This window comes from Coptis chinensis, chromosome 3 (genome assembly GCF_015680905.1).
Source record: "Coptis chinensis isolate HL-2020 chromosome 3, ASM1568090v1, whole genome shotgun sequence".
NCBI classification, from domain to species: domain Eukaryota; kingdom Viridiplantae; phylum Streptophyta; class Magnoliopsida; order Ranunculales; family Ranunculaceae; genus Coptis; species Coptis chinensis.
The window spans coordinates 8,647,545-8,791,723 of NC_141458.1; the positions used below are offsets into that span (position 1 = coordinate 8,647,545).

At 35.1% G+C, this 144,179-nt stretch overlaps 1 protein-coding gene, 9 long non-coding RNA genes and 1 pseudogene across 20 annotated transcripts; 9 read left to right on the plus strand and 2 right to left on the minus strand.

Moving 5' to 3' along the window:
• Positions 1 to 14,309: 14,309 nt before the first annotated feature.
• Positions 14,310 to 16,407, plus strand: LOC147507743 (uncharacterized). The gene is made up of 2 exons (XR_015216224.1): positions 14,310 to 14,793; positions 16,183 to 16,407. It is a non-coding gene; the product is annotated as an uncharacterized LOC147507743 (long non-coding RNA).
• Positions 16,408 to 23,098: 6,691 nt separating this feature from the next.
• LOC147507744 (uncharacterized) lies at positions 23,099 to 24,049 on the plus strand. Its single transcript, XM_086596436.1, has one exon. It carries the CDS (start codon positions 23,099 to 23,101, stop codon positions 24,047 to 24,049), a length of 951 nt encoding a protein of 316 aa, XP_086452562.1.
• Positions 24,050 to 59,804: 35,755 nt separating this feature from the next.
• Positions 59,805 to 61,539, minus strand: LOC147507745 (uncharacterized). The gene is made up of 3 exons (XR_015216225.1): positions 61,262 to 61,539; positions 60,564 to 60,936; positions 59,805 to 60,374 (listed from the first exon to the last, which is right to left on the minus strand). It is a non-coding gene; the product is annotated as an uncharacterized LOC147507745 (long non-coding RNA).
• A 6,929-nt stretch (positions 61,540 to 68,468) lies between these two features.
• Positions 68,469 to 69,721, plus strand: LOC147507746 (uncharacterized). Its single transcript, XR_015216226.1, has 3 exons — positions 68,469 to 68,627; positions 69,412 to 69,465; positions 69,640 to 69,721. It is a non-coding gene; the product is annotated as an uncharacterized LOC147507746 (long non-coding RNA).
• A 62-nt stretch (positions 69,722 to 69,783) lies between these two features.
• Positions 69,784 to 70,854, plus strand: LOC147507747 (asparagine--tRNA ligase, cytoplasmic 3 pseudogene; annotated as a pseudogene).
• An 11,010-nt stretch (positions 70,855 to 81,864) lies between these two features.
• Positions 81,865 to 90,580, plus strand: LOC147507748 (uncharacterized). Of its 5 annotated transcripts, XR_015217768.1 has the most exons (10): positions 81,865 to 82,534; positions 82,612 to 83,675; positions 84,571 to 84,844; positions 86,094 to 86,549; positions 86,644 to 86,719; positions 86,944 to 87,154; positions 87,245 to 87,340; positions 88,274 to 88,642; positions 89,022 to 89,096; positions 90,077 to 90,580. It is a non-coding gene; the product is annotated as an uncharacterized LOC147507748 (long non-coding RNA). The 5 variants fall into 5 exon arrangements; XR_015217769.1 differs by having other exon boundaries at positions 82,477 to 83,675; positions 87,232 to 87,340; XR_015217767.1 differs by having other exon boundaries at positions 82,477 to 83,675; positions 87,251 to 87,340.
• A 3,820-nt stretch (positions 90,581 to 94,400) lies between these two features.
• On the plus strand, positions 94,401 to 95,160 carry LOC147507749 (uncharacterized). The gene is made up of 3 exons (XR_015216227.1): positions 94,401 to 94,563; positions 94,772 to 94,827; positions 95,083 to 95,160. It is a non-coding gene; the product is annotated as an uncharacterized LOC147507749 (long non-coding RNA).
• Positions 95,161 to 107,352: 12,192 nt separating this feature from the next.
• On the plus strand, positions 107,353 to 110,140 carry LOC147507750 (uncharacterized). Of its 2 annotated transcripts, none has more exons than XR_015216229.1 (5): positions 107,353 to 107,665; positions 107,758 to 107,845; positions 107,949 to 108,023; positions 108,435 to 108,508; positions 109,871 to 110,140. It is a non-coding gene; the product is annotated as an uncharacterized LOC147507750 (long non-coding RNA). The 2 variants fall into 2 exon arrangements; XR_015216228.1 differs by having other exon boundaries at positions 107,952 to 108,023.
• A 4,705-nt stretch (positions 110,141 to 114,845) lies between these two features.
• Positions 114,846 to 118,586, minus strand: LOC147507751 (uncharacterized). 6 transcript variants are annotated; one of them, XR_015217774.1, is made up of 6 exons: positions 118,398 to 118,586; positions 117,458 to 117,646; positions 116,555 to 116,609; positions 116,375 to 116,467; positions 115,533 to 115,673; positions 114,846 to 115,215 (listed from the first exon to the last, which is right to left on the minus strand). It is a non-coding gene; the product is annotated as an uncharacterized LOC147507751 (long non-coding RNA). The 6 variants fall into 6 exon arrangements; XR_015217775.1 differs by lacking the exon at positions 115,533 to 115,673 and having other exon boundaries at positions 118,398 to 118,558; XR_015217777.1 differs by lacking the exon at positions 116,555 to 116,609 and having other exon boundaries at positions 118,398 to 118,554.
• An 8,136-nt stretch (positions 118,587 to 126,722) lies between these two features.
• LOC147507752 (uncharacterized) lies at positions 126,723 to 127,654 on the plus strand. The gene is made up of 3 exons (XR_015216968.1): positions 126,723 to 126,854; positions 127,383 to 127,469; positions 127,555 to 127,654. It is a non-coding gene; the product is annotated as an uncharacterized LOC147507752 (long non-coding RNA).
• Positions 127,655 to 135,246: 7,592 nt separating this feature from the next.
• Positions 135,247 to 142,137, plus strand: LOC147507753 (uncharacterized). Its single transcript, XR_015216230.1, has 3 exons — positions 135,247 to 135,448; positions 140,313 to 140,400; positions 141,234 to 142,137. It is a non-coding gene; the product is annotated as an uncharacterized LOC147507753 (long non-coding RNA).
• The last annotated feature ends 2,042 nt before the right edge of the window (positions 142,138 to 144,179 follow it).

Sequence of the window (144,179 nt, forward strand, 5' to 3'; positions counted from 1 at the left end):
TTGTAGGAATGATCGAATGAATCTTTTTTCTACTCCTTCAGTCTTTATATAGTCCATTCAATTAGCTTTAACCCAATCAACTTATGACACGTGTCCATTGTCTTCCTCCTTCCTTTCCCGCTTAATACCTGCAAATGTTTGAAATAACCACCAAATATGCCGAGATATTGAACCTTATGTCAATATCTTGAGTTTTGAAATGTCAGATAAAATATCTAAAGGTACGATATTTGCCCACTACATCGCCCCCTCTCAAAAATTTTAAATTTCACTTCAAATTTCAACTTTTCGAGAAGTGGTTATATTAGAAACACTTATTTTCACATTTGGGCCTGGATACCAACCCGGTCCAAATTTTAAATATAAAAGTTCAAGAAAATAGTCTAGAGGACCAATTTGGGGAAAAAGTAACTCTAGAAGACATTGTTTTTTGTGAGTAACTCACAAGGACAAATTTTGGGGAAAAATAACTCACGAACCCACTATTTAAAAATTAGGAACCCTCAAGGACAAAATAAGTTGGCCCGGCCTTTTTACTTTTTTTAAATGCTAGTTATACCCTTCTGTGAAAATAACCCTCAAGGACAAATGGTCCGGATTTAAAATAAATATTTTCCGATTTTACATTTTCTGTCATTTTACTATGAACAATGAGTGTTTATACCTTCTGCTGGTGTATGAACAATGATTGTTCATATCCAAATAGGTGAATGTATCTTATACAATATATTGATGTATGAACATTGAATGTTCATACCAAAATGACTATGAACATTTAATGTTCATACCCAAAGGACTATGAACATCGAATGTTCATGCCCAAAGACTATGAACATCGAATGCTCATACCCAATCAATGTTCATACCCAAGGACTATGAACATTGAATGTACATACCCAAGGACTATGAACATCGAATGTTCATACCCAAAGGACTATGAACATTGAATGTTCATACCCAATCAATGTTTATACCCAAAGGACTATGAACATTCAATGTTCATACCCAAGGACTATGAACATTCAATGTTCATACTAAATACACCGGGTCATTTCGTCTGAGCTGGGCCATTAATTATTTCGCGTCAGGGGTATACTTGATATTTCATCTACCCAATCCATTTTTTATTTCGCGTCAAGGGTATACTTGATCTTTCATCTATCCGGTCCTTGTGAGTTATGGAAAAAAAATGTCCTTGAGAGTTACTTTTTCGGCAGTTTTGTCCTTGAGAGTCACTCCCCCATAAAAGTTTGAATAAACCGTTTCTTCTTCCCTCATCTTTCCAACTTCTTCTATACGCTACCTAGCGAAAACCAGAAATACAATATACTCCTTCGTCTTCATCTTTGCAACTCTCTATTCGTTTTCCCAGAAGAAACCAACTTTTGCAAGTAGTAAGGTATGTTCTTTACTTCCTGCACTTTATTTGTTACTCTAAAACCCACATTATTATATAATTTCTAAAAGAAATAAAACCGGTAGTTTGGATTTGAAGATTTTTAGAACTTGAAGACTGTAAAACTGTGTATGTTCTTGTTACATAATAGCAGAAAATACTATATCATTCTTCAAAATGCTTAAAAGTTTGCATCTTTACATACTTAATATGATCTGCACGTATAACCTTTTGGTATGTTGTTTTACATATTGGATGTATCAATTGAAAACCCGTATACCGATAATTCCGACATGCAAACTGTATTATTGACTATATTCTATACATATTAAACTGATGATACTAAAAATACCTTTGTCACCACTTCTTTGTTTATAGTCATCTTGATGGCGAGTGAAGACACCCTTTTTGACGATAGTACCAATAGTGAAGATACTCATTCTGACAATAGAACTGATAGCCATAACCTTGCCTCTACTCCTACTAAGACATATCGACCTTAGACCTCCTGGGAATTAGATTATGTTGTAGAAGGAATTCCTTGTCATCCTTTTTGAAACTAGTGCTTCTGAATCTGAGCGCGATACTGTTGAAGATAATAGTTGATGGAAACATGGTCTTAGCCCTTTTTTTTTTTTATCAAACAGCCCAATCTAGCTTTAATCCAGGCCGCCTATCAAATTCCCCATTTCCTTTATCTTCAACACTATGCTGGTACTTAGAGACATACCAAATGTCAGAGTGTTACTAAGAAAGGCCTCATTGTCACTGTTGGCCAAATCGTCGCAGGGTTGAGATTTTCTCTGACAAATCTCGATCGTGAAGTTTTAAACCATCTGATCATTTCCTCTGGTCAGGGTATGGATAATTTCTGGAGGTTGATGTTTGTCTGTAACTATTACAATAGCCACCTCTCCCCAGAAAAATATGAAGCTTATAGAATCAGATTATCCGACATCCTTATTTACTATAAATTTTGTGAGAAGCAAATTGAATACTTTTACCCCAAAAAACAGTCAAAGAAAGAAATTAGGGGTATCATCCAAAAAAATCGTAAAAGCGATAAGGAATGGACTTTGTACCCTATCATAGTTTTGGGTGATTGGGAGAGTGCCGATACTGAAGCCATTCCTCCTCTGAAATATCAAGTTTTCAATTCTTCAGGTATACTATCCCTTTTGTTTGCTTTCGATATCTATATATCGGAATTCCAATCTAACCCAAACTTGTATGTATCTTTTCAGTCCTCCTTCCTCATTTTGATAAGGCTCGTGGTAATTTGAAGAGAGTACTTAAACTTTTGGAAGGAACTGATGAAGAAGTCAACGCCAAGACTGGGGCTGATAAAGAAGGCAATCCCAAAGATGATGTTCATCTTCTCGACATCAATAATTATCGCGCCTCTCTCTATGTTCTCAAAAGTAGGGATCTTCATAAAATAGGTCAGTCACCACTTCCAACTCAATCTCCTTCAGAAAATCCTATAGATGATCATTCTTTTCTTCTGTCCCCGCTTCGCTTTGCATGAACTGCCTCCTATTCTTCCCCAAGGCTATATTGATTACTTAAGTAACAACCTTAAAATGACTCAATATCTTTTTCCATAGATTAAAAAAGAAGTTCTTGACTTTTATCAATATCCCTTTGTGCAAGATATATTTGACTAGCACATTTTGTTGTATACAGATATGGCACCTCGAGTGGCGCTAAACCCAAATGTTGGTCGCCAATTAGCTGATAAGGGAAAAAAGAAGGCTGCCGAAACCGTGTCGGCTAATGCTCCACAGGATAAATCCACTACCCCTCCCCCAGATACTCATACTGCTTCTTCCAAGGATAAGCATACTGCTCTTTCCAAAGAGAATCCTCCTGCTCCTTCGCAAGATACCCATACTCATTCTGGTTATAATAAAAGAAAAACTACCTACGGTGAAAGTGGTCTTGATGCTGGTCAAACTCTTGCCTCTATTCCCTTTGCCGATACTAGTCACCTCTTCAAACTTGTCTTTCGTTTGATTGATATGATGGAAGTGATATCCCCTTGACCGCCTCACTTTTTGCTGATAACCCCAGTGAGGATTTGGGTGTTTTTTTGTTTACCAATTGTGTTCTTCCCAATGATAAAATTGTCATGTGCAATATAACCGCCGCCGAACACCTGACATTAATTTGTGATCATATGGAAAAGGTATTAGTACTTTCTCTTCTATCATTTCATAATGGTTTCATCTCTTTCTATTTGTTTGTCTATTCTCCTTGTTTCTATAGGCTAAAGTGGCCACCTTGGCCCAGCTTGATTCATTACAAACAAAACTGTGATCTTGGTCGTCTTCAAAAAACAGTTGATTCTCAGCATCATGAAGTTGATAGATTGAACCGAGAATTGAATCGGTTGAACAAAGAAGTTGGTAAGCTGAATAACAAAGTAGATCGGCTGAAAATTAGAGATGAAAATGCTGAAAGGACTTTACACCAGAAAATCACTGAGCATGCTGAAATTCTGAAGCAAACTACTGATGACTTTGCTAAAGAAAAAGCTAAGTATAAGGAAGCCTCTGATAATGAATATAACAAGGTTGCTTCAGCTTTAAACCTCCTAGGTGATCGGTTGGAAGCTTTCAAGCAATATGCTCCTCATGTTGTCCTTGTAGAACACGGTCTTATTTCTGATGATGCTGATGAAGAAGAAGTTCCAACTGTGACTCTTTCTAATCCTGACCCAACAGCTATATCAGATTTTTGCATTTCTGTTGATGCTGCCTAGACCATTACTACTGATTTAGCTAATGTGGATAATCTCCTTAATATTCCTCCCTTTAACAATTAAACTTTTGTTCATGGTTTTGTAATACTAATACAATTGGATTCTTCCTCAATCTTTATTACTTGCTGTTTGTTATATGTCTGAATATCATTGGGATTTGAGCATATAACCCCTTGAAACTCTATACCACCAATATCTTTCCATAGAATCATATATTTATATAATTTTTTTTTGAAAACTAAAATTTTCGATACCCTTAAATAGAGAGAGTATCATTGATACTTAAACCCGCATCCTCAGAAATTGAAATTTTCGATATCCTTCAAACAAAAAGAGCGTATCAATGACACTTATAATATATATCTTTTGAAAAAAATGAAATTTTTGATACCCTCAAATAGAGAGAATATCATTGATACTTAGACTTGTATCAATAGAAAAATGAAATTTTCGATACCCTCAAATAGAGAGAGTATCAATGATATTTAGACTTGTATCATCAAAAAATGAAATTTTCGACACCCTCAAATAGAGAGAGTATCAATGATACTTAGACTTTTATCATCAGAAAATGAAAATTTTGATACCGTCAAATAGAGAGAGTATCAATGATACTTATAATATATAACTTTGAAAAATGAAATTTTCGATACCTTCAAATTGAGAGAGTATCATTGATATTTAGACATGTATCATCAGAAATGAAATTTTTGATACTCTCAAATAGAGAGTATCAATGATACTTATAATATATAATTTTGAAAAATGAAATTTTGATACCCTCAAATAAAGAGAATAATTGATACTTAGACATTTGATAATGAATTTTGTAATACTTACCCACTGTTTTGAAACTTAAAGGCTCATATTATCCTTAATAAATGAAAATAGCAAATGAACTCAAAATCCAACATGCATTGAAATAATAGCCCATTAAATTTTACTGACTTACCATTGAATGAATTAACACTTTTAAACTGTTCCACGCACAGATAACCAAAAAATTACTTTTTCAACTGATCCCATTAAATCTCCTTGTTTTCTTGCTAATCACCCTTAAATTTTCTCGTTTTCTTACTAAATACCATTAAATTTTCTCGTTTTCTTGTTAAACACCATTAATTTTGCTCGTTTTTACAACTTCTTACTTGTATAAAAAGATCCTCAAAAACATGAATCTAATTTGCGTTTTACAAACTTTTTACTAAAAACGACAAAACTAATAGAAAAATGTCTCCCCTTTCCTATTTTCTTACTGCTCTTACTGTTTTCATGGTCCTTCCGGAATGGCTTCATTGGTCAGATTGCCTAACAACTGAGTATTCCGATGATGAAGGGGAAAAAGAAGAAGATGAAGAAGAAGAAGAATATGAAGGCAATGATGGTGATGATGAGCATGAAGATGAAGATGAAGATTAAGATGAAGATGACGATGAAGATGAAGATGAAGATGAAAGATGAAGATGAAGATGAAGATGAAAGATGAAGATGAAGATGAAGATGAAGATGAAGATGAAGATGACGACTGACGTCTTCTTTTTGTTATTCATTTTCCAATGTTCTGTTTAGCTTTTTGAATATGAAGATGAAGAATAAACCATTTATTACTTTACTATCTGTGCTTAAAATTTCAAAATTTTCCCAGTGCAATAAGTAAAATTTTTGATACCCTCCAACATAAAACAAAAACCTAATATCAGTGATACTTAGAATATATAACTTTGACAATGAAAAATTTCTGATACCCATAAACAAAAAGATAATCACTGATACTTAAAAAAAATCTGAAACACATACCTTAATCATTTGACAATTTCTGATACCAAAGCTTTTAATGATATATCTGATATCAGAACATTTTGTGCCCAGGCTCTATATCAAATTTTGATACAAGGGATTTTGATGATATGCCTAATACCAACATCTCTGTTGATATCAGGGATTTATATGCCTGATATCTGCCACTGTTTCTGATACTAGGACTTTCGACGATATGTCTGATAACAACATTTCTGTCGATATTAGGGCTTTATGTGCCTGGTATCTGTAACTGTTTATGATACTAGGACTTTTGATGATATGCCTAATACCAACATTTCTATTGATATCAGGGATTTATGCGCCTGGTATCTGCCACTATTTCTGATACTAGGATTTTTGACGATATGCTTGATACCAACATTTCTGTCGATATCAGGACTTTATGTGTCTGATATCAACACGTCTGTCGGTAACATGACTTTATGTGCCTAGTATCTACCACTGTTTTTGATACCATGACTTTTGAGGATATGCCTGATACCAACATTTCTGTCGATATTAGGGTTTTATGTGCATGGTATCTGCCACTATTTCTGATACTAGGACTTTTGACGATATGCTTGATACCAACATTTCTGTTGATATTAGGGCTTTATGTACATGGTATCTGCCACTATTTTTGATACCAAGACTTTTGACGATATGCTTGATACCAACATTTCTGTCAATATCAAGGCTTTATGTGTCTGGTATCTGCCACTGTTTCTGATACTAGGACTTTTGATGATATGCTTGATACCAACATTTATGTCGATATCATGGCTTTTATGCGCATATTATAACATCATTACTTTATGAATTTGAAACTTTTTATTAAATTGAATATTCTTGCTGCATAGCTCATTACGTAATAAAATTGAAAAATACATGATTGATAGAATACCTTCAGATTATTGACATTCTGAGGTTTTGGTAGTAACTCTCCATCAGCACTCTTCAAATAATATGCCCCATTTATTCCAACCTTATAGATAATGTAAGGGAATTCCCAATTTGCTGATAGCTTTCCGGCTCCTTTTTCTTTTGCTGCTTGAGTTACCTCTTTCAGCACTAGGTCGCCTTCTTGGAAACTTCTTCCTCTGAACTTTTTATTGAAATGCCATTTGGAGCTGTCTGTGATAAGAATCAAGCTTTATTCTTGTTTGTTCTCTTCTTTCTTCCAAGTTCAGGACCTCTGCATGCATCCCTTGGTCATTAAGCCCTTTTTCCACAAGCATTCTTTTGTATGTCTATACCACCATCTTGGCTGGAGTGACTGCTTCCATACCATAGGCCAGAGTGAATGGTGACTCCCCTGTAGCTACCCTTGGAGTTGTTCTATATGCCCATAGCACACTTTTTAATTCATCGACCCATAAGCCTTTCTTGTCCTCTAACTTTTTTTTGATATTATCTATAATAGTCTTATTTGTTGCCTCAGCTTACCCATTACCCTGAGCATAATAAGGTGCCGATGTGAAGTGCTTAATCTTATATGATTCTAGAAAATCTTTTATCTTGCCTCCAATGAATTGGGGACCATTATCCGATATGATGGCATACGGTAGACCGTATTGACAAACCACTCTTTCAAACAAAAAACTGATAATATCTTACTCTTTGATATGCTGCAAAGCTATAGCCTCTACCCATTTAGTGAAGTAGTCAATTATAGCCCATCTTTTTTAGTAGGAAGTAGTCAATATATAGCAAGCATGAATCTTTTCTTGGAACATAAATAATGTGTCTCCATAGGATACTTCTTTGCATATTGAAGGCCAACAATATCCATCCCTTGTTATAAATCTCCAAACATCGTGCATCTCTTGCAATAATTTGGCTCCTTCCGATATTTTTAAATGTGGTCCACCATGATTTTTTCGATACAACTCATTATGACGGATATCTTTTATGCCAAAGCGTTTTTATATGGTAATTCACCTTTGACAAAAATAAAACATTTCTAACCGTATCTCTACTTTTATAACCTCTCGAATATTCCGTATCGATGCTTGGGTTTCTTTGAACACTAATGTGCAATAGGCGTCCTTCCGTATTTTCAAGCATAGTTGACATATGCCAAAGCATATGAAATTTGATGAAATTTGATCTTGCTAAAGTTTTTGAGCTTCAATCTAACAAAGTTTAAATAATCGATCATGTTATCGTATTTTTCTGAATATCCTCCATTGATTTGGCTTACCACTAATTAAGAATCAATGAATATAGATAATTCTTTGACATTTAGCGATTTAGCCATTTCCAATCCTGTTATCAATGTCTCATATGCTACTTTGTTATTAGATGCGTGAAAGCCTAGAGTAACTACTGGCTCCAGTCTCTGATTTTCAAGGGTTATCATAACAGCTCCGATACCATACCCCTTTTGTCTTAATGATCCATCGACAAAAAGTCTCTACCTATTTGTGCCAGCCTATGGATCATCTTCATCCATAATCTCATCAAGTTTTTGTAAATTTAAGCAACTATCTTCTTCAATCTTCCAATTTTTATCTTCAACAGGAAAATCAGCTAAGAAATCTGCCAAGACTTGGCTTTTTTCTGAAACCCTATTCCTATATTCAATCCCAAACTCATCATTAAGCACTGACCACTTCGCCATTCTTCCTTACTTAGTTGTCTTGGCTAAAGTTTGCTTTAGAGGAAGATTCATCATGGCAATGACCGAGTAGGATTGGAAATAAGGTTTCAACCTTTGAGTAGAATAGAGGAGAGCTAATACATATTTTTCTAACATCGAATATCGAGTTTCAGCCTCGAGCATGGTCTTGGATTGAAAATAAACAGGTCTCTCAACTCCATCTTCTACTTTTACTAGTACCGAACTAATAGCAAAGTAAGATACTGCTAGATATAAAAATAAAGTAACACCTTCCTCTGGCTTCATCAAAGTTGACACTTCTTGAAGATACTTTTTTAATTCTGAGAATGCCAATTCACATTCTTCCTCCCATATGAATTTTGTATTCTTTTTAGTAACTTGAATAAAGGTTTGCATCGGTCAGAAGTTTTTGTTATAAATCTATTCAAAGCTGCAATTCTTCCTGTTAATTTTTGTATCTGTTTCCTAGTACTCAGAGAAGGCATTTGCCGAAGAGCTCGAATCTACTATGGATTAGCAGATATAAGAATTGGAAGACATGCTCGAATCTGCTCCATTTCCATTTCCACTATACTAGGAAGCAGGTTGCTGAAGAGTTTGATGAAGAGCTTCATATATAAATGTAAGATATAAGTTAATTTTTAGGCATCAAAATATAAATCTTGTTAAAATGATTCGGGTTTTAGGATATTCAGTCAGATTATAACCACAAACATAGAAACCATATCCGTTAAAATGGATTCGGATATGGTCGGATTCGGGTCGCATCTCGTACCATTTCCAGCCCTAAATAGTGATGTAATTACTAGAATCTAATTCCTTTTTCAGTGACTTTTCAAACCTCTTTTTCTTTGAAGGTTGATTATCTGATTCCGGATAAAATTTCATCGATTTCCTCTTATCGGATTTACTATAGTTCTCCTCCTTGGTAGACTTACTTGATTCCGACACCTGCAACACTAGTTGAACTGATGCTGCTAGAATACCTTCTTCAACTTGCACATCTTTCTCAGTTTTATCATACAACTCTCTCAGAGTTTTAATATCCTTATGAAACATATACTTGTGCATATCGGAATCTGGAATAAGCCCTATTTGAAATGCCATCACCGTTGTCATTTCTGATTCATCTAAATGCTCTACGAGCTGCGCCTCTGCCTTGAAACGCAACAAGAAGGTTTTAAGAGATTCCTTCTTTCCTTGCTTGAGTTGGAACAAAACCGACACTTGCTTTGGTTTTACTCGCTGATGACCATAATTGGTCAAAAACTTTTCCTCGATCTCCTTGAAGCATGATATCGATCCTTATTGTAGAGAGCAGAACCACTTCAAAGCCTTCCCTTTCAAACTTGAAGAGAAGAATTTGCATAAAAATGAATCTAGATAAGTTGTTCCTTGGTAGATAGAAAATTGGTGTCGATATCCAAATAGATGATCCATCAGATCCGGTGTCCCATCATATTGAGTATATTTAGGAATCTTGAACTTGGGTGGAATGGGCATCGACACTTTGATGTATCGGGTTCCTGCTGACATCATCTGTTAATCTTCTTATCGATGCTGAAGTTTTCTCGAGAAGCTGGTTACCCAACTGCTTCTACATCATCTCTTGTATCATCTCTTTGGTGATTGGTTGTGGTATCAGAATTATAGGTATCGGTGATACTTCTCCAATTCTTTCGTTTCTTGCCGATGCCTTTTCTGTATAGTGACTAACTGACTTTGAACTACAAGCATCCCCCTCTTCCACATGGAGATCTTTTAAAACTTGACTTGAACTTGCATTCTTCATCTCTTGATTCTCTTTAAGTAATATAGCATTTTGTTTTTCCACTTCCTTCATGCAAATGCTTCAAGACTTCTTGAAGTGAAACTTCTACTTCAATGTTTTCCTTCTGATATCACTTGCTTACTGAAGCTCTTGTATTCCTTGTTTGTGATTGATTATCATTATCTACTAGCTTGCTATTTGCTCTTTTCTTTGGAGCCATTATGATTCAATTCTCAATTCACTACTCACTCTTCTTTCACTCAAACTCAAAAAAACTACGGATTCAAAATCGAAGAAGAAGAAAACTTCAAATTTTCTTGTTCTCAATGCATAGACGGCGCCAATGTGATGTCTAAGAACAACTTTACTTGATTGTTCTAAGATCACTAAGATTTAGTAATGGTTTGAATGAATGAATGAAATGAACTGAAGTGAAACGAAGCTTTTTATTGATCGCTAATGGAAGTTTACAATTGCTCTGTTTCTCTGTTTCTCTCTCATGTTTTCTAATAATTTTTGTGGAAATGATTGAATGAATCTTTTTTTTACTCCTTCAGTCTTTATATAGTCCCTTCAATTAGCTTTAACCTAATCAACTTATGACACATGTCCATTGTCTTTCTCCTTTCTTTCCCACTCAATACCTGCAAATGTTTGAAATAACCACCAAATATACCGAGATATTGATCCTTATGTCAATATCTCAAATTTTGAAATGTCAGATAAAATATCTAAAAGTACGATATTTGCCCACTACACTCATGATTCATAAACATAACACCTCCATGGGCGTACAAGCAAGACTAACAACTTCACTTCATTCTTTGTGTTATCTGGATAGTCCTTTAGTCCCACACAAATAGTAAACAAGTACCAACTCATAGGGTGTATCTAGACAATATTTCTAGTGTTAATGGTGTGCCTAGCTTTAAGGTACAAATGTTTTTGTGCTTGGAAGGGAAACACACTCAAATGCCATTAGCGCGTGTGTGCCACTCAGTGTTCATGATTCTGAACAAAACCTCAGAATTCCGTCCAATATTTAAGTTTTTCAAAAAACCAAAATTCCGAATATAGAGTCGAAATATTGATTATTCCGAAATCAATCGAAATTCTGAATATGATAGGGATCGAAATTTGATGAATTTCGGTTTTTAGATTTGTCGGAATTCTAAGAATTCCGAAATCCCGAACTATGGTGCCACTATGCCTCGGCTTGGGATAAATGTTTTTGTTTTGATGAACCCTGTTTCACTATTATGTAATATTCTAATACAATAGAAACTGCCTGACCCTTACATCCGCGTGTGTGTACATATATATATATATATGAAGTTTTGTCCATAACGTAAGTGTGCCTTAATTTTTGCTGAGATCTATTTAACAAGATTTATTTAATTGTTCCAGAGAGTAAGTAGCTAAAAAAATAGAGTGATCTTGGACACATCTATAAAACCACTCCCATACTCCATAACTAACTAAAGTTTTTGCCATATCTTAATAACCGCTTCAATCCAATAATATCTCCCAAATTCATTTGGAGTATTTCCAATAGGGGAAAAAAAAAAAAAAAAAAAAAAAAATAGCAGCAACAACACACGGTCTTGTAATCTTGCATTTCAGAATTCAAAATAATTACTTATTGATTTGTAATCATGTTTATTGGTGAGAAAAATGTTGTTAGAGAGCGAGGTAAATTATTTGAAAAGAATTCAAGAACATTTTTTATTTTTTTTTAAAGAAAGAAGAATAGGTAAATGACTTGTTTTATCTTGGGTACGCCTAATAAAAATAAAGGTAATTTAGGAACCTAAATATGTCTTAAATAATTTTATTTATTTATTTTAAAATTGGGGCATGAGAGTGTTTTTATGGGTGTATCCAAGATCACCCAATATATATATATATATGAGTGTACAATTGTCTTGAGCGCCATTTTTTTTTGCGTCAGTTTACTCAGTTACTATATTTTTCCGTACAATCATACCACTTGTTTGGTATTCTGAGTCTAACAATCCTTAATAACAGCAAAACAAGAGGATTTATGCTTAACCCAAGACAATTTTTATTTTTTAGTCACTACTCTAGAGTCTAGAAGCATGGAAACTTAGACAAAGTTCCTTAGAAACGTGTTACAGTAATTGATATCAATTAACTATGCATTGATATTCATGTCCTCTTTATTTTTTCAGCTTAAGATATTCATGTTCCTCTTTATTTTTTCCGCTTAAGATATTCATGTTCTCTCGGATCTCACTTAAGTCAAAAATTAAAAACCAAATCTTATATGTGGACTAGTATTTGCCCGTGCCTTACGTCATAGATACGCACGCCTTCGGCGCCCTGACGAGCATCCGCCCCTTCGGTACGATACAAATACATGCGCAGTGGCGGAGCCAGGGGGTCCAAGATACGCATTGGCTCACCCTGAATTTTGGAAGAAAAAGTAATTACTACTTTTCAGAAATTCTCCCTTTCTTTAAGGCTTGAGCTATCTTTATTTCCTAAATTGTCAATATTGCCCTATTTAGAATAAAATAGAGTAAATGCATATGTTATATATGCTATTTTGCTGCTAAGGGTTTAAGAGTAGTTTCCCACTTCATATTAGTTAGCTTCTCTCAACCAGCCCACATGGGTAATGGGTTGTACACTTACTTCAACTAAAGAGAAAGATAGTCCTTTGGTATTGCTATTGTAAATTTCTCATATTACATGTAAGCATGCTCTTCCAACCATCAGAAGCCACATGGCATTTTATTTACCTTTTATATAGGGAGAAAAAAAAATATTGGCAAAGAAATGAGAGATTAGACAATTAGATGCACCTTATCATTGAAAATTAAATCAATTAACAAAACAAACAATATAATGAACTAAGTTTTATAATTCAAATTTGAAAATTCCATTTCCTAAACTATAATAGATTTTGATTTAAAAAATTTGAAATTATAAACTAAAAATTGTTTGTTTGTATAACAATAGTAATAAAAAGCAAATAAATAAATAAAAAACAATGGACTAAAAATATTAAACTAAGAGAAAAACAAGAAAAATGTGTGTGGTGTCTAATTGAGTAAATTTATAGTGCTAATCAGCTCACTTTGGAATAAATTTCTGGTTCCGCCACTGTACGTGCGCCTTTGGCACCCTCGACGTGCATCCCCCCGCATAATCTGATATATATCTTTGGCGCCTTTGGCCCGATCTTATCATCGATAGGCATAGGCATAGACACCGCCCGGCTTCTTCGGCCCGACGACATCATCCCCCTCTACTCATGTTTCCAGAGTACGTCACAAATACGCGCACCTACGGTGCATCTCCTCCCACCTCTACTAATGTTTTCAGAGCCCAACAGCCTATAAAAGTTCAACCCAAAAACAGTCCAGGTTTTTTTCGTGTGGAGTGGGTGAGGTGAGAAAACTTTTTAAACCCACCCCAAAAAAACTTGTTAACTCACCCAGAAAAACATCTGAGTAACTATGGTTAGGGGGCACGATCACGTATCACCTTGTGAGGAGGAATTTGTCAACCCACTCCACCCTAGGGTATGTCCGTGCCGTACAACACTGATGAACTCGACGCGCCTTCGGCACTATCTAGTATGAACTCGACGCGCCTTCGGCGCTATCTCCTCTACTGGCCCAATTGATCATTATCCATAAGCCCAATAGCATCAATTGGGCCAGCCCTATATGCAGTACCATTTTAAATTTGGAGGCCCAACAGTTTATAGGCTTGCCCAGTATTTAAAAGTCCAGCCACAATTGTTAACTTTTGAGTGATTTTTAGATAGATCACATAAATACTGATTTGGTTTAACAAAATTGCACAAACCCCTAAATCATTTGGATTCGCCGTGTCATATTTTGTGAGGAAGATTTGTAGCCGTTGGATGGGGCTTTTTGCCCCACACCATTTTGTTTTGTTACATAGGTTACATAGGAAATAGAGGATAGAAGATATTTAAGACTTTTAAGTCCTATGCCAAAGAAAATGCAGAGTTAGGACATCCCAATTCCCGAGTTCACAACGTATTGATTATCGAAAAAACAAAAAAAAAAAAAGTTCACAACGTATTTGGGATCATTATCCTATTTGGGAATATAAAAACGATGTTATCGGAGCATGTGGAGTAGTGGAGTACAATGTGCCAGCATAAAATGAATTGGCATTTCTACACTATGAAGTTAGCCGTTAGCATCATCTGACCATGAAGTGCTAACATGCTTCATCCAACTAATAAAAGATTACTAGATATAACGTATATGCTCATATAGTTTAGGTCTCCACACAAAAAAACAATAAAAATTAGGAGTGCGTCTTTTTTTTTTCTCCACCGATGAAATGACAGCTTCTCATTCTAACACGATCATTTGCATCAATAGAGTGCTCATTTCAATAATACGTACCTCAACCGTGTGTTGGGACTTGGGGTAAAGCTCTCGTACTTTCAACTTCTCAATTCAAGTGTTCTTGGTTATTGGTTATAGCCTTTATTGTTTTAGCTCGAGTTAGTTTTTTAGTTTTTCAATTAGCTTCTATTTTTCACATTTAGGGAGGCTTCTATATTTTTTTTTTTTTTTTTTGAATTTATGACTTTTGGGTTTTGACAAGAATACTGGGTTAGGTGAAGACAAGAATATGGTAAGGTATGGTAAGTTGGTAACCCCCTAAATCTTGACAATGAAACGACACTGAATTTCAGAAAAACTTTACGAATGCGAAAAGTTATTATTATTATTTTTGATGAATGCGAAAAGTTGTTGTGAAAGCCGGAATAAAGTACTTAGTTAATGCTTAATACCAGCATTATCTTAAATATACTTTTATATCTTCTTTATATATACTGTTTTTTGAATAGTAGTCAAAAAGTTTATGACTGCTTTAGAGAGGTCAGGGAAAGTTAATAAGTTGGCTGATGAATGGAGATTAAAGTCACATAATGTCTGTTTTTTAGTTTTTTTTAGCCCGGCTATTCCATCCTCTTAGGGACAAGCAAGTATAACCGTTAGATTGTGAAGAATCTCGACAGATCCAGCATACTAATAAAAAGGACTCATGCATAAAGTAAAAAACCAAGGAAAAAGGAAAAACATAAAGGAAAAATAAAAAGTAACGAAGGAAAAGAACACTATCGTCTTCTTCACATCTACGATATGATTCTACGAACTAATGAACTCGAGCCTTCACTAAATACAAATACTTCTTTCCCTATTTTTCATTATTTGCCAAATTTGATACAAGAGATATTCAATCACTTTCTTCATCATCATTTTTCCTTCTCTGTTTGAATCACTATGAGAGAGCAATCTTTTTTCTCAATATAGGTTTAAAGGAATAATTTCAGTTTTTCATGAACTCATTTGAAAATTTTATTTTGGATGGCATTAATTGGTTTGAAACCAGGTTTTTTTTTAATAAAATGAATGTAAGAACTCTAGTAGCATGGCCATGAGAATCATAAGGTCTTTTTAACAAGAACAAAAAGTAGGAAAAAGAAAAAGAACCCAAATTAACTACAGGTATGGGGTACTATTCAAATGAGGTATGAAGAAGACGATCAATATATTCCCTTTGTCACTTTTTATTTCCTTTATTTTCTCCCTTTTTCCCATTGTTTTTTTTTACTTTTTTGCAAGTCCTTTTTATTTGTATGCTGGATCTGTTGAGATTCTTTACTATCTAACGGTTATACTTTCTCGTCGCTATTGTCGTGGGCAAATATCTTCAACTCGATATCGATATTCCAACATGAATATCGTAAATAATTCGAGATATCGACATAATTATCGATATTTTGCATATAATTTTATGTGTCACAGGAACAAGCGGGAAGAAAGAAGGAGAAAAATGGGAATGGACATGCGTTAGGATAGGATTGGACGCCATTATAGTTGAAGGACTATATAAAGCGATGATCCGGAGGAAGAAGATTCATAGGATTCATTCCAAAAAAAATTATAAACCAGAGCAATAGAGAGAGAGTTTGAGCGACTTTGTAACCACCATTACTAATTAATCTAAAAGCTTAAACTTTACTTCTTTTTTATTCTCAATCCAATCCAAACCTATTCAATTCATAACTGGTCTTAGAAGAAGAACCTGATCACTACATTGGCGCCGTCCCTGATTCAAAGACAAGAAAAGTTGTTTATTTTCTTTTTCTTTGAAGATTGAATCCATTGGTAGACATTTGAGATAAAGAATAATTGGTTGTGTTCAAGGAAATTTTGTGAGATTAGTGAAGTGTTCATTTTCTTGTCAAGATGCCTCCAAAGCGTGCTACATCATATAAAACAATGATGATTAATGAAGGAAACACTTCTCAAACAGCGCCCAAGAATGAGGAAAGCAGAACAAGGCAATCGGTAAGTAGGTTGGTGGAAGAAGTAGAAGAGATACATGAAGAAGAGGTTTCTTTAAAAGTCTTGTTGAGAAAGTTTGAAGAATTGGAGAAGCAGAACAAAGTTTTAATGGCTGAAAACAAAGTTGTGAGAGAAGAGAATGAGAAGCCTGCAGTAGAAGCTATGTACGAGAAAGATGGCAATAAATTGAGTTCAGGCACTCCAGTGGTGAGGAAAAGCCATTACGAGGAAGTGAGAAAAAGCCACCTCGAAGAGGTGCAATCAGTGGTGAAATCGACACCAAAGGTGGTGCAAGAGGAAGAGGTAAAATCACCAATCATGAAAGAAATAGTGCAGGAGATGATGCAGAGGCAATTTTGGGACTAGCTACTGGAAAAGGTATCAGCTTCGATTCGTAAGTTGGCCGATGATGTAGGTCGAACCCCGCTGAAAAAGGAAATAGAGAGGGTGCCATTCCCTCCAAAATTCAAAAATCCAAAATTCGCCCAATATGATGGAACCACTGACCCCATGGACCATCTATTCAGCTATCGACACCAATTCTCGATATATCATGGAACGGAGTATTGGGATGCCGTGCTATGTCGGTCATTTTCTACAAGTCTAAAAGGCAAAGCATTAAAGTGGTCACGTACAATACTTGAGGGGACCATTTTTTGTTTTCGTGAGATTGAAGAGAGATTCCTCACCAATTATGGTTATCAAAGGGTGAAGCCGAAACAGGTGTCGGTCCTATTCCAATTGAAACAAGGAAAGAAGGAGTCATTGAAGGACTTCTTGGCCAGATTCAAGGTCGAAACTCAATCAATCGAGAGGCTGGATGAGTCTGAAATGACAGCCGTCATGGCTTTACAAACAGGTGTGACACCTGGATCATATCATTATACCAAAACAAGATATCCTTAACGGTTTCTGGCTGTTACTAAAAAATTTTGTAACGCTTTTTATGCATAACTGTTTGGGCATTATTAATGTATTAATTTACTTAGTTACAGTTTTTCACCGTTACAAATTATTTATAGTAACGGTTATTTAGCGTAACTGAAATTAATTACTAACGGTTTTTCACCGGCACGTGTGTTACTTATTTCTAACAATACTAACGGTTTCCTTTAGATTCTAACAGTTATAAAATGTAAGTTCCTTTAGCTATTAGTAACGGTTTGTATAAGTTGGTAATGTTTGTTAAACCTAGAATGTGTTACTAATTGAAGCATTTACTAACGGTTTTTTCACCCATTGCTAACGCTTTTACTTCCACGCAAGTGTTACTCAATGAAGAGATTAGTAACGGTTTCTTGCCGTTACTAAACAATTTTGTATTTAAAAAAAATTATTTTCGCCCTGCCACCCATTTACCACATTTACCTACATAACATGTCTCCCTTTTATTTTTAATGAATTCCACAAAAGCTATCAATAAACATAAAACCTGACAAGTACATCTGATCAAATACTAATTTTTATTACTACCAAAAAGTCATACATAATGAATGAGTATGCGGATTTTGAAATTTACAACTTATCCATAGACTTATCCAAAAATTTATTGATTGACCTGCCTTCAGTATTTCATTATGGCCAATTAATAAAACCTCGTGACAGAATTTGCTGCAAAGAATGCCGGTAACACCTAGTAACCACGGTAACAATAAAGAATCAACTCCCAAGTACGGAAGACCAAAATGATAAGAGAATATAAGTTCTAGATCATACATTCACACCAAAATGATATTATATTGATATCATATGCAAGAAAACACAAGTGCAAACTCACCTTTAACACACCCATGACATTAGCTAAGGAAGACTTCATCTCATTCATTTCCCACTGCAACTAATGTGTAGTATGTGGAGATCTTTAAGTGCACAAGATACTTACTTAATATAACGGAAAAAAATAAGAAAGTAGTGATATCATTAGTTTCTACTTCACTTTGTCATAAATTTCTACCCATAAAAGACCTGAATAGACTCTCCCGAGGGTGTACCACATAGGAGTTGACGTTCCAGTGTTACGTCCCATGTCCCGGCCCAATGCGTTTTTGCCATAAAAAAATTCGAACTAAACATACAAATTAGATGTGAATGTCTTTCGTCATTAGGTAGGTAAGATATGCTCAAACTAACCTTTATAGCAGTAAGACGAGTTATCTCATTACCCATCCGGTCAACGAAAGTATGAGGGAGGCATGTAGGCAATTTCGTTTGAAGATTATCACCAAAGGTTGAGATGACAAGGCCCACGCAAGAAATAGCACACTATTTAACTTCACGAAATTAGAGCTCCCAAAAAGTTATGTCACAAAAATTCAGAAATAATGCATGCTTCTTCCATTCCCCTTAAAAGAATCTAAAAACAAAATAGACAAAAGAACATCTATTGATATTTATCAAACCTAATCTTGATCTTAGTTTGCTAGACGTTTCAAGATGACATTATAAATTGGATGGACATAAGGTTTAGAGTCAAAATCACAAGCCTGCAAAACATATATATCTTTACTTGTCAAATATATATTATAATAACAATCGTTATTATTATTATTATTATTATTATTGCAAGAAATATATCATTTGAAAATTTCTGTCACCATCAACTGCAACTACAATCAATTGAAAATTTGGGCGTACAACTCGGACAAGCTCCCCACATACTCTTAAGGCCTCAGCAGTAACTTTGTAATACCGCTCACTAACAGCATACAATATAGGACTAGATAGGACCTGAGTGAAAAGAACATCAGTGAAAATACTCAAATAATGTATCACATCATCATACACCTATGAAGCATTCCATCGCTTTGAATTGGAATACTAAATTGAGGCCGTACATAACTACATACATGTTACAAATGAGAGATCTACCCGCAACAAATAACACTTAGAGTTTAGGATGAGACTATTCAAAGGAAACTCTTAGAAGCTAAAAGATTTGAAACTGCTGCTCATTTCCAAACAATCAAAACTAATGAAAAACGTTTGATGGCAGTATGACATAATTTCTATTGGTACCTTTATGTAAGGGTGGAAAACCGAAGGTGAGTATGAAGCCATAACCAATCTCGTAAAAATAAGAGCCTCAATCTTTAGATTTGAGGTAGAAGATTTGTCCTAGAAAAGAAAGGTGAATGCACGGATGAGTAAAAAAACTCAGTAAACGAGCCAATCACTTAAAAACAGAACAAAAGGTGATACTTACATTTAAGGCTACCAGAAACAAGTGAACAAATATGGTCAGCAAGACAGTCTGGCAACACCACAACGAGTTAAAGATGGAAAAACAGTTCAAGGCTCCACCCTCCGGGACCGGCAGTGCAAACCAATTATATTGATTTGCACAGGCGGAGTTAAAAATGGGTTAGTACTTTCTTCAACCTACTAAGCAAACAAGCATACATATACTGCAATCAAATTGAATTTTTCATTGAAGGAACACAAGATATCAAAATAAAAATTGCACCTTTGGTTACAATTGAAGCAACTAACACCAAAGTTTAGTTGTGAACTAAACACAAACCCAAGAAAAAGAAGGCAAAGGGCGGCGTCAGTAGTGTTGATGAAGGGTGGCGTCAGCAGTGTTGATGAAGGGTGGCGGCGGTAGCAGTGTTGTAAAAAGGCGGTCGTGGCTAGAGAGAGAGAGAGGAGAAGAACAAAGATAGAGGCGATGAAAACTATAAAAGAAGAGAATTAGTTTAAGAGGGAGAAGAGAGACGAGCGCGATGTTTCAATTGTTTTTAATTCCCCCTCACTGAAACTTTTAATTAATTTATTTATTTTCTAATATTATTTTAACCTTTACGGTTTGTAGTCGAAGCAAAACTTTCAAAATACGTTACCAATTAATTCTCAAATAAGATAAAATTAAAGCAACACTTTCTGAACCATTTAAACGCCCAAAAACCGTTAGGAACCTAGTTACGCTGGAAAAATGTTAGGATATAAAATATCTGGGCGTTAGTAATATACTGTTTTGGTGTAGTGTATATGCACAAATATCTTTTACGTAAGGAAGTTAAAAGTCTACAAGAGTTGTATGACAAAGCTGACAGAGATATTCGAATAGAAGAAGGTATACAAGCAGCCACGACGCAAAATGTGCTACAAGTATTGGAAAAGAAAGAGAAAGATAATGGAGATCGACATGAGAGTTAAAATTACTCGAGATCAAATCACAAAAAGCCTCAAGAAAATTATACAAATCAAGATAATTAGCCGCAACAAAGGAGGAGGTATGAAAAGACACTGAAAGAAGAGCTGGATCTAAATTTTTTTTATTGCCATCAATACCACACCGGAAGATATATTAAGGAGGATCGCGAAAGAAGATTTCGTAATATGGCCAAAATACACTCTCAGGGAGATGAAGGGCATGCCTTATTGTCAATTCCACAATATTGAGAACCATGAGACAAGCAGATGTTTGTAGTTATTAAAAAAAATTGATAGGCTGATGAAAGATGGAAAGTTGCGAGAGTTCAGGGCTGATGTCAGACATGCAGAAACTGCAACCATACACGAGAAACCCCTTGGAATACGTAATAAATATGATCTACAAAGGGGAGATACTACAGAAGAAAATAATTAGAGATAAAATAAGAAAGATTTCAATGGTAAAAGAAGTGCTCGAGGTCAATGTCGAGCCTATTCCAGTAAATCAGAGTTTGGTATCGGCTAGCATTCCAGGAGCAATTATGTTCGTACCAGATGACTTGTCTAAGGTGATATTTCCGTATGATAATACATTATTAATCACTTTGCGTATCTCTGGGTATGATGTGCAAAAGATACTGGTGGATTGTGGTAGTTCTGTGAACATTTTATTCTGGAAAACGTTCACAGGCATCGGTCTCGATGTCATCTAAAGCCACCACAATTCAGTCTGTTTGGGTTTAATGGAAGCTCTACCAAGCCTGTTGGAGAGATAAAATTGCCAGTTAGAGAAGGACCTTATACAATGATGACAAAGTTTGTGGTCATAAAACATCACTCCGATCACAATGCAATACTCGGTAGAAAGTGGATACACGGTATGCGTGCTGTCCCAAGTACATTCTACCAGGTAATCAGATTTCCCATAGTGTATGGCTTGCACGAAATCAGGAGGGGATCAGTCGGAGTCAGAAAAGTGTAATTTCGTCACTGTAAAGGGGATGACGAAGGGAAAAAGGCAAGACACTGGGGGCGTCTTGGAAAGATCTAGGTAGCAGTTACAGCAAGCTTTACCTGCCGACACCGATATGCAGATACATGAGCAGGTAAAGTTCACACAAGAGCTAAAGCAAAATGAGGAACCCTAGGAAAGAAAAACAATCAAGGCGGTGGAAAAAATTGATATTGGCGCAGGAGAAAGTGAGCATCATACGTTCATTGGTACAAAAATGTTTGATTATGTAAGAAATGAGTTGATGGTCTTCTTGAAAGAGAATCAGGATGTTTTTGCATGGTCAATGTTGAACCTCACCGGTATCGACCTAGTTATTTGTTTGCACAAGCTGAATATGGAAGAAAATGCAAGTCCTGTCCATCAAAAGTATCGAAAGGTTAAACCAATGTACGAAGAAGCGGTGCAAGCAGAAATACAAATGATGTTAAATAATGGCATAATTAGAGAAGTGGATCATTCTGAATGGGTGGCGAACATAGTCGTAGTGCCCAAGAAGGATGGTAGAGTTCGAATCTGCGTCGACTTTACCAATGTAAACAAGAAATGTCCCAAAGATCATTATCCGATGCCAAGGATAGATGAGTTGGTTGATCGAACAGCTGGTTTTGAGTTAATCAGTTTCTGCGATGGATATTCAGGATATTTTCATATTCTAATGGCTATTATAGATCAACTCAAAACGGAGTTCGTTGTAAATGGAGGCATATATTGCTTCATTAGAATGCCATTTGGATTGAAAAACACAGGAGCTACTTATCAAAGGTTAGTGGAGAAAATGTTTAAAAAGCTCATTAAGCGAATCGTTGAGGTGCATATCGATGACATGGTGATAAAATCCATGAGAGCTGAATACCATATGAGGGATCTTGATACCGTATTTCGAATACTGAGAGAATTTAACATGAAACTTAACCCAGAGAAATGTACTTTTGGGGTCAGTTCTGGGAAGTTCTTGGGGTACATTGTTACCAAGCGAGGTATCGACGCTAATCCAGATTAGATATGAGCGCTTCAGCAGATGCCATCACCAACAACTAGAAAGCAAATACAAAGGTTGACTTGAGAATAGCTGCTCTCAACAGATTCATTTCTAGAACTTCTGATCGATGTAAGCCACTTTTCAAGTTGCTTAAAAAGAATACCAAATTCTGTTGGAATGAAAAATGTGAAGAAGCATTTTCCGAGTTAAAGAAATATCTGCAAGAAATGCCAACACTTACAAAACCAGATGAGGGAGAAAGTTTGCTTCTCTATTTGGCCGTTTCAGAATTTGCTATAAGTTCGGTGTTAGTAAAAGTTGAAAATAGTGTCGAAAAACCGGTATATTTTCAAAGCAAAACAATGCTCGAGACAGAGACACGGTATTCGACATTGGAGAAATACGCTTTGGCGCTCTTATTCTCATCCCAGAGACTGAAGCCGTATTTTCAATCACACTCTGTGATCGTTATGACGAATCTTCTATTAAAGCAGACTCTGGCAAAACCTGCTAAGTTAGGAAGGATGTCGAAATGGTTGGTACTAATAAATGGATTTAGAGTTGAATACCGAAACTGTGTATCGAAAAAAAGTCAGGTACTGGCCAATTTTCTGGCTGATTTCCCATGCAAGGATGCTAGTTGGGGCATGGAAGAGGAGGAGTTCTCAACGCTGCAAGAGCCTGAAGATATTATTGATACAGACGATCCATGGGCTGGAACAAATGGTTGGAGACTATTTGTCAATGGATCATCTGGGAGTAAGGGATGTGGCATCGGGATTGTATTGGTTACACCCAAAAATCAAAGGCTCAGAACAGTAGTGACATTGGTATTCCATGCATATAACAACGAGGCTGAGTATGAAGCTTTAATCGTTGGACTCGAGATGGCCAAATCTCTCAAAGTGAAAGAATTATCAATTTTTAGTGACTCAATGTTGGTAGTCAGTCAGATTAATGGAGGATATTCAGCAAAATGTAAAAACATGGTGAATTACTTGAGTTTTATAAAAACTAAGTTGAGAGACTTTAATAACATAAGACTTCAACACCTCAATAGAAATGAAAATAGCCATGCAGATGAGCTAGCGTATGTTGTAGTGATGTTAGAAAACACAGAGGATCGCACTTTGCACATCGGCGTCCAACAGAGGCCAAACATCAATGTCGACAAATAAGAGGTTATGAAAATCGACATATTGGGGGCGGCATAGATGGAAACATATATATCATACTTATCTGATGGTAAAGTACCTGAGGACAAAAATGATGTCAGAAAGATTAAGTTTGGAGCGCAAATATATATATTGATTGATAATGAGCTATATCGAAAGAATCCTAGAGGTCCGCATTTGAAATGTATATCACCTGAGGATGCGCATCTAATCATTGCAGAGTTCCACGAAGGAGAATGTTAAACCATTCAGCTGGAAGATCATTGACAAATAAAATAATGAGGCAAGGATATTTTTGGTCTCCGATGCGAAAAGATTATCTTCGTTATGCTAAAAAGTGTATGCAATGCCAAATACATGGAAAGGCTATACATGTTCCAGCTGAGGAGTTGCACTGTGTATCGAATCCATAGCCTTTTGTGCTATGGGGCATGGATATTGTCGGTCCTCTAGCACCTGGAAGAGTCAAAAGATTATCATGCTCGCAGTCACTGACTATTTCACAAAGTGGGTAGAAGCCATAGCGTTACAACACATAAAAGAGCAAGATGTGATAAATTTTCTTTTCGAGAGAGTAATATGTCGATACGGGTTTGCGTATGCCATTATATCAGATAACGGGCCACAGTTCAAGGGAGAAAAAATAAAAGCCTTCTTGGAATCATACAAGGTAAAGCATTTCACATCTGCGCCATATTATGCTCAAGGTAACGGGCAAGCAGAAGCAACAAATAAAACCATGCATTATGGATAATATCAAGAAAAAGCTGGAAGACAAGAAATGTCTTTGAGTGGATGAATTAAACAACGTTCTATGGGCTTATAGAACAACACCTCGAACTGCTATAGGGGAATCTCCTTTTACATTAGCTTATGACATGGAGGCGGTAACTCCATCAGAAATGGTAGTATCGACATCCAGAATCAAAGTCTTAGTGAATGGCCAAAATAATGAAGTAATGACAACAGAAGTCCTCAATCTAGAGGAAACAAGAGATCAAACAAGATAAAGGCCTGAAACATACCATCGGCAACTCAAAATCGCTTTCAACAATAAAGTAAGAGAAAAACATTTTCAGGAAGGTAATTTGGTCTTGAAAATGGTTACTCAAGCAACTAAAGAGAAAGGGGCTGGCAAACTAGCAGCAAGTTGGGATGAGCCTTACATCATTCACAAAATGGGAATCAATGGAGCTTATTACTTAAAAACGGCTGAAGGTGTAATATTACTAAAGCCTTAAAATGTAAGCAATTTGAAAGCATTTTATCAATAAAGAATATTATAATATAATGTAATTTCGAAGCTATGCATTCAATAAAGAGAATGATATTTCCAAGTACAATACGTATACAAATATCACAAATCCTCGTATTTCTAGAATTATATGTTGATAACAGGTCAAACAAAAAATCCTAGTGATCTGTAGATCCTCTTCTCGATACTAGGTGAAAGAAAAAACCATGGTGATTTGTAGATCATCATCTCGATACTAGGTAAAAAAAACCCTGGTGATCTGTAGATCCTCATCTCGATACAAGGTCAAAAAATCCAGTTCTTGACAGCAATGTTGAGTTCAGGTAAAAAAATCCAGTTCTTGGCAACAATGTTGAGTTCGGGTAAAAAAATCTAGTTCTTGGCAGCAATGTTGAGTTCGTGTAAAGAAATCCAGTTATTGGCAGCAATGTCGAGTTCGGGTAAAAAAATCTAGTTCTTGGCAGCAATATCGAGTTCGGGTAAAAAAAAAATCCAGTTATGGGCAGCAATGTAGAGTTCGGGTAAAAAAATCCAGTTCTTGGCAACAATGTCGAGTTCGGGTAAAAAAATCCAATTATTGACAGCGATGTTGAGTTCGAGTAAAAAATCCTGGTATTGGCAGAAATATCGATATCAGGTCAAGATTGTGATGAAAATCCTGGTATCGGCAGAAATGTCGATATCAGGTCAAGATCGTGATGAAAATCCTGGTATTGGCAGAAATATCGATATTAGGTCAAGATCGTGATGAAAATCCTAGTATTGGTGGAAATAGCGATATCAGGTCAAAAGCGTAATGATACCAAGATCAGGTCAAGATCGTGATGAAAATTCTGGTATTGGTGTAAATAGCGATATCAAATCAAAAGCGTGATGATACCAAGATCAGGTCAAGAACAAAGGGGAAAACACCAAAAGTATGTAACACAAGAGATACTATCTTGGAAGGGAATAGTGTCAAAGTGTCAAAATTGTATTTTGTTTTCAATATTATTACAAGTGCCATTTGATAATATTTGTAAATAGAGTAGCATTGGATTTTTAGTTTTTGGTTATTGCAATGTAAAAATAAATAAATAGTATAAGCACAAATAATATGATAATATTTCATGTAAAAACAGAGCTAAAATTCATCAACTTTTCAAAAGTAAACATAACATTAGGAAAATAAATAACATAATGAGAGCATCAATCTTCATCTTCATCATCTTCATCTTCATCATCTTCATTCTCATCATCTGCCTCATCATTGCATCTTCATCTTCATCTGCCTCGTCGTCACCTTTTTCATAATAGTAAGGGTCTTGAAGCCATTCATCATCTTCTTCCTTGTCTATTTCTTCTTCTTCTTCTTCCTTTTTCTTTGTTGTCTGCTTCTTCGTCTGAATACTCACTGGTAGGGCAATCTGACCAATGAGACCATTCGGGGATATCCATGAAAGCAACTAAAGAGAGGAAGAAGTATGTGAGAGGAGACATTGTTATTTTTAAGAAGTTTTTTTTTTGTTTATAAAACACAGGTTACTCTCATATAATTTGAGGATGGTTTTTATAGAAGTAAAAAATTATAAAAACGAGGAAATTTAATGGTGATTAGCAAGAAAATGAGGAAAAATGATGATTAACAAGAAAACGAGGAAAGTTAATTGGGATTAGCAAGAAAATGAGAAAATTTAATGAAAAAATAATTCTTGGTTATCTGTGCACGGGACGGTTTAAGGATTAAATGATAATTCAATAAACTTAATGGCATGTTGGGTTTTGAGCTAGTTGGTTGAATTTATTTATTATTAAGAATATGAGTTTTTTTATATTAAGTAAATGTTACAAGTTTCATTATCAAATTTGTCTTTAAGAGTAAGGTTATGAGTTCGAATCTTGGTATCGGTACCAGATCAAAGAAAAAATTATGGTGGTCTGTAGATCCTCATCTCGATACCAGGTCAAAAATTATGGATCAAAGACAACGGTATCTATAGAGCCATATCGATATTAGAGATATGATATCAATCGATACTGCTTTTAATTGGAGTGGTATCGAAAGTTTAATTTTCATTTCAAAATCTTACTAAGTATCAATCGATATTGCTTTTAATTGGAGTGGTATTGAAAATCTAATTTTCTTTTCAAAAGTAAACTAAGTATCCATCGATACTGCTTTTAATTGGAGTGGTATCGAAAATGTAAATTTATTTTCAAAAGTAAACTAAGTATCCATCGATATTGCTTTTAATTGGAGTGGTATCGAAAATTTAATTTTTTTTTCAAAAGTAAACTAAGTATCAATCAATATTACCTTTCAGCGGAGTGGTATCAAAATTCTAATTTTCTTTTCAGATATATTTTTAAGTGTTAAAGGCTACTAACATATATATTGTAGATATAAGCAAACAAAAAGGAGCAAAAGGGATATATTTCAAGATTCAAAGGAAGTTTAAGAGAATAAGACAAAATAGACAAGTTATTGTATCAATATTACAATCTCGAACAAATCAGAGAGAAAAGATTAGAGCTGGGATGAGTCTTTGGTCTGGTTTAGATCACTACATCTGGCTTCAAGAATCGTATTGAGATCGACGCGCATATCAACTCCCTCCAAACAGCTGGGTGTAAGAATGAAGGAGTCAGGGTTGAAAGGTGGGGTAGTCGTGATATTGGCAGGATTAATTGTCTCCACGTCATCATCGCTACTTTCTTTGTCAGTCGTGATAGCCTCGGTATCAGCCTCGGTAGCTTTCTTATCAGTATTAACAGCAACTTCAGAAGGAATAACATTCTCATCATCAGAATTAAAGTGATATTGATTAATAACATCTCGAGGAAGATATTGCTTGAAGCTCTTCATGGTAGAGACACAATAATTCATATTTTCATCAGCTTTAGCCAGTTCGGTATCGGCCTGGGTTATTTGGGCCACGAGCTCAGTTTTCTCTTTCTCAAAATCAGTTCTTTCTTTCTCAAGTTTCGCCTCCATATGTGCATAAGAGCGTTTTTCAGTCCATCAATCAATAAGGTATTCTCATCAACAAAAGTCTTCAGTTCGATATTAGCAGTTTGTCGAGCTATTTTGGAAACACCTAGTTTTGTGATGGTGAGAGCATGGTTTCTTTTTTCATCGTCAAAAGAGTGTTGGAGACGTTCAATGTTCTTCTTCAATCTTTCATTTTCTTCCCTATAATGGCGGAAGGTAGACATATCGGTCTCGAACTGATTGACAACAACAACTTTAGCCTACAAGCAAGATTACAGAAGGGAAATGCATTATAAATAATGGTCAAACACTTATAAGAGCAAGGCAAAAGATATATACGTACCTTTTTTAGTGAGGTACACAGAATTTGAAATCAATCAGAGATCACAATTTCAGCCATTGTTGTTTGATCTCGAGGGAGAATGGTATTCAGTACAAGAGCCTCACCGAGTCCAGGTATCGGAGGTTAGGCAAATAAAGAAGAAGATTTTAGAACCCTCTTTTTATTGCGAAGGACAATATCTTGCACAAAAACTTCAGATGAAGAAGAAGAAGCATGCACAGTTAATGGAGCAGTGGCATGAATAATGGCTGGGGCATCTGAAGATTTAAAAGGCACAGAGGCAGGTGCAACAAAGTTTGAAATCTTCGCAATCTTGGACACCTCCACAGTGTGTAAAACTTCAGTAGTCGAAGGTTCTTTTCTTTTCTTTTGATGAGGGCGAGTATCGGCATGTTTTTCTTTTGAAGGAATGGGAGCCTTGGGAGCCTGGGAGGAACTACCTCATGTGGATTTTTTCGAGGTCAAAAACTTGCTTGTTAATTTATCTTGTCCACGAGGGATGCGAGATGCCATATCTCTGCACAATAAGCAGTGGTGATCAAACACATCTTGCAAAAGGGGATAATTATAGAAGTCTGAAACTTCTTGTTTGATTTTGGGAAAAAGATCTTCAGTCATAATAAAGCTATTAATTATATAATCAAAATAACATCAAGGAGTGTTATCAGGCAATTCAAAAGAATCAAAGTTTTTCTAAATCCTTTTTCATAAGAACAATCGTAATGAATATGGAGCAGCTTGGGAAGGTACAACAGTTTAGGGAGGTGAAGGATCTTGACCGGCCGCTAAGCACATTACTCTTTAAGGTATATAAAGGAGCAACATAATTGTCGACATCTTGTAAGACGATATTAGAGAGTGGATTTCCATATTTATCAGCACCAATTCTAGCAGTTATTTCTTCGTCAGTGCCTTTCAGAAGCTCTATTAATCTAGTAGACACTCCACGACCTCTCGAAGTGGCAGGTCTTAGTACTGAAACAATAGCACAAGTGTGGGCCAATCAGATAAATGGTTTGAGATAGAGTGTCGAAAACTTTTTAAAAAATGGGGTCATAGTTAACGTACCTCTAAAATTAAACACACGATGCACCAAGGAAGGAACGGCGATAGATGCAGACGACTCCCATTTACCAGATATGATGAGAGGATAGAGTGGGCATCTAAAGTCACTATCTCGATTCACTCTTATGATGCCCTGTCGGTTACTTCGTTTCTTGGGTTAGAAATAGCCACTAGGCTCAGTTGGACCGTTTTTGGGTTTTTCAGTACGTTCGATAAAGCTATAATGGGTCTGAATATCGACAAGCTGAATTTTTGGGATCTCCGCATATCGGATTTAGGATGCGCATTATAGTAGTTACAGATATACATCAATCTCCAAAAATTTATCGTGCCTTGGCTATGAGAGATGGTCAAATGGTCCAGTACCTCTCGATCGAGGTCAGTCAAAGGAAGTCACAAATCAGCATCTAGTTGCCCAACAGTGATGATGATTGACTGGGCATCACCATTTTGGCATCTAGTCCCTTCATACATCCAGCATAGTGTCGAAGAGTGACAGTATTTGGTATCTAGTATGTAGCTTTAACTACTTCTAAGTTGGGTATTTTTGGCAAGTGAGGATTCAAACCACCACTCCATATGCTGTTATCTTCCATAATTTCACGTTCCGATTCCGAAGTCACAGTCTCGAAAGGGTGGCATGCTAGGCCATCAACAAGATACGTTGGGCGCCGTGTTGGTTCATCGGTATCAGTCCTTTGTGATGTCGAGGCTGACGAAGAAGAATTGGTTTTGTCTTCAGACAAGATACCTTCACTTGACATATCAGTACTACTAGAACAATAAAATTTTTATTAGAATTATATCCTTCATCGATACTACTAACGCTATACTCAGTACATTTGTATATTATATTATTTATTATACATGTATCGATATTTCGTGGTGATAATGACGGGTTTCGAGGTGAAGATATTTGTCTCAAAAGCATACGTTCTTGACGTTGAAGCCAAGATCATTTCGAGATGGTTCGCCTAAAATTAACACAAGTTTTTCTCCTAGCCATACTGAAAACATATCAAAATATATAATTCAAAAATCTAGTTAGTATAGTGGTTGTACAGATAAAACGTTCAAGTTCAAACCTAACCCTAACCCTCTTAATTTGAGAAGAGGAACAGACAGCGATATTAAGAATAAACAGATAAAAGGAAAAGCGTTTATGATAGCAAATGAGCATATTAAAGGTTTATTCTAACTAACCTGTCAAGTTGCAGGAAAATCTGGTGAAGTGGACATCAAGTAATTCCAAATCGAAGCTTTTCAGGTTTGTTAATGGAAGTGGGGTTTGGATGTTTCGAGGTTTTTGTGAATAAGTGAAGAGAGAAAAAGTGAAGGCGAGTTTTTATATTTGATATTTTGTTGTGACTTTTTTGTTTCAACAGTAACTATTTGATAATTTGAATTTTGAATTTGAGTACTTCAGATTGAATTTTTGGTTTTTCCCGGTGGTTTCTCGAAACATTCAAATTTTCGAGATTGAAATTTGAAAGTTTCGAGAGGGGGCGATGTCGTGGACAAATATCGTTAATCCGATATTCTAGCCCGAATATCGTAAATAACTCGAGATATCAACATAATTTTTGATATCTTGCATATAAGTTCATGTGTTACAAGAACAAGCGGGAAGAATGAAGAAAAATAATGGGAATGGACACGCGTCAGGATAGGATTTGATACCACTATAGCTGAAGGACTATATAAAGCGATGATCAGGAGGAAGAAGATTCATAGGATTCATTCTATAAAAAATTATAAAACCAGAACAATATAGAGAGAGTTTGAGCGACTTTGTAACCACCATTACTGATTAATCCAAAAACTTAAACTTTACTTATTTTTTATTCTCAATCAAATCGAAACCTATTCAATTCATAACTGGTCTTAGAAGAATAACCTGATCACTATAGCCTGTACCTATTTTTCGTTTTTTTTGGTACTAAAAAATAAAGACAATGTAACAATCTAGTCAACGATAGATCGTACCTTTTTTTTGTTGTTTTTTGGTACTAAAGAGTAAAGACAATGTAGCAATGTGGTGGACCCAATTAATTTGTTTTATCTTCTTAATTAATCTTGAGTGGAAAGGTGGTAAAATATTCTTGTATGTGTGTGTGGAATTATGGATATGTTCATCAGGGTAGTAGTTTAATACTTTAATTAGCTAGCATGAAGTTTGAGGAAAACTGGAGGAGGCGCACGTTCTGCTCCCATCACTTATAATTAAGAGGCGGGCCGGGAGTGACAGGCGGCCTATTCATTGGCTTACCTTGAGAAATAACTGGTGGGCTAGCAGGAATCCGTGATGGCATCTAGGACCACTCGAACGGTGGTGAACACCATGTTAGGAAGAAAAAAAATATGGACGTGTTCAGCTAAATAATTTACAAAATTACAAGGTTAGAGACTTATTATTAGAGTGTGAAGTCAAATTATTGGGATTACGAAAAAAAACGAGTTTATTTATTGTGTCAAGTTGCTCCAATGAAAAATAAATAAATAACGTTTTATTAAACCATTGTGGCACGCAGATATATAATCTCTAGAAGATAACTTAGCTCAATCTACTAAATTTTCTTGTAGTACACCATTCAATTTTTGTTCCACACCATTCCTGTATGCGCATATACGAGTAGCAGCTGAGCTGATGATTACCTTATAATTTCACAACTTCTTTCTTTTTATATTTTTGTATGCATTTTTTTTTTATAAGTTGATTTTATAGAAAAGGAGTGTGAAAACACACAAGTACAAGAAAAAACGATTAACTCCCTATTACAAGAGTCCCCCTGAACACATTTGTCCAGTCTAACACTAGTTCTCTAAAGTAGAAGTTACGACGTCTTGTTAGATAGCTAAAACCAATATAAACCCTTAACCTCCAGCACAGTATTAGGAATCGAAAGTTCTGTGCTCTGAAAGATATATGATGGTTCCTAGACTTGTTATATTTTCTATATTCTTGCATACGGTAGAATGCTCCATAGATAGGGTCGCACCGAACGATTTGTTTCTCCGTCTTGACCAATAAGAAAGAAAATTTTCAATTGTCTATGCTTCAAATTCAACTATCATTATGATTTTCTTATACATTATTGGAATAAACATGGGTCTTCGTGAAAATTATATATTATCACATGCACCAATAATAAAACAGTTCTTCGTGGAAATCAATTATTATAGATTATCTTCATTCTTCGTGCACTAATTTTGCTCTACGCTCTTACATATATTCTGACTGATTCAATTGAATTAATCATGATGATCTATACATGATATGGTGGCATGGTGCACAATTGAATAATTAACCAGGTATTGGTTTGTTATTTAAGTGGTTGGTAATCTTGTGCACTATCTCACCAGCCACCAGGAGATAGCCCTTCTGTCGTATGCGTTCTTAGATCTCTTTTATGTAATTGGTGACCGTTGCAGAGGTTGAACAATTTCATTAGTTAACCGTATATTTTCTATCAAATCAAGTATAAGAAAAGCAGTCTATACTTAAAACTTAAGTAATGAAACTAATTCAATGAATGATGTCTTTACCATAAAATAAATATGTCATTAGAAAAAAAAATCAAGACCAAAGTAACTTAATTATTAGAAAAAAAAAAAAAAAAATTACCCAATTTGAGAGTTGTCACTATTTCAAGAATTAGAATTGCATTATACCGAAAACAATATATAGGTAATAATTTAAAAGTTGTGATGTTTGATTATAAGACTGGTTATGCCTAATTCTTAAAACAAATTGCATACATTGTTCATCGTTTGTAAATTGATTTAGAATTCTAGATATATAACAATAAAAAGAAGGAGAAGAAAAAAAAAAATTCTTTTGTTTTTTATCATTGAAAAGAAGAAACGACTTTTAGAATCCCTAGGTTAACTTGACCTATCTTTTATCAAATTTAAATGAGTCTGGTTCCTCTATAACTAGAGACAGGGATTCCAACCCTGTAACTGTTATGTTTTGCACGCTAAGTGTACAAAACTTAACACCTCTTATACTCCATCAATTTTCTTTTTTTCTTTCTTTATTTATTTTCATTTTTTTTTCATATTTATAATCCTTTTTTTTCCATACATCTTCATTGGGAATTATAGAAAGTGAATATTTATAGACTATATAATAGTATACAATTGGAATTGTAAAATCCTAATGACACCTAAGTAGAGTCTATGTGGAGATGCCTTTAGAGAGAAGGAAAGCTTTTGGTTTTATAGTTTGAATGGAAGAGTGGTTTTAGACTTTTAGTTTGAATTTTTTTAAAAAATAAATGAAAAAAGAGTTGGGGGTTATTTGTTTTTCTGAAGCTCTAACTGCTGTGTCGTGTCCACGTAGCACGCATTTCATGACAATTGTTGGGATATATGGATCTCTGTCCCAGAGGAACCGGACTCAATTTAAATGATATACGTACCTACCTAGACTCCTAGAGTACAAAAAAGTACTACTATCGACGGTGATTGCCATATATTGTACCATTAAATCAAAAGGTGCTTCTAGGGATTTGACTGTGTCATGGCAAATATATGGCAAAAATCGATTAAAACATCGTTGTTATACAAGTCACAAAAATGTGATGGACCAAAATTAACCTGCCATGAAAGAGGATTGGTACCTAAACTTGACGACAGCCTTACCCCCTCCAGCCCAAATTCTATGTGATCTTTTACTTTATACTAAACCAGCTGCTCTTATACTAAATATATTTGAAGATTTCACAAAGAGGTCAATGAACTAGGTCCGTGTGGTAGGCCTGGAAGATTTTTAAACAATAAGAAAGAGCTTGCGCTAATCTATGAAAGAAACACTTGATTTTTGCACACTAAGCAACTAATAATCCTAAAAAGTGGTCAAATGGAAACATCCATCAGATTTTCTAAAATAGTGTTAGGTGAATTCATAACGTTTTTAGAGGGTTAAGGCAGACTCATACCGGTTACATACATCGAAGGACTCTAGTCCGAAGACTTACATTGTACGAAGACTCATCAATTCCAAAAGAAACCTAGTCCTAGTCCGAAGACTCTCAGTGATGGCTCCTTGGTCCACCGATCATAACAACATCCTTATCAGTTATCACTAGCCCGAAGACTCACATAGTCCCCATTACATAATAACACAAGAAGAAATCACAACTAATATGTTATGGGATTCGAACTTACAACCTCTCCCATGAGAAGAGGGGTACACAACTAATTGAACTAGAAGCTCTTGTATTTTATATTTTCAACAAAGGGAATTCAAGTTGTTGTGCCATACAAGCTCTTGTTATTGAAGCTCTTGTTAGTGAATGGTTTGGTATATTTCGTTTATAGTATTTGCCATCGACATAACCATGTAGATTTACTTTTATTATACTTCGGTATCATGGTATGTAAGTCTGTTGAATTAAGAGTGCCTACCAACAATTTAAGCTATTAATCTGCCCATAGTCCCATACCACTGAAATTAGAAATTAAAAAGTAAAAAATAAACACATAGAGATTTGTTTCTGAGAGAAATAGGACTGGAATTTAATTGAATCAATGAACCATAGTGTCACTCTGAAAGTAGTCGGAATTTGTTTTGGCGACTTGGGTTGGGTCTGACTGTTGGTTCAGGTAAAATTGTATCTAGCATTCTAGCTTAAGTTTGTAAAGTACAATAACCAAATTCGACCGAAAACAGTACTGGGCCTAGTGAATGAAAAAACAGGATCTGAAACTCTTAACGCATGCTTGTTGAACACATGGCCCAAAATATCGCCGAGATATCCGATATCTCGCCGATATATCTCGGTAAATTGGTACACCGAGATCGATATTTCCGAGATATATCCACCGAATATTAAATCCCTTTTTTTTCCGAGATAAATAAAAATATAATCGATATTTCGATATAAATATATATCGGTTGAAACCAATTTTTAATAATTTAATATTGAAATTTCGAAATATCCGAAATATCCGAGATATATAGATATAATAAATATCCGATATTTTAGAAAGGTCACCAAAAACCGAGATATCCGATATATCTCGGTTTTTGGGTACACCGATATATTAAACGATATCGAAATTTTGGGCCTTGGTTGAACAATTCATATCTCATATCCCATGTTCAAAAAAAAAATAAAAAATAAAAATAAAAAATAATAATAATAATAATAATAATAATAATAATAAATAATAAAAATACAGTAGATAAACCCCTAGCTAAATCAGAAACTTTTGGAAGCTGCAACTCCAAATCCTAAATCCACACGTCCAAACAAAGACTACGTCCATGTTAGAAGTCTGGACCAAAATCTGAAAGTCCTTGATTGATGCATCATGGGCTAAAACTTGGGCCCTAAAACTCTACCCTTAGTGGATTGTAGACAACTGACCCACTCACCCAACTATCCAAGTGCCTAGCAGTTCGACAAGACAACAACCATTGCCCAGGTAACAAAACTAGTTTTGAGCACATGGCATGCCAAAATTAATTTGTCAAACAAAATGGGTTTGACTTTAACAAAAAAAAAAAAAAGCTTTCGAATCCGTCCTACGAACGGTGCTGTTATATAAATGTTTTTTTTTTAATAATTTAAAAAATATTTTATAATGATATCATAAATATATTAAAATGCATCAAGTTGTCGATTTTTCGTTAATAATTCTATAAGGTTAGTTCGATGTATTTACTTCTAGTTGCCAATTTTCTCTTAATTATTCTTTGAGGTTAGTTCGGTGCTTTTGCATCCAGTTTTCGATTTCCCGTTAATTATTTTTTTTAGGTTAGTTTGATACTATTGTATCCAGTTTCTGATTTTCCGTTAATTATTCTTTGAAATTAGTTCGATGCATTTGTATCATGTTTCCAAATCCGTGTTAATTATTTTTTTTATATTAGTTCAATGCATTTGCATTAATTTTCTAATTTCCTGTTAATTATTCTTTGAAGTTTGTTCTATGCAGTTGCATCCATAATATATGTTAATTATTATTTGAGGCTAATTAGTTCAATGCATTTGCATCAAGTTTCCAATTTCTCGTTAATTATTTTTTGAAGTTAGTTCAATGTAGTTACATCCACTTTATGATTTCCCGTTAATTATTCTTTGAGGTTAGTTCGAGGTTAGTTCGATGCATTTAAATTAAGTTTCCGTTTTCCCATTAATTATTTTTTAGGTTAGTTCAATATATTTGCATCGAGTTTCCGATTTTCCGGTAATTATTCTTTGAGGTTAGTTCAATGCATTCAGTTGTCGATTTTTTGTTAATTATTCTTTGAAGTTAATTTAATGCATTTGCATCCAATTTTCGATTTCATGTTTATTACTTTTTAAGGTTAGTTCAATAATTGTGTCTCAAAAAGGACATGGGCGGTTGTCTGGAAGAGGGTAGACAGTAGTGACTTTAACTACGATGATGCAAGTATATTCAAGAACGTTAGCGAATTCATCTTAACACATAAAAACATGGGCACTGATATATGTACTGTGCAGTACCTTAATCCATCAAGATTGTTCCAATGACCCATTTGCCAAAGAACTTAGGAACCCCTCTTCATGGTTTAATATTTGAAGACCATCATATACAAATGTAGAGGCAAATAAACACTTATTTGACTAATTGTGCGATTTCATCTTTACTTTCACTTCTAAAAAAATTGAAAATTTCAGAGCAAAAACTATGGTCAAAATTTCAATTTTGTTCCACGAAAGAAATCCATGAAATCTATCAGTTAGAATCCCATACAAAAGTAAAGTAAAGTAAAGCATAAGAAAGAGCAGAATTAACACCTGAATCATTGCATTACACATTTTATATTAAAAATGAATTATTGTACTATGTAGAGGATTTGTTAAGAGGTTAGCTACACTCTCAATAACGGAGATTACAAACTAAAAACAGGGTACACATTTCTTATCGGGAATGCACATCCTCAATGCTATTGTTAAGTGTTTAACACCATTAATTAATATTGTAGGAAACTCCAAGGTTCCTAAGATCTTCAATTCTTCATTCACCAATTTAAAATGCAATAGTTTAGAAGAAATACGCCCTTTAATTTCTTTGGACCACTTATTGAAAAAACGACAATTCCAGCAAAAATGACAATTTCTTTGGACCTCTAATCATATTCATTTATTTTTGGGTTCGGCCAAGTCCATCTTCATGACACGTACCCCTTGAGAGCTATGAAAACTTTGGAAAAACACGGATTACCATTAACAAATCACTGCACACAATGTTTGGGCACCACATCCAAAGATGTACTCAATATAATATTTATATCTATAGATATTATGCCTCAAATTCCATAGCAATATAGACACATAGTGCACTGAAACTACAAATTTCATAGAAAATATATGAAATTTCTAAAAGAATATACATGTTACATGGAATTACAAACCTGTTCCAGTAGCGCAACTATTTACTTACCTGTTTGGATGATGATCTACGTAATTTCCATTGCACTTCTCATGGATATTTTTCAACAAATGTTGTCCTTCGGCACGCCAATGTTGGATGACATTCATGACTATCCATCTAAAACATTGTGTGAAAGGCATCACGCTAATACCTTTCTGAATTTTCATTCATAATGAATTCTTATCTCAACATATTATTTTGGGGAAAATAATAATAAAAAAAAAATATGCATATTAGTTTGACATCCATCTACATATGGTTATATATACTACTACCTAAAATATGTCTATTACTAATGAGCTTCAAAAGAATTGCTCTAGATATTGTAAATAATCTACTGAAATCTTGTGTGAACAAACCACTTGCTTGATGCTTCAGAGGTAGGGGTGTCATACCAATTAGCGCCTTTAGGAGGTTGTTCTTCGAGTACCTCGTGTACGTTAGATGTGATGTTACATTAAGAATATATGATAAATGTACGTGGTCGACATCTATAAAAAAAATGAGAAAGAATAAGTAAAACTGTTAAACAGACACTCATCTTTCAGTAGCCTTAGCTTTGGGAAGCCAATCTTATGCCGTCTTTTGACGACTTCAATAAGATGGAAGGGTGGTGGTGATATATATATATACCTGACCTAATTGACCATATTAAGATCTTTGAAGCATTAATGAGGTGTGATGTACAGAGAGTCCTGTAAAAAAAAAACTCCAATATCTAAAAATAGAAAAATGCAGCAAATTTTCTATCACTATCGTAAGCATGACCAACTGAAACCTATAATGCTATGTTTATCACCGTCTTTTTCAATAATGATAATTGCATATTATCACATACCACTTTATGCTGGATTGCATATATATAAACAAATAATCAACTGCAACTCTTCATATCATACAACAACTAAAAATGAAAGTAGTTATCTTGTTTGCAGAGTCATGTAGTCATAATCGTATTTAACTTTAGAGATCGTAGTGAGCAGAAGTTTATTTACCAATTTGCCCGTTGTTCCATGAGATGAAGCATTCAAATTGGCCATGATTACGTCATAGACCAAGTGACAAAAAAAAAACTTAATGCGCTTAAATGAAAACATATATATACCATCAGCATATGTACCATTAGCGACACTTGGGATGTAAACGAGTAAATAATTATTAAGAAAAAGAGAAAATAATACTATAAAAATATGAAAGGAATTTCCAGTTAGGTTTCCACACTTGTCGGTATTGAGTTCATTCATCTTTCAATAGCAAGGATCTACTAACATTCTAAAGTTGTAAGATAAATGAGATTGCCTTGGCTAACCGCTTGCAATCCAAGTCTAATGTTAATAAGTAATGCAAAGAATTGAAAGAAAAATGCTAGTTTGGCAAATAAGTTCAATTCAACTTACCAATGTCACCCACTCTACCGCAAATCTTAGACTAATGACAAAAACCCACCCGATTGGTATAGATTGCACGTACACATGGAAGTAAACGGTAGATTTATGAACACAGTAAGGAAAGAGATAAGGTGAAGCATGTATCAACTTTCAATCACAGGAATACTGAATGAAGTTTGGTCATTAACATGTAATAGAAGTACCCAAATAGCGCACACACACACAGACACATCAACATCAAGAGTAATCATTTGAACAAAACAACTAATATCAAAATTATAAAGTAGATATCATTAAATAAAATTAGTGAAATCAAGCAATTAAGTGAATCACAGAAGATTAAAGAAGAGATTAAAGAAGAATAAAATAAGAAATAAAAGACAATACCTTGTTCGGTTCAACTGGCACTGATAAAGAAATCCTTCGTGGAGACGTCTCTTACGGAGTTATAGGAAGAGAGTCTCTCGTAATTAATTGGGACTCTTACTTTCTATTTAGTTTTTTTTCTCGCAGCTTGCTTCCTTTTTTCTCTCTTGATTTTCAGAGTCCTAATTTCCTGTGTGTAAAAAGTGGGTATTTAAAATTTGCTAACGTTGACACCCTCAGAGAAGAGGAAAGGGACTACTATTATATAACCACTGCTAGCTTTGATGAGCTAACTAATTTTGTGATCCTTCAGCCTCCAAAAACTCAGGACCAGTACATAACCAATATAATAATAATGTTGAAGCTGTAAAAACGACCATAGTGAATATTAATCTTATTTTGAAAATTGAAGAACTCGAGAAGCTGCAGAACTGGATAATCAATATACACCAACAACATAAGTTTAAGAAAGATTAAAACAATAATGAGAAAGCTAAAAAAAGGGTGGGAAAGAAGATATACGGAGATAAGTAATAAGTTACAAGAAAATCTCTTACATTTTCTTTGGTCGGTACTTGGATCAGCCACCAATCAATATATCAGTTTGTTTAACGCTAACTTAATGCATGAAATATACCAGTTTGTTTAACGCTAACTTCATGCACAAAATAATCAATAGGCACAAATATCTCATGTAGTTCCTTTAGGTTGCACAAATATCTCTGGGAGATGATAATCATGATACCTGCAAGAAATCCAAGGAAAATTATAATCAGGTGCACGGTTGGTTATTAGGTGCTTATTATGTTATTTGTGTGTTATACATCTAACTATTTTAAAAAGGTTGTCCTATGTGGGAATTTGTACACATTTTCTTTTACAGTGCTACTACATGTTTATGTTAATTATATTCTCACTAATGGGAAGCGTTTGTGAAGTAATGACTAATGTCAATCGTTAGTGTTTTACATGAAGTCATAATTTACCCAAAAATCTTTATTAATCTCTTACTAATCTTATAAATTTCAAATAACATTTAATCGATGCTCTCCATGCATTGTGAATTGTTAGGAAACCATACAGACATTCTGGTTTTGTTGAGTCATTTTCTTAATTGTTTATTCCAATCTTGACAGTCGGCTTTAGATGTGCTTTGTAAATGTATAGTAGTCGTACACTGTTAAGGATGCATGATGACCCGATGATCCCTTACCGAGGGTTGCTTTGTGCTTATAATCTTGATATTTGGCTTCGGCACAGAGGCTCTACGTATTTTGCAATTTGCTTGATTAGCAATTACCTAGCAAATGTTTGTGCCGCAAAGTCACACCCATCACCCATGTGACTTAATAGTTCATGAAATTTCAAATTGGTGGAACTATTGTGCCCTGAATGAAAGAAATTATAGCACCAATTTGAATGCAAACGATGATGTTTGATTATACCATCTTCTTTTAAAAAAAACGATAGAATGAGATACATTACTAAGCACCACCATAATATAGTGTCTCATTAATAGTATTAGTGAATATTGTAATAACTCGGAAATTCATAAGTAAAATGGAGAACAACAAAATAATATTATCTATATCCATTAGGAGTTTCAAACAAATCATGACATAAAGGCCAGTTAATTTCAGCATGGCATTTACAATCTCTCAAACATTGAAAAAGTAAACTTTGAAGTCAAATACAATGTGAAAAAGATCCGTCAAGCCTACCCTGGTGCTGCCACCTTCAATACTTTCCCTCGAGTCAACTATGTTGCCGCCAACAATATTGCAAACGATAACATCATCTTATTGACATCATAATCCTCGTAATCATCCCAGTGTAAAAACACAAAAAAAAAAAAAAAAAAGACAAAATCACCCTAAGAGGGTCCTATATTCACATAATTTTAATTCAATGAGACAAAATCACCTGACATAATCACCTCAGACAATTTTTATTCAATGCCGCAACAAAAATGACGGATATATATAGTTCAGATAATGCTATTGAGAGGTCCTATATATAAATTCTAACATCACTAACTATAGTCCATCAGAATACAATTCCCTTATATTTGTTGAACATGATCAAGTATTTTGAGCTACAACCCTTTGGTGCTCTATTCGGCCTCAACAATGGAGGAATGTCATTGAACTCATCTACACTTTCATTTCAGTGAGAGTATTGTGCTCATGACTTGCAAAGTAAATAATTTGGCTATTCATAAATAAATAAGTTGGCTAATAGGATGGTTAATTAACGAAATGAGTGATTATGTACCAAATAATAAAATCTCTGTCTAGAAAAAGATCAATGACATCATCATGTAGCTTCAACAAAGCTTCCTTGATCATATATAACCGGCAAACATGTCACACTAACTTAATTAGATTGTGTAAAGCTTAACCATTAGCTCATTGATTGACAATAGAGGCCTAGTGAATTGGTATATATGCATACTTTCTCCTCCTCCATGCATAGTTTCTATACTCTCTTGAGAAACTCCTCCTTCATTGTTTGAAATAGAAATCATGTTATTGAAATTGTAACTTATGATTTTGTTTTCTCAGTAGTAGTAGTGTACACACGGATATGAAATGAAATTTTTAGTCTTGGAAGTATACTTTTATATGTTCATTTCTTGTTTTGGAGAATATTAACCAAAACAAAACAAATGGCATGACAAAAATCTAACAGCTAAAATCTTACTCAGTTCTAAAGGAAAAGCAATGAATGAGTAATCAACTTGAATAACTGCTTATAGATGGATTTTTATGTTTGTATAGTACTTATTATAGCTATAAATCGAATCAAATTCATTAGAATAGTAGTTGCATTATAAAAGATACCATAATGCAACAATAGGAAATAAAAGATGCATTTGCTTACCATCCTTGTTTACGTTCTTCAATTCTCCCCATATGCCACATGCTATGAAATACAAAGCATCAGAGATCAATCACGCATTGGCTACCACGCCTCCCTTACATGTCAAATTTACCTGTTTTGTGTGTGTGCGTATATATATGCATCAGTTCTAGGGGATAATGTTGTATATGTACAATGACACATATAGTTCAACAAAACCAAAAAAATAAAATAAAAAATCAGGTGGTACGCCTATGAAAAGTGGTGCTTATTGGTCATTAAGCTGCTAGCTTTTAATTCTGTCCCATTACCTATTTTGTATGTTAACATCAAAACACTATTTACTCACTATTCAGATTGCAACAGTAACAATAAAAAATCGGCTAATCAATAAGAACCTAAGTTGTTGAACTATATTATGTAGTAGTTTTGAAAATTTTGCTATCACACACACATTTAGAGAGATTAACTTTGAGGTAGCAGACTATTTGTTGGACAAAGTGATTCTTTGTATCATCATGTCATGTATTATATACCTCCACTTGGATAGGGACCTCACTACTGTTAAAAAAGGTGATCTATATAAGGTAATAAGGTGTATCTTAAATTTGCAAATTAATGCAGGAGGGGGTCTGCTCAACCCTAGCTTATCATTAAAAAAAAGTTGTTGCACGAAAGAAAATGATTTAGGTTTGATAAGCTTATCATTAAAAAAAACCAAATTGGTTTGATAAGCTACCTAAAGCTGTCTGATAAAGGTAGGTACTATGGTTTGATTCTGCATGGAAAGGAGGAATAATTCTCACCAATTGACCATAAGATAGGAAGACCCAAAGGATGGAATTAATATTGTAAGTAGCATCGTACCTGGTAGTTCCCGTCATATTTATGCTTCCCCGAGAGGAGTTCTTTCGGCCCAAAATGAATCATCTATCACTCTTGTACCTCATACGACTTATATAGGTGCTACATGTCTTTTTGTGTTGAGCTAATTGAGGTTGTAATCCTACATGGGCATTGAGTGTTTCCCTGTAATTATAAAAATGGAAACAAATTCGTCTTGTTAGTCCACGTTAATATACAAAACTTCTAATGCAATCTACTTTACTTGTCATTCTACAAATGAATCAAAGTTGTTCACTTTGTTCAAGTTCAACATGTGTTGTTTCAATGATATTTTTCATCAGTAAATTTGGTTAATTAGTTTCATCATAAACTAAAGAAAGAGAAGTTAAAAATAATAGTAAAGTAGTTTCTCAAAGCAAACCCCCTCACTGAAAGCTGATAGAAGTAGTCAAATATTGCATTGTGGATCTCCACTGTTACTATTTGATAGACTAATGATTACAAACTCAAATATTTTGTTGTAGGTTTTCTGTTATTAGTATACATCTAGGATTACACTCAATGACTATAAGTTCAACATCAACACATGGTTAATCCTAGGCATTATGGAGCAAAGCAAGATAACCAAATCTCCAAATACATTATTGAAGAAAGGCAATGAAGGGAAAGATAGACTCTCTCTCTCACTAAAAGTTCAATTATCCAACAATGAGATATAACAATCTTTTTTTGTTTTTCGATAATCAAATTGTATAACAATCTGAAAAGATATAAAACTCAGTGAATCAATATTGCAAGGAAATAAAAAAATAATAGGCTCACCAAAACTTGTTGACTCAATATGATATTAATGGAGAATGCTTATGATATGCTATTTGTCTCTACTTTGGTTTAGGCGGAATCATTTATGAAGGGGAAAGTCAAATCCAATATGCATAGTTCTTAGCACATTATGACACATCGTGGTATATGTTAAGAGATTGATGCTTCCATTAGAAGAAGCTAGAACTTAAGATTTAAAATTTTCGAGAGCATCGGGCAGGAGGGCTTACGCATGCAATATAAGCGTGAGAGGCGTAAGTAGAATGTTGACCAAACTGACTCTCAATTTAATAAAACAAATTAAACCACATGGTCTACCAATCATAAAAGTGTGCAATTATTTTCAGTTAAGCTTCAATAACAAATAGGGAAATAGGCAAACATGAATACATGATAAACAATGGATTAGTTCATAACGTACAATAGGGAATTAATAAAGTAAAAATCTAGTTCGATAACCAAGGATTGGTTCATAACAAAAGTTTTAGCACCTTCAATTAATAGACTCAGCAAAAGTGATAATTGCTTACTGAAACCTTTTGAGAAATAGACGTGAAAACATAAAATGATGTTACTGCTTAAAATTGACCAGTCTCTATATATTACTTGCAATTGTCCCTAAACAACTGCTTCATCTTTTAATAAAAAATCACATGTTCACACTATTCAACTGTGAAATTAAATAAATAATACATATATATTGCCAACTTATTACTAAATTCTATGAGTCCTTGATGAATCTAAAGCCAAATAGATATTTTATGTAGCCATATCCTCGATCTTTTAAAAATGGAACAAAGAAGCTAACCTTGGCTGCATCAGACTGAAGCCCCCCCAAGAAGAAGATCTTGCAAGGTCCAGAAGGAGCCTTATTCCACTATTGGACATTACTACTTTTGCCCTTTCAAAATCAATAGTAGCATTTTCAAATGACGACAAAAGTTGCCAATCCTGTTGCTACTCTTTCTTGGATATCTTCCTGAAGGCTCTGCACTAAACTTAACAACAACACAGCACCTTGACTGATCAAGAACTCACCTAACCCCTGCGGATTGCTCTCAACAATGCGTAAAAGTGAATGAGAAGAATCCACTCTAGCCAAATCATAATTGGATTCAAGTACTTGTCCCCAATTTTCTTATCACTCCAATCTACAAACACACTCCTGTCCTTTGTATTATCCGCAAATAGCGAAACAACTCCTTTAAATGTGTCCTTGAAAAGGGCAAGTAACAACTTATCTCTTATACTATATCTCGCAAAATCATTTTGCTTCAAGAGATGGACAGTTCAGAGCACACATGACCTTCAAGCTTTCTGTTGACGACAACAGTTTCAAAACCTCGATTGGATAAATTCCAATCCTCGAAACGGCTAAACCAATCAAATTAGGAAGTTTATTCCACACTTGTGATGCAAATTCAGTTTTATTTTTCGTCCCCAAAGAATGTAAAGAAAACAAACAGAAACCACATTTCCCAACGCCACCACATCAACATTCAAACAGTCCATAAAACAATTTGTAATATGACAACAAATATAAGTTAATACAATTCAGTTAAGTGCTAGGAATAAACTATCAATTCAAAGAAAAATGTGACTGTAGGCATCAAAGCTCGACTAATGTCTATGTGATGAAAATGCAAAGTGATAACAACGTTCTAATTGATTTGTTCAATAAAACTCCTCTACAGCCAAACGATAATACATGATACCTAGAAGATTGCTACCTAATTCAGTACCCTCTAATATCAGTGTTACTATGTGACTTACATTTTAAGTAACCGTTAAGTAGTGGATGCTTTTAGATATCTAGATCCTAAATGCTACATCTAACTTGACAATTGATGAAAATGATGCTAAATTAAAAGGATTTAATTCATAATTTCATACCCAGCCTTCATACGGTTCTTTGGATCACCACTAGAGTAACCTATGAAGTAGAAAATCCAACCAACGGTAAAAACCAATCTAAGAGCAAGTCCACCAAGACCTAACACCAAAAAGAACACTGACATCATTTCCAAAGAATTCTGATGTCCTCTCTGCAAGAAAAATAATTCACAATCCTCGTCACTCAAAAAGGCTTAACAACATATATAATAAATCAAATACCCACAAATCTTGAAAATTTAACTTACTTGCCAATGGTAGGAATAGTTGTAACAATCTCTCCAAACTTAAGCTTATACAATTTTGTTCTGTCAAGATATGCTGCTACAAATCGTGAATAGATTCTATCTTCTTTTCATCGTGAGAAAGGGCACTGTGGTTTTATCTAGCGCAAATTCGATAGAATATAACTCCAACGCCAGTTCATCCTTGCGAATCACATCGGAGGAAAGCTGTTCTTATCAATGGAGCAGTCTATAGTGGGTATAAATCACCCTTTTTGCTCCAACACCATTTCAATTATGCTAGCTAGAGTCAGGATGGGGTGGCTAAAGGCAATCTTATAAGACCAATCTCTATCCTATCAAATTCCCCATAAACAGAGAAGAGCAGAAATGAAGCAAATCAGCAGTCTTAATGATATTGATAGCATCTGGATGAGAATTTCTTTCGAGCCCCTATGCATCTTATTACCTCCGTCCCTTTGAAGCTTAGCTGGCTGGGTCTGGAATAGAAGCAATTGGTTCAGTTGGGCCTATTCCCTCCCAGCTGACTCGACTTCTTCTTCGACTAATTCAACCAGCTGCTGTTCAATCTCGAAATGAAAGGAATGCACCTGCCTTTATCTCTGTTGCTGGGCAAATCCGAAAGTCCCTATTTAAGATGGGAAGATAAAAGGATACTTAAGGGACAATTTGTAATTAGTATGGACACGTGGACACTCTATCAACGCTTCCTCAATTTAAGAGGGGGAGAGCTATAATATATATATATATATAGAGAAAAAAAAAAAAAAAAAAAAAAAACATTTTTGTCGTTTTGTGCGAACGGTATTTTCCACGGTGCATTCATCTCACTCGCATACGCCTCATTATAGTGTAGAATAGATTATGGCATCTACATACTGCAGGCATTATCTCTCTATAGCTAATATCTTTATGTTCGACTCATGGAAAATAAAGAGTCAAAAATAAATGCCCAATAAAACATGACGTGACTTTTAAAATTTTGTTTTATGCATGTACCTCGTAGAATTGTGGTAAAAATCCCACAAAGTCATCATCATTTAAAACACAACAAATTTCGTAGAAAATGAGAGATAAAGATAGGTCGCCTACTATCCCTAGTAGCCTAGTAGGGGTGGAAGTTGATATAAGAAAATGTGCAGCCGATTTGAATTTGTATTTGAAAATTGGATACTACTATCAAAATCATAAAATATCGGATATTGAATTCGGATTCAAATAATTCTTTTATGATCGAAATGGTTCCAGACTTTCAGATACATATCCAAATACTGCTGTATCTGCATCGGATAATATCTTGTCCGATCTGAAATACTAATAGTTGTTATATATTATTAATTTATTCATTCTTAAAGGTATAAAATATTATATGAAATCATAAACTAATAAAATAAAATTACAATAACAAAAAGTAATAATAAAAATAACAAAATACATATTCAGATCGGATCCAATCCGACAATCTGGATATCAGATTCAAATACTATTTTGATATCCGTTGTCGAATTCGAATGGCAGTATAAATTTTTCATATCCGTTTGCACCCCTACTCACCAGTCTCCCTTGCTTTCTATCATAGAATAGGAAAATAATTAAGAAGGAACGGAGTATATGTTGTGGCATTTTAATAACAAAAAAAAAAAAAAAAATAGTTTATTTGCTTTCATGTGGTTTGAACCCAGGATTGGTGGACCTGTTTTTGTCCCACAACCCTCAAGGCCCCCAAGGGTATGGCAGGGAACCAAGTCGAGTATACTTAAAACCCGACCCAGTCGAGTTTGAATATTTATACTCGCTTTGAATCCGAATTCGCATTAATTTTACTAACTCAATAATCTGTTTCAGTGTGGTTCGGGTAGATAGATAGCTTAAAACTAGGGGTGGCCTTGAGGACAGTCCACAAGCAGGGTCTGGGGCTCCCAAATTTTTACCCAAAAAAGGCCCCAAACTATAAGGCCATTTGACACACATTTATAAATTTCACACACCATTACCATGTTCAACAGCTCAAGCTTCTTTAATAGCAGCATTATTAGCCATAGAAATCTACCTACAAATCTATTTTTTTTTTAAGTTTTAATTTATCCAGTATAAAATTAGGCCTCCACTTTAGGAATTCGACTAGAGCCCTGTCAACTCAGGGCCTCCCTTGCTTAAAACCCGCATACCAATGTACATCCGATCATTTATTTTAATTATTTTTTCCTCTTTTTGCGTATTAATTAAGGAACCATCTATCAATAGTTGGGTTTTGAATCACAATACATTATTCTATGCTCTCTTTTTTCTTAATGTGTTTTTAAGTTTTGCAGTGAAGAAATTACTTCATTTTTAAAATATCACATAATTTTTGTTGGAATTTGGGTTTTCGTATTCGGATTCGGTTTCGACCATTTAATTCGAAATCAGTCTCATTTACTTAACTCGAATATATACGGATTCCGATACGCAAACAAAAGTCGGGTTTGAATTTCAACCCATTCCCTGCCCTACTCAAAGGTATTAATAATAAAAGTTTATAAAGATTGTTCTATGGGAGGAAACGTTACTCAGATGGACAAGCACATCACCTTAGGCAAGTTAATTTGGGTCTCCTTGACTTTAAGTCTGTATGTATCTATCATTAGAGCGTTCCTATTTCAAATATGATTAATTAAGTTACATTCAAAGTTGTCTTGTTTTCTTCAAGCCGCCAGAGCATTCCAATACGTAAGTTAAGGTAGCTTAAAGATCTGACAGAATATAAGATCATATTTGATATTTGGTAGTAAAAATTCAACTGGGAGGAATCTAAGAACCTGAACGGTAATCAATGTCATAATTTCTAGTAATGGATGCATTCTTCATCTCGTTTTAAGGCATTGACAAAATGAAAAATGAAAATTGAAGAGATCATTTTAGAAATGCTTAACCTAATCAATCTTAGGATTTAAATTCTAAATGCACTTATATAAATTATACTGGGGTGACTCTCAAGGACATAAAGGCCGAAAAAGTAACTCTCAACACCATTTTTTTTAATCACTCATAAGGGTTGGGTAGATGAAAGGTCAAGTGACGCGAAATAAAAAACGGCTCAGGTAGATGAAAAGTCAAGTATACCCCTGACGCTAAATAATAAACGAACCTGCCCAACCGAAACGACCTAATGTATATAGTATGAGCAATGATTGTTCATACCTAGTTGGACCTCAACATAATGTATGATCACTAAAAACACCTATTGAAGTATGAACAATCATTGCTCACACCTATTTGGGGTATGAACAATCACTATTCATACATCAAACATGAGGTATAAACATTAATTGTTCATACCTATTTGGGGTTCATACCTCAACATAAGATATGATCAATAAGAACACCAGCCTATTTGGGATATGAACAAACATTGTTCATACATCAACACTGTTCATACCTCAAACATGAGCTATAAACAATTAATTCATATGAACAACAACATAATGTATGAGGTATGTTCACCTATTTGGGTATGAATAATCACTAAATTTATCTGTTTTATAAACATAACACAGAGGGGTGAAATTGGTATTTAAAATAAAATAAAAATTTCTATGCTTTATATCTATAATAACACAGAAGGGTAAAACTGGTATTTTGAAAAAAGGAAAATGGCCGGGCCAACTTATTTTGTCCTTGAGGGTTACTAAAATTGAAATCGTGGGTTACTTTATTATGGAATTTGTCCTTGTGAGTTAGTATAAAAAAAAATGGTGTCCTCTAGAGTTGTTTTCCCCGAAATTAGTCATATGGATTCTAGAATCTTTTCTTGTAAATTACTAGTTAATGCCCGTGCCTTTGGCACGGATTCCATAAAGAAACATCATAGATAATGTGATTTAAAATTCCACATGCATTTACTATTTATTGTGATGGGAAAAAAAATTGATAAGTGGGCAACTCGATGAAAATAGGAGTGTCCAAGAATAGGAAATTCCCCTATATAGTCGAAAAATAAAAATTGATAAGTAGGCAGCTCGATGAAAATAGGAGTGTCGAAGAATAGGAAATTCCCCTATAGTGTTGAAAAATAGGAGTGTAGAAGAAATCCTATGAAAAAAAGACATAAAAATAAAAAAAATAAAAAAAAATAAACAATACATTTTGCGAATAACTATGTTGGAAATTTACAAATGAAAAACATCCATGCATTCACTTTCTTTGGTAACTAATATTACTACAGGGCTGCTTCATCAAACAAATATTCAACAAAAATGAACTACAATGTTTAATGCATTAACTTACTGTTCAAGTTAGAAATTGTCCAAAGTCCTTGCCAGATATAATATACTCGAGCTATGACCTGCAACCTTAAAACTTCAAAACTAACAATACCACAGTCACTCAACCAACACCAATGTAAAAATCCCATCAAATCACCTAGAATTGGAGTAGAGGTCTTGGCTGCTACACTCTCTTCGTTGAGTGAATGGAAGAAATGAAACATTTTCACCCCAAAAAAGGAGGCACCATGAGAAGAAGTCCGAGAGCTAATTGTACGTAGTGACCTGAAAACACAATCCAACGTACACTTACCCTTTGCTTTCAAAGTGTTATTTTCAATAGTACAATATGAATTCCAATGAGGACTTTGACCACCAAGTCCATACAGTCTTTCACAACACTCTATGCAAGTATGACTTGCGCCTTGAATCTAGAACATTGTATCATTAGTGATCAGTGTTTGGCATGTTTGGTTGTATATGTATAAATAAAAAAGCCTACAACTAAATCAGAACAAAGAAAAACCAATTGAATGCACATAAACTCAGGAGGTTGAGGGGTCACTAGTACAAAAAAGGGTTTTTGTGACTGTTTTAAAATGTTATTTGTGACTATTCTGTTCGAAACGGTCACAAATAGCAGAAAAGGGTTTTTGTGACTATTGTAGAAGCCCTTTTGTCACGCGCACCCTGACAACCGTGACAAATGGCATTTTCATTTTTTGGCCAAACACACAGAAACTAACCCTGGCTATTTGTTGTTACTATATCGCCGAAACAGTTGCTAGTGGTATTATTTTTAGTCACTGTTCTAACTTCTAAGCCCATAGCCCATAAAGATAATTAGTTTCTTCTGAAACTACATTAAAACCTACTATCTGAAAACAAACTCATCTTAACGTTCATAACCGTTCAGTCATTGCTCTCATAGTCTCATTTTCAGTCATGACTCTCATCTGGTTCATTAATTTCGAAGCTGGCGATCAATTAAAGCTCTTCGATTCAGATCTCATTCTTTTGCACTCAACGCTACTCTCGCTCTCTCTTCTTTGCTTTAGGGAATGTCGACAGGTGAGAATTTGGTAAGAGGTAAAGCTTCAAAGCTTTGGACTTTATGGTTGTTATCTCCAGATTCCATAACCAGGTTAGCCAATTGACGTCTTTATTGTTTGTGAACTTCTCGTCTCTGATCTGGTTTTTTTTGTGCTCAATTTTTGTCTCATAATTCTAATGCAATGAATCATCTAGTTGAGGCTTCACCATCGGAGGAAGTTATAAATTTGATGCTGATATTCTTTGAGAAGCTCCAAGCAACCTCGTTCTGCTTTAGTGAGGTGTCTCAAGAGAAGGTTCCAAGAGTGTGCAATTTCCTATGGGAATCTATTGCTAAGGCAATAGAAGATATTAGACATATGGAGCAGCTGTCAACTATGCACTTTAATGAGTCGAAGTTGGCTTTACTGTGGGGAGTTCTTAGTTGCTACCTGATAAGTGCCCAAAACTTTAGTTTTAACCCCTTAACAATATTACTTTTAGACCAATTATCAGGCATTGGAGTCTAATATGTGTAGAAATACGTCCCTTTTGCGAGATAAAGAAGCAAAGGTTGGTTGTTAAGAAGTTCTATGATAAAAGGTCAAGATTCAAGGAGAAAAAGCCTTTTTAAAGCTCGGTAAAAGCTGAAAAGTCAAAGTCAACGCATGCAGAAATAGCGCACAAAAGTCAGCAGAACTTTCGAAAGCTGTATCTTTGGACTCAGACCACAGAATTGGGCCTACCTTATGTCAAAACGACCGCTCGGAACGAGCTTTCTAATGGTCCAAGCCTTGACCCAATAAAAGAAGGAAAAGTGGATGAAAAGGCTGTTGAAGTCAAATCCAGCTGAAAACCCCTTTGTGGACTGAAGTACTGAGGTTTTGGGCTCGGTTTTCCGGTCCAAAACAGGCTCCTCAGCCCATGCACGATTTTGTGGATTTGGTCTCCTCCATATGGGAGACAAAGACTTAGCTCTTAAGCATCTAGTTTTTTACTTAGCAATTATCCAATAACTTGTTTTAGATCTAGTTTTTTTTTTACATTAAATAGAATTAGTTGCCATTAGAATAGAATTAGTGTTAGAACAAAGAAGATATATTATTTAGAATCAGATTTAGTTTTATAATAAATTATTAGTTTTTTTCATTTCAATTTAGTTTATTGATTCAATTCTTATTTAGTTTTAGTTGTCTTAAATTCATAATTAGGTTGTCTTAATTTGATAATTAATTAATCATCATCTTAGTTCTAGATTAGATTTAATTTTAGTTGTAATCCATTTCGAACCATTAGATTATTATTCATTAGATCAATAAAGTTAGTTAGTTATTAATCATTACTTAGTTGTGAATTCAGTTTTGAATCCTTGATTAGATCAATATATTAAATTTATAATCTTTTTATCATGTCTTGTTATTATTTATATATTAATGATAGTATAATGATTCAAGGCTAAAACTTCCATTAGAGGGGTTTGAAGAAGCCTTGATGAAACTTGATTGTTGTTAGCGTAGAATAGTTCGTAATATTCTATTCCATTCTAGAAAGCAATTCGTTCACCATGAGAATGAGTTTGATTGTTTCACATGTTAGTTGTTAGTTAGTAGAGATTACCATGAACAATTAGGGATTAAGAAGACTCCATTGCTATGCGAAAGCATTGCAATTCGGATTACGACAATTTCTCGCTAGTTGATTAAATCGAATTAAGGTGGAATTAAATCCCCCTAATTCCTCCTCATATTGTCAAATTAGTAATTTCCTAGTTTGAATTATCGTATCTTGTTCAGTATAACTTCCATCGTTACTCTCATTGACTTTTGTAGAACTGATTATCGTAGTTAACATTAAATTCTAAAGAACTAGGAGTGGAACGAACTTTCTATTCTAACTATATTGCAATAGCATCGAGAGTAGAGAACTTTGATAATATTAAGCTGAAATTAGCTTTAGTCTTACTTGCGTAGAGTTTCGTAGCTTATGCGTAGGTAAAACTATCGATTTTACTTTTATCAAATGGCGTCGTTGCCATCTTAGTTCCATTTAGAATTGTTTTCATTAGTATTGTTAGTCTTCTCAAAGTCCCATTAAACCCACCCACCCTTGTTTGGTTATAACAATGATTGTTTGGTTCAGAAACTAATTTTTTTTCCCCAAGAACAAGCCTGAGCGCGCCCCGCGCCCGTACAAGGCAAATTTCGAGCTCCACCTGCACTGAAATGCCTGTAACTCGAGCTAGGAAGGAGCGCAACCTGTGCCCATCCAAGGCAAAGATCGAGCGCCCCCTACGTTGAACCTCCTGGAACTCGAGTTCCACCTGAGCGACCCGCGCCCTATCTAGGCTACTTGTGAGCGCTACTGCGCCCCCTTATGAAAAAGCCCGATTTTCACTGGTTAGTACAAATTTCCATTTCTTCAAGTTATTCAGTGTTTCTAACTTGTGAAACACACTGAGCTCGCGTATACAAGACGTTGTTCATAAGCGAAGCAAGGAGGTATTCAGGTACTTCTTTCTTCCACTCCTCGCATCTCCTATTAGAGGTTTATACTAGCATATCAGGATTGTTTTGATGGTTATCGTGTTTAGTTAAGATTGGCCTTAGCCTTGCATGAGATTAAAGTCAGGTAGAAGAAAAATGCCTAACGTAATCAAACGTCAATATCAACAAACACGCCTTTCTAGTATACTACTCACTACACCTCTAGCTAGTATTCCACACGCTACACTTGATATGATGGCTGAAGAGAGAGAGTCTCCTCTCTCTGACTTTTACAAAGTCTTGAACGATAGCTCAAAATCTTGCATCGTTCTTGCAGACCTAGTGGGGGATTTATGAATTCCCCCAAATATATTTAATTTGTTACCCGTTTTTCATGAGTTAGACCATGAAAAACTTTATCAGCATATGTGTAGGATTGAACAAGTCCTTACCACATTCCATCATCCTACGGTTGGTGCTAAACAAATTAAACTAAAGGTGTTTTCTTTCAACCTATCCGACAAGGCGGTGTCTTGGTTAACTGCCCAAGTGCCTAATTCTGTGGACTCATGGGCCAAACTTGTTCAACTATTTATGGAACATTTTTACCCACCACTAAAGACAGATGAAATACTTTCCAATATTCATTTTTTTTACAGAATCCTCATGAATCCTTTTCAGAGGCTTGGAATCGTTTTACTGACCTTCTTATAGAGTGTCCACATCATAACCTTGCGAAAGACACGTTAGTTCGTGCCTTTTTCAAGGGACTGTTACACCACCATAAAGAGGTCCTTGACATAATGAATATGGGTAGTTTCCTCAGTAAATGAGCCTCAGAGGCTTATAAATTTTTAGAATATCAAACAAAGCGTAATAATAACGCTAGTGATAGTGATGATATCTCCCACTCCGCTTGTTCTTCTTCAACAGTTAAGGCCGCCGGTATGTTTGAGATTAAACTCGATTCTGAGCTTAAAACTTTAATCGAATCTCTAACTAAATAGATAGAAGCTATTTCTATTCAACAAAAGTCTACCCCTGTCATGAATATCAACTCTATTCCATGTAATTTATGTTTGAGTCCTGCGCCCGACTCCTATTGTTCTGTTCTCTAGTCTATGAACAATAATCCGCACAATCGGACAATGTTTGTTCTATTAATAGTGAACTTATTAACACACCTTGGCGACAAAACCCCAACTACAGTTGGTGAAATAATCAACAAATTACACCTACAATTACAATCAAACTCGATAAGGACAAAGTAATTATAATAATGAGTTAATGACTATTTAGCACCACAAACTTTCACATTTTTTCAAGATGGAGAGAAATTCAAACTAATCGGTTCACAAAAATTGCAACTTGACCTGAACCATCAAGTGTTTAAAACCGATTATAAACCAAACCGAAATTTCGGTTTGGTTACAAATTTCGGATCGTGGACTTTGGCAATAAACAATTAAACATTACATGCCACCGTGAGGCGCACTTAGGAAGCCCTCTCGTGTATCTTTCGATACCCATTTCCCAGCTAGTATATTTACATCTTCATTGTGGTGTTACTTTTGGTTATTTAAGCAATATGGGACTAAAACAAAGTGTTATTCTAACAATCCAACTTACAAAGTACCATCATTACCTTCTCTTCTTCACCAAATTGGAACTCCACCAATTTCTAACCCAACCCCTATTTCCAACATAGCAGATTCTACTGCTTAATTATTTCTCCCATAAAACCTCATTTCATCAAGCACATAATCCATTCTTAACACTTTGGTCCATAAAATTAAATCTCATTTCATCAAGTTAATGAGTGTATGTATTGCTCTATTTGATTGAATTTCATGAGCATGAGATAACTTAAATATTAATTGATTTACCCATGCTCTAATCTATGTTTCAATTGAACTAGTAAATGTTGAGAATGCTCAAATCTTCAGTTTGCATTTCTAACAAATTAAAGTTTTAATGCTTGATGAGTGGAAACATGGTTTTGTGAAATGGGTTGTGGGGTTGTTGTTAGAATTTGAAAAGCTTGCTATATATGCTTCTATAACTTCTTCATTTTAAGTTTCTTTAAAGAATTCATAGACTTTTGAGGTAGAGAGAGTAGGGATGGAGGAGTGTGCAGGGTGAAAGAGAGGGTTTGTGAGCGATGAGATCGAGATGAAAGATGAAAATTTCTGGAAGATTGAACTCTTACATATTTTAGTGTTGGGGTGGGATAGAGGCATAGTCACTATAGCCACATTATAGGCACAGTTAATCTAATCCGTCGATCTGTTTCCAATCCTACGGTTGGATCAGTTTAAATCAAACACCGAAATATATCTAAACACGAATGGTTTTCTCTCTTCTATTCTTCTCTCTCCAACAACACAAAATCAAACAACAACAAATTTAGCAAGCAACCAACTATTTTTTTCGATTTTCAGCACCCAAATTTGAAGAATCCATCTCTGATTTGGGGTTTAAAATTCGATTTGAACCAATTCTCGATTTTTTTTTTTTTTTTTTTGATTGGTCTGGAGCAGTAAATTCGTTAAAATAGATATATATATATATATGATCGATCTCGATCTGTCGTGAAATAGTTCCCGTTGACCGATGCTTACCCGAGCTCCTTGCTTCTCTTTATCTTGGAAGTGAGGCTGAGGCCGCCTTTGGTGCATTGGAAAGCTAGCTTTGTTGAGTAAAAAGCGGATTTGGACATTTAAGCTTGAGGAATTCAAGATACTCTTGTTTCTCTTGAGAGGAAAGAGACGCACTCACTTTTTTTATCTTGGGTTCTTAAGGAGTTACCAAGTTCACATATTAAGTTTCTTCGATGATAGCCTTCGATTTTTATTCGAACCGATCGAACACACGTTTGAACTCCTCATCACCTGCTGCTTGCTTTTGGCTTGCACGTTCGTTTTAGCTGCTATTCGCCCCCCTTTCCTTGTTAGAAGTGAGTTTGCACAGTGTAGTTTAGTTCTTCAAGACCATACCTAGGCTTAGAGAGTTAAGTTCCTCGAGACCTTGAAGTGTATAGTAAGCTTTCTAGACCTTGAAGGGAATAGTACGCTTTCTAGACCTAAGAAATAAGTTAGCAAGAATTAAGTCGCTCTAGTTGCTTCTTCGCTCTCACAAGGTATTGAACCCATTTTCAGTAGTGTTTTTTTTGTTTTGTTTACGTAATAGTAAAATGTTGGTATTGTTATTATTTTAATTGCTTTATGTTATTATTTGTTGAATTAGAGAATGCTATGGCGGAATTAGGGAGGCTACTTATATATGAAGCTTGTAGGGATTGGTGGTGAGTTGATAAATTTTGTTCATGCGTGTCGGGTCGAATGTTTTATATTATTGTTATTTGTTTGGACTTTGGATTTACATTTTAATGTTTGATTGTTTCTAGCCCATCATGAATCGGGGAAATTCAGTCACCTATGGGGGTGGCTTCAGTTGAGTTTATTGATCCAAGAGGCGTTGAAGGGTTTGGAGTATCTTCACGGGCAAGGGTGTATACATCGAGATGTCAAGGCTGGAAACATCTTAGTCGACTCACATGGAGCAAGTAAGCTCGAGATCTTGTGTGTGTCTTCTCTTTTTTATTCGATGATAGGTGGCACAAAAGAAATACAATAACAGAGGGACACCTTGCTAGATGGGCGGAGATCTTGGATATGGAAGAAGGGCATGGATACGACTTCAAAGCAGATATATGGTCCTTCGGCATCACAGCCATAGAGCTTGCCCACGGTCATGCTCCTTTCTCGAGTATCCTCCCCGTGAAACTGTTTCTTACAATCCTGACAGATGATCCACCGCGTTTAGATGATATAAAAGACCAGAAGTTCTCAAAGCAATTTAAACAGATGATTGCTAAGTGCTTAGTAAAAGATCCATCAAAAAGACCTTCAGCAACAACACTTTTGAGGGATCGATTCTTTAAGAATCACAAGTTTAGTTGCGTACGAGTACTGTTGGGAAAAGCCCGAAAACAGTGAAGGTGAACGTAGAACATATGCAAGCACCTAGTAATATTCAGGATGTGCAAAAGGAGGAGATATATCGCATAATCAGTATGTAAGGGGAGTAAGCAACTGGAATTTTGATATCGAAGAACTGAAGGCACAGGCAGCCCTTATTGAGGACGAGGAGGAAAGTTTTTCTGCTGAAGCATCTTCAGAAAATGGCGACGAGGGAGACAAAGATATTAATGGCCAAAATCTCCAGCAAAAAGGGCGATCGATCAACGTGATATCAGAAAACGCCGACTTAGACAAGGTTTTTGGTTTTTGTAATTGAAAAAATAACTACGTGTTAGCTTGATCCTGTCAATGGGGCAAGGCTTTATGTCCCCCTCCATGGTACGTAGTCAGCCCAGAAGAACTTGGATTCAAAGACCAAATATAAATATATAAAAAAAGTTCAATTCGTGCAAATTTTTGAACATGTATAATTTCCTTTCCACACTTCTTTTTTTACACTAACAATACAAATATTTTTTTGTGTGGGCTGCAAGTGATTCACATGAAGGTGTTCCCCGACAAAAGGGTTTGTAATGTGAATTACTATAAATATAAAAAATACTATTGATAATCATAACCGAAACCGGACGTTGGGACCTTTGGATTAAAATCTTACGAAAACGGTACTTCATTACAACTAAACAAAAACTCTTCAAACTAAGCTGCAAATACTCCGGCTACATTCTCATAAGTCCGAGGATCTTTAGAACAACACACCGCAACGGGTAACATAAACAAAACAAAGGCCATCCTCGAAAGCAAAGTACAACCCTATAACAGTTCCCAACAATCATTTGGACTTCTTTCCTTGCTTCTTCTTGATGACTTCATCAACATACATGATACCTTTTGCCTTTATAAACCTCGGGAGGTTTACAGCTGTGAAACGATAGCAACAAACTGGTGCACCCTTTGTTTGTCCGTCGGTCAAAGCAAACTATGTTGGGTTTGAAACAAAACACGCGAGCGGTGGTGGAACACTCGGTTCCACTTCATGGTTGTAACCCAATTTCAAATACAAGAAGCTGCCCTCGACTTCGGCTCGGCTTTGAATCCAACCCCAACAATCTTTAGAAAGCGAAGAATTTGGCTTTCCATCTACAACTTTTGAACAAAGACGCTTTGCAATGTGTCCGTACATGAAAAAGGGCGAAGGAAGAAAATATGTAGAAAATAAGCAAATTTAATGGTAAAACCAACTAAAAAGGAAGAATGAAAGAGTGATATAACAAAATTCTTTACTTTCTCGAAGTCAACCACTTATCTATTTTTTTTTATTTATCAACATTATTAGTAATATTACCTTAATCAGTAGAATTGGGTTTGATACCCACAAACCTCTCTCACTGAGACAGACTGGGAAATAAATGAGATTAATTAAATTTAATAAAGACAAACTATCACTCATTTATTAGGTAGACGCCTACTTGGCAAGATTAGCTACTTCACGCTTGCTTGGCAAGATCACCGCTATTAGGTAGGCCTACAACAACTAATAAAAAAAATGACATTCTTATCTACACTCTTCACTTGAGTTTCTCCACAACATTATTCACCTCTACATTTAGCGGAGGGGCAGAAAAAGGCTGCTAAAAAGCCTGCAGCTTTACTAGATTTTTTCTTTTTTCTCACTACGTTAACAAAACTCAGAGTGGCTATGCTACAATATAAAGATATACCGAAAGCTTCTAGGGAAATAAATAAACAAATTCAGACCAATCGTGACATCTAACCTAAGGAGATTCAATAACTAAAAATTTCTAAGTTTTAATCCTTGGGCACTAACTCTCAATTTTTTTTTTTTTGTTTTTGTTTCTTTTTAGAAATCTTAAGTCTCTCGAACCCTATCTCTTGAGGAGTGGACTTCTTCGTCTCGACAATGTTTATATTAATGGCAGAGAAATATTGCTTACCACAATGACACATCACATAAGCAAAATGTGAAAGGGCACCTAGCATCCAACTTCAGTGGATACATTACTAGTTGGAATCCTTAACGTTTGGCTACATAATATAATCTGATGGAAACCATCCAACTTTACCTTTGCATTCCCCTTCAGACCATCCCGATGGAGCCACCTAAAAAAGATAAAGTTTCATGACATTAAACAAGAATCCTGGACCTCAATTCACAAACACTATGCATACAAAGAGAGCACATAACAAGAGAAATGGTCACTATTAATCTCCTGGCGTTATAAACTATGATAGAAGCTATGAGTCTGACTTTCATGAATGAATATACAGACATCCAAAAGTAGAACAAACCTTATCTTTTTCTCCTGAAACTCAGTAGTAGGATTTCCATAGTGCCCATATTCCAAACTTGCATAACGTCCCATCGTTCTGGTAAAGTTCCATTGTTTTGCAAAGAAGGAACCAACAGTTCGAATACTACCCATGACATCGTTTGCAACTTGACAGGAAGAGCACAAGCCAGTAGACCACTTCGAGCGTCCAAACACTTTCATGTTTAACTGCAGCTTGTAACAGACTACTACTACTACCCCAATCTCGATAAGTTGTCAATGAGAACAACACCATCTACCTATGGAATCAGTCGACTAGGGAAAACGAAATTGTTGCAAATACTATACCTGTCTTGAAGATTTACCTTGTCAACTTGGTATACGGTATATGGCTTCGGTACATTTAAAAACAATTAACAACCAAATTGAAAAAAATAATAAATAAATAAATAAAATCAAGGTCTAAAATATAGTTAATTGATTAAAAATTATACTTGCAACTAAAAATAAAATAAAATAACAACCAAATCGAAAAAAAGTAAAAACATCGAGGTCTAAAAATAGTTAATTGATTAAATCGAAAAAAAATAAATAAAAATAAAAATTATACTTGCAACGAAAACAAACAAAAACAATTCACAACTTGTTCTTCTACTATTACCGAACCCATTTCATTAAAATCGAAAATAAAAAATTGAAAATCAACAAAATACATACCTTCTTCCAATTTGTTCTTGATTTTCTCAATTTGGAGAAAGGAGAAGGACAAATCTAGCTTTTCGGTTTGAATTTGGAGGTGTTTCGGTGTTGAATTTGGAGGTGTTGGTTTAGATTCGGATAAATTTGGAGAGAGAAGAATAGGAGAGAGAAAACCCTTCGCGTTTAGATATATTTCGGTGTTTGATTTAAACTGATCCAACCGTAGGATTGGAAACAGATCGACGGATTAGATTAACTGTGCCTAGAATGTGGCTACAGTGACTGTGCCTCTATCCCACCCCTTTAGTGTTTTACTATAGTCCCACATCAAGTACACAAGCTGAACAAAGGATATAAGGCCCATATATCTTTAATTGTTACTGAGGAGCTTAAACTAAGCTTAGAATTTGCTGACTATTCTAAGTGAGTCAAACATTTATGGTGAGTCAATAATGTGAAATTAGTTATATATATATATATAATCAAAATAAATGTGGTTCGGGTTAAATTGATTAACTGATGTAAGAAACCAAAAACCTCGATTTTTGCAAATAGAGTGTTTTATGTCGACCACTCAAACTTACGATCAAATCTAGCATAGAATTCCACTCCTAGTCTAAGTTTTCACTAAATTGAAGAGTAATGAATTGAATTATGCTACAATGGCAACTGAACTAAATAAGATGTTATTTATATACTATGATAATAGAATATTGAAATGTGAATATGGAGAAGGGATTAGGGAGATTTGAATCCACTTGATGTATTCCTAATATGTTAGTGTCGATTATTGCAATTCTAATAAATTAAGATTAAGTATTGATCCCTAATTACTCATGGCAATCTCTGCTAACTAATAATTAGTATGTGAGGAAGTCCAACTCATTCTCATGGCGAATCAACTATCCTTCTAGAGTGAAACTCTTCACAGACAATAATTCTAACTAACATATCAAGTCTTCATCAAACCCCTCTAATGGAGGTTTAGCTAGATGTCATTAGACTATCATAAACAGATATATAAGAAGAAGACATAATGAAGAATCAATAATGAACTTTTATTAATCTAATGAATGCTGAAGAACAACAATTAACTAAGGTTTAAACTAATAACTAAGTCTAAAATCTAATTATCTATCTAAGTCTAAGTATATCTAGAGTTATGTTTTAGTCCTCTTTATAAAAGAGATGCTAGGTCTATATTTTCGTGCATGGGCTTTGGAGCCATGTTTTGGGCCTTTGAATCAAGCCCAAAACCTAATTACATAGGTCCAAAAAGAGTTTCTCTGTTTGAAATTATTGCAAAAGCCTTTTTGTCTACTTCTGCTCCTCTGATTGGGTCTAGGCCTAGACCGTTAAAAAGCTCTTTCTGAGCCGGTTGTTTTAACATATAATAGGCCCAATTCCGAGGTCTAAGTCCAAAGATACGGCCTGCAGAAATTTTGTTGACTTTTTTACTCTATTTCTGTCCGCGTTGACTTTGACTTTTCAGCTTTGATCGGGCTTTAAAAAAGCTTTTTCTCCTTGAATCTTGGCCTTTAATCATAGAACTTCTTAGCAACCAACCTTTGCTCCTTTATCTCGCAAAAGTGATATGTTTCTTCACATATTTGACTCCAATGCCTGAAATACATAACTCATATTTATTATACACATAATTAGTCTAAATGTAATGATATTAAAGGGTTAAAACTACTGTTTTGGGCTCTTATCAACTTATAAAGATGTTGAGCACCATTTAGTCATGCCTTAAAGTTTTTATGTGCAGTGGTTAGTTTTTATGTGGTATGTAGCAGCCACTTGATTTCTGTTTGGCAAACGTATCAATCCAATGACACTTGGTAGTTGAGTCTAGATTGGATTTTTGCTGAAAGGATTCTATTGATTTATGACATTTACCTAGTGGTTCTTTCGGGGAATTCAACTAGTAACAGGTCTTAGTTGCTTGACTATATACCACATAAAAGTAAAATTCTAAAAACAAATAATATGTTGATTTGATTTCTAATAATTTTCTTCTGTTTCTTTTTCCCAGCTATTTGTGAAGATCAGTAGTTGCTCGTGCATTAGGCCATGCCACTTACTTAGATTCAAGCCACTATCCTCAAGATGAACCACTAGCTGGCTGACATACATGTGACTTTGGCGAGATTGTGATTGTTTTTCTTTTGAATTCAGATGTATTTTTTTATTGGATTAGAATGATTTGGAATTAGTGTTTATGAATGCTATTTTGAAATAAAGTGGGTTATTCAGTAGTTTGTGTTTGTTTAGAGTTGAAGTGCACTAGCGCAGTTTGAGTTCATTGTGGAATCTTATGGTTCTAATTTTTTTTTAAAGAAAATTAAATAATTTATCATGCTTTTAAGACAAGTGTCATGAAAAGTGTCTTCTTTTGTGATGCTTTTGAATTCAATTAACTACTGTTTTGCCAAAATAGTCACAAAATCTATGTTTTATGGTGATGGTTTTCCAATATTTGTCACCGTTTCTTGTTGGTGGATAGGCTTCTCTAGAGGAACCATTTGTTATCACTGTTTTTAACAGTGACATAAAACCTTTTTTCTTATTGTGGGTCTAGATCACCAACATCATATTCACTAAAGCAGTCGATATTGCATATATATACCACAAAAGGTATCCACTAAGTGCATATTTCATTTCAAAAGCTATGTGCGCGGGTTGGCATTAGTACTACCTTTAGTGAACTTGTAGCACCAAAAAACTTAACTTATACTATCTTGCAACCTGAAATAAGACTCTGCAAAGTTTCTATCAAACATAAAAGGTGTATAACACTTTTTTTAAAACACAAACTCAAAAGTCAAAATAATGACCAATACAATATCAACAAATACAATTTTAATTCAATGCAACAAAAAAAGTACATTTAGTTCAGGTAATGCTAGCTTTGGGAAGTATTAAATATCTTATTAGAAAGTCATGTATACGTAACAAAGTCTAATAATGTTGCTATTATGCATATGGATTAAAGGAACATCGATCAGGATAAAGATATAACTATAGACTATACCTAAACATTGATTTACTCCTTTAGAAACTCAAAAATATATACTTAATGTGGATGCTTAAGTTTGAAAAGCAGAAGGGTCACTTTCCAATGACTCAAATGCACATATATAGGCCGTGAGAATAAACTGATTCCAAATCATTGTTTTCTGTACTACTAAGTCAGTAATTTTGTGTGTGTTTATTCAAGTGAGTATTTTTCACTCTATGATTGAAGAAACACATTCGTCTCCCCATTAAAACAGAACTAATGCATTCGTATCGTCATTAAAATAGAGCACTTGATCAACTTAAAAGGCTCCCTTGGAGCATCTATGGAGCTCTTAGAATATGGAAAAACTTTGACATACCGAATGTAAATAATATTCATCTTTGTCCACTTAAAAGCGAAGCCTAAAAGTTATCCAGCTTGACTAAAAGAAGATTTGAGGTGTAGAAACGAACCGACAGACAATCATAAGTAACTATCTATAATCTATTTCCTAAAGATGTTGCGGAACTAAGACATCCTAAACCATTAGGTACTGTGGAAATCTAAACGTCTTGAGTACAACACTCCATCAAGTTCTATTTCACAGTAAGAAACTTGGTGGAACCAAAATAACAAAAAAAATATTTAGAGATGAACTGTAAAATTCTAAATATAAATAATCCCCATAAAAATATTTATCTGATGAGTATTAATCATATAATATCAATTATCTATTTAGTCCGATGAACTTTTCAACTGAGAAATTAATAAAATTGAGGAATAAAACTAATAAACATTTTCTTGAAAGCAGAAAGCACACATTTACAATGAATCAATAGTAATACATTTTTCTTATTCAAGATTAAAGAACCTTCAAAGAAATGCAACACACTTAAAGGAATTAGCGCAACAATGCTACTCTTAAGAATCGATTGATCAAAACAGCACTTACATGATCTTACAATTTCCTTTTTACAACATTCGCTTAAACGTGATTTTAGAATCAACACTACTAATATTTTAAAGATACTAAAGAACAAATTTTTGCTTCACCTCTTATATTGACTATGATAACTTGTCGACCCAATCACCAAAGCTAACGCTTCCAATGCAATTAGGAAACTGCATTCAAAATAAATATAGATGAGTGTTTGTATATTTGATAGAATCATCCTTGAATAGTTGAATGATGTAGACGAAATTGAATTATCCGTGATGAATGTCGGGTTCGCTGTCTTTGTCCTGACGTCCATTGCTCCCATCAGTTCCCCAACAACCTTGTAACCATTCTAATATGGAAGTCAAGAAAATTCCAGAAATAAGTAGTTTGAAGAGATACAAAAACAGTCAAAATAATAAGAAGACTAATAATTAATTTGCTAAGAAAAATACTTGCATGAGTTTGTGGAAAACCTTTGATGGTCAAAAACAGTAGAAATGAGGCCTTTGGGTTTAAAAACTCATCGTCTGTTTTATGAGAGAGAGAAGAAAATGGTTGCGCCTGTTCATGTCTATATGAGTCTTGGGCAAATAAGAACTGATGAAGAGCTACTCTTAATTGCAAAAAGAGAGTACTAAATTACAAATAAAGAGGGGGGTTAACGTAAGCGCATGCCTTGGTCCTTCAATAAGATTTTACCAGTCTAGTGTTTGGACGTATAAAAGAAATTTAAATTGGCACACATAAAATTTTAATTGTGTTTAAAGTTTGCAATTATTCCTTTCTAGAGAAAACAAAGAGTTTTTTCGTTTAATTTCACAATTAAGAATCCAATTAATTTTTAATCCAACTCATGGGCTGTCACAGTGGTTAAATTGGTACACGTAAAAATTTAATTGTGTTTAAAGTTTACAATTAATCATTTCTAGAGAAAACAAAGGGTTTTTTTTCTGTTTAATTTCACAATTAAGAATCTAATTAATTTCTAATCCAACTCATGGGCTATCATCGTGGTGGCACTCATCTCAACCCTTGATTTATACCCCCTTAAATTGAATCTCAGCCGTTGGTTGGCTATCAAGACGGCCCTGTTTTGTTAAGTAGACTAGTTAATGCCTGTGCCTTCGGCACGGAGTCTCTAAATATAAATATTTGAATTTTCTTAATATTTCTTATACAAAAAAATCTTAATATGTATTAACCAACTTGCGCTAAAAAAGGGTTGACATGTAGTTAATTTGATTATATAACTTGAAGTATCTATATATATTTATATTATACTGCAAAATGTCATTGTATGAACTTTGAGGTAATTGTTGCACGCATAGCAAAACATAGATGATATTCTATTTTCTTATCAGATTTTGAAATACATCCGAGCTTAAGGCCAATTTAATTCAATAAGTTATCATTAATAATCTCTAAAATATTCAAAAAGTAATATTTGGCATCAAATACTACAGTGAGGAAATTGGTATGCCGACTCAACTCTGTTGTCGCCACCTAAAATATTGTACTGTGGAGTGTGGACAACAAAGTTGTCTTATTGACCTGGTCATGTTCGATCACCATTGCACCTGTTGTTGCCAAAAATTCTGAGACCAAGATATAAATAAAAAGTCTTTTTAACAGTTAACAATCCTACCCAATATATAATGATCTCTTTGATATTTTTTAAGGTAGATTAAGACATACAGCAGGATAAAATGATATTGTTCTTTTTCAAATGTAAAAATTGCATCGATAGCACTATATCAACTCCATCTTGGTCCATTTAGTGTAGGAAGTCAGGTTTGCCTTCCCTCCATTTCGAAGTTCCATGGGCCCAATGATGCTCCCATTCTTGCACATATGTCAGCTCCATGTTGTTGATATGTTGATCTACGTAGTTGCTTTCCGATAACCCTTGTTAGCTTTGAATGCTTGGAGAGCAGCAGAAGGATGTGACTCCACTTAAATGTGATTCCACATAGCTCTAAAGCCTTACTTATATCCCTTTCACAATGGAAATTGTATATGTTACATAGCTAGTCTGTATTTCCAGTCGACCTATGTAAGCACCGGGCACACCACCTGGATAAAATGATTTGGATATTAAGACTCAAAATCAATTAAACCTCAAAATTGCTCCAATATCAATGTTACAAATATATGTTCCAACTATATTTATGCTTGCCTAAGATTGTATGATGCATGTCAAGTCTCTTGTTGCTACTGACGGACATGTATAAATTTCGGAGTATGGCCATTCACATTTGAAGCTCTTTATCTTGCGATTGGGATTTGCTTTCGTTCCTTTCTTTTGGATATGTAACCTGAAACTAATGATAACCTCCGTTTTTCACAAAGCAAACTCAAAACTATTCAATGTCATTAAAAAACCAAAACAAAAAGTCACAATGATATGTAAGCTAACACAATTAGCTAGAATATTATTTAACACTTGTTTCTTTGCGTTAGGGAAAACAAAAGTTTCCAAAGTGCAAAATGAAGTATAAACCATTGCGTTCATCCAATAAAAAAGTTCACGCAATATTTGCTCAATTGCATCATCTTCATGCACCCATCCAATTTTGTATCCCAAGTGGGTAGCCAGTGTGCAATTGTATTCTCCAAATATAACATTTCTAATTTCAATATTGAAAAAAACAAAAACTAAAGTATTCTAAAAACAACAAAACCTTCGTGCTATGGCAATAGACTAAGCAAATAAGCATTCACACTATATGGTCATTGCACTTCAATATAAACAATATGCCTTATTTTGTATCTATAACCATTTACATTGCCTTTCACTACACCATAATAGGATATTTGCAACACGCACCTTTTTTGCTTTGCAACGGTTATTTACCGTTAGTAAATTGCCAACGCTATACAAGCGTTGGAAATGTTGTAAAGCGTTACTTTATTTCATTGAATTTCCGAAATTAATTGCTAACGCTTGAAAATCGTTTGAGAAGTGTTACAAATCCAAAAAACCGAAACAACATCGAAATTTCAAAAAGAAATAAACAAAAAAAGAAATCGTGGTCGGTATATAGAAAACCTCTCATTCTCTCTCACAGCCGCTAGGTTAGGGTTTTGTTATCTTATTTGTTCCTCTTTTTCTCCTTCAACCCCTCCTCCTCTTCCCCAGAACAATCACTTCCTACCTTCTTCTTCCTTTTCTAATTACCAACAAATGGATTGGGTTGAAACCAAAGCTTTCAAAACCCGTTTTAGCTCGAGATGTTTGCTTTGAAACAACAACAACGACCCAACAAGTTTGAGGCCCATCTTCTTGTTTTTGCAGCTATTTGTGTTGGGTTTCTTGGTCTCTCTAACTTAAGAAGTATATATTTTTTTTCTGTAAATCTACTGCTGTGTGTTTGAGCTTCACGTTGCGAACTGCAAATAGTCATAATAACTTCTACTCTGTACTCATACTTTTATTGCTTTATGTAAGTAACTGTTATCTTAATGGAATTTTAATCCCTTAGTTAATGGTGAAGAATAAGAAGTTAAGGGGTTGTTTGTTTTTTTTGAATTCAGCATTCAGAGCCTCTTAAACTTAAGTTTTAAGCATTCAGAGGCTCAAAACTTGTTTGTTTTTTTTAAGTAGTTTAAGCATTAAGTGGTACTTTTAACATTCAAAGATTCAAAGACCAAAATTTCTTCGAATTTCAATTCTAATACTCGAAACAAAAAAGTCCTTTCTTGCCCTTTCTTAAGAACCCATCTACTTTCCTACCTTGACTTTTATGGTTTCAAAATAGGTTCTTCAAAATTTGATGTTGGCGTCACGGGTTTTTTCATTTTTTTTTTTTGGGTGAATGATATCCACTTTGTTAAAAATAGAATTACATATATATATTCTGAAAATAAACAAAATATGAAAATAAACCGTTAAAATATATTTGTGAAAGCATATTTTAAATATGCTTTCACAAGTTAAAATTTATTTATCATTTATCTTCTCCTCAAATATAATATATATTTTGTTTAACAAGAAACCAAGTTAGTGTTTAAAATAGATAGTATGAGTAAAATTGTCCGAATGATTTATATTCAGCCTTCAGAGCCAGGTTATTCTAACAGAAAACAAACATGTTTTTTAGAATTCAGCAATCAGCATTTAGCATTCAGAGAATGAGCCATTCAGCATTCATAGGCTCAGAAAAACAAACGACCCCTAAGTGTCTGGTATGATCTTATCTTGTGCGAAATGTTGGCATGCTGGTGCAGGTTTATTTAGAAATCCCCGATGGTGGAAACTTGGCAGAAACAATTCATTCTAAGGTGATTCTCAAGTCTTAATATGTTCAATTCCTCTATCATACTTCTGTTCGGTAAAAGGACGGTTAGCGAAAAAAAATTGTTATCGGAGGAGAGTGGATAAGAGTACTTATAAATGGCTTCTCTATTGATTCTTTGATAAAGTTAATTCCTGATTCAGATGTTTTTTCTTGGCAGGGAGTTCCTTATGTTATATATTGGAAGGATTCGTTGTCATGTTATGCAGCTTGCCATTTTCGTGAGGCATTAATGTTAGTGGGTTGAATCTTGCATTTAACTGTTATGAAAAATGCATCTTGGATGGTGGGGATAGCTAGTTAAATGTGTATCTGTTCTATGTCTAATTACTTAAAACTTGCGCCTAGGGTTGATACTTGTCACATGTTTGATCAAGACTTGTGGTAATCAATCATTTTATGAATCTTGGCTATCAAAAATAAAATGAAGTTTTGTGTTTCTTGAAGTGAATGACGGGTCCTGTCAGACTAGTCTTCAAGTTATTGTTAATTCTTCAGCATTTTGTCTATCACTCTCGTCGCGATCGGCACTTGCGTTTATGTTGAGGGTGTTTTGACGAAAACTCCTCAAGGTACTAAACAGAAAGTTGAATTAAAAGTCGACAAGCTTTTTCATGTTGGTCTCGTCGATTCGGCTACTTACCCGATTCCCAAAACCAAACTCACTCTTGAACGGCTTAGAGATTTTGTTCATATGAGGCCAAGGACTAACACCGTAATTTTTTTTTTATATACTATATCTTTGTATGATTTATATTATTTATTTATCTTGTGTTTTGGGGTTCATATTTCTGCAGGTTGCTTTCGAATCGGGGAATGCACCGCTTATGCAACTCACACTTTTTTTCAGATGCACAACTTATATGTGCACACTCCGATTATTACTACTAGTGATTGTGAGGGTGCGAGAGATGTTTCAAATTTAAAGATTATTTAGTGATGCAGATAAGGTGGACAAGGAGCTGAAACGAAACCGCCTCCATCCGAAGTCGATATAGAAGCTGCAAAAAACTTGTCTCGGAGAAAGGAGAGGAGGTCAAATCTGCTAAAGCCAAAAAGGAAGATATAACCGATTTGGTGATGAAGTTAAAGAAGGCCAAGGATGATCGACACATCGAGAAGAAAGATTTAAACTCAAACCCGCCTCCCGTGAGAAGGATGGGAAGATTGATTATACTCGTGATTTTTTCGCTTGGCAAGCATTTTTTTAATAGTGTCGGGCCACTCGAGTGTTGAGACATTTTCTTGTGCTCTTAGCAATGTTTATACATTTGGACCAACTTTTCGAAATTTGAACATTCTCACACATCAAGGCATCTCATGAGAATTTTGGATGGTAGAGCCCGAGATAGCATTTGCAGATTTAGAGGTATGAGATGTTATTTTACGTCATTTCAATTGTACCAACATAAAACTGACTCAAAGATTACACTCCAGCTTTATAAAATGTTCATGATATACAACAACACGTGCATACACACATTAGAAACACACTTTGGTTGAACCTCCAAAAATATGTTTGTATCAAACATAGTCGGACATTCATGTAGTCCACTTTGTTCACATAATCGGAATAAAATTGTCTCATGATCTCCCTTCTCCCTAGATTACCTTTTTTTTTTTTTTTTTTATCCGTAATGCGATTAGGGTGTTTTCTATGACAGGTCATATTTTGTATTTCTTTTAACTGTTTCTTTGTAGGGGATATCGTGTACATGAGTGTTTACTTGGACCTCTAACTTTAATCTCCAACTAATTTTTATATCTATTGAACTGTTTTTCAATCTTTCTTGTTTAATCTCTTGTTATTTTTATTCTCGGATCCGGGTGCACAAAGAACGTGTTTTTAGTTACGTTTGATTAAACATTGTTTCTTTGTAACCGGATACATTTTTAACAAGTTCTTCAGTTATTTGTTTATATCAAGAAGATGTCATCCAAAATTCATAGGTTAAAGTCTACTTTGAAAGTGCATTTCTAAGAGCAGTTGCAATGTGCTCTTGGCAACGAAGTGTGGCTCAGTGTGGCAGGCTTAGAGGTGTACTGTTGTGTTCTGAGTTATGGCTGATGAGAGTTGAAACATGCTCTTAAAGCTTCTTCTTAGTTGGCTGCAAAAGAAGGTCCTTACGAGACATACCAAGGGTGCCCTGTGAGCAAGGTATGTAACTAGAGGGTTGTAACTTCTTTTGTGCATTTCTGTTTCCTTTGGGAGGAAGAATACACAATCCCCTCTCATTTGAATAAGGATAAAAGATGTGGCTTGAGTTGTCTGTTAATAAATCATTCGTTGTGCATGTAATAAGGATTTTATAATTTTTGGACTATAGGGGATTCTTCAACCAGACATGTGGGGTGTAGTACCATCAGATAGGTGGGATTGGTCTCTCAAGTCACCGACGCAAAGAATGGAGGGAGAAATTCTCTTCTTGTAGCTCCTATGTCGATCGCTTCAACTAGCCAAATACTTGGCAACAATGAGTGCTTTGAGCCGTATACCTCTAATATATATATACAGTAGAGTTTTAAGGTAAACTATTATCATTGTTATGATAATAATATATATTTTTTGTATGATTATTTTTAAGATTTCAAAAAGTTATGTACTATGCAACCTTATCCCCATTTTTTATTTATTACGCCGTGAATTTGTTATGGTGAACAAAGACCTTCATGACTTAGTTGAGATGGGTCTGTGGTCTCCTGCTCTGAAAAACAAGATAATTTATGAAAATGGATCGGTTCTTACAGTCGTAGAGATTCCCGATGACTTGAAAGCCATTTCTGTGTATAATGGAGAAGTTCACATTATTTTATGATGGTGGAAAAATGAAGAAAGAACTTTTGCCCAAGAGTTGTATACTTGTTCAGTGATGAATTTTTCTAGTTTATATTATTTATCTTTCATTTCATGAAGACAAAGTGCGAACAAAAATACGGTTCAGTTATAAATATTTTTAGAATTAGTTAGGTTTTGATTATATATGAGTTATCATTTGTCGTAAGATCAATTGAATATATTGTTACTCATTTCCTAATTAGAGAAAAGATGTAATTTTTTATTCTTTTATAATCAGAAGTGTTTCAAGTTCAATTTGTTTAATTGCTTATTATTATTATTTTTTAATATATTTTTGCTGGAAAATGATTTGTTCAGGTTCATGAAAAGGAAAAATGGTTAAGTTCATATATTTGTTTCTATATGTAACCTGTCATTTGTGCTGGTTATGGGTGTATGGGGCAGGAAAAAAAATATATTTTTTTTTATCCTATCAACACATTAGTAACGGTTGTAAACCGTTGCAAAGCAAAATTAAGTATTAAAGCATCTATTAATAATCGTTACAAATCAAACTACGCAACGCTTTTTAACCGTTAGTAATTGTTACTTTGCAACGGTTAATAACCGTTGGAAAATTTGGTTTGCAACGCTTTGTAAACGTTAGTAATTGTGACTCTGCAACGGTTATTAACCGTTGGAAAATTTGATTTGCAACGCTTTTTAACCGTTGCAAATATTTCCAACGCTTTACCCACGCCCGATTTGCAACGCTTAAAAAGCGTTGCGAAAATTATTCGCAACGCCTTTTTGCCGTTGCAAATAGCCTGTTATGGTGTAGTGTTTGGTATTTAATGTAGGAACAACAACCCATGGCACAACGAATTTGATATGAAATTCATATACCAAAGTTAAATGATAGTGGAAGTTCATACGAAGAAGAGTTAAAGACAGTGTACCTGAGATCAATTCGATTAACATACGCATAAGTAAAAAAGTATGTGAGCAATACTTGGTTTCTCCTCCATTAATTGTACAAACGACTCTTTGTTATATGGGCTTGTGGAATTTCTAGTGATCTAGCCATATATCATTGTTGCTCTTTGAACTTCAATATGGAAAGAAGCCACATTCTTCACTTCTCACACATTGAATCTAAGAAAAAATGGAGAAGAAATATCAATGTACCAAGAGTTATTTTTGGATATTCTCAAATCTCAACTTTCAACCTTCCATACCCCTTAAAACCAATCATGAGTAACAAACTATGTCGTCAGATATCTTGATTTCCAAAGAAGTTCAAGTTCTATATACCAAGGATGAGAAAAAGAATAAGTTTGTTTTCTACCTACTAAAAAATATGGCAGTAGCATGTTTAGCGTGGAATCACTTTCTAGAATATAAGAAAATAAAAGAAATTTGTAAAAACTGCAATCGTGCACCCTGGTATATATTACTAGACATAGAACTTGAAAAAGTTAAGAGTTTCGAAAACAGCATTTTACACAAAGTTGCAAAAGTATAGTAACAACCAACAAAACAAACAATATTACCACACCCAATTCATATCAAAAGCGGTTATAAGAGTGCTTACCTTTGTATATCATTTTTTTATTTTAAAACATAGAGACTTTCATTAAGATGAAGCAAACAGAGAATACAACTCAGTCTGGACTTGATTAAAACAACCTTGGACAAAAGAAGGCACTAAGTTATTACAACCCGAGTGTGGATTAACTTTTGTTTCTTCAGCCAGGAGATGCGCCGGTTAGAGAAGCTACCTAGGACAAAAGACAACCTTTACAAACTCTAAAGAATGTGTAAGAGATATAGTCTCTTACAAAAGACTCTGAAGGCACCGGGGAAGATCAAAGTTGACACCATTGATAGCATTCACCAGGTTATGGTAGTCGGAACAAACGATCAACTTTGATATACCCATGAGCAGAACCTAATCAAGCCCTTGCTTTAGGGCGAGCAGTTCGGCTTCTTCGGCTGAACTTGCATTTAATTGCCTGCTTCCTGCAAAAACGATTTTGTTGTGCCAAGGATTAATAGTAAACCCAAGACCAGCAGTAGCACTAGTATGGTCGTAGCCACAATCAGTACATAACAAGAAGAGATCCTTCACAAGAGATTGAGGTATTAAGTATTTGATGGGAGGAGGAGGCTTAACAGGAATTATGGATTTCAAAGCTTGCTGTAGAATCTAGGAAAAGTCTAAAAGGGCATAAGTGGGGTTAAAAGTGAGATTGTTCCGGTCAAACCAAATGAAGTATGCAACATTGGCAAACATGGTGAGGAAAGCAGCAAGAGTATCATCCTTAGTCACACAATTACTAATAATCAGATGAATGATATCTTTTACACACGTATTAGCATTCCAAGAATGAAAACATATGGATAAAGGGGAAGCAAACCAAACTTTACTAATATGAGGACAAGTAAATAAAGCATGCTCAATAGTTTCCACACAAAGATTACACCGAGGGCATGCATCAGACGGACAACTATGTCTATCAAAAAGAATTTTCCTAGTAGGTAAAATCTTATGCATAATTTTCCACAAAAAAATTTTAATATGTAGAGGTGAATGAATATGCCAAATCAAGGTCCAAACACTTTTCAAATAACCAAGAGAATTACCCATAGGATTGACAAATGATAAAGCATTCAAAAGAAACCATTTATAGGCAGACTTGACACTAAAAATACCATTTTTTTCAAGAGACCAAAAAAGTTTTTGAGCAGAGTTACCATGGATCTTATTCTCTTATTCTTTAAGATCTCAGCTTTAACGTCGGGTAGAAAAAGCAAATCAAGTTTAGCAACATTCCAACAAAGACAGTCGTGGTCAATAAGCTCAGACACATAGGATAGGTTATCATGGGCCGGTCAAGGCCCAACAGGTTTTTTATATTGCAAAGTAGGAATCCATTTGTCTTCCCATATATGAACATCTAGGCCACTAGAGATAGACCAACAAGGAATAAGAGCTATAACATTTTTAATCTTAATCACATTCTTCCACCATTTGGATCACCTTTTTTAGCTGTTGCTTTGAGGAAAGGTACATCATTAAAATATTTGGCTTTAAGCATTTGAACCCAAAAAAGGTTAGGTTCAGTGAGGAGTTTCCAGCAGAGCTTCGAGATGAGAGCCTGATTTTGAGAGTAAGAGTGTTTAAAACCATAACCACCATCACTCTTTTTAACACAACATTGTTTCCAGTTTAACATATTGATCTTATTTTGAACATCCTCATTAACACCCCACCAATAATTAGCATAGAGCATATCAAGATCATTACAAAAAGCTTTAGACAGTAAGTTAGTTTGCATAGTGTATATCGGCATAGCAGTAACAACACTTTTAATTAAAGTACCTCTTCCGCAAAAGAGATGAACTTATTTTTCCAAGAGATAATCTTAGACGAGACACTTTGAAAATCTTATTAGTGTTAACATAGTTAGGTTTATCAAGGTTAAACTCAATACCAAGGTATATATTGTTAGAGTTAGACAAAGGGACTTTAAGAATTCTGGAAAGGAGTTTCTTGTGTCTGTGATGACTATTTTGACTAAAAAGAATCGAAGATTTGTTAAAATTAATTTGTTGATCAGATAACATACAATACTTACTCATGCAATTAAGAATATTATGAGCTTCAGAGATATTAGCTCTAGTAAAAATAAAGCAATCATCTGCAAGCATAAGATGAGTAATGGGAGCAGAATTCCTAGCAATGCGTATACCATGAACTAGATTAGTAGACTGCAGCTCAGTAATGTGCCGAGAAAAAAATTCAGAACATAATATAAAAAGAAAAGGGGATAAGGGGTCGCCTTGGCGAAGACCCCTAGAAGCATTAAACTTACCATTAAGGAGAACCATTTAAGTTAACAGAAAAGGAAGTAGTAGTAATACAAGTAGTTATCCAATCAATCCACTTTTGACAAAAGCCAAACTGCTGTAACATTTTGAAAAGGAAAGACCATTCAATTTGATCAAAGGCTTTATGCATGTCTAATTTAATAGCCATGCAACCTTGCACACCAGTTTTCTTTTTGAGTTTGTGAAGAATCTCTTGAGGAATGATAGTGTTATCCGAAATTTGTCGATTCTTAACAAAAGCTGATTGAAAAGGGGAGATAAGAATGGGCACTAAAGGTTTAAGTCTATTAGCTAGGATTTTAGATATAATCCTATAAATAATATTACATAAACTAATCGGTCAAAAATTCTTAACTTGGTTAGGATGAGGAACTTTAGGGATATATTAAAGAAATATTAGTATGATTAAAGAGAGTTGTTTTCAAAAAAATCAGATATGACTTTAAATAAATCATATTTTAGAAAAGGACAATTATCTTGGTAGAATAATGGGGTAAACCCATTAGGTCCAGGAGCCTTACAAGGCTCCATGGCAAAAAGTGCATCATGAATCTCATCAAGGGTGACAGATCTAGTAAGGGTATCATTATCAGTATCACTAACAACAGGAGATATGTAAGGAATAGCAGCAGGTATAGTAGGGGTACTAGTAGTAAACAAAGAACTATAAAAATCAACAATATGATTACCAATGTCATGTCTAGAGTAAAACCAGTCATCACAATCATTTTTCAAACAAAGAATTTTATTTTGATGTCTTCTGATATTAGCGGTTTTATGAAAAAATTTGGTGTTATTATCACCTAAGGATAATTTTAAAAAACGAGACTTGTCTCTCTAGAAAGCCTATTGACGTAAGTCAATATCATGTATTTTTCCTTTGATTTCATTTTCCAGAGCAATAAGGTCATAAGAAGGATTAGCAATTTGTATTTTACTGAGAGTTTGAAGAAGCTCTTGAACTTCAAAATCAAGTTTTCGAAAATGGTTTTTGTTCCAAAAACAGAGACCTTTTTGCACTGCAAACATGTTTGTGAGAAAGGAGGAAACGTTGGAGTCATCCTTATTCCAGTTCAATTCAACAACATCCTTATAAGTGGCGTCAAAAATCCAAGATGATTGGAAGAAAAAGGGTTTTTTTGTTTTTTGTTTTTTTTTTTTTTTTTTGAGTGGGATTTAAATCAAGGTAAATGAGACTATGATCAAAGTGGATAATAAGTAGAGTAAAAAGAGTTGCATTGGGGTAGTTAGTGAGCGCAGAAGGGCTTATGAGAGCCTTATCCAGATGTTCCTTTGTGAGAGTAAAAAGCTTTTGGTTATTAGTCCACATATAGGTAACACCAGCAAAACCTATATCGTTTAAATCGGCAGCATTGATCAAAGAAGAAAGCTCCTTTGAAGATTTTCTATGTTGGAAGGGTTTTCCAAACTTCTCCCAAGTAATCACCTATGATGATCAAGTCTTCATTAACCATGTGTGCACATTGTCTTTTGAGATGGTTCCAGAAAAACCACCTATCTTTAGGTTGAGTGGGTGCATAAATAAAGGAGAATAGCAAATGGTTTTGCCTATTTTCAAAAGAGATTTATGCATGGATGATGTTTTGAGAGGAAAAAATGATTTGCATGTTAATATTAGAGGTTCATAAAAGCCATATTCCACCACTAAGCCCATTAGCAGGAAGTAAAAAAAATTTGTTAAAAGGAAGACTAGAAGTTCGGATCCTACTTGCATGCAAGTTCGCTTTGGTTTCCATGACAAAACATATGTCAAATTTGTGAATTTTCTCTTGCTTAAATAGTTTATAGTATAGGGTTTTTACTACCACGACAGTTCCACGAACAGATTTTTAATGATGGTAGGGGGGCATGGATTCAAATACAACACATTTGAAGGGGAGATGTAGCTAGAAGGTATGTCAACGGGCACAATATAGGAATGAGACGGCACAATATGTAAAAGAGTCATTGCAACGGCTGAACTTGGTTCCATGCACTGCACAGTATAGAGTCCCATTTAGCTTTTGCATCAGAAAACTGTGCAGCAACATAGGAATTACTTTAACATGGCTAGTTAAGGGAAAATGTGATGGAGGGGAAAGAAATGGGATCCTAGACGATACTACCAACGAAGACAATTTTCTTTCATTTAATTTTTAATTCTATAATTAACTAACGAATCGGATATCCCAAGTGCATAAAAAACTAAGACATGGACCTTGAATTCCATGGTACTCGATCTCGACAGCAACTATAACTTGCATTAAGAACCCAAAAACAAACTTAAGGTCAAATAAGTGCACCGGAATGCAACTATTGCAACAACAACACAAATAAAAACACAACTATTGCAGTGCTTAGAAACATTTCCTTCCAGGAATGATCCCCCACCTAGAAAGGGGAGACCCATCAACATAGAGAAGGTATACAAATAAAAAATTTGGTAGAGTAAAAAGACGGGTAGAGAAGCCAAGGGAGAGAACCTTCAAAACCAGAGATAAGAAAGTTGAATTTTAGGTATGAATTGCAGTCTACACGTTAAACATCATATGATTATCTGAGTTTGCATAGCATGAAGACATGTTGGTGCAATGGACATGTTACTAAGAAGATAAAATGTAGTATGTGCCCATCAAAATGTTAAGACCACGGGTGAAATAATCGTAGAAGATAGACTTCATACGATCAATTTACTCCAAGACACCCTTGAAAATTGCTTTCAGATAAAATCTATGTCAAAACCTGTTGTGTTTTGTAACTACTCATTCATCCAAGAAAATATAAGACAAATCTGTTGGGTTCAGTAGTAAGGGAAGAGATCCAAACAAACTTCCTGCCAAAAGGAACCCAGACCTTCGGTTGAAGCTAGCTAAGTGTGTTGCACCAAAATATGCAAGCAGTGTATGCTAAATTGTTAGTGATTCCAGAGTCCAACATAATTCTTCTATTCTATGTGATTGGGAGTGACAATACGATCCAAATGGTGTTGGTGATCCCATTAGCTTAGTGGTCCGAACTTGCTAATATTTTATTGTAATATATGCATTTGATTAGAATTTGCCAATAACAACTTGCAATAATTGACAACGGAAGAATCTCACCATTGTAATCCAGAAAGTGCAATTTAGTGTGCATTGCAATTGAAGACTAAATATTGGTAAAGAAAAGTCTAAATATGGCAAGCAACTCGTTACTAAAGAGCAAAGAATGAAAAAATATCAACTCATTAATTTGTGGTTCTACTTACAATCAGCTCTTTGTTAAGAAAGGCGATAATGCGAATTCGAATAATCTCATGAATCAGTCCAGAAACTCATACCTATAAAATTTGCTTCTTTGCCATCAATGTCCATATTCAAACAAAAATGAAAGAGCATATACGGTGCAACTCGAATGGGAGAAAGAGATACTTCACATGCCAAATAGAACTAATGGAAGGAAACCAAAATATGGAGAAGAAGAGTCGCAGTTGGTGTTTGATATTTGATGTGAGCTATAGGCGCTAGGAAATTTGCTACAATAGAAATGATTACAGCTGCTTTGGAAGAAAGTAAATGTGTTAGATTCACCAAACTATGTATACAAATTGATATTAAAACCTAGAGAATGAAATTGGGAAACATTATTAGATTAGACACCCACTTCTAGATAAATTTAAGTGTTTAAGAGAACAACATGTTTAGCCTGAATGCAAAGCACCCACCGTAACAACTAAACAATATTAATTAATATTACAAAAACAAAAACAAAACCTGAAATCGAATGGGTTCTATGCAAAGTTTAGTTTTTTAAAATTTTGTAATGAAGAAGCAGTAGTCAAGAAAGTACTAATGAAGTTAAAATGGCACGTAGTCACATACTTTTCTAGATGAGTATAGACAGAGGTGACATGCCACTTGATCTTTCCCTACTCAATCAATCTATGGCAAAAGAACGCAACACCGAGTAATTTGCAGAAAAAAAAATAGCAACCAACCTTTTTAATTATACACATACAACAAAAAAAAAAAAAAAAACTTACTTGAGACTCTTTGGTAACGATTCGAAGAGAAAGACAGAGTGAGAGGAAGAGACATTTTGGCAAAAAAAAACAATTGTATATGGAAGTTGGTGGGTTGGGAGAGAGAAGAAATGAGAACCAAAGGTTTTCGAAAGTTTCACCATAAAAGAGTCCCTTCATTTCTAATCGAAGTGGCGCATTGCGGACCCTCGATTTATACCTCCTGAAATCAATCGAATCCCAGCCGCAAGTTAGGAAACTGAACTTTTTTGTTAAGTTGATAATCATGAGTTTGGTTATGTAGCAATTTCTCATTTGAAAATGCCAAATATCATAAGACACTCCTGACCAATGTTGCATAGACGTGGACGTAGACACAGATGTGGTGACTCAGCAATATTTAAAAAAAATAGGACCCGAACTCAATTTGGACGCAGGAATTAAATAATATATGTGATTTTTTTTTAGATAATTGAATATTTTTTTAACTAATTTATATGTGTCATTAGTTTATAAGCATTTCCTAACCTAGCATCTTTACAACTCGTCAGCTTGTTTTGCTAATTTCATATATATATTTCTAACTTTTCCTCTTAAAATAAATCTTAAAATAAAGTTTTGAGTACTCAAAAAAGTCAAAAGTTTGCTTTTGTATTAAAAAAAGAAAAAAGCTTAAGTGGGTGTTTGGTTCTCATTTTTTCAAAAAAGTATTTTTTCTTAAAAAACACTTTTATGAAAAAGTATTTATTCTAAAAACAGCTTTTCAATAAAACACGTGTTTGGTTGTGACTTTTCTTAAAGTTTTATTTTATCAAATCAGATTTCACACTATGTTTACCGATATATTTTTTAAGATATCAAGATAAATCACTAAAGTCTAAAAAAAGTTCATTTTTGCCTTTTTAAAAGTGTTTTTGTATTAAAAAATAGTTTTTTAACTTAAAAACAAGTTTTACCTTAATTAAAAAACAAGTTTTGGGACCAAAAAGTGTTTTTGGATGAAAAACTATTTTTTTTTTAAATAGAAACCAAAAATTTATTTTTTCAAAAAATGTTTTTTCAAATAAAACTTTTTTAGAATAAATAAATAGGAAGATAGGAAACAGTGGAACGGTGATTCCATCAAGTAATAGTGTTTCCTACTTCTTTTTCCATCTTTGCAGCTCGATCTCGTAAATATCTTTTTCAAATATGTGTTTTAATTACTCTTCCCCATTTCTCCTTCTTCTTCTTTCTTAAATCAAATATTTTTGCAGGTTGAATGAATTAAATGTGGGAGAGAGAAAATTTAATGGAAATGTTTCATTCCAACATCAATAGATCATCTCCTTCCCATCGAATCTCTAATCATTACAACCAACAATGCATCTCCGTCTTCATCTATTTCTCGTTCATTAGTTTCGTCAAAAAATTTGATTCCCTACTCCCGTTTTTTTACCAGCGTCCTGACCTTGGTTGACTGAGTCCATTCCGCGTCTTGACCCGCGTTCATTGCAATTGACCGCGTTTTGACTCTGTTGACCACGTCCTGACAAAAAAAGAAAAATTATTATTAATAAAACCTGCAGGGTCGCATGGAAGGGCTTTATTCCGTTATTATGAGTTGACAACATTCATCTTTATATATATATAATAGCAGTCCATTTTGCTGCGCTCTGAGGGTGTCCACGTAGGCTAATTTTAAGTACCCTATTTACTCAACGAAAAATTAGGAGAAACCCGCGATTTAAACTCCCAAAATGATCAAACCTAAACCTTAAAAACCCCACGAAAAGCTCTCCACACTTCTTTATCCGCTGATTGGAGAGATAGGTCCGGTTGCCTTCTCATGCCTTAAATTTACCAATCTCTTCGAGGACTACTCGCGGGAAGTACTACTTTTCACCCTCCCCTACCACATCGACAACTCGACGCCTTTTTGGTCGAGACTCACCTTCTTCGCCCTTCCTTCCGCCTCCTCATATTCGGATCCAAAAAAAAAAAAATGGTTTTCAAAAATGGGTGATCAAAAGATCGAATCACAAATAGAGAAAAAATTGCATAGATGCGCCTAAAAACCCTAATGATCGTTCAAAAAAAAGCAAACAACCCTTGAGATTCTCTGTTTCCACCTTTTTTTCTCATCACCCCACCATTCATTCTTCTAAACTCCCTCACATTCTTTCACAATCTAGCCTTTCTTCAACTCCACCCCTCAAAAGTTTAAACACCATTCAAAAACTGTCTACTACTTATGATACTACACCTTCACAATCTTCTTCAACTTGAACTGGGAAAATTTCTACCCACCTTCACCACCGATTCTCGACTCGCTTGGCGAACTGTTTTCGATTTACTTGAAACGGGGCATGCTCAAATTTTATCGAAGTTTTGGACGGTTAAAGAGTAAGATAATCTTAGTTTAAATTTTTAATTAGTCCAAATTTTTAGTTAATTTTTATTTGTTATTTTGGTTTGGGCAGAAACTATTTATCATTCAAGTAGTGTGTTGAGTAATTTGAGTTCAAGTTGGACATGAAAACCACCATTGGCAATTAAGTATTGGCTCGACGCAGCGTCGATTGATGAATTGGGAGGGTTAAAGAGTCATTGTTCAACACTGGAAAGGCTTTTAGCTTGGGAGAAGAAGCTTTATGAGGAAGTGAAGGTTAGATTTCAAAGAAAAATAGGAACAGTGTCAAGTCATTCTTACTTAAACAAAAAAATCATGGCATCCTCTATCTTACCCAAATGTCGATTCTGAAAGAGGTGAAGCTAGAAATGAGGAATTGAAAAAAGTGAAGCAAGCAATGCGACCTACAAATGTTGAGCAAGAAGCAAGGGCATCTTTGTGTGGATGTGCGTTCAGTGGTGGTGGCGGTGGAAATCAAAAGAGTAGTGGTTCTAAGGATGGTGGAGATAAAGATTCATCTTAAGGGCTTAAATTGGAGAATGGAATTTCCAATGGGCATGAAAGCAGAGTTGAATATCATGTGAATTGTGAATCAAAAAAAAAAAGGAAATGGGAGTTTCAAGGCTGGGGTGTTTGATGTAAATAAGCTTGAGAAACTAAGAACCAAAGGTGGAAAGAAAAACCGTCATTGTTGTTAACAAGGCTCCAAAGGTGGAACCAAAGAAAAAAATAACAAAGAAAAACAAAGTTTGGGATGATAAACCATCAGAGTATCAGACCCTAAACTTGACTTTACTGACCCTGTAGAAGAGAGAGGGGAACAAAATATTGAAGTTGTGGCAGCGAATCCTGGCGAAAGTATGATGGACGAGAAGAAATTTCTAGAGTTTCTACATATTCAAGCCTTCTAAAAATATGAAAGTGTGTGATTTAGATTAGGAATCACACTGTATGTTTGGTAAAGAGCTTGAAGCAATTGAAGAGCTCGGCCTATACTGTGGAGAGGAGAAAGCCTCTTCGATAGGGCGATATACCTATTTAACCGCTTCTGCTACCTCATTCATGTCCTTCCTGCTACTGCCCAATCAGTGGGAAGATTTGCATCTTCTCACCATGATGGAGGCTCCATCACAGGTGCGTCTTCTTCTTCTTCTGTCAAGATCTATTTTATTTTATTTTATTTTGTGTATTCTGTCATCTAGAGCTATACATCTTGAAAAAGCTGTTGAAGTTCCTTCAATTGATTATAGGTACGATTTATTTGTTTATTTAATTTTTTAAATTGTTAATTTTCCTTCGAGTGCGGACAAAGGTCTGTAAATTACAATTTCGAGCAAGTCTGTTCTTATTTAATTGAGAATTCTTATTCAAATTTCAGATATAATATTTTCACTTAGCTCTTGCCTCAAATAATTAAAATTGGTATTACGAAAAAAAAGTGGATAAAAAACAAGGAAGTTTAACTTGACTCCACAAAACCCATCTTTCTTCTTCACGTAGAAAACCCAAATGACAGAGGTTTGCACGACTAACTCTAAAACCGGTCCTTTCCTCACAACCTCTCTCTATCTCAAATCTCACCGTGGTGTTGTTCTCTAATCATCAAATTGAGATGGTCGCAAGTGCATACTCTTTATTCCTTAACACGTACACAGTAATCCAATCATCAAATTTAAAGGTACAATTTTTTTTCAAAATTTCTATAGTTTTACTTGACGAGGTTTATGCTATTAATTAGTTGATTGCTTGATTTTTACGAGGAAAGAATTGAAACTAATGAAGTTTTAAACATTACACACTTAGTTGATTGCCCACCCAAAAAAGAGGTCCCTTCATTTATGCATGTTATTTGTAGTTGGTGCAGTATCAGTTGATTGTTTGATTTTACGAGAAAAGAAAACGATGATTAGACCGATGCTTTAGAGTCCAACGAAATATGTAGTGCAACATTAGGGGAAGCGATGCTTTGAAAAGAACTGTGGGGAAATAAGGTTTAAAAGTGATCACCTTTGAATCTTTGATATTGTAGGTCCATCGTTCGTTAAATGGGAAAACTTGGGGAGATGTTACCCATATAAGAAGAGCTTGGTTGAAGTGGAGGTGTAATTCGGGCATGTATGTCATTGGTGCAGAATGTTGGGCAACGAAGAAACAAACTATTTCATATATTTTAATGGAAGTGTGCTCTGTGCCTTAGGAACCCAATGGGCTAATCAATGTTGTCCTTTGCTTCTCTGGAACTTAGCTCTTCCTAATGGAGTTATGAGATTTAAAATCAGTCTCCTCTTCCCGCTATTAATATGGTAAGTTTTTTTCTAACTGTTGAATCAGATTCATGTTTTTCAACTCTATCAAATCAAAACTGATCAACCTTTGACGGTAATGATATGTGTGTCTCAATAACTAAGCACTGCTTAAAGACATATTGTTGTAGATCGAGCTAGAATTTCTTATATTTACGTTCAAACTTATTGAGCCAGATGTTCTTTTGAGAAATAGTTCTAAATTGAAAATAGTGTTGCTTTGTCTACTCTTCTTTAGTCCTCTTAGGTACTTCTTTATTAATTTGAAAATTGTTAATTATTGGCATAGTCAAGCTTCAGATAGAACTTTTAATCGGAAATTTTCTATACTACTAAAACTCTCTGTTCGGCCTAATGGAGGATACAATCTACCTCGAATCTGATCTACATGAATTTTCTTACAGTTTAGGAAATTTTGTTGTTTATTATTTTTCCTAAGGTTACAAGATAGACCCAATAGCAACTGCTAACTTCTCTTCTTATTCTATTTTCTTTCTAATATAGGTCGTTATTCTCGGCCGAGCCAAACCATATTCAAGAAGTTTGTATTGATATCAACATATTCAACATGTCTTTATTGTCTTTTTATCTCTTCATGGTTGATAAGCTTTTTTACATGAAATGTCTTCTTATCAGCTTGAATTGTTAGTGGTGATCATGTATGGCTCAGGGTAAGGCTCTTTACCCACTCTCTTTCAGTTTTTCTTCTTGAAATTGGTTATAGGCAGGGGCAATTTAGTGTGATCAGAAATGTTCCTAATTTTAGTAATTTCAGATAAGTAGGACTCAATCCATCTTTCATATTTTTGTGTTGTGTTGTCATAACCCTGTGCAATATCAATAAAAAGCATTGTGCACTATTGCGCTTCTTGCGCATAGATGTCTAATGCATGTTTGAAGTGTTAAACCTGTCAAATATTTTTCTCTTAATTAATCTGCTCAACGGTTCAATACGTGGTTGATTCTTGCCATAGTTATCATTGCCAAGACAGTCATGTTTCTTACGTTGTTCAATGATAGTTATCCAGCCATGTTAGTTTGAAAGAGAATTAATATACATCTACTCATGTGCCAACTCAGTTAAAAAATTATGAAAACTTCCCTAAAATGATAGGCAATGATCTTCGATTCAGATTTTTCAATGATGGCAACATTACTAGCTATTAGTGCGAAATAACTACAATGACTAATTACAAATTGACTTATTATACTCCTCAATATACACCCAAAGATACTGATACCCTGGCAGCATTCCGAGTAACGCCTCAACCTGGAGTTCCATTGGAAGAAGTGGGGGCTGCTGTAGCTGCCGAATCTTCTACAGGTACATGGACAACTATGTGGACCGATGGACTTACCAGCCTTGATCGTTACAAAGGACGATGCTACGACATCGAGCCCATTGCTGGAATATACTGCAGACTTTATCATGGGAGTGTTTCACCAATCCATAAAAAGAAAAAATATTTGTAGATAAGAAAAATGATTATTATCAGTAATATCCCATCCTTACATTAGGAAACTCTGCATGATATCTTCTTTAGTAAATTGCAGGTTGCAGATATTGGTTCATTGGAGGTTTCACCAGTTAATGGGATATACTGACTGAAGAATGCAAACTGGAAGTCTGAGAATGTGATATGTAGTTCGTGTTTTAAGTAACCAAGTCGAAGTAACCAACTCAGGTGCTCACTACCTACCCCCAGTAAGTTTCATGTATGTGTTATAAACATTTATTCTCACCACATTTTCAACCCTGGAGCTGCTCATCTATTTGTCATTGTATGTATGTATTGTAGGCCAAAAGTTTTTGATAATGCAAACAACAACGTGAGAATGATGTGATCTTGACCTAAAGTGGCAACTGACAACTCAGTAAGTGCTTGAATCAATTGTTATGACATGCTTATAAAGCCGCAAATGATCACCAGGTGAGCTATGAGAGTAATGTTATCTTGAACGGAGATAAGAAAAAAGTGTGACTGGACTCATTTTGGATAAGTGTGTAGCATTAATGATTAATCACTGCAAACGCGTATCTCTTTAGGCCATTCAACTATTAACACTTTGAATGGTGATTTTTAAAATTTTTTTTCCAGGTGAGAAATCCGAGTAGTGTTTTTTACCAAGTTCAGACTGAAGCGAAAAGAAGGATAAATTCAAAAGCAAACTCAGGATCGAAGACACAATGAAATGATAGCAATGGAGGAATGCAAAGGATTTTTAGAGCCATTAAAACATAATATCAACACTATAATAAGTTGCAGCAACTATTTTAGGAACATTTACTTGCTCAGCAATCGAACATAGGTAAGTTACTCAGTGAGTCATAATTATTTATGAACATTCTTTCCAACTATTTATTTATTTTACTTAACTGCTCAAAGCTTCTCTTGCAAGGAGTAGGATCATTATGACCAAGAAAACCTCTACAAGCTTCTGCAATTCCTAGACTCATTGGACAATTATGGATTTTTGTTCTCGACATTTTGTTAGGTAACAAACTTTCCATCGTTATCTTTATTGTGCGTATGTGTGTTATTGTTGTGATTGCTTAGATAACAAAATCATTGATTTGGGTACAATTTTGGATGTGAGATTGATTCTTCTTTACTTTTGAATAAGAAAACTTTTTGACTGCCCATATGGTCGTACCTATGCAGCCAAAGGTGCAAGTATACCTAGGTGTTGCTCTGTCGGGTCTCAGTCTAGGCACTAGCAACCATAGTTGCCCTTAGGCTGTGAGGTGATAGGGGTGAGCCTAGAGGCTAAGCGGTCCTAGAAATTTTTTGACTGCATGTCCCATTTCTTAGTTATATCTAAGTGAGATATTTATCATTGGCTTTGCATTAATATTTTTTGTTGATTTTTTTCTAATTCGTCATTGATCCTCCGAAGCGTAGTGGAAATTCATAATATTTAAGTTCCCTGTTATTATTCTTTGCTATAAGAAGGTAACGATGTTTATGATTTCAATATAGTTGTCTTTGATGTTTGGTTTAAGGTATTTCATGATTTATTTACAAATATGAAAGAGGATTGAACTGTGTTGTGAAACTGGGTCATTTATATCGAGATATTGGGGTTTGGAGCTAGCTCCAATTACTCTCAGGGCTTTCCATGGGACCATTGGGTCTATAAATGACTATGACTATGTATACCTTCTTTTATAGATGTGTCCTGACATGCATTTGTGTATGTGTACTTTATTAAATTTCATATACTTCATTCCCCACATTCTGTGAAGCCTCTGCTCATTGGGCTATTACATCAAGGTTTAAATGTGCTTCTTAGAAAACCGAATTTCATATATTTTTGAATAATTGTTATAGCTTAGATAATGGTGTTTGCTATCACACCTATTACCTTTTTTTTGCATCCATTTCCCCCTTTTTGTTATTTGCATCCTTTTTCCCCTTTTTGTTGTAGGGTTTTGTTTTGTTTTTTGGAATATATATATGGGGTTCTTTGCCATGGCGTGGATTAAGATCAGTTGATTGGAAGCATCAACATCATAATTTCACTTTTGCACGTGCTCATTGGGCTATATAAAACACCATTTTGATCCTGTGTTTGAGCTTACATTGCTCATTGGGGCAAATTAAAGAGGATTTTATGATTAAGAAACTTCACTTGGGCCATTTGGCAACAAGTTTTGGGCTAAAAAAACAACCATCTTTGGTTGGGGGATAGTTTCAAACACAATTCAAGAAGAGAAAGGAGCATAAGCAGCGAGGACTGACGAAAAGACAAACTACTTCGAACTTTTATCAATCTTCACACTTTCGCACCTTCAAGGTAAATAAATTATTACATCTCTCATCCCCACTTATACTTTATTAAAAAAGCACTTCCTTAATTGGTAAAAAGATTATGAATTATCAGTACATAAATTATTAGTTGAAGTTAAAGAATTGTGAAGTTGTTTCAAATTCTTCCGACAATACTTAAGTTTCACAATACTCAAAGTTTGTGAGACATTCTGAATATTGAGTATTGGCTCATGTTTTGTATGTTTCACATCATCTGTAATTTTGATATTTATATGGTTTATGATAGTTGGTTGCTAAATATTAATATTTGTTGGTAATTTTGGTACTGTGTACAACCGTTACACGTACACAACATGTAATTCTTTTTTACCACTATTTACTAAGCATATGGTTTTGTCTTGCAGCTATTCCGCTCTACGATAGTGGCGTTGTGAATGGATGATGGATTCAACACGGAAACAACGACATTCACAAAGGAGGTAAGAATCTACTTGACTCATTTGATACCAATATATTATTAATTGGAATATACCTTCTAATAACTCGCATATGCATTACTACTTGGTGGCCTTCTAAAATTACCCTTTGTGCATTGATTTAGTACTATAACCGTTGAAACAAAATATAAGGAAGTTCTCTAGCTCAAATCCGACTTACCTCATACTCCGGACAGTCTTATTGTTATATACATTAATAAAGGTAAACAAAATGGGTATTTTTTTGTATGATTTAGGCATCGCTTGACAACATCATTTGACATCATTATGTATGCTTTAATTACATAATTTGCTTTTAGATCGGGAAGTATTACTTTTTTTCTTCTTTTACATGACCTTTATCTTCTCATGCGAGTAATAGTTAAGTTAGATGTTGAAAGATTAGGCTGGAAAAACAAATTGAGGGTTGACAACACCTAGGGCCTTTGTTTCTCGACGATGTTTGAACTTGACATCTGACTGAGGAGGTCTGAAAGACGTTCCGCACTAAATATTGTCTAAACATAGTGACACCAATACTTGCATTTATAGTTTGTTTTGTTTGTCTCTTTGTGGTTTGTTGCAGGTTTAATTCGTTACGTTAGTCAATGATAAAGCATGACCATTTACGATAAACAAATGGTCATTGGCTGTAATTATTTGAAGCTAGCTAGCATTATGGAGAAATCTGACAAATCAGATTGCCTCACTGATCCTTTGTATATTCACCACAAACAAATGTATTCTTGATGAGTTGTTGCTTTTCATGTTTGATGTTGTATTTGGGGAATGGTTTTCTTCTTTACTCTCTTGATTTGATATGGTTAAGTTTATATAAAAAATATTAGAAAAATCCCTGCTTTGTGGAATCTCTTTGAAAAACTCAATTGCAATTTGCATTTCTCAATATTTGGATTTGAATAGTAATTTAAATGAGCGCTATTTGAGTCATCTGCTAAGAGTATATGGCATGATATTTGCAGGGGAACACATACACCTATATAGATGTGGTGGACAAAAACACGAAGAAAGGAGAGGTGAGGATAGTGATTGAGTTTAACTTTCAAGCTGAGTTTGAAATGGCAAGATCAAGCAAAGAATATAATCAATTAGTCGACAGGCTTCTTGAAGTTTTTTGTTGGAAATGTTGAAAGCAGGTTAGGTACCTTAGAAGATCATTTGCTCTACTACAAAAACATGCATGAAGGAAAAGAAGGGGTCCATGAAGGAAACATAAGTACATGCAAGCCACGTGGTTTGGTACATGTAACTTCAGTTTTCGGGAGAGGCTGCACCCTGATGTTCAATATATCTTTGTCCCAGTCCCCTTGGTCTTCAACACTTACTTCCACTTTCCAAATCATCAAAGTGCTTTCTTACTACATACTGTCATTATTGATTTGTTTGGTGCACTTCCAATCCTCACTTACATATCCTTGCTATTGCGTTGTTAATCACATATCATCGCTATTGCGTTGTTAGCAAAATTAATGATTGAACCTCTAAACAAAAAAAGCAAGAAATTTATCTAAGACTTCACACTAATTAATCCAAGACGATGGAAATTATAGATGATTTTTTAGAATTGATATATATATATATATACTCATCTGCAATAAAAGAAAAACAAATTACATGAACCTGCAAAAGACACCCAACCCGCCTATTCTAAATATTAAAAATATGTAGATATGTAGTATTTCACGATTATATATATTTATACAATCTTTTAGCCGTTGTTCACCCACCCCAATATTGATCACCCTAAATGAGCAATGGTCACTTGGGAGTTTGAGTTACGTTGAGTATATAACTATGGGTATCCCATCCCATGTTTGGAGAGAACCTTTAAGGAGTTCCATATGATAAAAATCTAAAATCTTGAATATTTTAATTCTTTGAATTTTGAGCTAGGGTTAGGCGTACCTTTACATGTATTAATATAAGAATCTTTGGTACACTTACCATGCACTAACACTAGAATATGTGTCTATGCTTTTGTGTGTGCACTAGGTTTCATTCCTGTATAGCATCAGCATGTATGGGACAGTGTTTATTTTGTTAGAAATGTGGGTATGAATATAAACAGACTTATGTTTTCTCGCCTCTTTTTCCCACATGGCTTTACGTGTTCTCGAATACTGGTGAGATAATTATATAAGTTTTGAAATGTTAAGATAGTGTATATTTATGAAGAGCTATTTGAGATTTTTAAGGTTGGGTGTTTTAGTTTTTGCTCTGTTGGTTCTAATTATTGGGTATATAGCTATTTTGGGATTGTCGGGATATGTGATCAATAATATCGCGTTCGTTTTCACAGTAGTTTGCTTTTACATGTATATTATTTGTTTTCTCATGGAGTTATTTAGGGGGAAATGGAATAATGGAATGCAGCACATAATTGAATGAGAAGTAGTAGAATAGGAAAAGCCATATACTATTTTATGTCGTCGTGTTAAGTTTTATGAAAGTGTACTGTTGGCAAGTATGCAAAGAACGCAAGAACAAAGTCACAAACTCCATTGGAAGAAATGGATGGGTTGTTTTCAGTGTGTGGCAGAGTCACATAGTTCCTTCCACTAATAACTGTCATACTTAAGCTTTGAACATTAAGAGCAAAATAAATTGTTACAAACGTCATTATGCAGCAAAAGCATCCCTCTACTGCTAAGTTCGGCATCGTCCTATAGGTCGTTGCATTAAATACAACAAGAAGAACAAGAGTGTCAAGCTTCTTCAATCCTGTTAAAGGACCCTTTATTAAACAAGTTCTCCATGTCCGTTGCTTGGTACCCAACTTATTATTACTCCTTCCTCCAATTTTCTTCATTCATTATTACTACTGAATTCTGATAATATTTTAATTTTTTGTCTCATTAAATTAAATTAAATTAATAAAAAAGGACTAGATGCTTTCAGGGGTGGCATGTTTGCTAGGCTTTTGAGACTTGATTTGTTGTTTTCCTTTGAGTGGTGCTTCTTGGGACAAGGTATACATTTTCTAAAATAACCATATTCTTTTATTTAATTTCTGCTGCAATTATTAATTATTAGTTCTACTAAGTTTTTTAATGTGTTTTATTTGAGAATAAACTTACATGAATTGACATTGAAAACAACTGAGATGGGAGCTTATAACTTAGATTTTGCTCTTTGACACTTTTTTTGGTGATATTGAGGTTTGGACACTTGGTTGCATTATCACTTGGGGGATGTTTTGCATTAGATTAGCCAACGGGTATGTCTATTATATGGGAGCCAAAGTCATTCGACACATTATCCAAACAACTGGAAGGGTGCAACAAATTGAAATTTTAAAAAGGTAAAATTTCAACGTGATTCATCGGTTCTATTATTATCCTTTATTTTATAGTATATGAATTATGAATTATGAATGGGTTGGGGTTTAATCATGATTGATAGTGATTTATGAATGAGTCATCAAACTTGCAGAGAACAACTTAGTCGTTGTTTCTTCATTATGGGGGGTTGAATGTTATTCCCATTTTTTTATCAAACATTAGTAATATTGAGCAATTGAGAATGCTTACATATCATTGAATCACGTCAGCAGAGGCTTTTCCTCTAATGCGGACATACATGTCAGTTTTTTTTTGAGGAAAAACAATCATTCGGCAAAAAAAAAAAAAAAATCCACACCCTATTTTCATATTTTCAATTATTCGCCGTAATTAATAACCCAAAAAAGAAAGAAAAACGCAGACATCTGTATCTTCTTCTTCCCCATTTCTTCGTAAAGTACGTCTCTGAAAGCCCAAAAAGACTTCCTTTTGCTTTGTTCTTCTTGAAATCCAGTAGCACTTCCTCCTTTGCCAAAATCACTTCTTCCTTAACCAAAACAACGTATTTGATGACTTCTCTGCCACCAGCACCACAGTCTACTAGAGTACCAAGTATAGTATCATTTATTTTAGTAATACTTTCAAACTCTTGCAAAGTATTCAGTAATAGATTAGCTTTTCTTCTGAAAATCCAAAGGTGAAAAATCTGCCAATTGTAGTGTAGAATTCCATTCTCTCCATGATAAAAAATTTCTCTTTCAATCTATAATATGTTGTGATCCAAGCAATCCAATTGCTTATAAGCTGAGATGTTGTATGATGAAATATTGAGTAGTAGTGTTGTGTTCTTATGGTATTGTTGTCTTCTCAAACCCAAAAAATATATGGAGTAGTCGCGACCAATATGTACGTTTTATTGATTTTTGCTTATGGTATGAACTGAGAATTTCCGTTTTATTGGTTTTTGGATGTCCCATTTTGAAATTAGATAATCGAATCACACTTCCACAAATATTAACATATTAACTCTTTGATATAACACTAAAATAGTAGAAGTTCAGTAAGATTTGATTTGCCAACTTCGTTTTATGTTTCATCTCATTAGTTTTTTTTTAAAGACCATTAATATTAAGTAGTTGAGAATGCTCCCAAGAAACCACGTCATCATCCCTTTTTCCTCAAATCTAGACACATCAGCTTTTTAACCAAAAAAACAATTATTCGGCCAAAAACAAAGAATTCCACGCCCTATTTTCAATTTTCAATTGTTTGCCCCGTAGAAACACCCAAAAAAAAGAAAAACCAGTTTCTCTCTCAAAAGTCAAAACCTGCGTTTATAAAAAGACTACTGAATTTTTTTGAGGACCTACTAATAAAAAAAACCCTTCCTCAAACTAGAAAAAGAAATTCTTTTGCTGATTTGCATTTTCACTCATTGATTCAGTTAAACAAATCTGTTATATTTGCGAATGCGCAATTTTTGATCCCCCAATCTATTCAGTCAAGGCTCAAAACTGCTGCAGTGATTTTGAGGTAGTTAGACCCCTTTCCCTATTTCTCTATCCATTATCTCTACTTCAAATTTCCAATATTTGTTTCTCTATTTTGTGCTAACTAGAGTCTAATCATCCTAGCACGTAACAACTCCATTATTAGACATAGAATTTGGGTCTATACCTTAATAGTATATGGTATATCTTCTTCTTTTTGTTTACATCTGGGAAAATTTTGGTAAAGAATTTAATATTTGCTAATTTCTTCAATTTGATGATCTACAGATATAGGTATAAAACAAGGGACATCATAGAAGAATGCTAAGAAGTAAGTTAGTTTTTTTGAATTTTTCAACTTTGTTTTAGATTCTTAAGTGTTTCATTTCTTCTATTCCACCCCTTAGAATCTGCCCTCATGCTATCTTGGTGAAACATTGGTGCTATCACATTATTATGGTGTTAAATACAAATTAAAAATCTTCTTAATAACAAAATTCACACATTAGGTTTTGAGTAGCGTACTGGGAGAGAGAGAGAGAGAGAGCAATGGAGGGAGGAGAAGAAGGGATTGATAGAGTAGAGGACTCAAAAGACTTGCAGCAACAAAGTAAAGCACTTGACAAGCTTACTGACCATGTCGAAGATCGTTAGCTTAATTCTACTAGAGTTCAAGAGGTATACACTTAAAAAACAATAATTTTTTTTCTTTGATTTTTAGTTGGGTCTTATAAAGAATTGGGATTGCTTAAAAGAGGTATACACTTAAAAAACAATAATTTTTTTTCTTTGATTTTTAGTTGGGTCTTATAAACAATTGGGATTGCTTAAAATTTAGTGTTTAAGGAGTGTATGATTGATTATGTGTTGTAATGGTCATGTGCAGGCTATGGCATCGATTTCTGCGTCGCCGAAGGCTGATTTGAATGCAATGAAACTCAGGTGTTATTTCTTATCTGTTTTGAGAAATGTTTTTAAGTGTCTCATTTGGTTATGTTGCAAATATTTGTATGCTGATTGTGAATGTTACACTTTGATATATGAACTTGGGAGTTTTTTTATGCTTCTTCATCTATAGTATGACTATATTCTGTGTATTGATAGGTAGATATGAAATTTGTGATCGACTAGCTTATCATATACATGACATATAACTAAATACTGAGTTACTCACAATGTGTTGATATTTTACTTTAGGCTATGCAATAAAAAAACTAGATGAAGTTCCTCTAGGGGTGATTGTTCTATGCTTCAAGTTGGGCCTTTGCTCTTGCCCAGAAGTAGCGGTGAGCCTATTCAAGGTACAATAATTTTTTTACTCTTTTTGGTTTGCATTGTTCTTTCAATTTGTATATTTATTGATAATTGTGTGTATAGATTATATTGTTTTATTAGACACTAAACAATATTGGAATACCCCATTGATGCGATGACATAGTCGACACCCCAATCAAATTGCACTATACCTAGGATAAGCTAGATTGATTATCCTTTCAAGATTTTACCAGGTGCCTATCACAACTGATAACCGTTAGATCTCTCATGTTATTGGGCTGTAGAGAAATGCTTATGTTAGTTTAACTCCGGTGTGAAAACACATAAATGTAGTTGTTCGAGACACCCCTTCATTCCCTTCAGTGAGATAAAACCCTTCTCCAAACCAAAATTAACTCTAATCTTACTTTAAAAAGAAGGGTCTTGGGAAGGTATTAGTAATGGTCACACTAATAATTGTAGGAGATTAGTTATACTAAAAAATAGACGAACAAAGAGAAACAACCAATTACTATGGTATGAGACAGTTTAACAACTTAAAGCATCAAATTGTAATATAATCTCCCACTTAATTTGTTTATTCAGACACTTCTTAGACATCCTCCTAGAACACAAAACCAATGAAAAAGAATTGAATTTGAAGAAGCATATATATAATTAAACTTCTTTTCTTTTATAAATTTTATATGTGCATGTATTTCACTAAGTTATCTCCATTTGGAATGCTTAGAGGTAATGGAGTAAGGAAGCTACACATTTATTAGTACATGGAATTATTTCTGAAACATATCCTCAACTTTTTTATTTTTTGGTATTTGTCAAAGCACTTTTGATAATCGACATGCATAATTAGTAACACATGTGATGATCGACATGCATAGTTAGAAATAACGACAAATCATAAATAATTGTGGGATGTTTGATATATATAGATGCATGAAAGACTCAAATGTGTTTCTAACACATATATAGATGTCAAACAATAGAAACACATACATACTTGAACTATTCAATTATATAGTCTATTTGTTGCAAGCATAACCTCTAATTAAATTCAGTTTTTCGGCTACAATTAAATCTGGAAAGGAAATAAAGGCATTAATATTTTCTATATATGATTAAGCTAGGCTCACAGTAGCATCATAGAGAATAAAACAAAAACATGGTAACAATCTCATGGTAAGCATACTTGCTTAGAATAAACCAATGAACAGTATTTGATAAGTCTTGGAAGATTATCAATAGCAACTAGATGTACATCTTCCATTATAATTGTATTTAAGTGTGGATTTGTACAAATGTCAGTTCTCTGAAAAATATATTAGAATTGTTCTCAAGTAGATTATCCGTCTGGATATTTTCTTTCTTTTCCCCTACAAAAAAATTTCCACTTAATTGATGATAGTTAACAACGTTAGAAGGAAATATAATGAGTTATTAGATTGAAAGGGAAATTATGTTATTGTTTGCTTTGAATGTTTTGATATTTGTGTAATTTCAAGTAATGTGTAATTTGCATTTTGGTGCAGTTGCATAGTTGTATGCCTTCCCAAGAAAATGCAAAAATGGAGCAACTTGGCGGTTGTGAGTATATGGGTTTAGGGGAAAATCTTACAAGAAAATGTACACGTACGTTCATGATGCATAAACGGTATTGCAAACAAGTTTTTTCATAGATTTGGTTATTGATACATTGTTGAAATTTCAAGTAGCAGATTTCCGTGCTTTCATGTTGGTTTGGGTGTCTCAGCAATTTCAATGTATTTAGCTACACTTCACACTTAAACCTTTTATAGAGCTACATAATTTAAGATGCAATATGGGTTTACTCATTTTCGTGTTTCTTTCTTATGTACATCTTTTTATGTATATAAATGCATGAATCTACTTCTTTTCAATATAGAGTGCTCTTAATTGTAGGCAATGGAAGATGTTGGTTGTACAACCAAATGCATTATTAGAGCTTAAGTGGCTGATACTAGCCCATGTGCAACACACGAATATATAACTTATCATATTTTCTTCATTGGATTAGTAGACAACAATCAAACTGCTATTTTAGGAGCTAATATCAAGTAACTGTGAGTTTGTGACTATGAGGATATTGCCTGTAACGACCGCCTCATCCTACCATATTGTTTCTTGTTCTCACTTTCATCCTTTGTGGACATCCGGCATTTTTGGATTTAGTAGATCAATTACTTATGCCACATATCTCAAATAGCTTCCTAGGTGCAGTAGAATACATACTTGGCATAACTGTCACCCTACAGGCTAGGCGCCTTTCCATATACCTGACATAACCTCTCTCTACGAGATAGGCACCTTTTCAGTATACTCCCACGGGGTATTACATTACCTTAAAGCAAATGAAACATCTGTACAATTCTTTTTAATGTAAACCAATTAAATACTATGCTTGATTACAAGTAGGTGCTTTTATGAATGTTACAATTTGATACTTTGGCAATCCTAAAGTTTAATAATAATACTTACATGTGTTTGAGCTTATTGCATCCAAACAATAACAAACATTTTACTCTGCTTACCCAACAATTTTAGTAGTAACTACGATTATAGTGTTTGTCTTTTTGGTTGATAATAACTTTCAACATAGCCTTTTGTTCGCATGAGTAAGCGTGTAATTGAAAAGCGTCCATCCACGGGCTTTATAACTCACCAAAATTACTTCATATTTTCACCAGATCATACTTTATATTTCATATTTCTATGAGATATTTGAAGACAATTTTCTTAAGTCAAAAACAAAAACCAAAACCTAAATTTTTCTTATATAATGTCACCCGTTCGTAAGACGGGTTCGAAAACTAGTTTTATATATACGGAGGTAACAAAGTTCCCATGGAGCCTACTAAAAGGGGGAATGTGCCTATTGTTAAATAAGCGCAGTCTAACTATTTTTTATAGTTGTATTATTACTTGTTTGTTATGGTAGTACATCTATTTGGATTTTTTTTAATGAAAAATTATGCAGTTCATTAATCTAATTTTAATGAAATTGGAAACAAACTACCCATACATTTGGAATCCCGCATCAAAGACGACATTGCGTGAACTTTGGATTTGTGGAATGAACTAGATCGTCTAATGGTAGCTCCTGGCACAACTTTGTGGCAGCATGGGAATCCATACAATTGTACATCTACATTGATGTAAAGATTCAAAACAATTGTAAGAATCTTATTGCATTTGTCTAAGACTAAGTCCAATAGTTTGGTGCGCCATTCCGCCAAACTACAATAGTATAGTGTATACAGTCAGCGAGTTAGCGTTTCCTAAATCAATGGTTTTTTTCACAACCGCCAGTACCTACGGCAAATTTTTTTTTTTTTTTTTTTTTTGGACTCTCTAGCTGCCATTCTCACAGGCGTGTGCGAGAGGGCGGAAAAAAATGACTCTCCAGCCGCCATTCTCAAAGGCGTGTGGGAAAAAAAATAAATTCTAGCCGTGTAAAGTCCTGAATTATTATTAAGGGTATTTTGTAAATTTCATATTAAATCTAGGGTCATTTATGTAAATTGGTCGTCGGGTTTATATTTCCAACGTACGAAATTTAAGGAAACTTAACTCCGACTCCTAAGCCCATTAGATAAGCAAATCTTATACGAAAATTTGACAAAAAATGTCGATTAGTGGTTTTCTGCGTTCGAAGCTGGCACGAGTTAACAGCTTACACGCATGATTGGGTCATCGTTATAGTATGCGGTGAGATAGAATATAGAAGATTAAACTTAGTGGGATGGGCCGGAAAAATAATTACGACGCGACGTCAAACGAGTTGGCGGTTAGGAGTGTGAGGACCTTAAGCCTAATTGTAATATATTGGGCTTGGGCCTAAATATATCGCCCAAATAGGAAAAACGAAATATGAAACAAAAAAAAAAATCGCACCTAAATTCTCTTCTTCCCCAATTAAGCCCATAATGAAAACCTGGGGGAGAGAAAACTCTCTTCTCCCAAATTCAACAGATTCAACACAAGAATTCAAAACCCAATCACTAACAAACACTCAATCAAGTGTGGGGATTCAAAATTATTGGAATTGGCGTATTTTAGCGAAAGGTGAGTTTGAATTCATTCAAATAAATAGTTAGCTTCAATTTAGATTTCTTGAGGGTGTAATAATGAAATTGATTGTATTGGGGTGTTGAAGGTCGGCAAATGGCGGTGTGGAGGAGTTAAAGTGGAGGAAATAGTGGTGGAGCGAAAATTCTTGGAGTCGTCGGGTTTTGAAAAGGTTAGTGAATTTAAGCCTACAAATCGATAGTGTAAACTCAATTTCGAAGTTAATTAGTGGTATTTGATGAAAGATAATTGAATGGGGTGGTTGTTTGTGCGGGTGGTGATAGAGTGGGCGATTTTTGTGGAGCAAATGAGCTATGAGCGATTTTTTCTTCTTGATTTGGTAAGAATTTGGTTATTCATTTCAAATTCGAGAGATTCATGTCGATTTACAAGCCGTTAATGTGAAGTTCGAGAGATTCATGTCGATTTATAGCATTAATGTGAATTTCGAGAGATTTAATATGAATCAAAAGATGGGATTGGTTAAGTTAAAATTTGGAATTTGAATTGAGATGTGATAGGATTGACGTCGATATGAGGGCTGCCATGGCGGAATTAGAGACCGGAAATCGAAATGGCTCAGAGCTGTTGTTTTTATAGAAAAAAAAACCCGAAACCAATTTCTTAGCGTCGAGATTGTAAACTTACACTAGTTAAGAATTCCTCGTTGTTCGATCAATTCTTTGATATATGTATATGCTGTTATAGGAGTGAATTCGAGTTGATTGGTTAAGCGGGCTCGATTTGGTTAAGTGGGCTTGAGGTGAAGGAGCTTGCTAAGGTAGGAACCTACATACCAATATATAGTCCGCTTATTTTCATGCATGATTTGAATTGTTTAAATAGGAAATAGATAGTTCATTATCAACCATGCATGTATATATGATATTCATGTTTTTTTTGTATTTCCTCGCTATAAACTATATATATAGATAGCTTTAATATGAAATGGGTTTTTGGTAAAATCGGGGGTAAGGAGATTTGTTTTTTCTTAAAAAAGAAAAACTGGTTTTAGGAAGGGTTTCTCTTGTCTAAGAAGGAGAGAGAGATGGATTTTGTATCTTGGTGAGGATTGGTGTTTTGTAACTAGGTGGGAGTTTCGGATTGTTCACAGGATGGTCGTAGTTATTTATTAGATGATTCGCCATTTGGGAATCATCGGTTGTTATTTACTATGACTGGCCCGTTTGGGAGTCATAGGTTGTTCTACTCGATTATGGGAAATCCAGGAACTCACACCTACAGAATCAACCGTTTTAAAAGAAAAAACTAAATATGTAACTAGAGTATTTGAAAACAATCGGTAATACGAGTATATATATATAGATATTACTATGTTTATCACGAGGGGATTTAGAAAAGGAATTGTGAATTTTTATAAAGAAGGAACTGTTGTTGCATTTCCGGAGACGGCAGTTCGCTCTAGGATTCCAACTGTGGTGTACACCTTTCGAGGTGGTGGGCCACCTTTAAAGGGATGCATCACTGGATGTAGTTCGGGAATTCCTTTTCTACTTTTCTAGATAACCATGTTTTTTATGCGTGTCCGTTGTATGGTGATTAGCTTGTGTGGGGTTACATGCTACCTCGATGAGGTTTAGACGAGGAGGAGTGAGAGTTTAGTCCACGGATGTGTCGGGATCCGAAAGCGGTCTGCGATCATCGAACGGTTGACCACCGTAAGTTAGGTGACACCGTTATAGGGTCGCGGGTCCGTGGCCCACCGAGCCCTAAAAGCTTTTGGGATTTTTTGTGTAACGAACACAACAACGGCATTTCAGCTCCCTGCCGGTAAAATCGAAAACAACGGTGCATGGTTCACACCGGAAAGTAATCTTGAACCTAGATTGCCGCGGATGGGGCCGAAAGTACCGGTCGTACCCTCACCATTCTAATAGGATCGTGACCACAATAGTTGTATGATGATTGTGAAAACTATATTTTGTATATCAATGAAGCATGTCGAGATGATTTACGCTAGTTAGTGATGTATATATATAATCCGCGATATTTGAATACTTTTATGGAAACCCTGCATGTTTTAAATGTTTTCTATAAGTAACTATTTATTGGTAATGCGTTTCTCTTGGGCATAGTTGTTTGCTCACCCTACTTAACATTTCAGACGAGCCAGTTGCGGAGGAGGTTTTCCCTAACCCTAGTGATGACGGTTATGGTGATTTTGGAGGATTTCCTTATGCTTGACGAGGACAGAGTCAAGTTCATACTTTTGGATGTATAGAGATAGTCTAGTCATTTTGGTTGTATATATATAGAGCTCCACTCATTTTGATGTAATATTTGATGTATTTAAGTAGCAGTTACACTTACATAGTTGGTGGATGGGATGTGATGTTGATTAGAAGGTTGGTTTGTATATATATGGTTGTTGGAAGGTTGTAGTTTAGGATTTCCAGGTTATGACAGGTTTATGACAGGTTTTAGGGTTTACGAACGTCGATTAAACAAAGGAAACTCTGCCGAAATTTCGGTAAAATTGGGATGGTATCGGCCTCGAGATTCATTCCACGTCCTCGGGATGTGTGTTGGGTCTCGGGGTGTGACAGAACGTGATATCAGAGCGTCCACTATTAGATCTGTCTGGGAGCTGTAGTGGGGGACTCGGTCACGACGTGTTTCATAAGTTTTAGTCGGAACCCGATAAAACCCCAAGTAGTGTTTACGTTCCATTAAACGTTAATACTAGCTTAGCAATGTCGAGACGTCGCACGTGTAGTTGTCTTCTCACAGCGGAGAGCGTGGACACGTGTCGGAAAAATTTGACGAATCGGACACCATTAGGTCGGAGTGAATTTTCATTTCGAGGTGCGGCGGCGACTGCGCGCCAAGCCTTTAATTACAGCTGACTGCGCTCATCTCTTGAAATTCTACTCGCGCTCATTCTGTGCATGTGAGCTCCATAGGGCGCGGCCTACACTTCTTACATAATTTTGAGAACTCTCTCTCTAATTTATCATACATCACTGAGTTGGCTCTTTGTGTATCTGCAGAATAGTCACCACGGATCCGGAAAGTACTAGTGGTGATGATGCTACGGATCGTGGTCGGGAGGACCGAATGGATAGGCTCCTCGCTATGATGAATCAAATGGCTCAAGCACAAAATGAGATGAGAGCTGAGATCGAAAGTTTGAGGGCTAGTCGGAATGAGCCCCAACCTCTTCTGACATCCACTGTTATTCCACCTGGTGTAACACCAGAGGTAGCATCCCCAACCACAGTGAGAGTTGAGGAGTTCAGGCCACCAGTGCAAAGTCAATCAGGTTTTCTGCTTGCAAATTTCATCAGGCTACGTCCACCTGAATTTGTGGGGTCTTCTGAGGTTAAAGTAGCCGAAGACTGGTTGTTAGACATGTCTAGTATGCTGGACTCCATGATGTACGATCGCGGCGAACGGGTTACTTTGGCTGCCTTCATGCTTAGAGGTGAAGCCAAACACTGGTGGATCAGTGTTAAGGACGTGGAGACGTTTCCTATGAGTTGGGCTAAGTTTGAGGAACTCTTCCTTTTGAGGTATGTTACAAAGGCGGCGAGAGATAAGAAGCGAATGGAATTCCTCAAGTTAGAACAAGGAAACATGACAGTGGGGCAGTATGAAGAGAAATTCACTGTTCTTTCACTATATGGGAAGGAGTTGATTTCCACGGAAAAAGCTAAGGCGAGGAAGTTCATTGACGGGCTGAAACCGTATATGCAGAGCAAGATGTCGATCCTTCAGATCGATTCTTATGCTGAGGCTGTGAGAAGGGCTCAAGGTATTGAAAGAGTGGACGATCAGTTATTGCTACAGAGGCAAGAGGTTGGAAGGGTAAGACAGTCGGCATCTCAGGGTAGGCAGGATACGGGAAAGAGGCAGGTTTACCAAGGTAGTGGTTTAGGGTCGCAACAGATGTATAGGCTAGTCATTCAGTAGGCACCACAGTGGAGGGCACCAGCCGTACAGGGGTTTGAATGTGGTTAGGCCAGCACAGAGTCTACCAGTTGCGAGATCGATGAGTGGATCACAGAGGCCACCGAGGGTACCTGCTCCTTCTCAGACCAGAGCACCAGTGCAGAATTTGAGGCCTCAAGGTCAGAGAGCTAGATTGCAATCTGTAATACCACAGAGTACACAGTCGGGGAGAGAGAGTGTGGTTTGCTATAGTTGCGGTGAAGCTGGGCATATCAAGCAGTTTTGTCCCAAGTCCACCGAGGGGTGGAGCGAGAGAGACCGAGGGCAAGGTGTATTATCTAGTGCTAGGAGAGGAAGAAGTTGTGGATCCCTGCATCACCCAAGAGGAAGCCACGGTATATAATGCTATGGGGGCAGATATCAGTGTTACCGATCAAATGGTGGAAGGTATGATATGTTTGTTTACTCATAAGGTGCATGTCTTGTTTGATACGGGTGCTACTCATTCCTTCATTTCTAAAACTATGGTGGAAATTCTTGGGTTGGAAGTAGTTAATACCGGGAGGAAGCTTATTTTATCTACTCCTCTAGGAAAGAAAACTATGTTCTTGGAAGTTTGTCACCATTGTGTGATAAAGATAGGTGATAGGGAGATGGTAGTCGATCTAACGGTGATGGACCTAAAAGATTTCGATATCATCGTAGGGATGGATTTGTTAGGGAAGTATCATGCCCATGTAGATTGTTTTGCCAAAACAGTGACACTTAGAGTACCGGGACAGCCTGAGGTTGTGTTTGAGGGGATTAGAAATACGGTATCTCGAGTGGTGAAGGCCAAGTCTGACTTCAAGTATGATAGATACGGATTGTTAGCTGGTCTTAGTCTCCAATGGCCGAAGTTCGAATCTTCCGAGCTTTTTCTTGTAGTTAGGGAGTTTGCGGCAGTGTTCCCAGATGCATTGCCAGGATTGCCTCCCTGGCGTGAGATAGATTTTGTCATAGATCTAATGCCGGGAACATCGCCTATTTCGATGATTCCTTATCGAATGGCTCCTCTCGAAATGAGAGAACTCAAGTCCCAATTAGATGAATTAAAAAGATTGGGGTTTATAAGGGAAAGCCAGTCACCTTGGGGAGCACCGGTGTTATTCGTGAAGAAGAAAGATGGGTCTTTTCGGCTATGTGTGGATTATCGGAAGCTGAATAATGTGACTATCAAGAACAAATATCCGTTGCCTAGGATCAATGACCTATTTGATCAGTTAAGGGGTGCCAAGTATTTCTCGAAGATAGATCTCAGAACAGGCTACCATCAGATGAGAATTCAAGAAGAAGATATACAGAAGACAGCTTTCCGAACACGGCTGGGGCATTTTGAGTTCTTGGTGTTACCATTTGGATTGACCAATGCTCCGGCTGCATTTATGGATCTCATGCACCGAGTGATGTGGAAATACCTAGATCAATTTGTTATCGTATTCATAGATGACATCTTGATTTATTCCAAGACTAGGGCGGAACACAAGGAACACTTGAGGATTGTCTTCCAAACATTAGTTGATCATCAGCTTTATGCCAAGTTCAGCAAGTGTGAGTTCTGGTTGAATGAAATGAGGTTCTTAGGGCATGTTGTATCGGAGAATGGAATCAAAGTTGATCGTTCAAAGATAGAGGCAGTGAATAATTGGCCGAGACCGACGTCAGCGACGGAAATCAGAAGTTTCTTGGGATTGGCAGGGTATTACCGTCGTTTTGTAGAAGGATTCTCTAGCATAGCGTCGTCCTTAACTAGATTGACACAGAAGGATGTGAAGTTTGAATGGACGGAGGCATGCGAAAAAGCTTTCCAAGAGCTAAAGACGCGATTGATAACATCGCCAGTTTTGACTATTCCAAATCCGGAGAAGAGCTATGTGATTTATACCGATGCCTCTAACACTGGGTTAGGATGTGTCTTAATGCAAGAAGGCCAAGTGATAGCGTATGCGTTTAGACAATTGAATGCCCATGAGAAGAATTATCCTACTCATGACTTAGAGTTAGCGGCGATTATTCATGCTCTAAAGATATGGAGGCATTATGTGTATGGTGAGAAGTTTGAAATATTCTCTGATCACAAGAGTCTCAAGTACTTGTTCTCGCAGAAAGATTTGAATATGAGGCAGAGGAGATGGGTTGAGTACATGGAGGACTATACATTCACATTGCAATACCATCTGGGTAAAGCAAATGTAGTTGCCGATGCATTGAGTAGGAAGCGAGAACATGTTTGTGCTCAGATGATGATGAAGGAGTGGCAATTGCTGGAGTCTGCTGCTTCTTATGGTTTTGAAATCACGGGAAATAAAAGTGGAGATCCTCGGAAGTCTATTTGTTATTTAGCACGGATGACGTTGATGTGCAGAAAACACCTTAGTCCAGGAGATTGTGAATGCCCAGAATACATCGAGGGATGGACCTAGGTACCGAGGATATGTGAATAATGCTGAGGATGTTGATTGGGAAAAATCTGGAGACGGAAGCATCGATTCAGAGGAAGAATTTGGGTACCTTTGATCACTCTTTATGAATAGTATCTTGAAGGAGGCACATAGATCGGTATACCATTCATCCCGGTGGTACCCAAAATGTCAGAGAGATATGCGTCGTCAATTTTGGTGGCCGGGCATGAAGCGGCACATTGCAGAATATGTTAAGAAGTGTGCCACATGCCAACAGGTGAAAGCTGAACACCATAGACCACCTGGTCTTCTTAAACCTCTGGAGATTCCGGAATGGAAGTGGGAGAATATAACCATGGATTTTGTATCCGGGTTACCGAGGACCAGTGAGGGAATAGATTCTATATGGGTCATTGTTGATAGACTGACCAAGTTTGCCCATTTCATACCTGTTAAGACTACTTACTCTGCTGAAAAGCTAAGTAGGATCTACGTGTCAGATGTACTGAGGTTGCATGGGGCACCACTCTCTATAATTTCAGATAGAGGTACTCAATTTACCGGTTCATTTTGGAGAAGTCTTCAAAAGGAATTGGGGACCAAACTAAAATTCAGTACAGCATTTCATCCGCAGACCGATAGGCAATCGGAAAGAGTCATCCAAATCATAGAGGATATGCTTCGGGCTTGCGTGCTTGATTTTGGGGGTAGTTGGAAGACTCATTTGGCATTGGCCGAGTTTGCTTACAACAACAGTTACCAATCTAGTATTGGTATGGCACCGTTTGAAGCGTTGTATGGCGGACCTTGCGTAACATGCACCTCTGCTTTGGATCAAACCCGAGAGATATTATTATGGGGCCAGAGATGGTTAGTGACACCACCGAGAAGATTAGAGTGATACGGAATCGGTTGCTCACAGCCCAGAGTCGTCAGAAAAGTTATGCGGATAGGCGTAGACGTCCCTTGGAATTTTATGAAGGTGACAGGGTATTCTTGAAAGTATCTCGAAGAAGGGCATTGAGAGGTTGGGATGAAAGGGAAACTTGCACCTAGATAATGGGACCATTCCCGATTATTCAGAAGATCTCGAGCTAGCTTATAAGCTCGAGCTACCGAAAAGGCTATCACGTGTCCATAACGTGTTCCATATCTCGATCTTTCGCGCAAGTATGAGCGGATCCACTACATGTTGTCGATTTGGAATCGTTGGAGTTGGAAGAAGACATTACCTATCCGGAAGGGCCAGTTCAGATTCTAGATGCGAGAGAAAAGAGATTGCGGTCAAAGGTCATTCCGTTGGTAAAGGTCTTGTGGAGAAATCACAATGTAGAGGAAGCAACATGGGAGAAAGAAGCTGATATGAGGCAACAATATCCAGAATTGTTCGAGAAATAAGGTATGATTTAATTTCGAGGACGAAATTTTCTTTTAAGGAGGGTAGGATGTAAAGTCCTGAATTATTATTAAGGGTATTTTGTAAATTTCATATTAAATCAAGGGTCATTTATGTAAATTGGTCGTCGGGTTTATATTTCCAACGTACGAAATTTAAGGAAACTTAACTCCAACTCCTAAGCCAGTTAGATAAGCAAATCTTATACGAAAATTTGACCAAAAATGTCGGTTAGCGGTTTTTTCGCGTCAAGCCGGGCACGAAGTTAACAAACTTTACACGCATGATTGGATCATCGTTATAGTATGCGGTGAGATAGAATATAGAAGATTAAACTTAGCAGGATGGGCCGGAAAAATAATTACGACGCGACGTCAAACGAGTTGGCGGTTAGGAGTGTGAGGACCTTAAGCCTAATTGTAATATATTGGGCTTGGGCCTAAATATATCGGCCCAAATAGGAAAAACGAAATCGCGAAACAAAAAAAAATCGCACCTAAATTCTCTTCTTCCCCAATTCTCCCATACTGAAAACCTAGGAGAGAGAAAACTCTCTTCTCCCAAATTCAACAGATTCAACACAAGAATTCAAACACCCAATCACTAACAACACTCAATCAAGTGTGGGGATTCAAAATTTATTGGAATTGGCGGCGTATTTTCGCGAAAGGTGAGTTTGAATTCGTTCAAATAAATAGTTAGCTTCAATTTCGATTTCTTGAGGGTGTAATACTGAAATTGATTGTATTGGGGGTGTTGAAGGTCGGCAGTGGCAGTGTGGAGGAGTTAAAGTGGAGGGAAATAGTGGTGGAGCCGAAAATTCTTGGAGTGCGTCGGGTTTTCGCGAAAGGTTAGTGAATTTCGCCTACAAATCGATAGTGTAAACTCGATTTCGAGTTAATTAGTGGTATTTGATGAAAGATAATTGAATGGGGTGGTTGTTATGTCGACAGCAGCTGTGGGTGGCGATAGAGTGGAGCGATTTTTGGTGGAGCAGCGAGCTAGGAGCGATTTTTGCTGCTGATTTGGTAAGAATTTGGTTATTCATTTCAAATTCGAGAGATTCATGTCGATTTACAACTGTTAATGTGAAGTTCGAGAGATTCATGTCGATTTATAACTGTTAATGTGAATTTCGAGAGATTTAATATGAATCGAAGGGCGTGGGATTGGTTGTAGTTAAAATTTGGAATTTGAATTGAGATGTGATAGGATTGACGTCGATATGAGGGCCTGCCATGGCCGGAATAGCCGTAGAGACCGTCAGAGTAACAGTGCCCGAAATGGCCTGTAGCTCTATTGACAGTAGTTATAGGAAAAAAAATACCCGAAACCAATTTCTTAACGTCGAGATTTCTTCTCGGCTTACACTAGTTAAGAATTCCTCGTTGTTCGATCAATTCTAACCACCGGACGATATATGTATATCTTTGTTATAGGAGTGAATTCGAGTTGATTCGGTTAAGCGGGCTCGATTTGGTTAAGTGGGCTTGAGGTGAAGGAGCTTGCTAAGGTAGGAACCTACATACCAATATATAGTCTGCTTATTTTCATGCATGATTTGAATTGTTTAAATAGGAAATAGATAGTTGCGTATCAACCATGCATGTATATATGATATTCATGTTTTGCACTGTATTTCCTCGCTATAAACTATATATATAGATAGCTTTCGTGTGAAATGGGTTTTTTGGTAAAATCGGGGGTAGCGGAGATTTGTTTTCTTTGATAAAAGAGAAAACTGGTTTTGGAAAGGGTTCGCGTCTCTTGTCTCAGTAAGGAGACAGAGAGATGGATTTTGTATGCGGGTGAGGATTATCCGGGTGTTTGTAACTAGGTGGGAGGTTCTGGATTGTTCCTGGGATGGTCGTGTTATTTACGATGATTCGCCGTTTGGGAATCATCGGTTGTTATTTACTATGATTGGCCCGTTTGGGAGTCATAGGTTGTTCTACTCGATTATGAGAAATCCAGGAACTCACACCTACAGAATCAACCGTTTTAAAAGAAAAAACTAAATATGTAACTAAAGTATTTGAAAACAATCGGTAATACGAGTATATATATATAGATATTACTATGTTTATCACGAGGGATTTATAAAAGGAATTGTGAATTCTTATAAAGAAGGAACTGTTGTCGCGATTCATGAGACGGCAGTCATTTCTAGATTCCAACCGTGGTGTACACCTTCGAGGTGGTGGGCCACCTTTAAAGGGATACATCACCGGATGTAGTCCGAATTCCTTTTCTACTTTTCTAGATAACCATGTTTGTACGTGTCACGCTGTATGGTGATTAGCTTGTGTGGGGTTACATGCTACCTCGATGAGGTTTAGACGCGAGGAGTGAGAGTTTAGTCCACTCCTGGATGTGTGTCAGGATCCTGAGCAGTCTGCGTAGTCGTCGAACGGTTGACCACCGTAAGTTAGGTGACAGCCCGTATGGGGGTCGTGGTCACAGGCCCACCTGAGCCCTAAAAGCTTTGAGGATTTTGTGTGTACGAACACAACAACGGCATTTCAGCTCCCTGCCGGTAAAATCAGGAAAACAACGGTGCATGGTTCACACCGGAAAGTAATCGAACCGAGATTGCCCGCGGATCGAGGTCGAAAATTACCGGTCGTACCCTCACCATTCTAATAGGATGCGTGCCACAATAGTTGTATGATGATTGTGAAAAACTATATTTTGTATATCAATGAAGCATGTCGAGATGATTTCTGCTAGTTAGTGATGTATATATATAATCACGATATTTGAATACTTTTATGGAAACCCTACATGTTTTAAATGTTTTCTATAAGTAACTATTTATTGGCTATGTGCGTTTCTACTGGGCATAGTTGTTTGCTCACCCTACTTAACATTTCAGACGAGCCAGTTGCGGAGGAGGTTTTCCCTAACCCTAGTGATGACGGTTATGGTGATTTTGGAGGATTTCCTTATGCTTGACGAGGACAGAGTCAAGTTCATACTTTTGGATGTATAGAGATAGTCTAGTCATTTTGGTTGTATATATATAGAGCTCCGCTCATTTTGATGTAATATTTGATGTATTTAAGTAGCAGTTACACTTACATAGTTGGTGGATAGGATGTGATGTTGATTAGAAGGTTGGTTTGTATATATATGGTTGTTGGAAGGTTGTAGTTTAGGATTTAGGGTTATGAGCGAGGTTTATGACAGGTTTTAGGGTTTCTTAACGCCGATTAAAACAAAGGAAACTGCAAAATTTCGGTAGAATCGGACGGGATGGTGTCGGCCTCGAGATTCATTCCACGGGATGGTTGGGTCTCGGCCTGTCGAGTAATTCATTTCCGCCAATCATCATCTTGGGATAGACTTATTATTTATCTTATTAAAATTGCTATATATAGGTAAACTTATCGATAGCATTGGCGGGTTAGCATTTTGCCGCACCATTACCGATATTTGGTGTTTTGCACCATTGGCTTAGGTAAATCATATATTCTTGGAACATGGACCGCCAATCATATCGGGCGATATAGACGGTATTTTGGTACACCGCTATCTTATTAAAATATGAATATAGAATTCTTTTTTATATATAGAATTTCCGATATAAACTTTATATCGCCGATATAATCGATATTTCGATATAATCGATATATATTTCGGTTGACTTTTGACCATTTTAAAATATAAAAATATTTCCAATATATTCGATATATATCCGATATTTGGATATTTTTTGTATATATCCATATTTGATATTTTAAATTTGATTTGGTTAAAAAAATGAATATATCCGAAAATCCGATATATCCGATATATATATATGTAGATATATTGGATATTTTGGGCCTTTGGAAGCAATATATGGCATCTATGTGATATGGCAGTATGGAACCAAACCAGAAATCAAACCAAACCAAAGAAATATCTTTACAGAGTACCTTAAACCTTATGTGATAATGTGACATGGGCTTCATGTATTACATGTGACGCCACCGCACGAATTTGTAATTTGCAAGTTGTTTTGAAGTGAAAAGGACGCAATTTATTGAAACTAGTTATGCAACAGGTAGAACGTACACATTTTCTTTTATGCCATTTAGCATATTCAACCTATACACCAACCAACCTGCCGTACTGGCACTGGTCCATTCATGAGTTTTTAATGGGCTCTGTGCAAATGGCGAAATGTGAATCTCTTCCAGTCTTTCATCAACACAAAATAGATCATCGAAATATTTATCTTCTCGCATTTGTTTGCTGCAAAATCATTAATGAAGTTTTCAAAGTTAATTTTCTTTAAAAATTCATTTTCAATAGTTATTAACGTTAGCCCATTCATTTTGTAACGCCTGCAATTAAAAAAATATATATACAAAACTAAATTAGACTATATTACTTTAGAATTAAATTGAGTTATTGAAATAATATTTAAAAAAAGAAAATTTATTTCAATCTTTAACAAAAAAATCAAAAGTTAAGTGAATAAGTAATTGAGATTGATCCAAGTGAAAACTAATACATATCCACAATTGTAAGATTATAAAAGAAAGAAATTATTGAGAACGAGATCGAGGATACTAGGTGAATGAGTTTTTTATTTTATTTTATTTATTTTATTAACTATTTTTTTATGTATTTGAGCGACCTCAAGCAATTAATTGGAGTGATTTTCCAAAATAGAATTTTGACTTAACCCCTCAAAACTATATAGCGTTTTGACTAAACCCCCTATTTTAAAAATCATTTGAGTTTCTCTCCCACTCCGTCAAATTTGTGTGTGATAAACGTTGGTATTTTACATATTGGCCATTTTGCCCTTATGAAATAGTCATTGGGTTAACTGGGGTTTTTTACTTAACCCCCAAAACTATATAGCGTTTTGACTTGACCCTCCATTTTAAAAATCATTTGACTTAACCTCCTAGTCCGGGTGGATATTTTATATTATGTCAATATTGCCTTTCTTCTTCATCAAGCCATCAACTATGAAAATTAATTCCCAAGAAATGGCGATCCAATCCCCAAAACAAGACACAATTAAAGGTAAAAACCAACTCATACACACAATAAATGTAAACAAACCTTATAATTCCATGTTTTATGTTTTTCGCAAAGATATAACAATAAAAAAAAAAACAAAATTAGTATGTTCTCTCTAAGAAAAAGGTTTTGTACACCAATTACAAGACCGGGATACAATTTTTGAGTTGATTTGGGGTTAATGCGGATAGTATATAACTTGTTTAATTTGAAATTTATCACAATTTTTTTTTTTAGTAGTAGAGATTTATTTCCATGGTTGATAAAGAAGAAGGACAATATTGTCAATAAATAAAATATCAACCCGAACTGGGGGGAGGGGCTAAGTCAAATGATTTTTGAAATGGGGTGTTAACTCAAAACACTACATAGTTTTGGGGGTTAAGTAAAAAAACTTCAAAACAACAAAAAAACACAAGGACTATTTCATAAGGGCAAAATGGCCAATATGTAAAATACCGACGTCTGTTACACACAAATTTAACATAGTGGGGGGGGGGGGCCTCAAATGATTTCTAAAATGGGTGGTTTAGTCAAATTGCTATATAGTTTTGGAGGGTTAAGTCAAAATTCTCATTTTCAAAAAAAAAAAAAAAAAACCCCACTATTAATTAAGAAGAGAGATATCTAGTTGTTGAGAGAATCTATTATATCTATTATTCTTTTTTTTTTTTTTTTTTACTAAAAGAATTAATGAGAAAAGAAAATATTTCGTCTCTTTATTAACTTTTCGGTTTTTTGGGCTTTTGGTCACTTTGGGCTTTTGATTTGCCAAATAGGCCCTTTGCTACTAAAACTAATTTTTGGGGTCTTGTATATTAGGCCCTGTGTGGTTACCCACATGGCACCTGCTCAGGGTGGGCCTATACGAGCATATTGCATTACTTCTTTAGTCATCTTTAGCTCTAGGGTCACTCAGAGCTCTCGTTACTGTAGCAATTTAGCTTCTCTCGTCACTGTAGCAACAGAAACTTCTTCTTCATCCCTAGGTCTTTAGCAGCCAAAATCCACCCAAATCTTCCAATTTCCTCTCCCAATCCCTCCAATAAAACCATATTCCATCAAATTCATATCCCAAATCACATATATCCTATCAAAATTCATCAATTTCAGCCTAAATCTATTACCCCAAACCTTTTTTTCTTGCTTTTTTCTTTTTTAAATATCAATTCTGGCCGAGATGATGAAGAAGAAGAAGAAATAATATAGCATTTCGATCGGCAAGCGTCATGTGCAAGCAATTACTCTAATTCATGGCTATTTGAAGGGATTCATTTTGAATTTCTTCTTCCTTATTTTGGGTTTTGCTGCGCCTATTATGACCTATAATAAGCTAGATCAGTTTCTCATTTTTAGTGTTATGTGGTGTTCCTTTACTGATATCTTTGGTTGTAACAGTTGCAAGTCAAAACCTACGAGTTTGAGTCCTCAATTCTTGCTCTGGAAGCATGGTGTGTGTTGGTTGAGTTTGTTGAAATATAACCTTCATCTTTTGATGTGTAGGTTTTCGGCTTTGTTTCTTTCTCTCCGTCCGCCTTGGTGTATACTTTGGCATGGATTCTAGTCAGGCCACTATCATACTTTTGTAGTGCACTTGGTGGGGTGTTTCCTTTTGGAAGCGTCACTCTAACGATTGAGACTTTCGAGTCTTCAATTTTGACCTTCTGGTCTTGGTTACTAACCTTTGGGTCTTTTTGGAAGATGCAAGCTGGCGATAGGTACTTTGAAAGTTTTGAAGTGGTGGTGGCTTGGTGGATACAAATTAAACACTCCATGGTTGTTAGTCGGAGACAGGAGGAGATGGTGTTGGGGTTTGTCTACACGAGTTTATTGTTACTTAGTTATGCTTTGACTCATGTATTTTCTTTTGGCTTGATAACTATTTGTAATCTTTGGATCAGTTCATGAATACAATGGTGGTTTATCGAAGAAAAAAAAAAGGTTAATTTGTCTAAACCCCCCCACTTTTGTCACTAGTTTATAATAAATCCCCCACATTTGTAAACATCAAGATTTATCCCCCACGCTGTCTGACTTCCATCTCAGTTCCGTTGGTATTCCCCTAATACAAAAAAACCGTTATTAAATTTTGTCTTTTTCCTATTTATACTTGAAATTCAGGGGTAATTTTGGTATTAGGTGGAATACCAACAGAACTGAAATGGAAGTCAGACGGCGTAGGGGGTTAAATCATGATGTTTATAAATGTGGGGGGTTTAGACAAATTAACTCTTAACTATGCTCTATCTCATTCATAGACTCTGTATTTTGACAAGGAAAAAAAAATGCACGGCTAACCAGTATTGTTTCATTCTGTTTAGTTTCGACACTTTCGGTTTCTTGGAACAACAGGCTGATGAAGTTCTCAAGATACTTCAGAAAGTTATGAACAGTAACGTTATGACCGTAAGTTCTAACGAGTTTGTTTTTAGAAGAATAAGATTTGTTATTCAGAAAGAACTTGGGACGCAGCTTATTGCACGTTTGTCCTAATTAATTGTAAAATTCCTCATTAGTATCAATAAAATTTCCACTTAAAAAAAAAAAGTGACTCCACTCTCAATGACTAAGGTGATTTCATTATTTTTTTTCGTAGTCAAATTGACTTTCATTTTTCCCTTCTCTTATGCGGATCCATATGGAATACATAGCTCAATAAGGTAATTTTTTTTCTTTCTCCTCAAATTTAATCAGAAAATATGTAGTGGACTACATATAATCAAATTTAAATAGGGTCCAGCTATTGCCAAGGGCTAGATGCATATTTGGCAAAAATGCCCTCGCCCCATAATCATAATTCATAAATATAATCCACCACACTTCGCAGATCTTCTCCAAACTTTCTTCCACATCCATTTCTTGAAAATTTTAATCCTTATAAAATATCCGCTCTACATTAAAAACATCCTCCAATTAAAATTTAATATTTCTTCATTTTTTTTTCTATCTTTAATTACATTTTCCTAAAAATTTTGAAAATCTATTCGGACCACGAACAATGCATAAACAAGAGAACTCCCCAAATTTACTAGCATCGTGCACATGCGTTGCACATCTTAACTATACCCCATTGGAACTATCCACACAAACATAATTCAAGCCTTGAACTGGAAACGGATAGATCATCCAGCTTAGACTGAGAAGCAATGAACTCCTCCCTCAGCAAGGCATTGTAAGCGTAAAGATCACCGAGATATTCTGCAAGGGCCACAAACGAAGTTAGTAATGGAGATCAAGTAATTTGGTATATTGTAACTTCAGAGATATTAACACCACTTAAGTGAGGATGCATTGACACAATACTATAGCTTGCCATTCCTATAATAGTCCAGCAGTCCCTATATGTATGAAACCCTCTCCTATCATCTAACATAGTAAGTAACTCGGCTTTACAACATAAATTTCAAAAAGAAAATGACAAAAATATAATGAAAATTGACTTGGTCATTATGACGGACTTAAACTGACAATAGCAAAATACATAACTAATTGCATAAATAATTATTAGTTGTTACCTAGAATAGGTAGCAGTGAAAGAGTGCTATATATCTTTGGGGAGGGATATTCGAAGCTTAGATACATCACTCTGACAGGAGCCAACTAAATTTTTGCTCTTGTCCATCTTATATAGGGGCAGGATCTTTGTGTCCGATGTCCTTGATAATAAACATGATACACATTATAAGACAATGATTAAGGTACGTTAACAGAGCATAAAAATTATCCAATAAGGGTCAACTACCACGGAAGTTGCATTGCACTTGGCAATCCTTCAATTCTAAGCTACTTCTGTACGTTCACAGTATAGCACACACTGCATGTTAGGAGAACAAATCTCCATCTCAAATGTGTTACCTTTGAAGTCTTTAAAAAGAAATTTGCAGAAGTTGTGGTCTAGATGCTTCTGTTCTGGAGATCATAATTCCATGAGTGAAGCAAGTTTTTGGTTGGGTGCCGAGAGAGAGAGGGGGAGAAACAGGTCCATCCTACTGGCCTTTGAATGATGCATCTTCTCCTTGTTCTCTCTTCTTGTCCTCACATCTTCCACTACCCTACCAGTTCCTCTCTTCTTCTTACTCTTGTCTTTGTCTTCTTCTTCCTCTGTCCCTACCTCTCACTTATCCTTGATCGTGCCCACTGCTCTGCGCTAGATTGGTACTCTGGCGTACCATTTGCCATGAACTCTTAAGGAAATACTAAACATGTAACCGTAGCCAAATGAAACCTTCACAGTTACCATGGAAATAACCAGACTCTAGAATAATTAATGACGATGTGTAATAAACATAATTGATAAACAAAACTGCAAAAATGCCAAAAATCAGAAACAGAATATTAATTCGATCACATGTTGTACCTCTGAACAGGGTAGGCGGCTTCCAAGATCTGCACTGGCTCCTGCTGAACATGATTTCACCCTCTCTGAACGGATGGGTTTCAGACATGTACCCTGGGAATGAGAAAAAAAAAAGTTTTCTTCACTTTGGTTTTGGAAATAAAAGGGATAAAGGAGATATCAAAATTGAACTACACATACATCTCTCTTTATTCCAACTCAAATGCCAGAGATCAGGAGAAGCTAGCTTTTCCAGCTTTAAGAATATGAAGAATATCATTAGTATCAAGAGGTAGTTGATTTTGACATGTCATAAAACCCTTATCAGTAACTGAAAACCCCAAGAAATTCACAATTTTACTCGTACAAAACGTAACGAAAGATGCACTTTGTTGTGAACGTGAGGTATCTAGCTAGTTCTAACATGTTCTACTCATAAATCAATCATTGAGCAAGTACAAGTAAAATAAAAAAAGGCGAAACGGAACCTCGAGAACAGTCGACGAAGTAGAAACAACTATATAGACAAATTCACACTGCTGAGCATTAGAGTTTCATTTACACCAAAGTTTGTAATTAGTGGTGCCCAAAATCATATTATCCAAAATAAAAGTTAGCTTCTATTGCATTTATATATTAGCAATGTCACTATCACATATGCTACTTCTAAGATATATCTTGCCATGGTATGAGAATCTTTCTTAGTTTAGTGGGACTAAAAAAAAATCTATCTTTCCTCCATTATGAATTTTCTTTGAGATTTATGAACCTAAGTCTCTATAACAACTCCCACATGCATTACCATCTAAGCTTGCTCACACCTAGCCAGCTGGAAGATTCACTTCTTTATATTTAAAATCCCGCTCATAAAACTTCAAAGTCTGAGTTTCTTACAATAACGACAATAACATAATTCCTACAAAGAGATTGAAAAGCCCTCAAACTAAATGTGCATACCAAACTAAGCTACCCTCAGATGTTGCATTATTATAAATGAAAAACCAGAAAATAAGAACCCATTTGGCCAATTCATCATAATTCAAAACCAAACCTCACCATATCGATCTAGTTCAGTATATTAAATTCCTAACTTTTCCCGCATACCTTTCATAACACCAAGTCCCTTTAACCATAGCTCACCACTATTGCTTGGAGGCATACATAACCAAAGTTCCAATTCACAACTTTAGCCTGCATATTTGGCACCATAAGTCCAATTGACATATACTTACTAAATTTTCCATTATTCAAGCCACGCGCTCCTACTGCAGTGGACTCAGACATGCCATAGCCCTAAAGAAAAAAACAAAATGATATATCATATATTAGACTGTATGCAAAGGTCACTCGCTTATAAATTTTAATAAAATAGTGTCAAATGGTTTTAGATTTCACTTAAGAACTAAAAGGAGTTAAAAAGAAAAACTGGTGGAACCAAATACATCGATACACTCCCATCTTGAAGATTAATCTTGTACTAAACGAATGACATCAAAGTAATAGAAAATGTTCAATTCAAAGGTAAATTAATGCGGACCATTTAAGAATTATATCTGTACAATACAAAATCCTAAAACTCATGGTTTCGCAAAGCTTACTCTATAGCAATGGAACATGCTTTTAAATCTCTACATTACATCATATAAGCATATATGAACAAACAAATTAGGAAAATAATCTATATTTATTGGTTAATTTCCATAGTGTGTGCCTCTGGTTAAAATACAGTGTTTTTACGTACAGATTACTCCTTTAACATTTTACGGGTTTACTTAGTTCATTGAGTTAATAACCAATTCCTTGTGCACTTATTAAATTTTAAAAATGAGAAGCAATCATCTAAAAACAGAACGAAAGAGTATATTGTGCCTTTAATAAATAGTAAATCGAGACAATAATGGTTTCATAATTAAACCAAATTTAAACATGTGAAATTGTGTTCTCGTCGCTTTCCTAAATTAAATCACCTATGCAACTGTAACAAATAAAAATCCTTAAGAACAAAGTCGAAAATTTAATGATTATTTCATCATTTTGAACTAACCTTCTTCCTTCTTCTTATCGTCATCCTGTAAGTTTGAGAAGAGAGCGAAAGGGGGAAAGAGAAAAATTGAGAACTGTTGAGAATTTTTGTAAGTGATAGAAATGGTTTTGTTTTAGGGTAGGCGAGAAGAGAGAGTGAGTTGGGTTTCCTTCCATTCGTTCTCTCTAGAATTTTCAATTTTGTTCTATCTTTGTGAACTGACGATTGTGTCCCCACAGAAAAAGAGCAAAAAGTCAAAATTACCCCTGTGACGGACACAAACGTGACACCAAATCACTATTCTTTAACCCCGACATTTTTCTAATATAGTAAGATATCTTCTTATTGAATATATATATTGTACTGAACGAAGTGAGTTTTTACGCTAGGCACGCCTAAAAGCACTTGTCCGTCCTTGTCTTTTAGTGCCCCTTCAAAAAATCCTTTCTACTTCGTTTGGCCCACCAGTTACCAGTATACTAGTATAGAATAACTTCTATCTTGTTCTCTCGTGAAGTCAATATTAGTATTTATTTGATCTTATCATAGCTATATATGTTAGCGTGAAAAACCTATTTTTCTAGAATTACTTACTTGTAGGTTTTGAAGTTATCTAATTTTTATTCAAATTATTTTTCACTCACCATTAAAATAAATATTATTAAGTTGAAATCAATATCTACTGATAATTCATCATAATTAATTAATTAAAAGTGCATGTGGTGCGTCAAAATCTTAATAGATTATTCATTCAAATGAGATATACATCAATAGAAAGGAAAATTTATTTTATTGGATTGATATGAGTTGACCGAAAATTCAAGACAAACCTTTTTATATTGTCTTATTCATTTTTGTATTTGCAAATATGATGGGTGTATGAGGTGAAGTCTCCCCTTTCTAATTTTTTTAAGCTTTAAGGGCATTTTTGTCAGAAATTGTCTTGGCAAAAGAAATTTCGTCATTGGCAATAGTCATACCCTTTAAATATATTGGGTTAATTTGTCTAAACCCCCTACATTTGTCACCAGTTTATAATAAACCTCCCACATTTGTAAACATCACGATTTCTCCCAGCACCGTCTGACTTCCATCCTAGTTACGTTAGTATTCCAAAATTACCCCTAAAAAAGAGTCGTTATTACATTTTGTTTTTTTTTCTATTTACACTTGAAAAAAAAACTATTGTTAAATACCCGTTATACCACTTGGTTCAGGGGTAATTTTGGTATTATGTAAAATACCAACTAAACTGGGATGGAAGTCGAACGGACAAGTGGAATTGTGATGTTTACAAATGTGGGGGGTTTAGATTAACCCAAATATATCTCAATTAGTATAGTAGTACACCATAATTAAGATAATACCCTTGATAAAATATTCAAATAAATTATTCAATGCATTTAAGAAGGACTACTTAGTCATTTCAAAATTTACTACCATTTATACCCTTAAGATAATATAATACCTTTAAGGACGATTCAGAATTCAAGTCCAAAATCAACTACACGCCACTATTCAATTGTTCGTGACCAACGAATTCACATTAATACCGAATTTATTACCATTTATAGCGAATTTAAATGCTAGGAAACCATACGTCTTTCTTTTCTTCTTATGCGCCCATTTCTCTCTCTCAAATCTCCCCTCATTCGCTCTCTCTCTTAAAAACTAAAAGTCTAAAAAAAAAATCCCTCAATTTCTTCCTCTCAATACCAAATGGGAAATCAATTAAAAGAAACTTGATATTAATCTTTTTGTTAACCTTCTTCAGGTGAGTTTCTTTGGCAAACCTGCATGTCGAGAATTTCAGCAGTTTGAAAGGTAACTATTTTTATTTTTATTTTTTAATTCATTCTTAATCTCATATATCATTCGTTAGCTTCAAGTAGTCGTTCAACATTTTAAACAATGAGCTGGTGGAACTGTGTTGGACCTACTAACAGTAATTGCATTGATCAACACCTAGTATATATATTCACACCCATGTATTTGGTTTGATTATGCCTTTCTTTTCATCAGGGGAATGATTATGACTAACTAACCTCTTATTCTTCTTCAAAGTTATGATTTTTTTTTATTTAAACTTTTAATTTTCTTTAATGTATAATTTTATTTTATTTTTTCCTCACACAAGTAGTTAATCTTCAAAGGCAAAGTTCAGTTGTGTTTAATATGGTTTTCAGCAAGAATTTTACTTAGCGTGGCTGCCCTTCCAAGATATATGATGGTAGGAAAGAATCATATAAACTTCTAGATATGGTTTGTGAAACAAGGCTGAAACCAAACTATTGGTTAAGTCTATCCATTATTATTCTTACGAAGTATGAGACAAAATATTCTGGGTGGAAAATGATTATCTTAAATCACTCAATAGTTAAGGTTTGTCGACGATTAACATGATTTTAGACGTAGCTAAGCTACTAAACATGATTACATAATAGTGATTAGTGCTTATCAATGATTACCATGATTTTAGATGTAGCTAAGCTACTAAACATGATTCGAAAATACTACATCCTTTTAATTATTTATTTTTTACTTCCCTTGTAGATCTCCTTTGCATCAGTAAAATGAGAAAACATCAGAGTTTCATGTGTGCTATGTTGCTTCATGTGTCAAGGAAATGTGAAAAATGTGTTTCGCTCCTAATTTTACTCAACCACAATGTTTTTGTGTGCTTAAGGAATATTTGATGAACTAAAATTGTACTGTACGTGTGTTTAGTTACTTTTGGGAGTTTTTTCCAGGCCTTCCTTATGAGATTGAGACAATCACATCCCGATCAACTTCCCGACCATGTTGAACCCCAAGTGGGTATTAGGCACACCATTTTGTTTGATCATTTCAGAGAGGCAGCTAAGAGGTGCTTTGGTGTATTGGCGAATGGTTTGCTTGAGTTAGAGACTATTTATGCTGACTTATACACAAATGTAAAAGGGACAACTCTAATCTCGGCCTTCCATGGCATCCATGTGTGGGAATGGAAAAGTTTATTAGAAATTAAATGATTTGGCAACAAGTCTAATAGGGTTGGTTATGTTATCCATGTGCTTTTGGCCTGTGGACACAGTGGATTTCCTTAACTAGAAATGGACAACTTAAGGAGGCAGAACAATTAATCAGTGGCTTGTCTGTCCAATGAGTGAGAATTTGATCTTTTGTGTATGTGTGTTTGCATGTGTGTATGCGAAAAGCGCATCCGGTTCCCCTTGCTTAGGTTATTCCGATTTTCTTTATCACAGACCAAAAGGTGGGGGTATATTTTTTTCCCTTAAGAGAATCAAACAAAAAGAAAAACCACTTAAGCACATTTTTCATTTTTTGCCTTTAATATTTTGAGATATTTTCATATGTTCTATTTGCTTATTTGCTCATTATGTGAAAAAATATTTTTGGCACATATTTTTGTATTGACAACTACTTCTTTATTGTCTGTTACAAGATGAATGTAGAACGCTACTAATTTGACTATTCGTTTCAGAATTGATATTGCGTTGTTTTGTGTTTTAAGTTGCACAACCTCTTCATTGAGGGTTGGTTAATTTAGTAGACTCGAAAAGAGTTTATATGTGCCTGTTTGAATTCATCTATTAAGAATTTCTTTACCTATATTGTCCAGATATCGACATATCGACACTGGCGACTTATTTTGCATCTCTATCAATAAACGGTCATTTAATTAGCTAACAAGATTAATACATGCTAATTTTCTGAGTGGTTATGCATGGTGATGGTGTAAGTGATTGAGTAGAAGACAATATAAAGCTAGCAAAGGTGACTGGGCTCGAGCCTAAGCAGATCAACAAAAGTGCTCCAGTGGCTGACCAGGTATGGTATTGTTTTTCAAGTTGTCTGTAGTGTTACCAGTTAGATCTTAGCAGAGATGATGAAATTTGTATATATATATGGTTTTAACATTTTCCATTCATAGTGATTCTTTGACTTCCAAAACGTATTTTGAAGTAGAGATTTGGATATGTTACAAATATGCAAGCTTCATAGCTCCTCAACATTTTTCAGAACTGACATCCAACTGCCATGTAAATCTTAGTGCTAATATAGGCCAGCAATGCATGTTGCATTTCAGTTTGAAACTGAAATAGTCATTGAAAAACAATGAACTCGCTGAATTCAAGTTTAGTTGGGTTTGAGTGGGTTGATTTGAAAGAGCTTCTGTATTTGGAATCTGATAGTTTGGTGACCTTAGATATTGTTGGAGTCGAAAGATTAAAATTATAGTGGTGACACAACCTAACCTACATCCTATGTGTCCCTCTTCACCTTCAAATCTCTCCAACTTTTCATTAACCTTGAATAATGAAATTTAATTGAGACTACAGTACATCTCTTGGATCCTTTTTTTCAAGAGTGGTTTTCATCTGTGTGGTAAGACCTTTTTTCCAAGAGTTGTTTTCATCTATATATGTGATAAGACCTTTTTTTTCAGGAGTTGTTCTCAATGCATGAATTGCATTTATAATTTTATGTCCTTTAGTGTACCTATCAATTTTACCCTATGTTTTTTATTTCCTCTCAGACTAAACACTGAAGTGGAGGGTCGTACAAAATAGTTGTTGCTAGCAACATCTAGAACAAATCAACAATCGTATCTATGACCTATGTCAATATGCATTATAAATTGTTACGTTTGTTAACAGGATGCATCCATGGGATCGAAGGTGCTTCTAGCTCTGATGGATGTGGCTTGCAGTACAAGGCATTCATTGATTGCATTAGCGCCAATGGGAGTGACATCAGCAAGTGCCAGTTCTACCATGATATGCTCTTTGAGTGCCACAAAAACTTTACAATGAGTGTCTGAAGCTTTGGATTATTGTGTGCCATAGATTCCCACCATTTTAAAACTTAACCAAAATGATACCTAAGGCATCAACCAATGTTCATCGATTTATAGGAGTTCTTGGACGCTGGGAGCTTTGCAGAGTTCAAACATGATCCATACCGTTGATGGGGCAAGCAACCACAAGCATTCAATCGGCCAATGGGCCAATCAAAGACCATAAAAAGATACCTTGTGTATCACGGAATTCAAATTTTGTTTCTCCTGTTTTAGGGCAATGATAATGCATTGAGACTCCAAAGGCACTCGACTTGTAATGCTCCCGCCAAGTTATATTAAAAGGTGGCCAATTTTCTCCAGATACGTTATCTCAGAAAGTGAGGAGTCTAGAGATGCTGAAATCAAGTATGAGGATAAAGTTAAAAAGTCTAATGAGATAGGTGAGAGAGGTGGACAGAATGTTGACAAGGTTCCAACTCAGGTTTTGCCATCAAGAAAGAATTAAGTGCCTCATGAAGAGCTTGGACATAAAGATGGCGTTCGGAGACAAGGAAGGACATTGAGGTGATTTACTAGTATGTGGTATGGCAATCCTACGTCACTTGAGAAGTGAGGCAATGCAAGCACCACAAAACAGCTTAGAAGTTCAAGACTTGGTCTTGATAATAAGATTGAAAGGTGAAATCTATTTCCTTGCAATAGCTACATGTTCTCCTACTCATAGACTTTTCTTAAATATATATAATCTTATATATTCTGTTACAACTGATAAAAAAAATTATTCAATATAATTCTGTAATCGTCTCTTACTTCGTTAGTTGTTTGGTTAAATATAACAAGTCGTCCACCAACTATAAGCTTTTGGACCGCAAGGCGTATACATGGGCACCCTTATAACGTCGTGGGATTCATTACTCCCCTGTTTTCAAGTGGCCATCTCATAAGATGGAACCAATTCTTGCTATTGTTGGTAGCACTTCATCTGACAACCGTTTTATAGGAGTATGGGCTTTGCTAGAAGGCCAATGGAGTAGCAGGTGACCTTGCCTCTTTTTGTGTGTGAGATGGTATATGGTCGTTAAACAAAATAGAAGCGTATCAAAACCTAATTATCCCTCAATAAGTAAAGGATGAGTAGGGTATCGTTCCACTTTTAAGTGTATGTTTATATGAAGAACATGACTGGAGAGGGGGTTTGAGGGATTAAAAACTATGATTATAGATATTGTAAATTCTAATGCTAAACTAAACTAAACTAAACTAACTAAACTATTGAGAATTTATAAAAGAGGGAATTCAAGAGATAAGAATCCACCAATACTTTTGATTCAATGACCTTTTGCTTCATGGTTCTTCTCACAAGTAGACTACAATTAGGCAATCGAGCGAGTGCCGATGCCCTCTTGGACGAAACATCGTTAACAAATAACTCTACTTAAGGTTGTTCCTATGTTTATGCTACTAGTATCTTCTTTCCTTTTATGTGAGCTTGGGTAGCTATTCAATGAATCACCATCTAAGGCAAACACAAGGAATACTTTCCTTACTCTAAAACACTACACAACTAGAAGAAAAGTAGAGAATAATAGTATAATATTCAATTACAATAAATAAAACCCTTTTCTAGCATTATATTCAATTGCAATAAATTAAAGCATGTCACTGGTAAATATTCAATTGCAATAAATAAAACCCTAAACTAGCATGATATTCGATTGCAATAAATAAAAACCTTAATATATACTTCCATCCCCTGGTCTGGACAATGGAACTAATAACTAAAAACATAAAGAACTAATCTGATTGAAGAACACCATGAACCAGAAGAATCATTAAACCTTAAATATCGGCTTCATCTCCTCCCTTGAAGGAGAAGATTAGTCTTCCATAAAGAAGGAAGAACACGAAGAACGAGAAGAAGAAGAGCCGAAGAACATAAGGCTAGAAAGACTAATTTATTAAGACTCAGCTAGTTAAAACCAAATCTTTTATTATTAATCTCTCTCTGCCTCAAGTTCTGGAGACAAAAGTATAAGTGAATTGGCCAAATACATGAAACACTTAGGTCCTCTATTTATAGGGGTTACAATGAGCTTTAGAAGCATTCCAAACTGCCATTTGTTTCCTAATACAAATCAACTTCTTTCAGAGTCCAAATTCGTCTCCAAAACTGAGAAGGAATTGGCTACAGTGTCGTTTCATGCATCAGGACGCACGATCCATGCATTTCAGACTCGAGCAATGCATCTGGACGCGCGATCCATGCGTCCCAGACGCGGAAGTCTATTTTGTCCTTCTACTCTATCCTTCTATCCTCTTTTGCGGGCTTTGGTTCAAGCAACGAATCCTTTGGCCTTGGGCTTCCAAATAGGCTTTAAAATAGGGTAAGTCGCATCTTTAATAGCTTCAATTCCTTGGCCTTCTCCATGATTGTCCACGGGTTTCCCATGTGATCTTTAATGTTTCGAATTGCTCTGTTTTACCCCTTTTTCTCTAATATTCCACAAAACTCTCTTTCTTACCTGTAGAATCATAAAACATAACTTACAAGCACTGTTAGTCCACTAAGATGGCTAAACAAGAGGTATAATCGAGGGTTAAAATTCCCTTTTTGAGCACTTATCAGCAGGTTGCTACCAGAGTTGTTCCAGGCATTCTATTCTCATTTATATTTTGAAAACTTATTGATTTTCAAGGCATCCTACCCCAAAATGCTTATTTTTATTACAAATATAATTGATTTGTTTCAAGTTGGATTAAATCCACTTAGGGATGTCCTCTCTTTCTGGTTTGCGTGTTGGAACAAGTCATTGAACTTCGATTAGTTGGGAAAATAGGTTAATTATTGTTTTGCGTGTTTTGAGATTTTTTTTCGATATATTGGATATTATTTTATTTTATTTTTTTTTTTTTTTTTGCAATTTTAGAGTTATTAGAGAAGTTTAGAATTGGAATTAGATATTTCTCCAATTCGTAAATATTATATTGTACGGTACGTATTTTTTGTGTTTGGATTTTTAGATTATACCTAGAGCTTAGTTTCTAAATAGTTGGCGTATAATAATTAGTTCGAGAGTTAGGTAATTTGTCGGTATTGCAATGTTTATAGCGTTGGTTTAGGCAGCTACTTTGTTATGGAATGTATGTTTAAATGATGCAATTGTTTTTGAGTTATAATGTACTTGTGACTGTTTTAATTTGTTTTATGTTTTCTTTTATTGCGTAGCAAATGGTTTTAGTTGGGTGATAATATCTATTGTTTTATGTATTGCTTTTTTAGGAAGACCTGCTCCCCCATGTGCTTTTTCAGGATCATTTTTGCTCTTCTATTAGTGCTGCTAAGGACAAAGCCTTGGACTCTGAACTTCTTGGATTGGCCTTGCTGATTCTTGGTATCCGACAGACCCACAAGCAGTTCGTATATGTATATGTGAATGAATTTCCCCCTTCACCACTTTTGAAGAGCTTCCCCCAGTCAGGTTGTATTCGCTTATAAATGAATCTGAATAGCATATTCAGACACTTCGGGGATTTCAAGGAATCAAAAACAAAAGCTATAAGGGACACTTGCAGTGCGAGAGTGGTTTTAAAGAAGCAAAGTGATCAAAAGTAGCTTTTGGTAGTGCTGCAATGTTGAGCATTTTTGGACCAGTACATGTGATTTACCAGCCAAGGTATTAATCCTTACTGCCATTTATGCATCCTATGCAAACCCATTAAGCTAAGAAAGATATATATATAAATATGTGGGAGCTAAGTAAACATGATGTCTCCATTGCTGAACACTGTGCTAATAGACGTTAATTCCACTTCTAGCAAAAAAAGGCTAACACACAAATACATGGGTTCTGTAGTTCATTAATCCCAGTGTCCCAGATAGGAGATCTTGTGAACAAGGATTCAACACATTATTCTGAACTGCACTTGAAATTTGTTTTAAAAAATTTTAGAGATGAAGAATGTCTTAAAAATAAATGTAACAATCAGGTAACTCGGAGCATTGATTGGATACTTGGATCAATCATTTTAATTAAAAAATTTAACTCACTTTTGCTTTTTCTTTGGCTCTGTTACCCTTTGTGGTGAATGTTTATTGCACTCCTACTGATCGGCATCTTCTACTTTACATAATGTTATATCTTCTTCTTCTGTCATTTAGTTTATGATATTGTGCTTTATTTGATTGGTAATATTCAATGCAGTTTTCAAGCTTAACTTGGGTGGAGATGGAAGAACAGCGTAAGAAACCGTGAAAATCTCAATTAGGACATACTGATTAGGTGGTGAAGGTAACTAGACGACAAACCTGTGTCTTTTTTTTATATCGAGTTGTAGAGGCGATGAACTTAGAAATTTGGTTTGAAACTCTTACAGGTGAGCTAATTAGAAATATGCCACATGCTACTCACAACGAGAAAAGAAGGTGAAAACTTTGGGAGCTATTGACTTACCAAACGAAATCGAGACATCAAAGTAAGTTTCAAAGGCTTTTCCTTCTTCTTTCATTTACATTTAATTTGATTCACAAACTATGCTCTGATTTGAATTAATTGTATGTTTGTTTAGGGTTTCATCTTCTATTTTATGAACTTTACTTTACAATAATCTTGTAGCTATGATATATTTAAAATGATCCTAACACAAAGTTGGTCTTTGAGGAACTTATAGTCTATCAATGTCTTCATTTGCTTTGGGGCTTGGTTTAGAGTATCTACTACTCTCTTTTATGTAGCGTACACTACTAAAAAAATGGCTTTTTATGACAGCTTTTAGTTGTCATGAAATACATATTATGACATTTTCTGATTGAAAAACTAGTCGTCATTACTGGGGGTGTCATAAAAAGTCAACCAAAACCATCATTAAAGTTATGACGGTTCATAGAAAGATGTCCTGAAAGTTCCTCCCATTATGACATATATTAGTCTTTAAAACGTCATAGTAGGTAAATTTTATTATGACACCTCATATGTAAACGTCATAAAATATAGTTAGAACCATAGTACAAAATATCAGGATATGGGTATTTATCGATACTCAATTTCTGGATATGTATCGTGGATATATCCCTCTCTTTGGGGATATTTGACATTGTTTCACATGCAAATATCGTGGATATATTTAAAATATCGACAAATATCGTAGATATTGTGGATATTTCTTGATATATCATGATACATTATTTATATTTATTTAAAATATAATGGTAAATATTAAATAAAATTGTTATATACACAAAATATCGCTAAATATCTCCAAATATCTTCAAATATCACAAATATCGCAAATATCATCAAAATATCGTAGATATTTACAGTCGTATATATCTCTTAACATATCGTGATATTTATATATCTTTTTCTGAAATATGGATAGATATCCCCAAAAATCGCGATATATCGGGATATTTTGTACTATGGTTAGAACCATCAAGAAATTCACAATATTTTCTAACACTTCACGTCATAGCCGTCAAGAAATGCCCATTGACTAGTGTGGAACCGTCATTTTATGGAAGAAAAATACGTCAACAAATAGTTTACACTATGACAGTTCTTCTAAAACTGTCATCTATTTTTTTTTTTTTAAAAAAAATTATATTTTTTATATTATATTTTCTTCTAAAAATACTGCATAATAACCTGTAATTCAATTCCTAACATGTAAACTTATTTCACTAATAAAACAACTATAAAATTCTCAAAAATAAAATTAGAACATCCACATTAACTTCAACCCCATATATTTTCAAACCATTCGAAAATACTTATTTCTTACATAAATTTATTCAACAAGAAAAATTAGCAAATTATTATCGAATATCATTGAAAAATGTAAGATACATTTATTTGATAGCACATTCAACCAAACTAAAAATCATTCTAATCAACTCCATCATCAACAAATTAAGTAATTATCCATCGATCGATCGAAGCAATGCCAACCGAGGTGGAAGTCTTCTTGCTAGTTAGAAAGTTTCTTGATCTGAAAAGTTTAAAGTAAAAAAAGAAATGAAAATCGAAAACTAAGGAACTAAAAGATCAAAACAAGGTTTTTTGGCGGCTACCACACGTCCACACACAACAGTGCACACTACAGTACTAGACCATCTTCATCGAATACTTCGGGACCAGTGTTTATCCCACAAAATCTTAAAAATGCTAAAGATAAAGTGAATGACAAAAAAAATTATTTACACTAACTCTCAAGAGGGAGACCTGCAAAACAAATAAAATCCATATAACAATTGCTTCTAAGCTTTAGTGAATAAGAAAATAGGGTTGTACAAAGTCAGATAGCAATGTTTGTATGTGTTTGATGAGGGGGTGTTTAATTAAACATAAAACAAAAAAAATTGAATGCAGATGAATGTAGCAAATTGTTCTAAGAACTCTTAGAGAAAACATATATTGTAATCAATGATAGGCACGCATATACATGTTTGCTTTTGTTTACACTTATTGTTCTATTAGGCAAACCACAATCCAGATTGACTAAGAGAATTACGATTATCTCTTGAAGAAATCATAAGCTTTTGAAGAAATATAAAACCAAGACAACAAACAAGAGTTCAATACCTTGCCGTGTGAAAATGAAGAGCATAGAATACGAGTTTGATTTGTCTAACACTGGATGGTTAAATTAAAAATAATGCTCTAAGGATATAGAATGTCCAATACATGACTAAATTCTTAAACATTACGCGACTTTATACCTCGGATGAACAAAAAAGAAGGAACTTATATGAACACCGACCATTACACACTTTATACCTCGGATGAACAAAAGAAGGAACTTATATGAACATGACCAATCGAAACTATAGTTATATGTCATTTTCCTACTAGAGGATTTCGAGGGCAGCAAGTAGGAATGTAAGATCACTTGCCTCAGTAATATACCGAGGGTGACACTTGTCTACTAGTGAATTCCCACCTTGAAAGTTGCAATTTCCATCCCTTAATTAGACCAAAGTTTTATCTTGCTTAATAGGATCAAGGAATCATTGCGTCTTTTGATTTCATGATTCAAATCATATAATATCTAGTAGTGATTTCACTATAATGCAAAAAACATGTAAGCAATAGAGGGAATGATTGTTTACCGTTAGTTAATTAACCTCCTCCCTTTCTTTTCTTGATCCTTGATCGGACCTTCTATTAAGTTGAAATTGAATCCTTCCTTTTCCGACTTCCTAAATCACTACAACCAATTCAATTCTATTCAATAATATTAGAAAAGAGAAGGTCCGATCAAGAAAAAAGAGAAGATATTTCCACTCTTCAAAGAACTCAAGCAAGCACTTCAAAGCAACAAAGATATTTCCAATTGTCTATTTAAGAGAACCCCTGAAAATTCAGCACACATAACCCAAACTAGGCAAAAGAGAAGTGGCTGAATAATTTATAAGTGTCGGATTTTATCTCCCAAAACCGATCAGCCACATGATGATAGACCTTCCTTCCCATTTGTTGGGTTCCTTTTTGGTATGGTAAGCAACTAGCTAACTCATGTTGTTACAACCAAGAGGTGTGTTATACACAAGTGAAATTATCTCCAAGAAAGCCCTTAGGTGGCGGTAGAACTTGAACATATCTAATTGAATTTGAAGAGCCCGACCAGCTCAAGTGATAAGAGCCCAAAACTGTAGTTTTAACCCTGTAACAGACATACTTTTAGACCAATTATGTGAGTAATAATTAAGAGTTAACACCGACACGTGTTTTATGCATTTCGGGCTTCAAAGTCCATTATGTGCAGAAATGTGCCACTTTAGAGAGATAAAGGAGCAAAGGTCGATTACTAAGGAGTTCCGTGATTAAAGGCCAAGATTCAAGAAGACAAAGCCTTTCTAAAGCCCGGTCAAAAGCTGAAAAGTCGACGTGGGCAGAAACAACACACAAAGTCAGCAGAATTTCCGAAGGCCATATCTTTGGACTCAGACCTCGGAATGGGGCCTACCTTATGTCAAAACGACCGTCTCGGAAAGAGCTTTCCAATGGTCTAAGCCGTGATCCAATCAGAGGAGCACAAGCGGATGAAAAGTCTGTTGAAGCCAACTGTAGCTGAAGAGGCCTTTTTGGATTGAAAGAATTGGGTTTTATCAGGCCCAAAACATGGCTCCAAGCCCATGCACGATTTTTGGATCTGAAAATATAAAAACAAAAGCTTAGCTCTTTGTTAATGGTAGATAGTTAATGGTAGATAGGTTAGAGTAAAAAGTAGCCATTAAAATAGCTTCTAGATCTAGTTTTTATTTAATTGTTTTTAATTAAGTTTAATTTCAAATCCAACTCTTGTTTTAGATTAAATTCTTAGAATCATTGTTCTTAATTAGTTTGATAAATAAAATAGCTAGTTTGTCAATTTCGATTCTTGTCATTTACATTTGTGTTAGATCTAATTTCATTTATTACTTGTTATTCAATTCTTAGTTATTAATTAGATTTTAATTATTGTTTAATTTAGATTAGTAAATTTCAATTATTTATATCATGTTTAGTTTAAATTTAATCGGAAATGATTGCGTAATGATTCTCGGCTAAACCTCCATTAGAGGGGGTTGAGAAGCCTTGATGAAAGCTTGATTCCGACTATCGTAGAATCGTCGTAATTTCCTTTCCACTCTAGAAACGATTAGTTCACCATGAGAATGGGTTTAATCGTTCACATGCTAGTTATGAATTGGTATGAATGCCATGTGTAATTAGGGATTAGGAAGAACCAATTGTTTTCTGCTGGGCGATTCAATTCGGATTACGAGGATTCGTCGTTAATAGGATTAAGTCGAGTTAAGGTGGAATCAATCCCCCTCTAACTCCTTATCATAGAATCAACGTAGCATTCCCATAGTTGTTCTAATAGTCGACTAGTGCATCTTGTGGGTAGTTGCATCGTAGTCTAGTTGCCTTTTCGTAAATCTCTCATTAGACCTTAAGTAGAGTAATTACACGCGATAACAAGCATGCGGAAGGACTAGGAGTGGAACGAATCACTCTACTCCACTATATCTCGATAGAATTGAGAGTAGAATTCTTTGATAAACATAGGCACATAAGTTAGTGTGTAGTTTACTTACGTTTTGAGTTTCATCGTTCATTTTGTAGGTAGACTATTAAATTTGATAGTTATCAAATGGCGCCGCTGCCATCTTAGTTTCACTTTCGCATTGTTTTCGTAGTGTTAGTACTTTTCTTAAAGTCCCATTTCACCCACCCACCCGTGTTTGATTCATACTGTGGTTATCCGATTCAACGTTGGAAAATTCGGGAAAAATTACACGAGCGCCGCGACGCGCTTCTAGTAGAGCGCACACACGCGCCTATACTGGAGCAAGAGCGCGACCCGCCCTCATGTGGAGCGCGAACCGCCCTAAAAACACTGTAATTTGAAAATTACCCGAGCGGCGACCCGCCCCTATCCGAGCGCACCCGCGCCCTTTGTTAATTTTTCAGGATTTCGACAGTTTTGATTCGAACTTTGATTTTTCATATTTTTCAGTGTTCTAACCTGTTATATACACTGAACACGCGTAAACAAGACGTTATTCATAAGCGAAGCAAGGACGCAATATATTATTTGGCACCATAAGTCCAATTGACATATACTTACTAAATTTTCCATTATTCAAGCCACGCGCTCCTACTGCAGTGGACTCAGACATGCCATAGCCCTAAAGAAAAAAACAAAATGATATATCATATATTAGACTGTATGCAAAGGTCACTCGCTTATAAATTTTAATAAAATAGTGTCAAATGGTTTTAGATTTCACTTAAGAACTAAAAGGAGTTAAAAAGAAAAACTGGTGGAACCAAATACATCGATACACTCCCATCTTGAAGATTAATCTTGTACTAAACGAATGACATCAAAGTAATAGAAAATGTTCAATTCAAAGGTAAATTAATGCGGACCATTTAAGAATTATATCCGTACAATACAAAATCCTAAAACTCATGGTTTCAAGAAAAGCTTACTCTATAGCAATGGAACATGCTTTTAAATCTCTACATTACATCATATAAGCATATATGAACAAACAAATTAGGAAAATAATCTATATTTATTGGTTAATTTCCATAGTGTGTGCCTCTGGTTAAAATCTGAAGTGTGTTTTTTACGCATCTGATTACTCCTTTAACATTTTACGGGTTTACTTAGTTCATTGAGTTAATAACCAATTCCTTGTGCACTTATTAAATTTTAAAAATGAGAAGCAATCATCTAAAACAGAACTAAAGAGTATATTGTGCCTTTAATAAATAGTAAATCGAGACAATAATGGTTTCATAATTAAACCAAATTTAAACATGTGAAATTGTGTTCTCGCCGCTTTCCTAAATTAAATCACCTATGCAATCAGTAACAAATAAAAATCCTTAAGAACAAAGTCGAAAATTTAATGATTATTTCATCATTTTGAACTAACCTTCTTCCTTCTTCTTATCGTCATCCTGTAAGTTTGAGAAGAGAGCGAAAGGGGGAAAGAGAAAAATTGAGAACTGTTGAGAATTTTTGTAAGTGATAGAAATGGTTTTGTTTTAGGGTAGGCGAGAAGAGAGAGTGAGTTGGGTTTCCTTCCATTCGTTCTCTCTAGAATTTTCAATTTTGTTCTATCTTTGTGAACTGACGATTGTGTCCCCACAGAAAAAGAGCAAAAAGTCAAAATTACCCCTGTGACGGACACAAACGTGACACCAAATCACTATTCTTCAACCCCGACATTTTTCTAATATAGTAAGATATCTTCTTATTGAATATATATTGTATTGAAGGAAGTGAGTTTTTACGCTATGCACGCCTAAAACCACTTGTCCGTCCTTGTCTTTTAGTGCCCCTTCAAAAAATCCTTTCTACTTCGTTTGGCCCACCAGTTACCAGTATACTAGTATAGAATAACTTCTATCTTGTTCTCTCGTGAAGTCAATATTAGTATTTATTTGATCTTATCATAGCTATATATGTTAGCGTGAAAAACCAATTTTTCTAGAATTACTTACTTGTAGGTTTTGAAGTTATCTAATTTTTATTCAAATTATTTTTCACTCACCATTAAAATAAATATTATTAAGTTGAAATCAATATCTACTGATAATTCATCATAATTAATTAATTAAAAGTGAATGTGGTGCGTCGAAATCTTAATAGATTATTCATTCAAATGAGATATACATCAATAGAAAGGAAAATTTATTTTATTGGATTGATATGAGTTGACCGAAAATTCAAGACAAACCTTTTTATATTGTCTTATTCATTTTTGTATTTGCAAATATGATGGGTGTATGAGGTGAAGTCTCCCCTTTCTAATTTTTTTAAGCTTTAAGGGCATTTTTGTCAGAAATTGTCTTGGCAAAAGAAATTTCGTCATTGGCAATAGTCAGACCCTTTAAATATATTGGGTTAATTTGTCTAAACCCCTACATTTGTCACCAGTTTATAATAAACCCCCCACATTTGTAAACATCACGATTTTCTCCCAAAGTCGACTGACTTCCATCCTAGTTACGTTAGTATTCCAAAATTACCCCTAAAAAAGAGTCGTTATTACATTTTGTTTTTTTTTTTCTATTTACACTTGAAAAAAAAACTATTGTTAAATACCCGTTATACCACTTGGTTTAGGGTAATTTTGGTATTATGTGAAATACCAACGAAACTGGGATGGAAGTCAGACGGACGGGGAATTGTGATGTTTACAAATGTGGGGGGTTTAGATTAACCCAAATATATCTCAATTAGTATAGTAGTACACCATAATTAATATGGACATTTAAATTGGGCCAGCCTTTTTTCTACCACTAAATACCCTTGATAAAATATTCAAACAAATTATTCAATGCATTTAAGAAGGACTACTTAGTCATTTCAAAATTTACTACCATTTATACCCTTAAGATAATATAATACCTTTAAGGACGTATCTATAAATTCAAGTCCAAAATCAACTACACGCCACTATTCAATTGTTCGTGACCAACGAATTCACATTAATACCGAATTTATTACCATTTATAGCGAATTTAAATGCTAGGAAACCATACATCTTTCTTTTCCTCTTATGCGCCCATTTCTCTCTCTCAAATCTCCCCTCATTCGCTCTCTCTCTTAAAAACTAAAAGTCTAAAAAAAAAATCCCTCAATTTCTTCCTCTCAATACCAAATGGGAAATCAATTAAAAGAAACTTGATATTAATCTTTTTGTTAACCTTCTTCAGGTGAGTTTCTTTGGCAAACCATGTCGAGAATTTCAGCAGTTTGAAAGGTAACTATTTTTATTTTTATTTTTTTAATTCATTCTTAATCTCATATATCATTCGTTAGCTTCAAGTAGTCGTTCAACATTTTAAACAATGAGCTGGTGGAACTGTGTTGGACCTACTAACAGTAATTGCATTGATCAACACCTAGTATATATATTCACACCCATGTATTTGGTTTGATTATGCCTTTCTTTTCATCAGGGGAATGATTATGACTAACTAACCTCTTATTCTTCTTCAAAGTTATGATTTTTTTTTATTTAAACTTTTAATTTTCTTTAATGTATAATTTTATTTTATTTTTTCCTCACACAAGTAGTTAATCTTCAAAGGCAAAGTTCAGTTGTGTTTAATATGGTTATAACACCCCGTCTTTTATTTGCATTTCCTATAATAATATTAATAGTAATAATAATAATAATAATAATAATGTAAATAGAAAACAGAAATAGGATATCCAGTAGTTTTGGAAAAAAAAAAAGCCCGTAAGTAAGTAGATAGGTTTAAAACCCTGGTTTTTCGGAGAGGTTTGAAGAAACTAGAAAATAAGGGTTTCTCACGTAGAGTTTTTAGGGAAAAACAAAAAAGGGAAAATTTTACTGAAAAAGTTTGGATCAAGGAAGATAATCTTTTCGGGGAGCTGTTCGGGTTGTTCGGTTTTAACAGTGAGTAGATACTTTATGTTTTTATAAATTTCTCGTTATCTGTTAGAAAAAAAAGGCTGTGTTCATACTGTGTTTTGATACTGTGCTTTGTTACGGTTTTCATTTTCTGCCGTTATTCTAGCTTTCTCTCCTCTTGTTTAGCTATGGAATTTGGTTATATGTTAGCATAGGGAATTGGTTAATAACTGGACTCTAAATTGAATCGGCCGAAACTCTCGGAACATAGCATCAATGGCGTCGCCATCAGCTGAACAAAACCGTTTCTTTTTTTTTTTCTGAAGTGTGGTTTTTATTGATTTGTGGTAATGATAATTGTTAACTGTGAATGTTATTGTTTGGTGTTTGGGTTGATTGGGTGAGATGGGGAAGCCTTGGAAACAGCCATAATGGCGTTCGAACCATATCACAAGCAGTTTCCGTTTTTTTTGTTGTGTGAATGTTTTGTTGGTTGGAATTGAACATGGAGGATGTGGGGTAAGGTGTTGAGGGTTGTGTGTTGAGTGGAGATGGCTCAGTGGTGCCGAGCTATACCTGTGGAAGCTCGGAGAGAGCTTTAATGGCGTCGGTCGATTTTTGCAGTATAACAGAATCAAGTATTGTTGATATGGGTAGATAGGGTTTTTCTCCCTGAACCAAACCGCGGGGTTTATTTTTGCCATGGATGGCCGGTGGTGGCTGTGTGATGGTCGGTGGTGGTTGTTTGAAATTGGAGAGGAAGGAGATGAACAGTAGCCAAAAACGATTTTGGGCTTGGGCCAAAATCGTGGGCTATTATCTTTTTGTTTTGGATTTTAAAATTTTGACTTTTAGATTAGACTATGGGCCTTAGGATTTGGGCTTTTGGGTTTTTGGAGTTTAGGCCGGGTTGACCAGAGTTGACTGTTGACTTTGACCAGAGTTGACTGTTGACTTTGACCAGGGTTGACTTTGACCAGTTTGACCGAAAATTTGACTTTTTCCTAAATTTATGATTCGGTCTAATAGGATAAGTCTAGGAATATTAACGTGTTTGATTTTTGCTAAGACCTTTATAAATATACTTGTATGCGTGTATTTCTTGCTTTGTGATTTTAAATCGTCTTTTGAGATACACAACGTTATGACATTTATACATCCATGAAATTAATAACACGTAAACCAAAAAATAATTGAATCAAGATTTTCCTACGTTCTCTGAAATAATCTATGCAATAAAATACAATAATGCGTAAACAAAACTTACCGCACCCTTTTAAAACTCTCCACGCCTCAAGTTTTAGAATTGAGTTTATGACTGATGAAGTCATATGTAGGTGGGCATTTATTGAATGTGCCATAAATGGCCCGTTAGTGTTATATAAGGGTATTCATTGAATGTGCCATGAATGACCAAATTGTAGTTGACTGCCCTAAAGAGGAACTAAGGTATTTCGCCTTGCGGGTGAGTTGTATTCCTTGAATGTACGGGAATGTAGGATTGGGTATTCCTTGAATGTGGCAGGAATGACCCAGGGCATTCATTGAATGTGCCATGAATGGCCCGTTAGTGATATGATAGGTATTCCTTGAATGTGGCGGGAATGACCTAAGGTATTCATTGAATGTGCCATGAATGACCTGAGTTTTTGTGCCAAAAAGAGGTCGTGGAAATATGTGAATGAAAGCCCAGAGATGGCTATGATATTGTGGTATTCGGTGGGAGAGAGGCACACAGGAATGTGTGATTTGGCAAATGTGTGGAGTGCAAATCGTGGAGTAGGTACTAAAGGGTGGGTGTATAAGAAAAGTAATTGATTAAGTGATAAGAGAAATTTATTTGATGATGCAAGTGTGTTTGGGCTTACTTTTGAATACATATAGGATATGTACATATGTTATATACAAGTTCTAACTTTCTTTTGCAGGAGGGTAGGACTTAATAATATTTTGTGCAGGGACGCGGTCCTACCCTTATACAGCGGCGGATATCGGTAAGTGAAATTCAATTACTTAGATATTAAAAAGGGAGTTATTAGAATGAGTTTAATAAAATGGAGGTAAATAAAATGGAAGTTTTGCTTGGGAAGAAACTATGTCGTTTGAGATGACGGAACTACTTGTCTTCCAAGCTGAGAATGATTAGGTTATGATAGATTTAAAGTGTTAGTTGGATAAGTAAAGTTTGAAATGTTTATATGTGGTTAGTCTACTCATACCAAGAAATTCCATTTTGTCAACCCATGTTTGCTTTATTTTTTAGCGTGGGTGTGTTCTTGGGAACATAGGTGGAAGGCAGTGGAACCGCGGCGTGTGATTGGGATTCGTGCCTGGAGCGGTCCGTTAGTTTTCTTTTAGGTTTGATTTTCTTGGTTGGAAAAATGTAATAACGTAGTTTACTTTCTTTCATGGCATAAGGACATGATAGTGATGAATTTTATTTGGAGAGTTTGTTTTGATGTTTTATTTGGAAGGATGTTCTCTTAATAAAGAGATTGCGGATAATTGTTGGGATTATTGTTATTTAAGTTGTTTCTTTTATGACATGGATATTAGGGTTTGTATGTGTAGTATTCTCCGTCATAGTCTGGGTTTTTAAACAAGTGAACCTAGTGATGTTTGAGATAATTATATTTCAAATATTCACTTTGTTATTGTTTAGAAATTCGGGCTGTGACAATGGTTTTCAGCAAGAATTTTACTTAGCGTGGCTGCCCTTCCAAGATATATGATGGTAGGAAAGAATCATATAAACTTCTAGAGATGGTTTGTGAAACAAGGCTGAAACCAAACTATTGGTTAAGTCTATCCATTATTATTCTTACGAAGTATGAGACAAAATATTCTGGGTGGAAAATGATTATCTTAAATCACTCAATAGTTAAGGTTTGTCGACGATTAACATGATTTTAGACGTAGCTAAGCTACTAAACATGATTACATAATAGTGATTAGTGCTTATCAATGATTACCATGATTTTAGATGTAGCTAAGCTACTAAACATGATTCAAAAATACTACATCCTTTTAATTATTTATTTTTTACTTCCCTTTGTAGATCTCCTTTGCATCAAAAATGAGAAAACATCGAGTTTCATGTGTGCTATATGTTGCTTCATGTGTCAAGGAAATGTGAAAAATGTGTTTCGCCTCTAATTTTACTCAACCACAATGTTTTTGTGTGCTTAAGGAATATTTGATGAACTAAAATTGTAATCAGACGTGTGTTTAGTTACTTTTGGGAGTTTTTCCGGGCCTTCCTTATGAGATTGAGACAATCACATCCCGATCAACTTCCGACCATGTTGAACCCCAAGTGGGTATTAGGCACACCATTTTGTTTGATCATTTCAGAGAGGCAGCTAAGAGGTGCTTTGGTGTATTGGCGAATGGTTTGCTTGAGTTAGAGACTATTTATCTTGACTTATACACAAATGTAAAAGGGACAACTCTAATCTCGGCCTTCCATGGCATCCATGTGTGGGAATGGAAAAGTTTATTAGAAATTAAATGATTTGGCAACAAGTCTAATAGGGTTGGTTATGTTATCCATGTGCTTTTGGCCTGTGGACACAAAGTGGATTTCCTTAACTAGAAATGGACAACTTAAGGAGGCGTAACAATTAATCGCTGGTTTGTCCGTCCAATGAGTGAGAATTTGATCTTTTGTGTATGTGTGTTTGCATGTGTGTATGCTAAAAGCATCCGGTTCCCCTTGCTTAGGTTATTCCGATTTTCTTTATCACAGACCAAAAGGTGGGGGTATATTTTTTTCCCTTAAGAGAATCAAACAAAAAGAAAAACCACTTAAGCACATTTTTCGTTTTTTGCCTTTAATATTTTGAGATATTTTCATATGTTCTATTTCCTTATTTGCTCATTATGTGAAAAAATATTTTTGGCACATATTTTTGTATTGACAACTACTTCTTTATTGTCTGTTACAAGATGAACGTAGAACGCTACTAATTTGACTATTCGTTTCAGAATTGATATTGCGTTGTTTTGTGTTTTAAGTCGCACAACCTCTTCATTGAGGGTTGGTTAATTTAGTAGACTCGAAAAGAGTTTATATGTGCCTGTTTGAATTCATCTATTAAGAATTTCTTTACCTATATTGTCCAGATATCGACATATCGACACTGGCGACTTATTTTGCATCTCTATCAATAAACGGTCATTTAATTAGCTAACAAGATTAATACATGCTAATTTTCTGAGTGGTTATGCATGGTGATGGTGTAAGTGATTGAGTAGAAGACAATATAAAGCTAGCAAAGGTGACTGGGCTCGAGCCTAAGCAGATCAACAAAAGTGCTCCAGTGGCTGACCAGGTATGGTATTGTTTTTCAAGTTGTCTGTAGTGTTACCAGTTAGATCTTAGCAGAGATGATGAAATTTGTATATATATATGGTTTTAACATTTTCCATTCATAGTGATTCTTTGACTTCCAAAACGTATTTTGAAGTAGAGATTTGGATATGTTACAAATATGCAAGCTTCATAGCTCCTCAACATTTTTCAGAACTGACATCCAACTGCCATGTAAATCTTAGTGCTAATATAGGCCAGCAATGCATGTTGCATTTCAGTTTGAAACTGAAATAGTCATTGAAAAACAATGAACTCGCTGAATTCAAGTTTAGTTGGGTTTGAGTGGGTTGATTTGAAAGAGCTTCTGTATTTGGAATCTGATAGTTTGGTGACCTTAGATATTGTTGGAGTCGAAAGATTGAAATTATAGTGGTGACACAACCTAACCTACATCCTATGTGTCCCTCTTCACCTTCAAATCTCTCCAACTTTTCATTAACCTTGAATAATGAAATTTAATTGAGACTACAGTACATCTCTTGGATCCTTTTTTTCAAGAGTGGTTTTCATCTGTGTGGTAAGACCTTTTTTCCAAGAGTTGTTTTCATCTATACATGTGATAAGACCTTTTTTTTCAGGAGTTGTTCTCAGTGCATGAATTGCATTTATAATTTTATGTCCTTTAGTGTACCTATCAATTTTACCCTATGTTTTTTATTTCCTCTCAGACTAAACACTGAAGTGGAGGGTCGTACAAAATAATCGTTGTTGCTAGCAACATCTAGAACAAATCAACAATCGTATCTATGACCTATGTCAATATGCATTATAAATTGTTACGTTTGTTAACAGGATGCATCCATGGGATCGAAGGTGCTTCTAGCTCTGATGGATGTGGCTTGCAGTACAAGGCATTCATTGATTGCATTAGTGCCAATGGGAGTGACATCAGCAAGTGCCAGTTCTACCATGATATGCTCTTTGAGTGCCACAAAAACTTTACAATGAGTGTCTGAAGCTTTGGATTATTGTGTGCCATAGATTCCCACCATTTTAAAACTTAACCAAAATGATACCTAAGGCATCAACCAATGTTCATCGATTTATAGGAGTTGCTGACGCGGGGGAGCTTTGCAGAGTTCAAACATGATCCATACTGTTGATGGGGCAAGCAACCACAAGCGCACCAATCAGCACAATGGGCCAATCAAAGACCGCAAAAGATACCTTATGTATCACGGAATTCAAATTTTGTTTCTCCTGTTTCCGGGCAATGATAATGCATTGAGACTCCAAAGGCACTCGACTTGTAATGCTCTCCAGCAAGTTATATTAAAAGGTGGCCAATTTTCTCCAGATACGTTATCTCAGAAAGTGAGGAGTCTAGAGATGCTGAAATCAAGTATGAGGATAAGGTTAAAAAGTCTAATGAGATAGGTGAGAGAGGTGGACAGAATGTTGACAAGGTTCCAACTCAGGTTTTGCCATCAAGAAAGAATTAAGTGCCTCATGAAGAGCTTGGACATAAAGATGGCGTTCGGAGACAAGGAAGGACATTGAGGTGATTTACTAGTATATGGTATGGCAATCCTACGTCACTTGAGAAGTGAGGCAATGCAAGCACCACAAAACAGCTTAGAAGTTCAAGACTTGGTCTTGATAATAAGATTGAAAGGTGAAATCTATTTCCTTGCAATAGCTACATGTTCTCCTACTCATAGACTTTTCTTAAATATATATAATCTTATATATTCTGTTACAACTGATAAAAAAAATTATTCAATATAATTCTGTAATCGTCTCTTACTTCGTTAGTTGTTTGGTTCAATATAACAAGTCGTCCACCAACTATAAGCTTTTGGACCGCAAGGCGTATACATGGGCACCCTTATAACGTCGTGGGATTCATTACTCCCCTGTTTTCAAGTGGCCATCTCATAAGATGGAACCAATTCTTGCTATTGTTGGTAGCACTTCATCTGACAACCGTTTTATAGGAGTATGGGCTTTGCTAGAAGGCCAATGGAGTAGCAGGTGACCTTGCCTCTTTTTGTGTGTGAGATGGTATATGGTCGTTGAACAAAATAGAAGCGTATCAAAACCTAATTATCCCTCAATAAGTAAAGGATGAGTAGGGTATCGTTCCACTTTGAAGTGTATGTTTATATGAAGAACATGACTGGAGAGGGGGTTTGAGGGATTAAAAACTATGATTATAGATATTGTAGATTCTAATGCTAAACTAAACTAAACTAAACTAACTAAACTATTGAGAATTTATAAAAGAGGGAATTCAAGAGATAAGAATCCACCAATACTTTTGATTCAATGACCTTTTGCTTCATGGTTCTTCTCACAAGTACAATACAATTAATCGAGCGAAGTGCCGATGCCCTCTTGGACGAAACATCGTTAACAAATAACTCTACTTAAGGTTGTTCCTATGTTTATGCTACTAGTATCTTCTTTCCTTTTATGTGAGCTTGGGTAGCTATTCAATGAATCACCATCTAAGGCAAACACAAAGAATACTTTCCTTACTCTAAAACACTACACAACTAGAAGAAAAGTAGAGAATAATAGTATAATATTCAATTACAATAAATAAAACCCTTTTCTAGCATTATATTCAATTGCAATAAATTAAAGCATGTCACTGGTAAATATTCAATTGCAATAAATAAAACCCTAAACTAGCATGATATTCGATTGCAATAAATAAAAACCTTAATATATACTTCCATCCCCTGGTCTGGACAATGGAACTAATAACTAAAAACATAAAGAACTAATCTGATTGAAGAACACCATGAACCAGAAGAATCATTAAACCTTAAATATCGGCTTCATCTCCTCCCTTGAAGGAGAAGATTAGTCTTCCATAAAGAAGGAAGAACACGAAAAACGAGAAGAAGATGAGCCGAAGAACATAAGGCTAGAAAGACTAATTTATTAAGACTCAGCTAGTTAAAACCAAATCTTTTATTATTAATCTCTCTCTGCCTCAAGTTCTGGAGACAAGAGTATAAGTGAATTGGCCAAATACATGAAGCACTTAGGTCCTCTATTTATAGGGGTTACAATGAGCTCTAGAAGCATTCCAAACTGCCATTTGTTTCCTAATACAAATCAACTTCTTTCAGAGTCCAAATTCGTCTCCAAAACTGAGAAGGAATTGGCTACAGTGTCGTTTCATGCGTCTAGACGCACGATCCATGCATTTCAGACTCGAGCAATGCATCTGGACGCGCGATCCATGCGTCCCAGATGCGGAAGTCTATTTTGTCCTTCTACTCTATCCTTCTATCCTCTTTTGCGGGCTTTGGTTCAAGCAACGAATCCTTTGGCCTTGGGCTTCCAAATAGGCTTTAAAATAGGGTAAGTCGCATCTTTAATAGCTTCAATTCCTTGGCCTTCTCCATGATTGTCTACGGGTTTCCCATGTGATCTTTAATGTTTCGAATTGCTCTGTTTTACCCCTTTTTCTCTAATATTCCACAAAACTCTCTTTCTTACCTGTAGAATCATAAAACATAACTTACAAGCACTGTTAGTCCACTAAGATGGCTAAACAAGAGGTATAATCGAGGGTTAAAATTCCCTTTTTGAGCACTTATCAGCAGGCTGCTACCAGAGTTGTTCCAGGCATTCTATTCTCATTTATATTTTGAAAACTTATTGATTTTCCAGGCATCCTACCCCAAAATGCTTATTTTTATTACAAATATAATTGATTTGTTTCAAGTTGGATTAAATCCACTTAGGGATGTCCTCTCTTTCTGGTTTGCGTGTTGGAAC

Excerpts from the sequence above, each read along its gene's own strand:
- LOC147507744 (XM_086596436.1), top strand. The coding sequence starts at position 23,099 with ATGCCAACACTTACAAAACCAGATGAGGGAGAAAGTTTGCTTCTCTAT.